This window comes from Rhinopithecus roxellana, chromosome 1 (assembly GCF_007565055.1).
Source record: "Rhinopithecus roxellana isolate Shanxi Qingling chromosome 1, ASM756505v1, whole genome shotgun sequence".
NCBI lineage: Eukaryota > Metazoa > Chordata > Mammalia > Primates > Cercopithecidae > Rhinopithecus > Rhinopithecus roxellana.
This window is the reverse complement of record NC_044549.1, coordinates 80,215,595-80,359,773: the sequence shown is the minus strand read 5'-3', so window position 1 is coordinate 80,359,773 and position 144,179 is coordinate 80,215,595. Positions and strand designations below refer to the sequence as shown.

Genomic DNA, 144,179 nt, shown 5'->3' with positions numbered 1-144,179 from the left:
ACTTGAATAGACTTTTCTCCAAGAAAGATATGCAAATGGCCGATAAGCACGTGAAAAAATACTCAGTATCACTAATCATTAGGGACACAAAAATCAAAATTACAATGAGATATCACTGCAAACACACTACGATGGCTATTATCTAAAACACACATATACACGGCCGGGCATGGTGGCTCATGCCTGTAATCCCAGCACTTTGGGAGGTCAAGGCAGGTAGATTACTTGAGGCCAGGAATTCGAGACCAACCTGGCCAACATAGCGAAACCCAATCTGTATCAAAAATACAAAAACTAGCCGGGCATGTTGGCACATGCCTGTGGTCCCAGTTATTTGGCGGAGGTGGCGGGGGGGGGCGCTGAGGCATGAGAATTGCTTGAACCTGGGAGGCGGAGGCTGCAGTGAGCCCAGATCACACCATTGTACTACAGCCTGGGCAACAGAGCGAGACTCCATCTCAAAGAACAAATAATTTTTAAAAATGTAAAACACATAAAGGAACAAAACAGAAAATAATAAGTGTTGTTGAGGATGTGAAGAAATTGAAAGGTTTTGTTGTGTGTGTTCTGACTCTTCCACTGACCAGTTACCCCAACCAGTCCACCCCATCTCTCTCTCCCTTTCATCGGGCCTTTCTATTCCTTGAGACACAACAATATTGAAATTAGGCAAGGTGTGGTGGCTCACACCTGTAATCCCAGCACTTTGGGAGGCCGAGGTGGGAGGATTGTGTGAGCCTGGGAGGTCAAGACCACAGTGAGCCATGATTGTGCTACTGCACTCCAGGCTGGGCAACAAAGCAAGACCCTGTCTCCAAGAAAAAAAGAAAGAAAAAAACTAAGCCAAATACTGACCCTAAAATAGTCTCAAAAGTGTTCAAGTGATAGGAAGAGTCACACATTTCTCATTTTAAATCAAAACCTAGAAATAATTAAGTTTAGTAAGGAAAGCTTGTCAAAAGCCAAGACAGGGTGAAAGATAGGTCCCTTGCATCAAACAGCCAAGTTATAAATGATAGAAAAAGCTCTTGAAGGAAATTAAAAGTGCTACTCCAGTGAACACACAAATGACAAGAAAGCAAAAACAGCCTTTTGCGAATGTGGAGAAAGTTTGCATGGTCTGGATAGATCAAACCAGCCACAATATTCCCTTAAGCCAAAGCCTAATCCGGAGCAATTCTTCAGTTCCATGAAGGTTCAGAGAGTGAGGAAGCTGCAGAAGAAAAGTTGAAAGCTAGCAAAGGTTGGTTCATGAGGTTTAAGGAAAAAAGCTATCTCCATAACATAAAAGTGCAAGGTGAAGTAGCAAGTGCTAATAGAGAAGCGGCAGCAAGTTCTCCAGAAGATCTAGCTAAGATCATTGATGAAGGTGGCTACACTAAACAATAGATTTCCCATGTGGATGGAACAGGCTTCTGTTGGAAAGAAGATGCCATCTAGGACTATCATAGCTAGAGAGGAAAAATCAATGCTTGGTTTCAGAGCTTCAAAGGACAGGCCGACTTGTTTGAGACAGGGTCTCACTCTGTTGCCCAGGCTGGAGTGCAGTGGCACAGTCATGGCTCACTGCAGCCTTGACCTCCTGGGCTCAAGTGTTATCCTCCTGCCTCAGCCTCCCACGTAGATGGAACCACATGCCCAGCTAATTTTTAAAAACGTTTTTGTAGAATCAGGGTCTCCCTACATTGCCCAGGCTGGTCTCATCTGGGCTCAAGTCATCTTCCTGCCTCAGCCTGCCAAAGTGCTGGGATTACAGGCATGAGCCACCGTGTCCAGCCCAGGCTGACTCCTCTGTTAGGGGCTAATGCTGCTGGTGACTTTCAGTTGAAGCCAATGCTCATTTACAATTCCTAAAATCCTAGAGCCCTTAAAAAAATTCCGCTCTGCCTGTGCTTTAATAAAAAGACAAAGCCTGGATGACAGCACATCCATTTACAGCATGGTTTACTGAATATCTTAAGCCTACTGTTGAGACCTACTGCTCAGAAAAAAGATCCCTTTCAAAAGATTAGTGCTTATTAACAGTGTACATGATCACTGGAGATGTGTAAGACATACAAAAATATTAACGTGTTGTTTTCATGCCTGCTAACCCTACAGCCATTCTGCAGCCATTCAAGAAGTAATTTCAACTTTCAAGTTTCATTATTTAAGAAATACACTTCATGCCGGGTGAGGTGGCTCACGCCTATAATCCCAGAACTTTGGAAGGCCGAGGAGGATCGCTTGGGCCCAGGAGTTTGAGACCAGCCTGGGCAACATGGGGAGACCCCATCTCTACAAAACATTTAAAAATAAGCCAGGTGTTGTGGTGCATGCCTGTGGTCCTGAGGTGGCATACACCTGAGGAAGCCCAGGCTGGAGGATTGCTTGAGCCCAGTAGGTAGAGACTGCAGTGAGCTGTGATCATGCCACTGCACTCCAGCCAGGGTGACAGAATGAGACTCAAAAAAAAAAAAAGAAGAAGAAGAAATGCACTTCATAAGGCTTCAGGTGCCATAGAGAGTGATTCCTCTGATGGATCTTGTAAATTGAAAACCTTTCAGAAAGAATTCACCAGTGTAGATGCCATTCACAACCTTTGTGATTCATGGGAGGAGGTCAAAATATTAACATGAACAGAAGTTTGGAAGAAGTTGATTCTCACCTACACGAATGACTTTGAGGGGTCCAAGACTTCGGTGGAGGAAGGAACTACAGATGTGGAAACAGCAAGAGAACTAGAATTAGAAGTGGAACCTGAAGATGTGACTGAATTGCTGCAATCTCATGATCAAACTTGAATGGATGAGGAGTTGCTTCTTAAGAAAGTGGTTTCTTGAGATGGAATCTACTCCTGATGTAGACGATTGTGAACATTGTTGAAATGACAACAAAGGGCTGGGCACAATGGCTCATCTATGATCCCAGCACTCTGAGAGGCCAAGGCAGGTGGATCACTTGAGCCCAGGAGTTCGAGACAGGCCTGGGCAACATAGTAAGATGTCACCTCTACTAAAAATTTTTGAAAAAATCTTAAAAAAGAAATGACAACGAAAGATTAAGAATATTTCATAAACTTAGTTGATAAAGCAGTGACAAGATTAGAGGAGACTGACCAATTTTGAAAGAAGGTCTGTTGGGGGTAAAATACTATCAAATGCCATCATGTGCTACAGAGAAACCTTTGTGAATAGTCATTTGACATGGCAAACTTCACTGTTGTCTTATTTTAAGAAATTGCTGGCCGGGTGCGGTGGCTCAAGCCTGGAATCCCAGCACTTTGGGAGGCTGAGATGGGCAGATCACGAGGTCAGGAGATCGAGACCATCCTGGCTAACATGGTGAAACCCTGTCTGTGCTAAAAAATACAATAAAAAAACTAGCGGGGCGTGGTGGCGGAGGCTGAGACAAGAGAATGACGTAAACCCAGGAGGCGGAGCTTGCAGTGAGCTGAGATCAGGCCACTGCACTCCAGCCTGGGCTACAGAGCAAGACTCCGTCTCAAAAAAATAAAATAAAATAAAATAAAATAAATAAATAAATAAATAAATAAATAATTTGCTGCAACCACTCCAACCTTCAGCAACCATCACCCTGATCTGTCAGCAGCCACCAACATCAAGGCCAGGCCCTTGGCCAGCAAAATGATTACAACTCACTGAGGCTCAGATGATGGTTAACATTTTTTTGTAATAAAGTATTTTTAAATTAAGGTATGCACATTTTTAGATATAATCCTATTGCACAATAGACTGCAAAATAGTGTAAACATAACTTTTGTGTATGCTGGGAAACAAAACAATTTGTGTGACTTGCTTTATTGCAATATTTATGTTATTGTGGTGATGTGGAACCATACCTGCAATATCTCCAAGGTATGCTGTATACCCAAAAGAAGTAAAAGCAGGCATTCAGACAGATATTTGTACACCAATATTTATAGCAGCATTAGTCACAAATCCAAAAGGTGGGGGCAACCCAAATGTCCATCAACAGACAAATGGATCAGCAAAATGTGGTGTAGGCATACAATGAAATACTATACAGCCTTAGAAATAAATGAAATTCTAACGTGTACTACAACATGGGTGAACCTTGACATGCCAAGTGAAATAAGCCAGACACAAAAAAAGACAAATTTTGGATGATGCCACTTATATGAGGTACTTAGTCAAATTCATAGAGAGCAGAATGGCGATTGCCAAGGGGTGGAGTGTTGGGGTGATTAGACCCAACACCGGGTCATGGGGGTGACAAAGTCCAGCGGAGTCAAAGGATTGAGAAAAAGACAGAGAAAAAGATAGGACACCAAGGGGCCATTGCTATTGTACAGAGGCCGCGACAGCCCGGAGTGCTGGGAGCCCACCGTATTTATTGGTAATCCAACAAAGAAACAGGTGCTGAGAATGCGGAGGTCAAAACAGCACGTTGCATTAAACACATGATTTACAGCTGCGATGGTTTAGCATTTATATGGAACATGTTCTGCTACTTGAGATAATGGGAACAGGAGCCTAGGAGGGCTAGAAGCAAGGAGCCAGCAAGTCTAGACACATTCCAAAGGACATTATGCAAGCCCTGCCTCAGTTTCCCTCCCAACACTCAGCTTTTTCCCAACCTGCCCCCCTTCTCTTTTTTGTAAAAGAGAAGGTATTGTTATTACTATCATTATTACTAGCATAAGAGCTGGCCTCTTTAAATTGAGCAAGGCAGTTGCAGGCTGTGCAGCCCTTAAAAGTGATCCAGCTTCATTTTTCTTAGCCCTTATTCAAACTGGAGTTACTCTGGTTTGAATGCTTCCCACATACCTCCCCTTTCCCTTTTACAAGAGGACGCTTAATCCTAGAGGTTGCAGAAGGATGAAGATCCGTCTTCCGTAACTTCTTCATGCTGAATAGGGGCGATGATACTCCTGGCTAACTATTAGCGTTTCTTGTATTCAGGGTAGAGAGGAGCTGAGTCAGAAAGCATTGGTCCATTAAGCATGGTGACTCTGGTTGCTCTTCGTTCCATCTTGGCATTCAGATTCAACTGGCTCATGGCTCGTACTGGAGGAACCCGGTCCATGGTTGGGATCCATGGGTCCCTCCAGTCTCCCGTTCCATGGTCGTACACATCTTGAAGGCATCCACATGGTTCGTTCATCTCCTGCAAAAACACAAGCATATGGCCAGGCGCGGTGGCTCAAGCCTGTAATCCCAGCACTTTGGGAGGCCGAGACGGGCGGATCATGAGGTCAGGAGATCGAGACCATCCTGGCTAATACGGTGAAACCCCGTCTCTACTAAAAAATACAAAAAACTAGCCGGGCGACAAGACGGGCGCCTGTAGTCCCAGCTACTCGGGAGGCTGAGACAGGAGAATGGCGTGAACCCGGGAGGCGGAGCTTGCAGTGAGCTGAGAGCCGGCCACTGCACTCCAGCCTGGGCAGCAGAGCAAGACTCCGTCTCAAAAAAAAAAAAAAAAAAAAAAAACACAAGCATACCATCATCCCCATGTTAGTACACTTGATCTTAGCCAAAAGGCCGAGAAGCAATATCCCCACGCTAGTAAATCTACTGAAACAGAAGGAAAACCTTTTTTGGTTGTAGCCGGGAGGCATGCAGTTGCTGAAGCATTTGTTAACTCACTTTCTGCCTCTTTGGTTAATTACCACGAGGTAAAACTTTCCACTGATAATGAGAAACAGGCCTTTTCTGATTTTTTGTTTGTTTTGTTTCTTTTTTTTGAGAGGAAGTCTCTCTGTGTCCCCCAGGCTGGAGTGCAGTGGCCGGATCTCAGCTCACTGCAAGCTCAGCCTCCCGGGTTCACGCCATTCTCCCGCCTCAGCCTCCGAGTAGCTGGGACTACAGGCGCCCGCCACCACATCCGGCTAATTTTTTTGTATTTTTGGTAGAGACGGGGTTTCACCATGTTAGCCAGGATGGTCTTGATCTCCTGACCTCGTGATCCACCCGCCTCGGCCTCCCAAAGTGCTGGGATTACAGGCTTGAGCCACCGCGCCCCGCCAGGCCTTTTCTGATTAACAGAAGGCATGGAGAAAGCAAATCAAGGCTTTTTATTTTATTTTATTTTTTTGAGATGGAGTCTTGCTCTGCAGCCCAGGCTGAAGTGTAGTGGCGCAACCTCGGTTCACTGCAAGCTCCGCCTCCAGGTTCATGCCATTCTCCTGCCTCAGCCTCAGTCCCTGTAGCTGGGACTACAGGCGCTCACCACCACACCCAACTAACTTTTTGTATTTTTTAGTAGAGACAGGGTTTCACCGTGTTAGCCAGGATGGTCTCGATCTCCTGACCTTGTGATCCACCTGCCTCGGCCTCCCAAAGTGCCAAGATGGCAGGCGTGAGCCACCGCACCTGGCCAGATTGAGGCTTTTTAAACTTTCAATTCACACTGTACGGGTGGGTCCACTAGATGCTGTGGCTCATGATAGATCTTCAGATGTTTGGTGGGCGCCCACACAGGCACCTGATCGTCACCTGGAGACACACAAGCAAATCCTTTTCCCACAAAATTATCTTTAGGCAGGGATCGGAGGAAGTAGATTCAGAGGTAAGGAGAATTTGGGGGCCTAATGGCTTCCTGATGTTTGACAGGTGTTCCCTCGGAAGTTAGGAATGCCCTTTCTCTCCATATTGCTGCATCGGCATGGGGGACTAGGTAAGCATACTTAGAGTCTGTATATAAATTTACCCTTTTTCCTTCTAATTCTAGTGTATAATGGCCCCTGCTTTTGCTAGGATGTCTCTCCCTAACAAAGGAGTGGGGCTTTCAGGCATAATTAGAAAAGCATGTAAAAAGAGTAAAGTTCCCCAGTCACAACTTAGTGGCTGGGAGAAATATCTAGTGACTGCCTGTCCTAGGACCCCTCGGATAGTGACAGATCTGGAGGACAGTTGTCCGGGACAGGAGAGTAAGTCTGTGCCAGTGTCCACGAGACAGTTAACCTCCCGGCCCTCAGTGATCAAGCATACCTGGGGAGGGTGATGGCATGGGCTGGTGCTTGCCCTGGGCACCCTCAGTCCTGCTGCTGGATCATCTGGTTAGTGGTTTCTGATTCAGAGGACCTTCATCCCCTGGGGCAGTGGGGCCTTCCAGTGATTCCCTTGACATAAGGGGCAAGGACAAGGGGGCAGCTTATTTCTATTCGGACAATCATTTTTAAAGTGTCCTTGCAGACCGCACTGGAAGCAGCCCTACAAGGCATTTGATCTTCCCAGCCTTTCCCTTTTCCAGAGCCTCCAAAGTCTGCTTGCCTGAGGGTCATGACTAAAGTGGTGGCCTTTTTTTTTTTAATCCCGTTTGTCCAGTTCAGCCTGCTCCTCCTGATCTCCATGATAAAAAAAAACCAAGGTTGCCAAGTTCAATAGGGTTTCTAAGTTTTGCTCCGGGCCTAGGGTGGACTTTTGAAGTTTTTTCTAATATCTGCAACTGACTGATAAACTCATCAAGATTAGTTGCCTTCAACAGAGTCAGGTGACAGAGAGGTATGCTTCCTCAATGCCTCCCTTAGTCTCTCCAGAAAGGCAGTAGGATTGTCTTCCTTTCCCTGTGTTATAGTGGACGTCATTGAATAATTCAAAGGCTTCTTTCTAGTTTTCCTTAGTCCTTCTAGCAGGCAAGTTAACAAATGTCTGCGGCACCAATAATCTTCATGTTCTGATTCTGCATCCCAGTGAAGGTCTGCACTGGGAACTGCCTGCTGGCCTGTGGGGAATTGTTCTCTTTCCTCTGTTGTCATCCTATCATTGACCTGACTGAGATACCAGAGATCGCCAAACTCTTGGGCTGCAGTTACGGCGGGTTCGTGTCTGATCTAGCAATAACATATCTCTCCATGTCAGATCAAAGGATTGTAAAACATCAATATAGCCATCAGGGTTATCTGAGAATTTACCTGGTCTATTTTAATTTGCTTCAAGTCTGAGAGGTAAAAAGGTACATACACTCTGGGCTGAATTCTCCAGAATACATCTTAGGGATGTTTTTGCCTTGGGGGGAACGTTCCCCATCTGAAAAAAAAAAAGAACATAGGGATGCCAGCATCCCTAGTCACTTTCAGATGAGCATTAGTCCTAGAGTGTCCTCTATGGTCCTAATGCTTATTCCTTTCCAGGGTGCGTAACCACCCACGGACCTCTGCTTATCAGATTAGTTACGTTCACCAATGTAGCAGTCCTCACCCATTTTCCCATCTTTCTTGACCACAAAGAAAGGGGTCCGGGCTGCTGGATTCTAGTGGTCCTTTACCAGCGTGCCCAACATTGCCTTTGCGCTCAGAGGTAAATTCTAGAGCTGGGCTGGGTCCCTGAGTATTTCATAACAACCCAACTGCCCCATCAAGATGTATTTCCATAAACAGATCTTAACGCAAATTCATTTCCAAGTGTGTAGGTAACCTTTTGAGTCAGGATTAAGATAGTTTTTTGATTCTGTGAGTACTTTAAGACTTGGCTGAGTGCAAACAGCTCGCACATTCAAGCAGACCAATTATTAAGCATTTTTTATTTATTTTTTGAGACGCAGTCTCGCTCTGTCGCCCAGGCTGTAGTGCAGTGGACCGATCTTGGCTCACTGCAAGCTCTGCCTCCCGGGTTCACACCATTCTCCTGCCTCAGCCTACCGAGTAGCTGGGACTACAGGCGCCCGCCACCACGCCTGGAAAATTTTCTTGTATTTTTAGTAGAGATGGGGTTTCACCGTGTTAGCCAGGATGGTCTCAATCTCCTGACCTCGTGGTCTGCCCACCTCAGGCTCCCAAAGTGCTGGGATTACAGGTGTGAGCCAAAGCGCCTGGCCTCCCACCGAGCTTCTTTTAGATGTCCTCGGGTGTCCTTTGATGATGCATTCTCCACTTTCACACGCTCTGGCATTCCTTCACTGGGGTCTTTGTCGCCCCACATTAAGCAGCCAGGAATGTTGGGGTGATCAGACCCAATACCAGGTCGTGGGGGTGACAAAGTGGCGGAGTCAAAGGATTGAGAAAAAAACAGTAAGAAATAAAGATAGGGCCGGGCGCGGTGGCTCAAGCCTGTAATCCCAGCACTTTGGGAGGCCGAGACGGGCGGATCACGAGGTCAGGAGATCGAAACCATCCTGGCTAACATGGTGAAACCCCGTCTCTACTAAAAATACAAAAAAATTAGCTGGGCGAGGTGGCGGGCGCCTGTAGTCCCAGCTACTGGGAGGCTGAGGCAGGAGAATGGCGTGAACCCGGGAGGCGGAGCTTGCAGTGAGCTGAGATCCGGCCACTGCACTCCAGCCTGGGGGCAGAGCGATACTCTGTCTCAAAAAAAAAAAAAAAAAAAAAGAAATAAAGATAGGACACTAGGGGGGCTATTGTATGGAGGCCGCGACAGCCCGGAGCTCTGGGAGCCCACCGTATTTATTGGTAATCCAACAAAGAAACAGGTGCTGAGAACGCGGAGGTCAAAAGAGCACGTTGCATTAAACACATGATTTACAGCTGTGACGGTTTAGCATTTATATGGAACATGTTCTGCTACTTGAGATAATGGGAACAGGAGCCTAGGAGGGCTAGAAGCAAGGAGCCAGCAAGTCTAGACACATTCCAAAGGACATTATGCAAGCCCTGCCTCAGTTTCCCTCCCAACACTCAGCTTTTTCCGAACAGTGGTGGGAGGGGAGAATGAAGTTATTGTTTATTGGTAGAATTTTAGCTGGGGAAGATAAAACAGTTCTGGAGACGGATGGTGGTGTGGCTAAACAGTGTGAATGTGCTTAGTGCCACAGAACTGCACAACTAAAAACAGTAAGTTTTATGCAAATGTTATCACAATTTTAAAACACAATCTAATTAGAATATGGTCAAAAGACATAAACACACACTTTCACCACAAAGGATGACCTGTCACCAAAGATGGATGGCAAGTCAGCACATGAAAAGATGATCGGGCTGGGTACAGTGGTAATAGCTCATGCCTATAATCCCAGCGCTTTGGGAGGCCAAGGTGCAAGGATCATTTGAGGCCAGGAGTTCGAGACCAACACAAGCAACATGACAAGACCCCTGTCTCTACAAAAATAAAATAAAATTAGCCAGGTGTGATGGTGCACACCTGTGGTCTCAGCTATGCGAGAAGCTGAGGTAGGAGGATCGTGTAAGCCCAGACAGCAAGGCTGCAATTATCTGTGATTGTGCCACTGCACTCCAGCCTGGGTGACATAGTAAAACCCTGTCTCATCAGGTGCGGTGGCTCACGCCTGTAATCCCAGCACTTTGGGAGGCTGAGGCAGGCGGATCACGAGGTCAGGAGATTGAGACCATCCTGGCTAACACGGTGACACGGTGAAACCCCGTCTCTATTAAAAATACAAAAAAAATTAGCCGGGCATGGTGGCAGCGCCTGTAGTCCCAGCTACTCGGGAGGCTGAGGCAGGAGAATGCCGTGAACCCGGCAAGTGGAGGTTGAAGTGAGCCGAGATCGCGCCACTGCACTCTAGCCTGGGCGACAGAGCCAGACTCCGACTCAAAAAAAAAAAAAAAAAAAAACCTGTCTCGAATAATAATAATAATATTACCAAGTGCTAGAAAGGATCCAGATTCTCATACATTGGGGACATAACATTAAATGACACAGCCACTCTGGAAAAACAGTTTGGCAGGTTCTGAAAATTTAAAAATACACATACCAGGCCGGGCGCGGTGGCTCAAGCCTGTAATCCCAGCACTTTGGGAGGCAGAGACGGGCGGATCATGAGGTCAGGAGATCGAGACCATCCTGGCTAAAACGGTGAAACCCCGTCTCTACTAAAAAATACAAAAAACTAGCCGGGCGATTTGGCGGGCGCCTGTAGTCCCAGCTACTCGGGAGGCTGAGGCAGGAGAATGGCGTGAACCCGGGAGGCGGAGCTTGCAGTGAGCTGAGATCCGGCCACTGCACTCCAGCCTGGGCCCGAGACTCCGTCTCAAAAAAAAAATAAAAAAATAAAAATAAAAATAAAAAATAAAAAAATAAAAATACACATACCATTACAATCATACAATTACCATACAATTATACAATCTACGATTTCCTGCAGAAATGAAAACTGATGCTCACCCCTAAACCTGTAAGCCAATGTTCTGTGGTGAGCAGGTCTATGTAAACTCCCAAAGACAAAGGGAGGTGAAAGGCTGAAGACAGAGGGTGAAAAATCCAGTTTCTCAGAAGGAAACATTTAATAGGGACTTACAAACAGAAGTGGCGTCTCTGGCAGCCAAGAGATGGTGGATGCCCACACCCACCTGCTTTCCAGAAAATATTAATTAGCAAGCTGTTTTTGATAAAACGTGCAGTTGATCATGTCTCAGACCCTCTTGTGAAACAACTAGGGACCACTGGGGAAGTTAGATAAGCATCTTTATGAGGGGTTATCTATGTACAGGCATTGTTTCTCTATGAGGAGTTGGATGCTATGGGCATTGTTTCTTGACCTTGTTGTGGGAATGGGAGCGAGTTCGTATGCAGACATCAGTCATCATGGCAGTTTTGCTTCAAAATGGTGTTACTCTTGCCATGCAACAGGCTGTTTTCCTACAATCAATGTTGATAACGGCATTGTTGGCAATAGCCAAAACTGGATACAGCCCAAATGTCCTTCAATGGGTGAAAGGGTAAATTAATGCAGCCATACTATTTAGCAATAAAAAAAAAAAAAATTGGCCAGGCATGGTGTCTCACGACTGTAATTACGGCAGTTTGGGAGGTGGAGGCAGGTGGATCACAGGCTAGTCAGGAGTTCGAGACTAGCCTGGCCAACATGGCGAAACCCTGTCTCTGCTAAAACTACAGAAATTAGGCCAGCGTGGTGGCATGTGGCTATAGTCCCAGCTATTCGGGAGGCTGAGGCAGGAGAACAGCTTGAACCTGGGAGGCGGAGATTGCAGTGAGCCAAGATGGTGCCATAGAACTCCAGCCCGGGCAACTGAGTGAAACCGTTTCATTAAAAAAAAAAAAAGAAAGAAAGAAAAGGAAAAAAATTTGATACATAGTTTTGTTTTTTTTTTGTTTTGTTTTGTTTTTTGAGATGGAGTCTCGCTCTGTCACCCAGGCTGGAGTGAGGTGGCACGATCTCGGCTCACTGCAAGCTCCACATCCCGGGTTCACGCTGTTCTCCTGCCTCAGCCTCCCAAGTATCAGGGACTACAGGCGCCTGCCACCACACCCAGCTAATTTTTTTTCTATTTTTAGTACAGATGGATTTTCACTGTGTTGGGCAGGATGGTCTCGATCTCCTGACCTTGTGATCTGCCCATCTCGGCCTCCCAAGGTGCTGGGATTACAGGCGTGAGCCATCGTGCCAGGCTTGATACATAATTTGAATGGATCTCGAGGGCATGTCAGCTGATGACAAGAGCCAGTCTCAAAGAGCTATATATTGTATGATTCTTGAAATCATACATATTGAACATTCTTGAAATAACAAATTATAGTACTTGAGAATAGATCAGTGGTAGCCAGGAGTTAGGAGTTGGGGAAGACGTGACTGTGAGGTAACAAGGAAGTTTCTTTGTGGCAAGAGAACAATTCTGTAATCTGATTGTGGTGGTAGCTACATGAAAATGTGTATGTGATAAAACTCTATAGTACTACACACACACACACAAATACATTTACAAACTGATGAAATCTGAATACAGTCTCTCCTAGAGTTAATAGTATAGTTGTACCAATGTCAAGTTACTGGGTTTTGATAACTATGGCTATATATTATAATTGAGTAAAGGTACACAGAAAATCTGATTATTATTATTTTTAATAGAGATGAGGTCTCACTATGTTGCCCAGGCTGCTCTCAACCTCCTGGCCTCAAGCCATCCTCCTGCCTTGGCCTTCCAAAGTGCTGGGATTACAGGCGCGAGCCACCGCACCCGGCCCGAAAACTTTGAATGAAGGACTTTCTGACATGGACAGAGAACCCAAAGTGTTCTCAAGGACAAATATTCCGTGTAACCCTGCAAAGATTTAGTTCTGAGAGAAGCCTAGTTGGCCAATTTACACCTTGAAACCTCTTTTAGGAAAATCTAGTGAGCATAGAGATGCAGTCATTTGGAAAAGATTATGGATTTAAAATTCACTACTTTGACCTTTTGTGTTTTTTACTCTGTAAACTAAAAATAAAATACTAAGCCCCCCAATCAACTGAATGGACCCTCACCCCCTTGCCCAAGGAGATCCCCAAGACAACCTAAAAAACAAGTTCAGGTCACTAGATGGGAAGGGAGGTAGGATAACCTCAGTATACTTTTCTCCCTTTGGAGTTTAGGTGCAACTGACGAGCATTAACATTAAAATAGAGATCTTAAGACTGACAAAACAGACTCTTTATAGCAATAAGATCCCAAATTCCAACCCGACTTTGGCATAGCATCACATGACAGATAACAGGGTCTAAAGGAAATACAAGTATTTTATCCTAAAATATATTTCTTTGACATATTTTGGAATGGCCCTGCAAAGCTTTGTCTTGGGAAAATTTGCATTCTGTAGAGAATCCCTTCCTTTTCCAGGTCTTTCCCTGATCCAGGAGAAATTCAACTAAAAGTCTGACACCTTTTAAGGTCTGATAAGAGACATTTACCATCTATTTACTCTGAAGCCTGCTACTCAGAGGCTTCATCTACCTAACAAAAACCTTGGCTTCCACAACCCCTCTTAACTCAAGCATTTCTTTATGCTGACTTCAATTCTTCAGGAAAAGCTTAACTCTTTCAAGCAACTGCCAATCAGAAAATCTTTGCATCCATCTATTACCTGGAAGCATCCCAACCCCAACTTGGAGATGTCCCACCTTTCCTGGCTCAACCAATGTATACCTTACATGTGTTGATTTATGTCTCTGCCTGTAATATGTCTCCCTAAAATGTATAAAATCAAATGGTAACCCAACTACCTTGAACCCATGTTCTCAGGACCTCCTGAGGCTGTGTCATGGGCCAACATCACCAAATTACAAGGTTCAGGATAAATTTCTTTAAATATTTTACAGTTTGACTTTCTTTGTTAACAACTTTTGAAGGGGTGGCCTGCCCCTCCACACCTGTGGGCGTTTCTCGTTAGGTGGAACGAGAGAGTTGAGAAAAGAAATGAGACACAGACACAAAGTACAGAGAAAGAAAAAGTGGGCCCAGGGGACCAGCGCTCAGCATACAGAGGACCCATGCTGGCACCGGTCTCTGAGTTCCCTCAGTATTTATTGATCATTATCTTTACCATCTTAGAAAAAGGGAAGTGGCAGGATAATAGGATCATCGTAGGGAGAAGGTCAGCAGTAAGACATATGAATAAAGATCTCTGTGACATGAGTAAGTTTAAGGAAAAGTGCTGTGCCTTGATATGCATATGCAAACATCTCCATAAACCTTTTTAGTGCATAAAGAGCAGCATTGCCGCTAGCACGTCCCACCTTCAGCCCTAAGGTGGTTTTCTCCTTTCTCAGTAAACAGAACATACAATCGGGTTTTACACCGAGATGTTCCATTGCCCAGGGACGGGCAGGAGACAGATGCTTTTCCCTATCTCAACTGCCAAGAGGCCTTCTTTCCTCTTATACTAGTCCTCCTCAGCACAGACCCTTCACAGGTGTCAGGCTGGGGGACGATCAGGTCTTTCCCTTCCCACGAGGCCATATTTCAGACTATCACGTGGGGAAAAACCTTGGACAATACCTAGCTTTCCTAGGCAGAGGTCCCTGCGACCTTTGGCAGTGTACGTGTCCCTGGGTGCTTGAGATTAAGAGAATGGTGATGACTTTTCACAAGCATACTGCCTTCAGGCACTTGTTTAACAAAGCACACCCTGCACAGCCCAAAATCCGTTAAACCTTGAGTCACCACAGCACATGTCTCTTGCAAGGACAACATTGGGGGTAGGGTACAGATTAACAGCATCTCAAATACAGAACAAAATGGAGTCTCTTATGTGTACTTCTTTCTATATAGACACAGTAACAGTCTGATCTTTCTTTTCCCCACAAACTTTTAAACAGAAAATTCCACCCAGCCTTTCCAAACTGGCCAGTTTGAGTTTGAAAGGAAGGCACGTGTACTAATGAGTATCTACAGTCATTATTTCAAAAGAACATTCTCAGCTGGGGCCTATGACTCACATTGCCTTCCAGACTAGCTACACAGACTCAGTGTTCCTGGCTTCTCTGGATCTCTGTATTAAATATAGCTCAAGAATACTGTCCTTTGTTTAGACCACAGTCCAGATCCTGGCTTCTCTTTGGGCTATCAATCCTTCATCTTGATGTCTCTGTCAAAGGCATGTGAACCAGAGCAACTCCATATTGAATAGGAGCTGGGTAAAATGAGGCTGAGACGTACTGGTGAGATACAGGACTAGCTGGATTTCCTAGGCCGACTAAAAATCCCTAAGCCTAGCTGGGAAGGTGACCGCATCCACCTTTAAACACAGGACTTTGCAACTTAGCTCACACCTGACAAATCAGGTAGTAAAGAAAGCTCACTAAAATGCTAATTAACCAAAAACAGGAGGTAAAGAAATAGCCAATCATCTGTCGCCTGAGAGCACAGGGGGAGGGACAATAATTGGGATATAAACTCAGGCATTCGAGCCAGCAATGGCAACCCCCTTTGGGTCCCCTCCCATTTTATGGGATCTCTGTTTTCACTCTATTAAATCTTGCAACTGCACACTCTTCTGATCCGTGTTCGTTACAGCTCGAGCTGAGCTTTCGCTCACTGTTCACCACTGCTGTTTGCTGCTGTCGCAGACCCGCCGCTGACTTCCACCCCTCGGAATCCGACAGGGTGTCCGCTGTGCTACTGATCCAGTGAGGTGCCCATTGCCGCTCCTGATCGGGCTAGAGGCTCACCATTGTTCCTTCACGGCTAAGTGCCCGGGTTCATCCTAATTGAGCTGAACACTAGTTGCTGGGTTCCATGGTTCTCTTCCATGATCCACGGCTTCTAATAGAGCTGTAACACTCACTGCATGGCCCAAGATTCCATTTCTTGGAATCCGTGAGGCCAAGAACCCCAGGTCAGAGAACAAGAGGCTTGCCGCTGTAGCAGGACAAGTCGCAGACGAAACTCCTCAGACACTGAGTTAAAGAAAGAAGGGGTTTATTTGGCCAGGGGCATTGGCAGGACTTCTGTCTCAAGAGCCGAGCTCCCAGAGTGAGCAATTCCTGTCCCTTTTAAGGGCTCACAACTCTAAGGGGGTGCATGTGAGAGGGTTGTGATCGATTAAAAAGCAGGGGGTATGTGACTGGGGGCTGCATGCACCAGTAATTAGATTGGAACAAAACAAGATATGGATTTTCACAGTGCATTTCTATACAATGTCTGTAATCTATAGATAACATAACCTATTAGATCAGGGTCGAACTCTAACTACCAGGCCCAGGTGTGGAGCTGGGCTGTCTGCCTGTGGATTTTATTTCTGCTTTTTAGTTTTTACTTCTTTTTTTGGAGGCAGAAATTGGGCATAAGACAATATGAGGGGTGGTCTCCTCTCTTATTCCCCCCCTTTTGAGAGTTTCACTCTTTTTATTTGTGGGAGTTCTCATTTTCATTTTCACTACCCATGTCTTCTTCCAAGACAGATTGATAGTGATTCATATAGTACACTTGTGCTAAAGCATTTTGGTGAACTAAGGTAGCGATGAAGCTTTTTATCATTTGAAGAAGTGCAGGTAGCAAACAAGAGAGCAGTAGGCAGGTTCCTACTATTATTACAACTCCTATTATAAGAGTTTTAGATCTTCCTAGCACTGGGAACCATTTTCCAAACATGGCCCCAGGATCAAATCCATGCCACACTTGCATGGGCACACGTGCCAGTTTTGTCATATTTCTAACTATTTCTTCAACTCCTTGCCCTTGATCATGTATGTGTAGACAGCAATTAGTAAGGTTAAATTTTCCACAGACCCCTCCTTTAGCTGCTAGCAAGTAGTTGAAAGCTAATCTATTTTGATAGATAGCATTTCTCATCTGAGTTTCTTGCTGGGCCAAAACAGTCAAGGCTCTGCCGGTTTTATTAGTGATTATTTCTAAGACAGCTTGTAACGGTATGATTTAGTTGATCATGTAAATGGGGGTCCGGGATCCCCACGAGCTGTCTTGTGCCCAAGTAGCAGGCCCACAATATTGTATGATTCTCTCAGGGGGCCATTTATGGTCTTTCCAATTTCCTGTAGCTATGCTTCTCTTTTTGAAGGAAGCATAGACAGGGAAACCTAGGAGTTCACCTGTTTTTATGGGCAGTAGGAAGAAAGATGGTTTAATAGTGCCAATAACACAACTACCTGCCCACTGGTCAGGTAATTTGGCATAAGCTCTGGGCCTACATATCCAATATAATCCAGTGGGGGCTGTCCAGTCCCAGTGGGACTCCAGGTGGGTCCACACGGTTTGCAACTTTGGGAATTTACTAAGTGGATTCCTCTGTTTGATTTGAACTCCACCACATGATTGTTTTTGTGGTACCATTATACAGTTTCTGTCCCAGACAACTAGGTCATCCTATGGGGTGAGTGAATTCTTTTCCTTCTCTAGCTATGCAATATTGTCCAATAATTGAGGCTTTTAGGACCCAGAAATTATCAGGGTGATTCTTTCGAGCTGGGAATTCATCAGGAACTGGGTCTGTAGGTACTAATTCTTGGACTTCCCATGGCCATTGATCTCCTATTACAGGTCCTCCATATACATAACATGAAGTGGCATTGAGAGACTGGGCTACATGCTCAGCTAATTGCAAGAACAAATTTCTTGTTTTTCCTGGAATTTCTGGTACTGGCACATTCAGTTCATCATTGATGTGGTGTGATCTCAGCTCACTGCAAGCTCTGCCTCCCAGGTTCATGCCATTCTCCTGCCTCAGCCTCCCAAGTAGCTTGAACCACAGGTGCCCGCCATCGTGCCTGGCTAATTTTTTGAATTTTTAGCAGAGACGGGTTTTCAACGTGTTAGCCAGGATGCTCTTGATCTCCTGACCTCGTGATCCACCTGCCTCGGCCTCCCAAAGTGCTGGGATTACAGGCGTGAGCCACCGCACCTGGCCCAGGCTTCCTTCTAATGGCAAATCTACCTCTAATGCTGGCCAGTCTATCTTACACAAAGTTTTAAGTTTTCCTAGTGTCATAGTACTCCATAGTGTCCTTTAAATTCTTTTTTGAAATTTTTCAACATAGTTCCTAGTAGGGTGGGCTTATTTGTGCCTGACCTATGCTTCTTCGAGACAAAACACCATGCTCACACCACACGCACACCACAAAACAAAGAATGGGTAAAAAGGACATACACACACTTTTGCAGTTTGCACCAAAACAAACTCAAAACCAAAATCAGAGCATCCAGAAATCCAAGCCAGGTCAAAATCAAAACCAAAGTATCAAGCAGGCCAAGTCAAGTCAAAAACAAAAACCTAGCCGGGCGATGTGGTGGGCGCCTGTAGTCCTAGTTACTCAGGAGGCTGAGGCAGGAGAATGGCGTAAACCCGGGAGGCGGAGCTTGCAGTGAGCTGAGATCCGGCCACTGCACTCCAGCCCGGGCTACAGAGCAAGACTCCATCTCAAAAAAAAAAAAAAAAAAAAAAAAAACCAAAGTGCCGGTACAGGCACACCGTGGGTGATTAGGCCACGCTTCCACTCAAATGGAGTGGGCAAGTTTCCAAGACCAGTCCTGTCAAGCAATTCAAACCAAGTCCAAACGAAAACCAAAACCAAAGTGCCAATAAAGGCACGCCATGGGTGATCAGGCCACGCTTCCATTCAAACAGAGTGGGCAAGTTTCAAAGACTAGTCTTAACAAATTTTAGATATCCAGACTCCAGGTGCCCATTCATTCCTGGTGTTCAGCCAGTACTTGGATCCTCCATGGGGGCCTGCCACACACTGCTCTGGTGAGGCATCTCACTGGGGCAAATGCCTACCTGGGAGCACTCTCAGGATCTGCATTGCTCCGGCTGGTCGGAGTCCCCCACAGGGATGTTCCACAGGGCAGGCTTAAGCTGCCTAAGGAGCTGCCTCCACCATCTGCCAATCACCTCACTTCCTGATCAAGGAACCAAGAAATGTAGCTGGAGGAGCCACAGACAAAACTCCTCAGACTCCGCGTTAAAGAAGGAAGGGGTTTATTCGGCCAGGAGCATCGGCAAGACTTCTGTCTCAAGAGCCAAGTTCCCCGAGTGAGCAATTCCTGTCCCTTTTAAGGGCTCACAACTCTAAGGATGTGCATGAGAGGGTCGTGATCGATTGAGCAAGCAGGGGGTACGTGACTGGGGGCTGCATGCACTGGTAATTAGATCGGAACAAAACAAGATAGGGATTTTCACAGTGCATTTCTATATAATGTCTGTAATCTATAGATAACATAACCTGTTAGGTCAGGGGTCGATCTTTAACTACCAGGCACAGGTTGTGGCGCTGGGCTGTCTGCCTGTGCATTTCACTTCTGCCTTTTAGTTTTTACTTCTTCTTTCTTTGGAGGCAGAAATTGGGCATAAGACCATATGAGGGGTGGTCTGCTCCCTTACCGCCATCTTGGAAGTAATCTTACCGCCATCTTGGAAGTGGCCCACTACCATCTTGGGAGCTCTAAGAACAAGGACCCCCTGGTAATACTGGGCTGCATTCCCAGAAAGTTAAGGCATTGTCAGTCACAGAATGAGATAGGAGGTCAGCACAAGATACAGGTCATAAAGACCTTGCTGATAAAACAGTTTGCAGGAAGGAAGCTGGCCAAAACCCACCAAAAGCAAGACAGAGATGAGAGTGTCCTCTGGTTGTCCTCACTGCTACACTCCCACCAGCGCCATGACAGTTTACAAATGCCATGGCAACATCAGGAAGTTACCCTATATGGTCTAAAAAGGGGAAGCATGAATAATCCACCCCTCAATTAGCATATAATCAAGAAATACCTGTAAAAATGGGCAACCAGTAGCCCTTGAGGCTGCTTTGTCTATGGAGTAGCCATTCTTTTATTCATTTACTTTCTATTTTTATTTATTTATTTTTTTTGAGACGGAGTCTCGCTCTGTCGCCCAGGCTGGAGTGCAGTGGCCGGATCTCAGCTCACTGCAAGCTCCGCCTCCCAGGTTCACACCATTCTCCTGGCTCAGCTTCCCGAGTGGCTGGGACCACAGGTGCCCGCCACCTCGCCCAGCTAGTTTTTTGCATTTTTTAGTAGAGATGGGGTTTCACCGTGTTCGCCAGGATGGTCTCGATCTCCTGACCTCATGATCCACCCGTCTTGGCCTCCCAAAGTGCTGGGATTACAGGCTTGAGCCACCGCACCCGGCCTCATTTACTTTCTTAGTAAACTTGCTTTTGCTTTGCACTGTGGACTCGCCCTGAATTCTTTCTGTGCAAGTTCCAAGAACCCCCTCTTGGGGTCTGGATGGGGACACCTTTCCTTTAACATCTTTCTGGTGACCACTGAAGGGACTACAGTGTGGAAACCCTGGACCCAAACCCCTTACTTACCAAGGTTTTCACCAAAAGTAAAAGTTGCTAAGAGTTAACATTGTAACATGTATTTGAGACTACTAAAGAAACAGTTCTTCCACATGTAAGGCGTGTAGGGAAAGTGAAATGTATTTTTGGTAAAAGATTATAAGAAGTCCCGGGAATGTGGATTTTTCTTGCCTAAAGGGTAAAGGGATTGTTTTAAGTTAAACAGGATGAAAGTTTATAAAAAATGAATCTTGTAAAAAGAAATTCTTCGTGTGAACATATTGGCTAAAGTTAAAGGGGTATTATTCAGTTTTTCCATAAATTAAGCATTGGAATAAAAGCACAACAGGTTTTTCTTAGAACACTAATCTGCTCTTTCGCAAAAAAAGTAAAGGGTTAATAAAAGGTTTATGAAAATCTTACATATGGTCAAACTAATTGAGTATTCCTAATGTATGCAATATAGTTATTTGCATAAGTGCAAATAAGTACACGTTTTTCTTTTGCAACAGGACACAATTGGAGAAACTGGTTATTTTACCAAGGCTTCGACTGGAATGGCATGTTTTCTTTTAAGGAATTAAACTTGACTTACAGAGCTAATAGAAGCCCCTTAGGGAACTGGTCTCATACCTTGCCTACACAGTCCTTGTACAGGGTTTGTGACCTGTGGTAAGTAAAAAATGTCACTTTCTTTTTTTTTTTTTTTTTTTGAGACGGAGTCTGGCTCTATTGCCCAGGCTGGAGTGCAGTGGCCGGATCTCAGCTCACTGCAAGCTCCGCCTCCCAGGTTCACGCCATTCTCCTGCCTCCGCCTCCCAAGTAGCTGGGACTACAGGCGCCCGCCTCGTCGCCCGGCTAGTTTTTTGTATTCTTTAATAGAGACGGGGTTTCACTGTATTAGCCAGGATGGTCTCGATCTCCTGACCTTGTGATCCGCCCGTCTCGGCCTCCCAAAGTGCTGGGATTACAGGCTTGAGCCACCGTGCCCGGCTAAAAATGTCACTTTCTAACAGGCCCAGGAACTCCAAGTTATCTTGGAACCTCAAGAAGAGAGGAATTTACCCAACTCATAGGTATCTGAGGGTACAAACCCATGGCAGGGCTCAGTTCTAGGAGTCTTATCTAACATTCCTTCTTTGGAACAGAATTCCATGAATGCCAATTTAAAAAGAGCTTATGTGGCTGGGTGCAGTGGCTCACACCTGTAATCCCAGCACTTCCAGAGGCCAAGGTGGGCAGATCACTTGAGGTCAAGAGTTCGAGACCAGCCTGGCCAACAAGGTGAAATCCTGTCTATACTAAAAATACACAAATATTAGTAGGGCACGGTGGTGGGCACCTGTAATCCCAGCTACTTGGGAGGCTGAGGCAGGAGAATTGCTTGAGCCCAGGAGGCAGAGATTGTAGTGAGCTGAGATTGCACCACTGCACTCCAGCCTGGGTGACAGGGTGAGATTCCATCTAAATAAATAAATAAATAAATAAATAAAAGCACTTATGTGAAAAATAATTATTCTTGCTGCACTTTATACAAATAATCAGGCCAAGTATAATGAAGCAAATCAGTCTTACCAAGATTTGTCTTTAGTAAAAATGGGAAACTGGAGAGAGAAATATTACGTTTCAAGAACTATGGTACACTTGTTATTAGATTCTAGTCTCATCAGTTGTTTTTAAGTTTGTTTCTGCAATTTAGGCTAACCCTGCTTGTTCCCGTGAACCAACCAGTGATCTCTGACTGCTGCTCAAAACAAACAAGAGCGATGGTGTCAGGCCTCTGAGCCCAAGCCTGCACATATTAGTCCAGATGGCCTGAAGCAAGTGAAGAATGACAAAAGAAGTGAAAATGGCCGGTTCCTGCCTTAACTGATGACATTACCAGTGAAATTCTTTCTCCTGGCTCAAAAGCTTCCCCACTGAGCACCTTGTGGCCCCCACCCCTGCCAGCCAGAGAACAACCCCCTTTGACTGTAATTTTCCACTACCTACCCAAATCCTATAAAATGACCCCACCCCTATCTCCCTTCACTGACTCTCTTTATGGACTCAGCCGGCCTTCACCCAGGTGATTAAAAAGCTTTATTGCTCACACAAAGCCTGTTTGGTGGTCTCTTCACATGGACGCGTGTGAAAGATGGGTAATGCAAAAATCTGAATCAATATTCTAATTCTGGACACCCTGGAATCAGCTAGCAACCCCACATCAGCTTGGTTCCAACAGTTGCCCAGTTCATGGAAAGTCTTCTAATTTAGCTTACTTGGGATAATTTTACTTATTTTGCTTTACTTTTATGGAATATATTCCTATTGTACTCTTTGTGTAGGAGTGCAGGATAAGCTTACTGAATGTTTTCTTAAACTGAATACTTATTAATCTTCCAGATATCACCTTTTGTGGGAACTTGGAGTTATAACCCTCACCAGTATGTCCCTCACCATCCTGATGTTTTTTGACTGAGCTCCTCTCTACCATGAATATTCAGCCTCAAGAAGTTACAGAAGATGGATCTTCGTCCCTCTGAAACTTTTAGGATTAAAGTTTCTCTTATAATAGGGATGAGGCAAATGTCAAAGAGGAATGTGAACCAGAGCAACTCCATCTTGAATAGGAACTGGGTAAAATCAGGCTGAGACCTACTGGGCTGCATTCCCAGTCAGTCAAGCATTCTCTGTCACAGGATGAGATAGGAGGTCAGCACAAGATACAGGTCCTAGAGACCTTGCTGATAAAACAGGTTGCAGGAAAGAAACTGGCCAAAACCCACCCAAACCAAGATGGCAATGAGAGTGACCTCTGGTTGTCCTCACTGCTACACTCCCACCAGCACCATGACAGTTTGCAAATGCCATGGCAACATCAAGAAGTTACCCTATATGGTCTAAAAAGGGGAGGCATGAATAATCCACCCCTCATTCAGTATAAAATCAAGAAATAATCATAAAAATGGGCAACGAACAGCCCTCAGGGCTGCTCTGTCTATGGAGTAGCCATTCTTTTATTCCTTTACTTTCTTAATAAACTTGCTTTTGCTTTGCACCGCAGACTTGCCCTGAATTCTTTCTTGTGTGAGATCCAAGAACTCTCTCTTGGAATCTCGATCGGGACTCCTTTCCTGTAACATCTTTTGCTTGGCAAATCTGATCCCGAAATCTTTTGGTGCTGGGTGGTGGGAAAGGTGGGAAGGACTGATTCACTGTTTCATTCTAAGCACCACCCACAAATTTTGGGGGGCTGAAATCTCAAGTTCAGGAGTTTCTCAGGAATGCTGTGGCAGTCTGGGAAGTGCTGGCCATTCCTCAGGCTTCCTGGCAGGGACTGATGGGACTAGATGATGGTGGTGGGCGAGGGAGACTCAGAAGGTGTTGATTCCACATCTTGAAGATCATCCATCCATTTTACAGATGAGACAGAGTCCCAGAGAGTAAAGGTCATCTCCATGCAGCTGTCCCCAAATTTCTATCTCTCGTCCTGACTAGGCCCTAGGCTCCAGCCAACCTGGGTATGTCCCAGTCATCTAAAGAATAAAGGCTGGTTGCATTGGCTCATGCCTGTAATCCCAGCACTTTGGGAGGCTGAGGCGGGTGGATCACTTGAGGTCAAGAGTTCAACACCAGCCTGGCCAACATAGTGAAAACTCATCTCTACTAAAAATAAAAAAATTAGCCGGGCATGGTGGCAGGTGCCTATAATCCCAGCTACTCGGGAGGCTGAAGCAGGAGAATAACTTGAACCTGGGAGGCAGAGGTTGCAGTGAGCTGAGATGGCGCGACTGCACTTCAGTCTGGGTGACAAAGAGAGAGACTCCGTCTCAAAAAACAAAAATAGACTCTTACTTCCCCAGCTCCTCGCAATTGCACTGCCCCAGGCTCCTCCCTTGTCCCATCTATCCATCCAACAATGACAAAAATCCAAAATTTTCCTCAGCTCTTCCCTAGCACTTACAGCATTCCTATTGACTCTAGCCCAAATAGAACTCAAAACTGTCCCCCTCCTCTCCATCTGGAAGTTGCCTCCTAGTCTGACTCTGTTGCCGCCACAGACTTCCCAGCATCCACCTGCTATGCCTTTGCCTCCACCCCTTCCCATTCCCAGTCAGCAATCTACTGATCAATTAGCGATGGCCCTAGATGCACTACTGCACTGGGTCCCAGAGACCTTAGATTATAAACCCAGACTCCTCATCACAGCCCACAAAACCCTAATTTGGAAGTTGCAAGTTCCTAATTTGGGAGCCTGCAACTGTGATCCACAGAAGGGAATGTTTGGAATGTCTTGGGGATGGGTGGAGACTGGGTCTCCAATTGTCCCATCTGACCCCCAAGGGCCAAACTAAGACTAATTAGCTTCCAGAGGTTGTCCCTATGGTCAAGTGTTAGGCATCTCCCCATAGGGCCTTCTCTAAAGTTGTTGTAACCTTCCCCCAAACAGGACCCAAACTTCTGCTTCAGGAAGCAGTGGGAAAAGACCATGCTTTAGAGTCAGTCCTAAATATCGGCTCATTTAATCAATTTCTGCTTCAGTTTACCCATCTTCAAAATGGAGATAATAATAACACTAATTACCCAAGTGGGGTACTGTGAGAATGAGCTATATGGCACAGATCTCAATGCTTGGCTCACAGTAGGTGCTTAATGCAATCAATGAAAGCTGTGGTCTGCATTATAAGGAATCAACAGACTGTCGAGGGAAGACTAGGCTCACTCATAAAGTGTTAAGCTCCCCATCACTACAGCGTGTACAAGCACTTCTTTGGTGCCCAAAGGATTCCAACATCCACAACAGGATGGCCTAACTCTTAAGGTCTCTCCAGCTTCCAGAGATCATGCTCCTCAATGTCTGACTTTCTAGTCCCCACCCTTCAAGTAACACCGACAGGCACGTGTGCCCAGCGTGCACCCCGCAAGTCGGTCACAGCCTACTGTCAATAAAGTTGATTTGAGGCGGCTCCAGGCAGAGGGGCAGTGCCACCCACACAGTCACCTCGGCCCGGCCCCGCGGCCCCTCACCCGGTGGGCGGGGGGGGGGGGGGGGGGGCGAGTCACGCAGGCGCCGCGCCTTGCCATTGGCCCGCGCCGGAGGAGGCGGGGCTTTCTCACGTCTGCCGGCCCCTCTGTGTTGTCATTTGGCAGCGGATAGAGGACACGATCAAGATGGCGGCGGTATCTGGCTTGGTGCGGAGACCCCTTCGAGAGGTAGGCAGCAGCGCGCGGCCTGTATTCCTACGCCACCCGTGCCCACCCTGCGTCCCGCCATCATCTTCCTCTCTCCCTGCCAGGTCTCCGGGCTGCTGAAGAGGCGCTTTCACTGGACCGCCCCAGCTGCGCTGCAGGTAACAGGCGCGGGCGCTCGTCGGACGAGGGCGGGGAGGGGGTCCCCTTCTCTCGGGAAGGGGGCCGGAGTCGCGCCTGCGCCCTGGCCGGTCGGCGCTGTGGGCCTTGCGTTTGCGGAGCCAGCATCCTCCGTGGAGCTCCTGCTGCCTCTGTCGCCGCCTGGCGCTTATCACCCCGGCGAGTCACTACCTCACAGCTGGCTGGGCAATGGGGGAAAACTAAGATTAGGGGTTTCTTCCCTCATTCCATGTTTTTTTTTCTTTAAATTGCAGCAAAATAGACCTAACTTAAAATGTACTTTTTAGAAGCGTATAATTCAGTGGCATTAAGTACATTCACCATGTGGTACAACCATTAACCACCATCCATTTCCAGAACTTTTTAATCATCCCAAACAGAAACTGTCCGTTACTCGGTAACTCCTCATTTCCCTTAACCAAACCCATGGTAACCCCTGTTGTACTTTTCTGTCTCTATGAGGTTACTATTCTAGAATTTTATGTAAGTGGCATAATTTGTCCTTTTGTTCCTGGCTTATCTCAGCGTAATGTCCTCAGGGTTCATCCATGTTGTAGCATGCGTCAGTTTGATTCCTTCCTAAGGCTGAATAATATATATATGTATGTATTTTTGAGATAGGCTCGCTCTGTCACCCAGGCTGGAGTGCAGTGGCGCGATCAGAGCTCACTGCAACCTCCACCTCCTGGGCTCAAGGGATTCTCGCGCCTCACACTCCTGAGTAGCTGTGATTACAGGCGGGCGCCACCACACCCGGCTGATTTTTGTATTTTTAGTAGAGACAGGGTCTCACCATATTGCCCAGGCTGGTCTTGAACTCCTGGCCTCAAGTGATCTGCCTGCCTTGGCCTCCCAAAGTTCTAGGATTACAAGCATGAGCCACCTCGCCCAGCCCGACATTTTCTTTTTTGTTGTTTGTTTGAGGCGGAGTTTTGCTCTTGTTGTCCAGGCTGGAGTGCAATGGCACTCTCTCGGCTCACTGCAACCTCTACCTCCTGGGTTCAAGCAGTTCTGCCTTAGCCTCTTGAGTAGCTGGGATTACAGGCGCCCGCCACCACACCCGGCTAATTTTTGTATTTTTAGTGGAGGCCAGGTTTCACCATGTTGATCCAAACCTGCCTTGGCTTCCCAAAGTGCTGGGATTACAGGTGTGAGCCACCGTGCCTGGCATTGTTTTGTCTATTGTGAATAATGCTGCTGTGAACATTGATGTGCAAGTTTATGCTTGAATCCCTGCTTTCAGTTATTTGGGGCATATACATAGAAGTGGAATTGATGGATTGTATGTTAATTCTCTCCTTCCTTTTTTTTTAAACTAGATTTTACCATTCATTATATTAAAATAGCAACTCCTACATTCTGGATGCAAAGTGTTTGGCACCTAGTGAGTGCTCAGTACACTAACACATACAGTCAAAGACCAACTATGTGTGATAGAAATGTTACTTTTAGAATTCTTTGAGGTTTTTTTTTTTTTTTTTTTTGAGGCGGAGTCTCACTCTATCGCCTAGGCTGGAGTGCAGTGGCCGGATCTCAGCTCACTGCAAGCTCCGCCTCCCGGGTTTACGCCATTCTCCTGCCTCAGCCTCCCGAGTAGCTGGGACTACAGGCGCCCACCACCTCGCCCGGCTAGTTTTTTGTATTTTTTAGTAGAGACGGGGTTTCACCGTGTTAGCCAGGATGTCTTGATCTCCTGACCTCGTGATCCGCCCGTCTCGGCCTCCCAAAGTGCTGGGATTACAGGCTTGAGCCACCGCGCCCAGCCGAATTCTTTGAGTTTTAAAGAGAAACTTGTTCTAGTGTTTTTATATTGTATGCTCTGGGCAGCCTAGGTAAATATAAAGGAAGAAAATCTTAGTTGAATCTCAAACAATTCTGTATTGACTGTTTTTGCATACCTGTGACAGGTGACAGTTCGTGATGCTATAAATCAGGGTATGGATGAGGAGCTGGAAAGAGATGAGAAGGTATTTCTGCTTGGAGAAGAAGTTGCCCAGTATGATGGGGCATACAAGGTAACTGAAATATATGAAAGTTATACAAAATTGAGGTCACTGTTACCCCCAGATACACTTAAGGGATCAAATCTTAATTGTAGGTTAGTCGAGGGCTGTGGAAGAAATATGGAGACAAGAGGATTATTGACACTCCCATATCAGAGGTAAGTCTTCCAGGGGGAAGCAGACCCTGGAGGGCATGTCTATTAGTGTCCACTGTCTTCATTTTTATGGATTTTCACTTATGTTTATATTTTACTTTATAGATGGGCTTTGCTGGAATTGCTGTAGGTGCAGCTATGGTATGTAATATTTTTTTTTTTTTTTTTTTTTTGAGACGGAGTCTCGCTCTGTCGCCCAGACTGGAGTGCAGTGGCCGGATCTCAGCTCACTGCAAGCTCCGCCTCCCGGGTTTACGCCATTCTCCTGCCTCAGCCTCCCGAGTAGCTGGGACTACAGGCGCCCGCCACCACGCCTGGCTAGTTTTTTGTATTTTTTAGTAGAGATGGGGTTTCACTGTGTTAGCCAGGATGGTCTCGATCTCCAGACCTCGTGATCCGCCCATCTCGGCCTCCCAAAGTGCTGGGATTACAGGCTTGAGCCACCGCGCCCGGCCGTTGTAATACTCTTTATGAAGCTTATCCAAAGACATTTCTTGTTTTCTTTTGAGACGGAGTCTCACTCTGTCGCCCAGCCTGGAGTGCACTGGCACGATCTCAGCTTCCAGGTTCAAGCGATTCTCCTGCCTCAGCCTCCATAGTGACTGGGACTACAGGTCGCACCACCATGCCCGGCTAATTTTTGTGTTTTTAGTAGAGATGGGGTTTTACCATGTTGGCCAGGCTGGTCTCGAACTCCTGGCCTCAAGTGATCTGCCCGCTTTGGCCTCCCAAAGTGCTGGGATTACAGGCGTGAGCCACTGTGCCCATCCCCAAAGATATTTAACATCACCTTTTAAAAACATTTGGGAAAAAAACAAAAAAATTCCAAGTAGGTAGATGTGGTGGTGCTTGCCTGTAGTCCTAGCTACTCTGGATGCTGAGGCAGGAGGATTACTTGAGCCTAGGAGTTACAGGCTGCAGTGAGCTATGATGTGCGCCACTGCACTCCAGCCTGGGTGACAGTGAGACCCTGTCTATAAAAAATAAAAACATTATTTGAATGTTGGAAGACTTGGAGTGATTGTTTGCTAGTCTTTATTGCTGTTTCTAGTCTTTTTAACATCCACATTTTTGATTTTACAGGCTGGGTTGCGGCCCATTTGTGAATTTATGACCTTCAATTTCTCCATGCAAGCCATTGACCAGGTTATAAACTCAGCTGCCAAGACCTACTACATGTCTGGTGGCCTTCAGTCTGTGCCTATAGTCTTCAGGGGGCCCAATGGTGCCTCAGCAGGTGTAGCTGCCCAGCACTCACAGTGCTTTGCTGCCTGGTATGGGCACTGCCCAGGCTTAAAGGTGGTCAGTCCCTGGAATTCAGAGGATGCTAAAGGACTTATTAAATCAGCCATTCGGGATAACAATCCAGGTCAGCACAGGGACCCTTTGGTTTTTTTTTTTTTTTTTGAAAATTGAAAAACTAAAATGATATATTTGCACAGAGGAAACCATTCAAGTCTTTTAGTTAGGCTTAGATACATCATATAAAATGTTAATAATTTATATAGTAAAGACAGTAAAGAATGTGCTTGCTTTTCCTATTTCCAACTATAAGGGGGCCAGCTAGGTAAGGGAGAGACATTTACTGCACACCCACAATACTGGTTTTAATAGATAAAATTATATTGACCAAACTACAAATTTAAGTACCTAAACTGCTCTCAAGGCTGCTGGTTGTGGTAGAAATAAGGCTAATCAGCACAGTGAAACTTCTCACAAGATGAATGATATTGCTTTGTATAGTTTTAGTCATTCTGGATGTGATTGGTTACTTTTGTTTAAATATTTATGTTTTTCAGTCGTGGTGCTAGAGAATGAATTGATGTATGGGGTTCCTTTTGAATTTCCTCCGGAAGCTCAGTCAAAAGATTTTCTGATTCCTATTGGAAAAGCCAAAATAGAAAGGCAAGGTAAGAGAACTAAGATACATAAATAGTATTTTTAATCCAGTCCCTCAATTTTGGTAAAATTTTACCTACAAGTTACTGTCATTTACTTTGAAAAATTATAGAATGAGCTCAAGTTAAGAATGTGTGATGCCCCAATTTCTCATTCAGTTGTGCTTTTCTAGATCTCAGTCTGGTAGGTTTGTGTTTCATTTCTAGGAAGGCTGCCACATTCCTCAGCTCACTGGAATGAAGTTGAGTTGAAGACTTCATGAATGAACAAGAGCCACAGCTGGCTGCACAGTGGTGTAGCATCTTCAGTTTCAATCTGATCTCTCATCTGTGACCACTCTGTTTTCAGGAACACATATAACTGTGGTTTCCCATTCGAGACCTGTGGGCCACTGCTTAGAAGCTGCAGCAGTGCTGTCTAAAGAGGGAGTTGAATGTGAGGTGAGTGGTCATTTACTTGTTCTTAAAGAATTAGAAAGGCTCCTTTTAGATTTAAGACCCAGAAGAGTTCTGTAACAGGTTAATTAGATGTAAAACCTTGCTTTGTCACTCATTTGTGTCTCTGCTTAAAGCTGGAAACCTGCCTGCAATTCACATATTTAGCTTTTTACCACTCAGGTCACTTAGGTTCTGGATCTTGTTTTTGAGAGACAGGGAGCTCTCTGAACCTCTTCTGGTTCTCAGTGATCCCCCCGAGAGAGAGAGAGAGAAAAAGACAGGGTTTTGTTCTGTTACTCAGGCTGAAGTGCAGTGGCTGAATCCTAGCTCACTGTAACCTCTAACTCCTGGGCCCAAGTGATGCTCCCACCTCACCCTTCTGAGGTTCTGGATCTTTTAGAAACGTACCATGTGCTAGTTATACTTGAGCAAGTTATATACTCTGAATCTGTTTCATCAGCTATAAAATGGGGATAATGCTGTCCCATGATGGGGCAGTTGTGAGAATTACACTTAGTGTAGTGCTTGGTACATGATAGGCACTCAGCTGTTAACTGTTACTCATTTTGATGAGGGAATTTAAAGTGAAGGAGGATTGGCTGGGCTGGTGGATCACCTGAGGTCAAGAGTTTGAGACCAGCCTGGCCAACATGGTGAAACCCCATCTCTACTAAAAATACAACAATTAGCTGGGTGTGGTGGTCTATGCCTGTAATCCCAGCTACTCCAGAGGCTGAGGCAGGAGAATGGCTTGAACTGGGAAGGCAGAGGTGGCAGTGAGCCAAGATCACGCCACTACACTCCAGCCTGGACAGCAAGAGCAAAATTCCATCTCAAAAGAAATAAAAAAGTGAAGGAAGATGAATGAATCCTATAACTGCACAGAGCTGCTTGTGGTAGACATACAGATCTTTAATTAAAATTTTTCCTTTTACAGTTTGTACATTCATGTACCTATTCATAGGCAGATTAGATTTTCCTAGACACAAAGATTAACAGGAAACAAAAAAGGAAATGGTATTATGGGGTACGGCTCTATTTGTGCTGCAATAGCTCTGTAAACTTGATTATATTACCTGTTTAGGTGATAAATATGCGTACCATCAGACCAATGGACATGGAAACCATAGAAGCCAGTGTCATGAAGACAAATCATCTCGTAACTGTGGAAGGAGGCTGGCCACAGTTTGGAGTAGGAGCTGAAATCTGTGCCAGGATCATGGAAGGTATTTCAAAGAAACTGGTTCTAGAATACAGTCAAGCTGTAGTAAACATCATGTACCTGAATACGTACAGCATAAAGAGATTGAAAGCTAGGAGTGGCCAAACGACTTGAACTTTAAACTTGTAAGTTTGGCATTTCTCCTCACGCAAATATTTTAAAAGCAAATCCAGAAAGCAGTTCCCCATAATTAGCATTCCTTACGTTTTCTCTTTCTGGTGAGCCACACCTCTGTGCCAAGGTGGTAGTGCCCAGCTGGCATTTGCTCTCTCTCAGTTGAGCCTTCCTTCTAGGTCCTGCGTTCAATTTCCTGGATGCTCCTGCTGTTCGTGTCACTGGTGCTGACGTCCCTATGCCTTATGCAAAGATTCTAGAAGACAACTCTATACCTCAGGTCAAAGACATCATATTTGCAGTAAAGAAAACATTAAATATTTAGTTTGGACTTGAATATCAAGTCGTTGAAATTTATTTGAAATACTTGCTGGCACTGCACTTGTACTTCTAGACCTGACTACTCATAAAGGAAAACGATTTCTAAAGCAACAGCAGGTGTTTTTGTACAGGGAAGTTTAAATGTGTTTGTGTGGGGAAAACTCTCCACTCTCCTGCCCTAGATGCCATGCTTCCTTTTGTTTGTTACAGTTGCCACATTCTTTGAATAACAAATTATATAACATTTTACCCTGTCTCACCACAAGGACAAAGTATGGATGTGGCAGAGTCCTGATGAAAGATATATCCAAACAAGATAACTTATATGTATAAAATTAAAGCATATAATATACATTTACTGTTAGTTTGTTTTGATAAGGAATAAAGGAATTAATTCCTCACTATGACTGTTTTTTTTTTTTTTTTTTTTTTTGAGACAAGGTTTGGCTCTGTTCCCCAAGCTGGAGTGTGATGGCACAGTCTCGGCTCACTGCAACTTCCGCCTCCCAGGTTCAAGTGATTCTCCTGCCTCAGCCTCAGGAGTAGGAAATTAGCCACCACATCTGGCTAATTTTGGTATTTTTAGTAGAGGTGGGGTTTCACCATGTTGGCCAGGCTGGTCTCGATCTCCTGACCTCAGGTGATCCATCCGCCTCGGCCTCCCAAAGTGCTGGGATTACAGGCATGAGCCACCACACCTGGCCATGACTATTATATTTTTATATTAAAAGAATTGACTGGGCTGGGTGTGATGCCTCATGCCTGTAATTCCAGCACTTTGGGAGGCCAAGGCGGGCGGATCATGAGGTCAGGAGATCGAGACCATCCTAACATGGTGAAACCTCGTCTTTACTAAAGCCAGGCATGGTGGCACGTGCCTGTAGTCCCAGCTGCTCAGGAGGCTGAGGCAGGAGAATTGCTTGAACCCGGGAGGCGGAGTTTGCAGTGAGCCAAGATGGCGCCAGTGCACTTCAGCCTGGGCAACAGAGCAAGACTCTGTCTCAAAAAAAAAAAAAAAAAAAGAGAATTGGCTGGGTGTGGTGGTGGCTCACACGTATAATCCTAGCACTTTGGGAGGCTGAGGTGGGTGGATCCCTTGAGTGTAGGAGTTCAAGACCAGCCTGGGGAACATGGCGAAACCCCCACCTCTACAAAGAAAAGATAGAAAAAAAGTCAGTGTGGGTAGACAACTTGAAATTCTATTAAGAAATTAGTGCCACCAGGCACAGTAGCGCATGCCTATAATCCCAGCACTTTGGGAGGCTGAGGCAGGGATTGCTTGAGCCCAGGAGTTTGAGACCAGGCTGGGGCAACGTTGCAAAAACACTGCCTACAAAAAAAAACAAAAAAACAGGTATCTGGCGGTGTGCCTACAGGAGGGTCGCTGGAGCCCTGCAGTGACCTGTGATTGGGTCACTGCACTCCAGCCTGGGTGAAAGAGCAAAACCCTGTCTTAAAAATAACAACAAAAGAAATTAGTGCCATGTGGAAAATAAGCTGATACTGTACAAGAATTACCTGTTTGTATTCGTATATCTGAACCATCCAAAATAGCAAAACTGACTTCAGAAGGACTCAGGCCTCAAGCCTCCATCAGGTAATCACCTAGGTTGCATCACACTTGAAACAGGAACTTCTCCACAGACACTTTTTTTTTTTTTTTGAGACGAAGTCTCGCTGTGTCGCCCAGGCTGGAGTGCAGTGGCGCGATCTCAGCTCACTGCAAGCTCCGCCTCCCGGGTTCACGCCATTCTCCCGCCTCAGCCTCCGAGTAGCTGGGACTACAGGCGCCCGCCACCTCGCCCGGCTAGTTTTTTGTATTTTTTTTAGTAGAGACGGGGTTTCACCATGTTAGCCAGGTTGGTCTTGATCTCCTGACCTCGTGATCCACCCGCCTCGGCCTCCCAAAGTGCTGGGATTACAGGCTTGAGCCACCGCGCCCGGCCTCTCCACAGACTCTCTAAATGCCTAATTCTAATAGCATTCTTTTTAAAATTATGGCAAAGTTTATGTCAGGTGTTTTTCCCATTGCCAAAGATCAGATATTCTGTCAAATACTGCCCTCTTCAGAAGCTGAGATGGAAAAGATGGGTTTAAATTAGTTACAGAAGCATATAGGTGGTACCTAATTTAAGTAGCAAGACAGGATTTTTAGTTCTTAGAGGAAAAGTGAGACACAAAAGAATAGACAGGATAGGCAGGAAGGAAACCTCAGACTGTGTGAATCTATTCTTAACAACAGAGGCTACAAAAAGTTATCATTGGAAATATCTCATCAAGCTAAAGACAACACGTTTTCTTGACATGATTTTAATAAAAAATACGGCTGACATTTATCACAGATTACATGAAACTATACACAATGACATTCTCTCTGCATAGTAACCAACACTGATGTGTGTACTTGAATTTTTAAATGGATTATTTATAATCCTTTAAAGTGCAATTGAAAGGTTTAAGCAAATCAGGATAAAGGATCTAATAAATGAGTAACATTAAAAAGATGCTATATTGATATATTTAAATAAATCTTTCAAACATCTTAATTGATTTTTATAGATGCCAAATTTACTTCTGTTGTAACAATGACCTGCCCCCCTCAAACCCCAAACTTAATTACTGAGGATTAAGAAGATCCTCTAATAGGCCATAGCTTTTTCTGATGTTAATATTTTTGTCTGTTTCAATACATTCTAACTAAAAAGAACTATGGGTCTAGAGTAGTTGCTTTAGCAGCCCTGAGTTCTATAACCACAATGGTATTTCTGTTAGAACTTAAGAGAATGTTGTGAACGTTCCCCATTCTATTTGAGGAGAAAACGAAAAACTCAGTTGCTTTCTGATTCAGCAAAGTAACTATGCTTTGGGCTATAGTGTTAATGTCTAAGGTAAAAGTAGCAAAAGTTGGAGTTATCTAAGAATCAGAAAATGCTTTAGAGAAATGAACTGTAAGAGGAATGTTTCTAGGAGCTGTCTGATGGGGTAGAAGGGCTTGCAACACAAAGGCCATTTACTGCTGTGATTGAATATTGTCATTGTTTTTCTGTCTATTTCCTTTAGTTGGTGAAAATATTTCAATATGCTGCTGCCCCTGAAGCATGCCCATTAGAGGATAAACAAGACTCCTTTACAGGGTTAATAAAGGAGCAAAATCTTAAGGGAGCAATGCCAGCCTAACTTTATTCTGCTTAAAGAATTATTTCCCTCTTGAAAAGCTTCTTACATGAGCATCTGCAAAACAGTACTGTTTGTGGCTGTACTGGCTCAGCAATTATTTTCCCAGGAAGAGGGTAGTTTGGGGCGTAGGGGTGAGTAGGAATAAAAAAGAACTTTTCCCTCCAAGTGTAAACAGGAAGCTTCAGCCGATCTTCGGAGCACTGTGATCACAGGTTTTGGCTTTCCTCAAAGTTCCTTTTTGGAAATTCTGGATAGAGCTGAGCAAGGCCCCTCGGCTCACGCCATTCACAGCCTGAGACGAGAGCTGGGCAGGTGCCTCGGTGCTCGCAGGAGGCAAGGGAGCTGCTGGTGGTGGTGGAGGTGGAGGAGGTGGAGGTAATGCAGATATCCCTGTGTAGGAAGAAGGGGCAATCAGTATTCACGTCCGCAGCTGCCCTGCACACATGCTACTGCTCAGTCCTGAGCACAACGGACTGGTGAGAGTCCACATGTTTTCCTCAGAGGGACCAAGATACCTAGTACTGTATGAGTTCTTAAAATACTAATCAAAGCTAGAAGCATCAAAGGGGAATTAAAAGTTGCCATTTTTTTCAAACAATAGTCATGTTAAAGGCTGTTGGAACAAATAATTACAGATTACATGAAACCATATATGGTGACATTCTCTGCACAGATGAGGCTCTGATCCCATTTGCAAATATTAGTAGTAGTCCCCAAAGAAGAGTTCCATCTATCAGTTACTTTAGCCAGGTCCCAGGAAGCTCTGTCTGCTTCTGAACTAGCAATTAAAGATAGACATCTGCATGATGGAGTTGGCCTTCCTGAATGTCAGTTACTCATAAGGGATGAACTAGTGCTTTCGTTGCTCCAACACACTCAATATTTGAAGGATGTGATTTTATGTAAAATGACAAACCACTCAACATTCTCAGCAAGGAATCAGTGCCTCCTGGGTTATTCATTTCCCAGAGGAGTCTGTCTCAAATAATAATTTCCTGATAGGTTGCATTAAATAAATATAAAATGCTAATAACTGTTAGCAATGCAAAGCAGGGGGCAGAGGGGTCTCTCTGCCATGGTATTCTTTTTTTTTTTTTTTTTTTTTGAGACGGAGTCTCGCTATCACCCAGGCTGGAGTGCAGTGGCCGGATCTCAGCTCACCGCAAGCTCCGCCTCCCAGGTTCATGCCAGTCTCCTGCCTCAGGCTCCGGAGTAGCTGGGACTACAGGCGCCCGCCACGTCGCCTGGCTAGTTTTTTGTATTTTTTAGTAGAGACGGGGTTTCACCGTGTTAGCCAGGATAGTCTCGAACTCCTGACCTCGTGATCCACTCGTCTTGGCCTCCCAAAGTGCTGGGATTACAGGCTTGGGCCACCGCACCCGGCCTCTAATGGGGCTTTTTTTTTTTTTTTTTTTTTTGAGACCGAGTCTGGCTCTGTCACCCAGGGAGGGGTGCAATGGCCAGATCTCAGCTCACTGCAAGCTCCGCCTCCTGGGTTTACGCCATTCTCCTGCCTCAGCCTCCCGAGTAGCTGGAACTACAGGCGCCTGCCACCTCGCCCGGCTAGTTTTTTGTATTTTTTAATAGAGACGGGGTTTCACCGTGTTAGCCAGGATGGTCACGATCTCCTGACCTCGTGATCCGGCCGTCTTGGCCTCCCAAAGTGCTGGGATTACAGGCTTGAGCCACCGCGCCCGGCCTTTGCCATGGTATTCTTACAGAGAAATCTTTCTCAAGTACTGTTCTCTCCATTGTGGCCCAACCAAGGAACAGGACAGAACTGCACTAAATGTGTCTTTGACGAAGCATCGGGAGAAACTAGAATGTCGTGTTGTACCGCAGTGGGCAAGGAGAAGGAAACTGGGCAGGTGTCTAAAACTTCCTTCCCTCAGCTTTCAGGCACATGGACATTTGCAACTCGAATTTTATGTTTTGGAATCAATGAATGGTTCTCTCAGGACAGAATAAACAGGGAGTACAGAAAAAGCCTTGCCTTAAAGAATGTTCCTGTGTCACAGTTAGTTGCCTTGTCTCCTGTGACCTTGCAGCTCTGAGACTCTGCCTGTCAGATGTTGTCTCTGTCCCTCCCAGGGCTAACCCAGGGAGACATTCTGCCAGGTGGTTTCCCCTACACTGCTACTGAGTTGTGATAACAGGTAACAGGTAAAGCTACCCTACTTAAGTTTGTATGGATGACTGGCTCAGAATCACCAGTACAATACTCAAGGAAGTACATCCTTTTCACCAAGTGTAACAGGTATCGGTTAAAGTCTTACAATAGAAAATCACTTACCTTTCTTTACATCTTTTACTCAAACCTAAGGCAGCTGAAATTAAAGAGTCACACAAACACACACGCTCATGCTCTGCAATCTTGGAATGCTCAAATATAACAATATAAATAAAGATTAAATACATACAAATGACCAACATGTTCATTGGTTCTAAACAATAACAACTGATGAATGAAATTCTGTTATGTTTTATGCTAAGGTGGATTGTGGGAAAATGTTCCTGGCTTTATGTCAGAGGGTTACAGAGATAAAAAGGACTTTAAACCTGAAGTAACTGCTGAAGTGGGAAAGGGGAGAATAAGCGTGTGTGATAAGCATTCCTCTGAAGAGTTGACTTCTGGAGAGCAACCAGTGAAATACCAGGAGGAGGGGAGACCTCTGCTGAAGGTTTTTGGAACTGAGTCTCTTGACTGCAACACCAATTGGGCCCGAAGGAGTGAGCTCTGCCCACCTGGGGGTGAGTAGGTGCCAATGCCCTTCCCCAGCACCCTCCCACCCAATGGCCAGAAAAGGGCAGTGGAATCTGGACTTGATGATATTCAGGGCCACGTAGTGTACCAGAAGGAGCTCCACGGTTTCTGCCTCCCAGGTTTGTGCTTTGACTCCCTGCAGAAGAATCACTGTGCAGTTAAGGACGGGCTCTCGGCTGCAGCAGTACTTGGGAATTCTACTAAAGGTCCAGCACTGGCCATCTAGAGACTGACTAGCCCTCCAGGCAAGGATTCTGGGAGGCTGGAGACGGGCATCAGGGCTGGGCTCAGGGGTAGGGGCTGCCATTTGGCACAGAACAAAACTGCTTGGCTTCACAGAGAACCAACCCTTGGTTTTCGCCTCATTACCAAGCCCTCAAAATTAGAAGTGCAAATGCACCACCACAGAGTTTGGGAGTTGGAGGTGGGGTTCAGTACATGGATTTTCCACTGTCCAAGTGAAGGCTGAAACTTGTCACTTTAAATGAGTCTCCTTGAAAATGTAGGTGGTGTCAATAAATACACTGTCTTAAGGGCTCCAGGGTAACCTGTACCTGTAAAGCAGATGGAATGAAAGGACAGGCAGCAGGATCTCCCTGATGTGGCCTCAGCAGGCCGGAGCAGTCCAGTGGGGCTTGATGTCCCAGCAGGTCCGCTTTTCCTCACTGGGCCTGCAACAACTATGGTGGCTCTTATGTACAACCAGGGTAAGGAAGGCCAGAACCCAGCTTGCCAGTTTGGAACACTCTGGAGGGGAGAGGAGGTCTAGGGGTCAGAAAGTGGAAACTGGAGGAGTCAGGAACATAGACCTGGGACTCGGTCTCACTCAGTCTGCCCCATTGATTGTTTTTGGCTTTTCCTTTTGGCCCTTTCCATGGTCCACAAGCTTCCTGAAAGGTCCATTGGGGCTTGAGTTACAACACATGGCTAACAATGGAGGGAAGAGGGGGCAGGGGCAACGAGGGCCAAATGAAAGTTGACCGTTTGGCCTGTGACAAACCTGGGAACAACTGCCTGCTGCCTGTGCTCTCTAAAATGTGAATAAGTCCCTCCTGCCAAGAGACCTCCAATACCCTTATCTCCAGGCCACATACAAGAGCAGACCGATTCCATGTTAGACTGATGATACCTGAATTCGCGCCCAGGATGGGGGATGCTGCAAACGGCTTACCTTCGGTTATGACCAGGTCAGTCCCGATTTCTCCCATCTCACTTTCTCTTAGACAAAATCCCTGAGGGCCAACTGCTTACTCCACCCACCCCCAAATCCTCTCCACCAAACCACATGGGAACCTGGCAATCCAGCAGAGGCCCCGGCAGAGGGCAGAGAATGCTGCAGGGAGAGCGTAGGTCAGATCTAGGGAGGAATGCCAGGCCAGAAACACCCTCAACAGCCTTGGTGGACAGGATGTCTGAGGGTTCCCCCATTGACTCCTTTTGAGATGTAGTCTCACTCTGTCACCTAGGCTGGAGTGCAGTGGCACGATCTTGGCTCAAGGCAAGCTCCACCTCCCAGGTTAAAGCGATTCTCTGCCTCAGCCTCCCGAGTAGCTGGGATTACAGGCGTGTGCCACCATGCCCAGCTAATTTTTATATTTTTAGTACAGACGGGGTCTCACCATGTTGGCCAGGCTGGTCTTGAACTCCTGACCTTGTGATCCACCCGCCTCAGCCTCCCAAAGTGCTGGGATTACAGGCGTGAGCCACTGCGCCCGGCTCCCCTCCCCACTGACTCTTAAGCCCATGTTAGCAGCCAGCAGTGGGTAATCTACACGTCTCTCTAATTCCGAGCTCCTCTGTGGTCACATACAGGAGGGGAGGCCAAGTGGCCATGAGACCACACTAGGGTAACACCAGACTTACCAGCCACTCTTGGGAGAGAACTGAAGCAGGCAGCCCCCAGCTCTCAGGAGAACCACCTTCTCCTTTGGCCTCAGGCAGGTGAGGAGGATGTACTCCTGTCACAGCTCGAGAATTATAAAGGATGCTTACAAAAGAACTGTTTTTCCCTACCTCAGTTATAAAAGCCAGTAAGTTGTCTCCCTGTAACCAAGAACTCAACTGCCTAACCCTCTTTCCTCTTCATCAGAGTAACTAGGGAACCAACATTTTTGCAGCAACAGGACTTTTGAGAGTTATGGTTTCCAAAATTAAAATATACCAAAATGCCATGCAGTTGATTTGCAGGTTTTAGAGCTGTATTTTAAAACAAATCAGAGTGAAAATGAAGATTTTGAAAGTCATGATGAAAATGAAATGAATATAGATGAAGTCACTGGGTGCTCTTTTAAAGATGCTGTATTTCATTTAAATATTCAGATAAGGAAATAGTCTCAACTCTGCTTTCCCACTTGTTAATCACTTCAAAAATCGAGACACTTTGGGTCCTATATCACACACAGAAACAGAGCATCTTTAAAGTTAGAGAAATCAGCATAGTTTACTTTACCGAAAATTCACGTTCAAAATGGTGCATGCTCTACTGAAAACAGCAAAGAGAGAAAGAGAAAGAGGGGACACAAGTCATTATTCAGATTTTAGTGTCATTTAATCAAATAGTAACAGACAGTAAAATATTAGTCTGAGTCACAAGCTGATTATTCTCACTGTGAAACTAGGATATACTCAAATTAACCACAAAAGGCACTGGTTTGTAAACACAATTGTGAGCCTTTTAAAACATGGCAAACGTATTTATAGAATAACCAATGAGTCGCTTTTTGAGCCACCTAATGAGTTGCTTTCTTCTTCACGTTCTTTGTCCTCTGAGCCAGTTAGATACTATTTTTATTTATTTGCAAGCATGATGCTCACTTCAGAAGAGCCATGAAGGTTTTACCTCTGAAGAGCAAAATGGATATGAGGAATGTACTTAGTTCTATTATTAAACAAGGACGGTTGATCAAGAGGGGGGAAAATGAAAACCCACCACTTTTTTCCAAGCAAGTCTTTTTGAGTCTACAATAGATTTGTCTCTTTAAAGTTGGGATGAGCAGACCTAAGGCCAGAGATCCTGGGCAGGCATCGTCAAGGCGGGAGCACTGGGCCCCTCCCTGAGGCCCTGTGAGCCCCTCCCTAGAGGCTGAATTGGGCAGTGAAACTTACTTAAGGCTATAAAGCCATTTTAAAAAGGAAAGCAAGGCAAATGTTTTTCTTGTCTTCTTTTAAACTGACTAGATTCCCAGCTAAATGTGAAGGATCATGCTTTGGTAAATCTCAGAGTTCCTAATGAACCAACTCTGCCCCACAGCCTTCTCCTGGAAAGGGGCTGGGAAACTGGAAAAGAGGCCCTCCAGCCTTCTCAGTCCCATTGTCCCCCAAGGCTAGCCAGAGAAACTAGAATCCCTCTTTCTCCAAGGTGGGTCGTAGAAACAGAAACCCTTTTCCCCAAAGCCCACTATCATACCTAAAAATATTACTCTCCCTCCACCTTTCTGTGTAAAAACTGTCCATAAAGAAATCACTTGGCTGGGCATGGTGGCTCACGCTGGTAATCCCAGCACTTTGGGAGGCCAAGGTGGGCGGATCACCTGAGGCCAGAAGTTCGAGACCAGCCTGGCCAACGTGGCGAAACCCTGTATCTACTAAAAATACAAAAAAGTAGCCGGGCGTGGTGGTGGATGCCTGTAATCCCAGCTACCTGGGAGGCTGAGGCAGGAGAATTACTTGAACCCGGGAGGTAGAGGCTGCAGTGAGCCGAGATCGCGCCATTGCACTCCAGCCTGGGCAACAAGAGTGAAATTCCATATCAAAAAAGAAAAGAAATTGCCTCACCTACCTTGTCTGACTATAGGTTGTAAGACCCCCATTCCAGAGAGGGTCCTGCCCACACCCAGAAGGAAGGAATGCTGCTCAGACAGGCTGAGAACTATCTAGACAGACAGCCTTGCTGGGTTTCCCCACTCAGTCTATTAACATTAGATCATAGCCTTTTCCTCCAATCATATTTCCACACAGCTGTCCATACTTTGTTGAACCTAAGCATAAAAATGGACAATTTTCCCTGTACCTTTGGGTCTTCATTCTGAAGGCTCCTGTGTATACACATTAAATAATAAACTCATATGCCTTTTCTCTTATTAATCTGTTTTGCGAGTTGAATTTTAAGCAAACCTTCGGAGGGCTCCCACACCTCTTTCTCTGCAGATATGAAACTTCCCTTTCTCTCCACTCATTCTTGCAGACTGGGTTTTCTACAAACTGCCAGCTCTCTCACCTCAAAATTATTGCTTAAAATATAAACTACAAGTAAGAACGGGTAGAATTATCCAATTGCGAGACATTCTTTTTTTTTTTTTATTTTTTTATTTTATTTATTTATTTATTTATTTATTTATTTTTTTTTTTTTTTTGAGACGGAGTCTCGCTCTGTCGCCCAGGCTGGAGTGCAGTGGCCGGATCTCAGCTCACTGCAAGCTCCGCCTCCCAGGTTTATGCCATTCTCCTGCCTCAGCCTCCCGAGTAGCTGGGACTACAGGCGCCCGCCACCTCGCCCGGCTAGTTTTTTGTATTTTTTAGTAGAGACGGGGTTTCACCGGGTTAGCCAGGATGGTCTCGATCTCCTGACCTCGTGATCCGCCCGTCTCGGCCTCCCAAAGTGCTGGGATTACAGGCTTGAGCCTCCGCGCCCGGCCTTTTTTTTTTTTTTAAAGCAGGCACACAATTGCTGGAAAGGGCTCATAAGGGTAAGACCCCTTCACTTAGAAACCGAGATTAAGACCACCTTTAGCTGCCAGTTTATACCTGATGGTGTTTTACTGCTTATAAAGCCTCGCCATGTATGCCACCTATCTAATAAAGACCGAGACTTCTTTTAAAAGACAGCCTCAAAGAACAGAAATTATTTGTCCAAGGTCATAGTGGGAATGTGGCAGACCTAGGTAGGACTCAAGCTCTGGTTTACTGACTCAACATTCAGGGTTCTTTTCACACCAGCCGAACACAGTATTTAAGAGTACAGGCCCTGCAGTGCACCCTCAGAAAGCAGGCACTCAGTATATCAATGGGGTAAATGAACAACGACAGAACAAGTTACACTTCTGGCTCTAGCACCCCCCTAACTTGTGTGACCTTGGTCAAAGTCTCTTAACCCTACTAGAGCATCAGTTTCTTCAACTGTAAAATGGAGCTAAGCTGGAGTCCACTCACACTGGAAAAGAAGGTATTCACGATGATTAACTGAAACAAATGACTATAAAGCAACAGTGCCTGGCACAAAATAAGTGTTCCAAATATATTACATATAATTATTTTAAATAACAATGTAGGGTCCTCTGCTTACTTAGCTTTCCCAAAATACTCTTTTACAAACCCATTTTTTTAGAAAAAGGGCCGTGATCCCACCATTATGGGAGGCCAAGGCGGGCAGATCACTTGAGCCCCAAAGCTCGGGAGGCTGAGGTGGGAGGTTAAGGCTACAGTGAGCTGTGATTGCACCACTGCACTCCAGCCAAGGTGACAGAGAGAGACCTTGTCTCAAAAAAACAGATAGCAGGCCGGGCGCGGTGGCTCAAGCCTGTAATCCCAGCACTTTGGGAGGCCGAGACGGGCGGATCACGAGGTCAGGAGATCGAGACCATCCTGGCTAATACGGTGAAACCCCGTCTCTACTAAAAAAATACAAAAAACTAGCCGGGCGACGAGGCGGGCGCCTGTAGTCCCAGCTACTCGGGAGGCTGAGACAGGAGAATGGCCTGAACCTGGGAGGCGGAGCTTGCAGTGAGCTGAGAGCCGGCCACTGCACTCCAGCCTGGGCAGCAGAGCAAGACTCCGTCTCAAAAAAAAAAAAAAAAAAAAAAAAAACAGATAGCAAGGCAACAGGCCTGTCTGCTCCCAAAGGAGGGTGGGAGGGAATCTTTGCGTGTGTGTAAATTGGGTCCTTTACAACCTATCAGTTCTCTGAATAGAGGATAAACACTAGTTGGTGATATTACCATGAAATAAACCAGGATAAAGAACTGTAAAATCCTGGAAAGAGGGAACTTCCTGAGGCAGAAAACAACTTTTTGCAGAAAAGACAGTACTAGGAATGTTTTTACTGAAAAAACAGGGGTCGCCGGGCGCGGTGGCTCAAGCCTGTAATCCCAGCACTTTGGGAGGCCGAGACGGGCGGATCACGAGGTCAGGAGATCGAGACCATCCTGGCTAACACGGTGAAACCCCTTCTCTACTAAAAAAAATACAAAAAACTAGCCGGCGAGGTGGCGGGCGCCTGTAGTCCCAGCTACTTGGGAGGCTGAGGCAGGAGAATGGCGTAAACCCGGAAGGCGGAGCTTGCAGTGAGCTGAGATCCGGCCACTGCACTTCAGCCTGGGCGATAGAGCGAGACTCCGTCTCAAAACAAAACAAAAAAAAAAAAAAAAAGAAAAAACGGGTCTCAGCAAAAGAGTCTTAGAGAATCCCACCCCACCCAATGCAACTGCCAGCAGACTTAGAGAAAGGATATTTCTCCCATCAACTTGGTAATGACCTCAAGAAGGAGCCCCCAGAGAAGAAGCTGCAGGAAGAAAAGGGAGGGGCCCCAGCCCTTACACAATTGCTGGAAAGGGCTCATAAGAGTAAAACTCTTAGGCCGGGCGCGGTGGCTCAAGCCTGTAATCCCAGCACTTTGGGAGGCCGAGACGGGTGGATCACTAGGTCAGGAGATCGAGCCCATCCTGGCTAATCCGGTGAAACCCCGTCTCTACTAAAAAATACAAAAAACTAGCCGGGCGAGGTGGCGGGCAAGGTGGCGGGCGCCTGTAGTCCCAGCTACTTGGGAGGCTGAGGCAGGAGAATGGCGTGAACCCGAAAGGTGGAGCTTGCAGTGAGCTGAGATCTGGCCACTGCACTCCAGTTTGGGTGACAGAGCGAGACTCCGTCTCAAAAAAAAAAAAAAAAAAAAAAAAAAAAAAAAGTAAGACTCCTTCACTTAGAAACTGAGATTAAGACCACCTTTAAAAAAAAAAAAAAAAAAAAAAAAAGTAAGACTCCTTCACTTAGAAACTGAGATTAAGACCACCTTTAGCTGCCATAAATGTGCTTACAACTGATGCTTTAGGGAAGAAAGGCACTGCTGCTGAATTCAACTTACCTAAGCTGATCTATTGCTAAGCAAACTGCCAAAGGCCAGAGTGCACAGTGGATTTAGGATTTAGAGTGTGCTTGATTAGAAAGAACTGTGAGGCCAGGTGCTGTGGCTCACATCTATAATCCCAGCAATTTGGGAGGCTGAGGTGAGAGAAGCACTTGTGCCTAGGAGTTTGAGACCAGCCTGGGCAACATGGTGAGACCCCTGTCTCTACAAAAAATTTAAAAATTAGCTTGATGTGGTGGTGCACGCCTATAGTCCCAGTCTCTCAGGAGGCTGAGGCAGGAGGATCACTTGAACCCAGAAGAAGGCCGACCTCTAGTTCTGCAAGGAAGAACAGCCTAAACAGGGGCTGGCCAGCCAAAAGTTGCAATCCTGGCTGGGCACAATGGCTCAAGCCTGTAATCGCAGCACTCCGGAAGCCGAGGCAGGTGGATCACTTTGAGGTCAGGAGTTCAAGACCAGCTGGGCCAACATAGTGAAACCCCATCTCTACCAAAAATACAAAAAAATTTGCCAGACGTGGTGGTGAGTGCCTATAATCCCAGCTACTTGGGAGGCTGAGACATAAAAATCGCTTGAACCCAGGAGGTGGAAGTTGCAGTGAGCCAAGATCGCACGACTGCATTCCAGCCTGGGCAACAGACTGAGACTCTGTCTCAAAAACAAAAATGGTGTAATACCTAGGCGCAGAGTCCTGCTGTCACTCCGCAGAGGCCTTGAAGGCAGAGCAAGCCTATGTAAATCAAAGATTTGCTAAGCATCTCCTACACATGCCCCATACCCTAGAAGAAGGAAAGTTGTACAGAGAGGCCAAGCAGAATCTGAACAAACAGGCCTTGCTGGGGTTATATCATACCCTTTTTGTCCAATCACACTGAGATGGAACTGGGACCACCCCCAACTTTTAGGGACCTGTAAACCTCAAGGCATGGAAATAAGGAAAAATCCAAATGTTCCTTTAAGAAAAATTTCAGGCATCCAGCTAGCCCTAGAGGTAATTAAGTAACTTGGTAAACAAGAAGTTAATAAGTGGCTTAAGAACAATAGCCAAGGAAGTTAAAGCTCCAGAGAAGTTCCCTTGCCCTATACAAACTAAAGATAAGATCTTAACATATGTCCCTGAGTTGTCTTTCAAAGGCTCAGGCCCCCACTGAAGACCCTCACCACAAAGATCCCTGATTAGGAGGAAAAGAAGACTAAACTGTACCTATTATGGATCCCACTGTCCTTTGTTCTAAGTTTCTTCCTGAGAGGCTTGGAGAAAGTCACCCCCCTAGCAAGTTAGCATTTTTCTACTGACCCCAAAATTCTTAGAGCTTCTGCAACTAAAATCAACTGCAAGTTAGATCTCTGAATCTACCTGTGAGCACCCCCTACCCCCAAGATGTCCTGCCCTTTTAAACTTAAACCAATGTGCAACCTCGGTGTACTGATTTGTAATTTTGCCTGTAGCTTCTGTTTTCCTGAAATTTACCCCACTGTTAAAAATCCTTGCCTGTAAGCCACCTGGAAGGTCAGATTTTTGAGCATTTCACTGCCTGGTCCTCCTTGCACAGCACTTTGCAATAAATGCCTTCCTTTCTATCACTGAAACAGCCTTGGTGTGGGGATCTGGTTTTATTGCACTGGGTGAACGGACCCAAATTGGGTTCTATAACAACATTTCTATATGGTTGTCAATCATGCCTATCTGAAGATATCTCCATAAAAGGCCCAAGAGGGCAGGGTTTGGAGAGCTTCCTGATAGCTGAACATGCGGAGGTTCCTGAAGGGTGATGTGCCCAGGGAAGGCATGGAAGCTCCTTCCCCCACACCTCGCCCTATGCATCTTTTCATCTGTATCCTTTGTAACATCCTTTATAATAAACCAGTAAACATGCTTCCCTGCATTCTGTGAGCTGCTCCAGCAAAGTAACAGAAACTAAAGAGGGAGCTGTGGGAACTCCTACTTGAAGCTGGTTGGTCAAAAGTTCTGGAGTCCTATCCTTGCAAATGGTGTCAGAAAGAGCAAGTCGTTTTGGGGACTGAGCCTCAACCTGTGGAGTCTGATGCTATCTCCAGGTAGATAGTGTCAGAATTGCATGAGAAGATACCCAGCTGGTATCCACAGCAAAACTGATTGCTTACCTGGTGGTGGACAGAACCACTCCCCCATGCCGTGACATTTGGTCACAGAAGTCTGTGTTGATTATTATAGTGTTGAGTGACAGAATAAGAAAAAACACTTTGTGAGTTTTTTCCTAAACATTGTCTATTGTTTTGAAGCTTCTGAGAGGCACTGGGAATGTGACTCCACAAGAGCTAGGGCCTTGTCTAGCCATTTCTGTAACCCAGGGCCAAGCACAGTCCTTAGCAAACCAGTAGGTTCTCAGTAAATGCACCTTGACTACATCTTGAATGAATAAACTCCCTTGGGTTGAAATGCTTAGGGCCTGAAATGCTAGGTTGCCAGGCAAATGCTAAATATTAGTTACCATTTTCATGAGATGCATTACAGGAAATGCCCAGCAGAGGTCAGATTGCAGGCTGAGTCAATTTCATCAACAAAACATTAAGGAGATAAAAGAAAGGAGGAGCCAATATTTGCTGGAAACCTCTCATCTCTGCCAGGCACTCTCACTCTGCCAGGCATTGTGCTGGGGCCTCACATGTTTTCCTTCTAAATCCTCAAGACTCCCCTTCAGGCTGGGTGCTATCAAATTCACAGGAATGCCCCTCCCACTCACCTCCAAGTTTTCCCAATATTGACTCTACTTACACAAGATTCCTTTTTTCTCTCATTCTAAAAGTTACCTTATCTCATGCAGACTTGCTACTGTATGAGACAGCGCCCATTTAAACACAAATAAATTAGAGAATTCCCCCCAAAAGTCCAAATAGATTGTAAATTCCCAAAGGCATTTAGAGATAAGAACCAACTGTCAACTGAGCAGGGGCAGATCTAACCACACAGAGAAGGGCTGTGAACTGAAACAGGTGCCTCAAGCGCCTTGCTTGTTAAAGGAGGATTTATGGATTTTCATTATTAATTTTCTCCAATTTTCTTTTTTTTTTTTTGAGATGGAGTCTCGCTCTGTCGCCCAGGCTGGAGTGCAGTGGCTGGATCTCAGCTCACTGCAAGCTCCGCCTCCCGCGTTTACGCCATTCTCCTGCCTCAGCCTCCCGAGCAGCTGGGACACAGGCGCCCGCCACCTCGCCCAGCTAGTTTTTTTGTATTTTTTTAGTAGAGACGGGGTTTCACCGTGTTAGCCAGGGTGGTCTCGATCTCCTGACCTCGTGATCCGCCCGTCTCGGCCTCCCAAAGTGCTGGGATTACAGGCTTGAGCCACCGCGCCCGGCCCCAATTTTCTTAATATGCCTAAGTGGTGTTAAATTAACATCCTATCTTCTAGGAAATGGCTCAATATAGTCTGGGCAGTAGATCACCACACATTTCTGATTGGACTAAACAGTTTATCTCCACAAAAGACAAAAAAGGCCTATTTTCTGTCTTGATCAACATTTGGGGGCTTTCTTGGGAAATCTGACAAAGTAAGATAAGGACAAGAATATCCTCCCATGGACCAGGAACTCTGCTACCCAAAACAGGCCCTGGCCCTAGAACATTCAGTAGTAAGGCACCAGTAACCACCCTCAGCCAGAAGTAAGTCATTCACACTAGTCCGCTTGTGTTTGCTTGCTCTCGTTTTCTTAGCAGGGTCAGTTAGAAGCATTTGAGTGGAGCTGAGGAATGCTCTTGGCAGCTCCCGGGTGCTGTGTTAGGTATTAACAATAAATATGGAATCAACTCATATACCAACCCCCTGCCAGTGACTCTCCCTTCACACAGCTGTAGGAACCCTTCCAAGCACAGCCAGCAAGCTCTGAGTGGCAGAAGCAGCTCCTTGCACATCTAAAACAACTGGTTCATTTAAGAAGCAAAAGGAGATACTGGTGTCCCAACTGTTTTTACTGGGCTTGCAAAAGACTTTAGGAGAGACATCTTGGCTCAAAAATAAAAGAAAGATATCATGGGGCTACTCCACAAAATCAGAGATTATTTTTATAAGCAATCTCCAAGATAAATTCTTTTTACATTTTTCAATCAAAACTTGTATCTAATTTACAAAGGAGAAACAAAGGCTAATAACAGAAAAATATTCAGATAATTAAATACATTACAGAGCAAAACAGAGTCAAATCGTTGCCAGAAAATCAGAAACACGGTGACTCTTTCACTCCTCCACCTAGATCAGTTGTGCTCTGTGACAAAACTGACCCTATGGACGGGCTCCCTGAGGAGAGAGGCCAGCAGGACGGGACCCCTGGGCCACAGTGTGTTTGTGTTGTTCAGCTGAGCATGTACCAAGACAGGCTCCAATCTGAGGAGCTCTGCATGAAACTTTTCAGCAAAGACAGCAAGCTGGAGCCAGGGGGTGGCTAGTGGCCCTGAAACTGGTCCATTCCCTGTGAAAACTGAGCTTGGAAATCTAGCCCCTCAGCTCTCCCAATGACACTGCTTATTTGCACTCCCACTGATCTCTATTGAGAAAGCTGCTGCTATCTAACCCCTGAAATTGTTGGGCCAAGGCAGGAAGAGGCAAAGCCTGCTCCTCCTGTTGGCAGACAGGAAGGTGGCATGTCACTTTACTCCATCACTAACCTGATGTAGAGGGTGGAGTTGGCGATGACGGGGACGTGAGAGGTGAGCTGGCCCCAGATCCTGCTAAGATAAAACACAGAGAAACCCTCATGGGGACCAACGAAAGACATTTGGAATTTGGCCCAGGCTGGGACCCACTGCTGTCTGAGAATCTATACTTGGCTTAGTGTGTGAGCCTTGTGAAACAAGATGATGAGGGACAAAAAACTCAGAGACTGGACCCAATGACAGGCTTTTACTCTGGTGCAAGGTCCACCTCCTTCCCAAGCTACTAAAAGCTCCTTGCCTCCCATTGCTCCCCAAAGCCTGCCTGGTTTGAAACTTTGCACAATCAACAGCTTATGCAATTGGCTGCAGTATCTTTTCCTGACCCAACCTCCACTCCTGGGTAATGACAAATGACAGAGGCCACAAGTGGTACAGGGGACAGAGAGGTGCAGAGCAGCCTGCTGGGGGCTTCCAAAGGAAGGGAGAGCTCCCTACAGCATCTACCCGGTAACACATTCTGCAGAAGTTCCATTTTATCAGCAAGAAGAGTCAACTAGAGGGTCTATTCAGTTCATGGATTTCACAGGCCTTTTCTTATCTAGAATCAGTAAATACCCTTATTCACATTAAAACAATGTGCAAAATCCCACCTGTTGCATGCTTTCTCTGGATGTAGTAACCTTATTATATTGCAAATATTCCCACGTTCTCAGTATCTCCCCATTACTTGGTGATCCCTAGAAAATATCTTCCTGAGCTGACATGAAATGGCCCAATTAGCAGAGGTTCCTACATAAGCCTTTCCGTGGACACAGAAAGCCCCCTCCCACACATAGAGATCCTATGGAGAGGTTAACCAAATCTCCCTAGTCAGGTGCTTTCTGATGTGCTGATAGGCACACACACCCAAAGGGAGGGCTGTCATCACATGCCCGAGAAGCAACCAGAGCTGGTGTGGTTAAGGCCCCAGCCATCACTTCACTCACTACCCACAGGTCATGTTGGTGCCTCATGGACACTGGCCATCATGAGAAATGTCCTGATCAAGCCACACCTCCCTCCAGCTTAATACTTTTCTACTTGCAATATTCCCTCAGTTCCCTATAAAATATGAGGGTGTTTCACTGAAAAAGAGGGTAAAACTCAATGCATGCTGTCTTTATACTGTTTGTAGTGCTAATGAACTTTAATGGGGAGAAGCTTGACTGCCTGATTCCAGTAGGGTGTGGGAATTATCTGTATATATCCATCAACTGCTACTTCATTTTCCTAAACTCCTGAGGGCACTAGGGTATCCTGAAGTCCTTGAGTCCCACCTGGCTGCACGTGACACAGCTTTGCAGGCAGGCAGGGTCTTAGAAGGTAGAGAGCACACTGTCAGGCTTTCTCTGCTCTATAAAAAATTAGCCACTGGACAGAATGACTGCTGTTTGGAGTCACGAGTCTCAGCATAGTAATGACCATGACTGGTCCATGACCCTCCCATCAACCATGGAGAAAATAGGCTTCCAATTCTGAAATTACCCGCCAGCCACAACAGCATTCACCCTCGAGGAGCCTGCACTGGTCCTCTTTGGGACCTCCCCTCCTTCCTCTCCTTTGCAGCTCTCCCTGAGCCCTTCTCCAGTCTGGACTCTGCAGTGGTGTCAATGTGACTCTCACTCTCCTTCTGGAGTCTATGGACTTTCTCTGTTCACGGCTTCCAATCTCCAGCTCTGGCCATGCCACTTGCATTCTCCAGCTGTGGCTCATCCAGCCCTCAGGGCTGCAGTCTAATCATCTTGTACACTTTTCTCCTCACGCCCCAGGCAGACATTCTCCTCCCTGACTTCACTGAGAAGACTGAGGCATGACCTGTGAATACCCCCAATTTCCTCCCTTCTATTTTTAAACATCTCTGCCTCTTCACCTGCCCCCACCAAATCCTACTGCTAGGAAGAGATGCATGGGTTTCCTCAAAGCTGACACTGATAGCTGGGCTTTGGATGCTAACCCTTGGCTTTCTACCCCCCTGGCACCCCTGCCAGTCACCGTCTCTTTTGCATCTTCAAATTCCCCCTCTCTGCTCTTTCCTTCCTCTGCCTAAAATATAAGCAGGTATTCCCCAACCCAAAAATCTCCCCTTCCCATGGCCCTCCAGGGCTAAGCCAAAACTGCTTGGTAACTAGGGTGAAACCCTCCCTTCTCTATGTGGGCTATACTTTACAGATTCATAAATTAGAAAAACTGGAAGGCCCCCAGGGATCATTTAATCTGGCTCTGATTTCCAAAGGTGGGACATTATGGCCCAAAGCCAGCAGAGCTGGGTGAGGGACAGCTGGGAGTGGCAGCAAGGACTGCCACCTCAGGATGGTGCTCTTTGTACCATCTCGGTTTCTTGCCATCCCCACACACCATCGAGTCCTTTCCTTAATTCACACAGGAAGGCACATCCTCCCATCACATGGGGTCCAGAGCAGCAGGCAGGATTTAAGGTCATTTCTGTTCATGCAGGCTCTACTAAAAAACAGGAGGCCTCACATTTTAAGTCAGATCTGTTGTCCTCCCATGGCTAATGCTCCTGTGTCTTTAGTTGATCAAGTTCTGCCATCAGTGAAGAAGGTGAGCTACCCAATTACCTCAGAAGTCCCTTCTAGCATTTGAGTGCTGTAAGCCTATGAATGCTGTTGCAATCCTTCATTAGAGACAAAGTTATTTTGTTCTCTGTAGTCATTACTACATTGCCCAGTTTCTGGCCAGCAGAACTCAAGACGTCTTGACCAACTAGAGACTCCTGACCCTGACCTCTGGGTCCTGGGTCCCATTATCATCTATAGCCAGTTACCTGAATTATTGGAGTTGTTGTACTTCGCTGAATGCTCCTCACTATTTTCAAGAGCAGATCGTTTTGACTTCTTTAAGAATAAAATAAAAGGGGGAGAGGGGAGAGGAAAGCAAAGAATAAACACAGTGAAGCTGGAAGTCAGAATAAAAATATTTTCCAGGCATACCATTAAACTAGCTACAGACAAGGTCATACTCAGCCCCATAACTTAATACAGTGAAGAAGTCCCAGCCAAAACTAAAGGGGGAAATAAAACAACAAATGCTGACTTTACCTGCTCAGGCCAATTGTTTCCTCCAATTACATACATTATGCCATGATCTGCCCAGCAAGCTAGGAAACTACATGGGCCATTTCTCTGCTGATTATCATATGGCTCTTTTATTTTTTATTTTTTCCAAAAAAGCTGCACCCCAGTCATATGGAAATAGTCTTAGCTTTCAAGGAGATATAGCACAGCCATCTGTCATTAAATGGGCACCATTAACCTAGAGCTTTCTTCACATGTACTCATGAACTCATGGAGGGAATGCAGAAAGACACCAGACTTACCTTTCGAGCTAAAATCTTTCTTTTCTTTCTTTCCTCCTCAGATCCATGGTGTGACTGAGCTCTTGTCAGTCTTCGATGCTGGTGAATCTTTAAGAGACCATAAGATATAAGCATATCCCACAGAAGGCAGCTTCCTAATGAAAATCTTCTCCAACACATTTTGGCAAACCACATTTTATTTGGATAAAAAAAACTTTCCTTGCTCAGGCTGTCTACTTCCTGGCTCGGGTCTGGATGCCAGGTAGAGGAGTATGCCAGAGGAAGAGGTCCTTTCTCATGCCCCTAATGCCTTCCTGCCTTCCCCTCTTTTACAGAAGAAGAATGTGGTGAGATAGCATGGACCATGCATGCCCCCAACTACCACCAGCCAGCATGCCCTGATCAGAAACCCAGACTGCCCTTCCTGGACATGTTTGTTTCCCACATAGACTAAGCAGGACTAAGGGCAGGACTGTCAAGTATCCAGCTCTGCGGGGCAGCATTCAGCCTAAAGGCTGGCTGAAAGTAAGTATGCTTAAAATATTTGTGGAGTGAACAGTCAAATGTCAATCACTATAAAAACCACGGCAGAAGATGGGGACACTAAAAGGTAAAGAGGAACTGTTATAAATTTACCTGTTTCTGTTCTTCAATGAGTCTCTTCTCTATACATTCTTTGGCAATTCTCAATGCCTCTTTTAACTTTGTAGGGATCTGAAAGGAGATAAAAGTACATCATCCATTGAAACAGGTGGCTGGAGATACTCCCAAGTCCTGGAGTAAATGAAGGAGCAGGTGGTTATCAAGAGCCATTTGGAATAAAATCAGTTAAAGCTGTCCATTCTTGGCCGGGCGCGGTGGCTCAAGCCTGTAATCCCAGCACTTTGGGAGGCCGAGATGGGCGGATCACGAGGTCAGGAGATCGAGACCATCCTTGCTAACACAGTGAAACCCCGTCTCTACTAAAAAATACAAAAAAACTAGCCGGGCGAGGTGGCGGGCGCCTGTAGTCCCAGCTACTCGGGAGGCTGAGGCAGGAGAATGGCGTAAACCTGGGAGGCGGAGCTTGCAGTGAGCCGAGATCCGGCCACTGCACTCCAGCCTGGGCGACAGAGCAAGACTCCGTCTCAAAAAAAAAAAAAAAAAAAAAAAAAAAAAAAAGCTGTCCATTCTTTAACTGAATGGGATAGCCACTTCTGGTATCCCTAACACACTCACTTCTCTAGCATTTTTTAGCAATGAACACACAAACTAAAACATAAATAAACATGATATGTTTCAAGTAATTCAAGTGATTCTCAAGGGCTGTAAATTGCCAAAACAATCTGAAAAAGAAAAACAAAGTTGAAGGCCTCACGTTTCCTGATTTTGTAACCTATTACATAGCTACAATAATTAAAACAGTGTGGTACTGACATGCAGGCAAATACATAGACCAATGGAAAAGAAGAGAGAGTCCAGAAATAAACCCTTGTGGATATGGTCAAATAATCTTTGACAAGGCTTCCAAGAACATACAATGGGGGAAAGGACAGTATATTCAATAATGGTGCCGGGAAAATTGGATATCCACATACAAAAGAATGAAGCTGGACCCTTACCTTACACCATAAACAAAAATTAACTCAAAATGGATTCAAAACCTAAATGGAAGACCTAAAACTATAAAACTCCTAAAAGAAAAGACACAGCGGAAAAGCTTCATGACACTGGATTTGGCAATGATTTCTTGGATATGACACCAAAAACACAGGCAATAAAAGAAAAAATAATTAAACTTCATCAATTTAAAACTTTGGTGCAGCTGGGCACGGTGGCTCACGCCTGTAATCCCAACACTTTGAGAGCATGAGGTAGGTGGATCACTTGAGGTCAGAAGTTCGAGACCAGTCTGGCCAACATGGCAAAACCCCATCTCTACTAAAGATTCAAAAATTAGCCAGGTGTGGTGGTGCATGCCTGTAATCTACTTGGGAGGCTGAGGCAGGAAAATCGCTTGAACCTGGGAGGGTGGAGGTTGCAGTGAGCTGAGATTGTGCCTAAGCAACAGAGCAAGACCCTATCTCCAAAAGAAAAAAAAGAAAAATAAATAAAACATTGGTGCAACAAAGAACTACGGAGTAAAAAGACAACTCAAGGAATGGGACATAGTATTTGCAAATCATAGGTCTGATAAGGGGTTAATATCCAGACTATATAAAGGAACTCCAACAACTCAACAACAAAATGTAAGTAACCCAATTAAAAAGAGGCAAAAGACATAGACATTTCTCTGAAGAAAATATACAAATGGCCAACAAACATCTGAAAAGACACTCAATGTCTTTAGTCATTAGAGAAATGTAAATCAAAACCACAATGAGACATCACCTTACACCCATTAGGATAGCCACTATTAAAATAATAAGATAAGTATTGGTGAGAATGTGGAGAAACTGAAATCCTTGTACGCTGCTGGTAGAAATGTAGAGGAGTAGAGCTGCTATGGAAAACATTATGGAGGTGCCTCAAAAAACTACAAAATGGAACTACCACATGAGGAATTCCACTTCTGGGTATATATCCAAAAGAATCAAAAGCAGGATCTCAAAAAGATATTTGCACACTCATGTAAACTGTAGCATTATTCATGATAGACAAGAGGTAAAAGCAGCCTAAATGTTCATCAACAGATGAATGGATAAACAAAGTGTGGCATATACATACAATGGAATATTATTCAGCCTTAAAAAAAAGGAAATACTGTCACATGCTACAATATAGATAACCATTGAGGACATTATGCTAAGTGAAATAAATGATTCACAAAAGGATAAATACTTATATAAGGTTTCTAGAGTAGTCAAGATCATAGAAACAAAGTACAATAGTGATTGCCAGGAGCTGTGGGGAGGGAGAAATGGGGAGTTATTATTCTACAGGTATAGAGTTTCAGGTTGCAAGCTCTAGAGATCTGTTATACAACAATGTGAAGATAGTTAACACCACTAAACTGTACACTTAAAAATGGTTCAGAGTGGCCGGGCGCGGTGGCTCAAGCCTGTAATCCCAGCACTTTGGGAGGTCGAGACGGGCGGATCACGAGGTCAGGAGATCGAGTCCATCCTGGCTAACACGGTGAAACCCTGTCTCTACTAAAAACTACAAAAAACTAGCCGGGCGACGTGGCGGCCGGCGCCTGTAGTCCCAGCTACCCGGGAGGCTGAGGCAGGAGAATGGCCTGGGCCCGGGAGGCGGAGCTTGCAGTGAGCTGAGATCCGGCCACAGCACTCCAGCCTGGGTGACAGAGTGAGACTCCGTCTCAAAAAAAAAAAAAAAAAATGGTTCAGAGAGTAAATTTTATATTGTATTTTTTATAAAAATTTAAAATTTAAAATTAGGTCAGGCACAGTGGCTCGCACCTGTAATCCCAGCACTTTGGGAGGCCACTTGGGGCCAAGAGTTCAAGACTAGCCTGGGCAACATAGTGAGACCCTGTCTCTACAAAAAATTTAAAAATGAGCAGGGTGTGGTGGCATATGCCTGTTGTCCCAGCTACTCAACAGGCTGAGGCAGGAGGATCACCTGAGCCCAGGAGATTGAGACTGCACTGAGCCCTGTCATTGCACCACTGCACTCCAGCCTGGCAACAAAAAATCGCCTACCTCAAAAAAAAAAAAAAAATTAACATTAAAATTAAAAATTAAAAAAATTGGCTGGGTACAGTGGCTCATGCCTGTAATCCCAGCACTTTGGGAGGCCAAGGTGGTTGGATCACCTGAGGTCAGGAGTTCAAGACCAGCCTGACTAACATGATGAAACCCCGTCTCTACTAAAAATACAAAAATTAGCCAGGTGTGGTGGCACATGCTTGTAATCCCAGCTGGTCGGGAGGCAGAAGCAGAAGAATTGCTTGAACCCGGGAGGTGGAGGTTGAAGTGAGCCGAGATCACACCATTGTACTCCAGCCTGGGCAACAAGAGTGAGACTCTGTCTCAAAAGAAAAAAAAAATTTTTTAATTATATAAAGCTTATTGGAACATACACGAATTCAACCAGTTATTATTTTATAACTTCACAGATATTTTCTTCGTGAGAGATTTATGTTCTGAATTTTACAAGATTAAACTTTCCAGCCTTCCCTGTTGGGAGACATTCCTAAAAACAGCCCAGTTTGTTTCTGAGCCTATCATTTCTTTCTTGTTTTTTTTGAGACAGAGTCTCACTCTGTTCCCCAGGCTGGAGTGCACTGGCATGATCTCAGCTCACTGCAACCTCTGCCTCCATCATTTCTTTTTTTTTGAGACAGAGTCTCACTTTGTCACCCAGGCTGGAGTGCAGTAGTGTGATCTCAGTTCACTGCAACCTCTGCCTCCCGGGTCCAAGCAATTCTCCTGCTTTAGCCTCCCGAGTAGCTGGGATTACAGGCACCTGCCACTAAGGCTGGCTCATTTTTGTATTTTTAGTAGAGACAGGGTTTTGCCATGTTGGCCAGGCTGGTCTGGAACTCCTGACCTCAAATGATCCACCTGCCTCAGCCTCCCAAAGTGCTGGGATTACAGGCATGAGCCACCACGCCTGGGCCATTTCTTAATTTATTAGCTTTTTAAACCATGAGTAGTCCAGTCCTGGAAAATAAGATCCCCAGATCATGTTGAACTTTTTATCTTCGTTATTCTGTAAAAATTTCAAAAAAAAAAAAAAAAAAAAAAAAAAGCTGTAAGTAGGTAATACAGTCACATGGTTTAAAATCCCAAAGGTATAAAAGGGCACATACACAGTGAAAAGTCTCCTAAGTCTCCTACCTACATCCATGGAGGAAACCAATGTTACCAGTCTCCTGTATATCTTTCCAGAAAGTCAGTGTACATACAGTAATTAATGTTGGATTTTAAAATCTTACTATCTTTGTTGCACAGGCTCTCTGGCTTAGGGGAAGAGCGAGGTCTAAATTCCTGAATCCTAGAGGCTGGACTGTCAGGGTTGGAGGAGAATATATTTATTGACAAGGCTGAAGAAATTTCCTAAGATGTTTCATTGAAGAAGATAATAATTTAAATGTTTTTTCTCTCCTACTGCAGATCCAAAGAAGCGATTACTGTCAGAATTCCTCCAACTTTCAAAACAGAACGGAGGAAAGCACCTCTCGCACTGACACAATCTTCTAACCCTTGGTTTTCTTTCTTTTTTTTTTTGTTTTCTAAATTTATTTTCATCCTAACAGTACTACATGTTCTTTTGGAATATAGAAAGGAGAGGGAGAATTACCTTTTATCTTCCCACCCAAATTTCACTCACAGTGAGCACTGCCAAGAGCCATGGCCCAGACAAGGAGTTTCTGTAGATGGCCTCAGTTGTCTAATGACAACAGACATACATTACTCACCAATTTTACACATGAGTACATGCAGACTCAAAGATTAAGTGCTTGCCCACAGGTCAGCAGCTCTCAACTGGGAGCAATTTTGCATACCACCCCCCAGGAGACATTTAGCAATGTCTGGAGACATTTTTGGTTGTCACAGTGCAGGAGAGGGGGCAAGGAGTATTGCTGGAATCTAGTGGTGAGGTCAGGGATGCTGCTTCACATCCTACCATGCACAGGCAACCCCCACAACAAAGAATCATCTGGCCCAAAACGTCAAATGCCGTGGTTGAAAAACCCTGCTGTAGATAACAGCTAATATTATAAGAACAAAGTAAGATATCATTCTGTTTTTTTGGGTTCTGAAGCCCACTCTCTTTCCATCATAACACCACTGCTTCCCAGGAGAAGACTTCCTTCCAGGCTTGTTTCTAGATAGGTATGTTGTTTTACACATTATCTTATTTTTTTATACCTAAGAACAAATCTAAATCATTTTCCATATTACTACAATGTCTTTATCAATTTCACTTTTAATTATATTATCAAATAGATGTACCATAAATTATTAACCTAGCCCCTAATTGTAGGACATTTAGATTGTTTCTAAATTTTCCCTATTACATATCTTTTCTTTTTTTGGCTAAAAATACAGCTAACTTTCAAAGTCAACTTAGTTATGTCACAAACCAAAAAACAATATAATTGTCTTTACCTTAAACTGTGGTTTTTCAGAAGTGGTTAGTAAAACATCGCTGAATAATCTGTAAAGAAAAGAAACAAACAAAAAACTTTCTTGAACCAGGTGCACTCTCAGACTAGGATTAAAGCAGATTAAGACACCTTTAGCCCATGAGGTCTCCCTTCCCTGCACCACATCCTCCAGCCCCCGGCCCCATCCACCATTCCATGTTCATTAACAAATGCAAAGGGGTTTGCAAGTTACCCATTGTGACCCCCTTCCCACTGTGTTACTAGGATATCTGGGACAGCTGTGTATTAGAGGGGGTTTCCCCGCTATAGGCAATATTGCATTTTTAAGAAATTACTTTTGCGAATGCTAATTTGCAAAAATATCACAAATAACATATGCAGTAGATATTTCTAAATAGAATAGTTTTCTGCTATTTTTCTTGCCTCAGAAGAGGATAAAATTTATTCTAGAGTTCAGTAACATAAAAATGTTCAAGTAGAAAGGAACTGTCCTGATTGGAATCTAACAGGAAAGTAATTTTCTTCTAAGTATTTCTCATACTTCATTTTAAAAAGCAGTCACTTTTGAAGTAAATCAATTCTCTCTTCAAAAATATATTACTGGCCAGGCATGGTGGTTCATGTCTTGTAATCCCAGCACTCTGTGAGACTGAGGCAAGGGGATCACTTGAGGTCATGAGTTCGAGACCAGAGTGGGCAGTGTGGTGAAACCCCATCTCTACTAAAAATACAAAAATTAGCCGGGTGTGGTGGTGCGTGCCTATAGTCCCAGCTACTTGGGAGGCTAAGGCAGGAGAATCCCTGGAACCCAGGAGGCAGAGGCTGCAGCAAGCCAAGATTGCACCACTGCACTCCAGCCTGGGCAACAGAGGAAGACTCCGTCTCAAAAAAAATAATAAAAGGTATGTTATTACAAAAAAGTAAACAACAGACACTGGGTCTACTTAGGGGGAGGGGTGGGGAGAGGAGCAGAAATAATAACTATTGTGTACTGGGCTTAATAGCTGGATGATGAAGTTTGTACAACAAACCCCCATGACATGTGTTTACCTATGTAGCAAACTTTTGCATGTACCCACAAACCTAAAAGTTAAAAATAAAAATAATAAAAAATGATTAAAAAATTACCCATGTGACCAAAAAAAGTATATTAAAAACAATAGCATGAGCCAGGTACAGTGGCTCACACCTGTAATCTCAGTACTTTGGGAGGCTGAGGCAGGCGGATCACCTGAGGTCAGGAGTTCAAGATCAGCCTGGACAACATGGTGAAACTCTGTTTCTGCTGAAAATACAAAAATTAGCCAGGCATGGTGGTGCGCACCTGTAGTTCCAGCTACTCGGGAAGCTGAGGCAAGAGAATCACTTGAACCCGGGAGGCGGAGGTTGCAGTGAGCCAAGATCACGCCACTGCACTCCAGCCTGGGCAACAGAACGAGACTTTACCTAAAAAAAAAAAAAAATGAAAAGAAAAGAAGAGAAAAAAACAATAGCATGAACTGGGTGACTGGGCACAGTGGCATGCGCCTCTAGTTCCAGCTACTCCAGAGCTAGAGGTGGGAGGACCCTTCGAGCTCAGGAGTTTAAGACCAGCCTGCATAACACAGCAAGACTCTCAAAAAGAAGGAGGGGGAGAGGGAAGGGAAGGGGAAGGGGGAGTGAAAGAAAAGAGGGGAGTGGAGTGGAGGGGAGGCGAGGGGAGGGGAGAGGAGAGAGGGAGAGGGAGAGACGGAGACAGGGAAAGAGGGAAAGCATGAACAACTCTGAACTGCTGGGTAAAACAGGTCAAAGAATAGAAATGGTTGCTTGGGTAGCACCCAAACAGCTATAAGTGAGTCTTTCTTTGAATATGCGTCCTGCCCCTCCCCTACTTTTTAAAGAGATGGAGTTTTGTTATGTTGTCCAGGCTGCCCCAGAAGTCCTGGGCTCAATCAATCCTCCCACCTTGGCCTCCTGAGTAGCTGGAACTATAGGCATGTGCCAGTATGTCTGGCTGAATATCCTGCACCCCCACTTTGTTTTATTTTTTATTTTATTTTATTTTTTTGAGACGGAGTCTCGCTCTGTCACCCAGGCTGGAGTGCAGTGGCACGCTCCAGAGCCAGCTCTGCCTCTCGGGTAGCTGGGACTACAGACGCCCACCATCACGCCCGGCTAATTTTTTGTATTTTTAGTAGAGACAGGGTTTCACCGTGTTAGCCAGCATGGTCTCGATCTCCTGACCTCGTGATCCGCCCGCCTTGGCCTCCTAAAGTGCTGGGATTATAGGCATGAGCCACCATGCCCACCCCTCACTTTGTTTTATTTATGAGACAGGGTCTCACTCTGTCATCTAGGCTGGAGTGCAGTGCACATTCATGGCTCACTGCAACCTCGAATTCCTAGGCTCAAGCGATTCTACCACCTCAGCCTTCCAAGTAGCTGGGATTATTACATGGTGCACAGCACCATGCCTAGCTAATTTTGTTGTTGTTGTTGTATTTTTTGTAGAGACGGGGTTTTGCCATGTTGGCCAAGCTGGTCTTCAACTCCTGAGCTCAAGTGATCCACCCGCCTCAGCCTCCCAAACTGCCGGGATTACAGGTGTGAGCCACCGCGCCCAGCTACATTACTCTTTTTTAAAGATGGGAACTTCATCACAAGCAGAAATGACAGGATTAGCTTTCCCCACAGGGCTCCTCAGGGCCGTCTGTCCCTCAGCCACACATCTGTTTACTTCCAGAGGACACATTTTAATTGAACATGGTTTACACCTGTCCAAGAGCTCTTTTCATGGCTGAAGCCCACATGGTAGAAAGACTTAGATGAAGAAAAAATGTTTGGATTCACTTAAGGACTGGAAGACTGAGAGAAAGATGTAAGAACTTTGGAATGGGGAATGTAAACGCAAACTCAAGTAAATTAACCTGTATACAGGCTATTTCCTAAGTACAAGTGCATTTTGCTAGAAAAGTTTGTGTGAAAGTTTGTTTTCCAAACTGGGTCTGTTTTTCCACATGCACATTGTTTGCTTCGTTTTGAGATGGAGTCTCGCTCTGTCGCCCAGGCTGGAGTGCAGTGGTGAGATCTTGGCTCACTGCAACCTCTGCAAACTCCCCAGTTCAAGTGATTGCAAACTTGGCTCACTGCAAACTCCGCAGTTCAAGTGATTCTTCTGCCTCAGCCTCCCGAGCAGCTGGGATATCAGGAGTGTGCCACCACGCCCAGCTAATTTTTTATATTTTCTTAGTAGAGACAGGGTTTCACCACACGTTGGCCAGGATGGTCTCAAACTCCTGACCTCAAGTGATCCACCTGCCTCAGCCTCCCAAAGTGCTGGGATTATAGGTGTGAGCCACTGCCCGGCCCACATTATTACATTATTATTAATGGTTGTGGTTTGGCGACAGATGCTTCAGTGTCTGTGGAACAGCAGAATGTCACATCCACGGGGCAGGGGCTTGGTTTCCTCTTTTCATCACAGTGCCTAGGACAGCAGCTGGCCTCCAGAAGGCCCTCTCTAAACACTTGTGGAAAGAATGAACCAGGAACCTGAATTTATCTCTGCCTTCTCCGACCTCTGGCTGCATGCATTTCAAGCCGTCCCCTCTGCCTTGTTTCCCCATATTATTGTTTCCAAAGTATATCTGTTATACAATAAGCTGATGCAGACAAAGCACCAGATACACTGCATGGTGTGTGATGTTCAAAAAAGATCAGCTGGTTCAGTAGTAAGCATAACTAACACTTAATGAGCACATATTAAGTGCCGGGTCCCTTCTGGGAATCACCTTATTAAATCCTCCCAACTACCTTCTGAGGTGGGAACTGCTATTATCATTCCCATTTCACAGTTCACAAAACTCTACTTCCAAAGGTTAGGAAACTTGTCCAAGGTCACCCAGGTAGAAGTGGTGAAGCTGGAATCCACCTCCAAGTCTGTCCGACCCCAGGCACACCCTTCTTAACCACTCTGCTGCCTCTCCATGAAAGAACAGAAAATGCAACTGAAGGGAAGGCCCCAAAGCACTATTTCAGCTGCCCTGGTTATCTATGCATAACCCAGTTTCAGAGAAAATGTCTTCTGAGCTCCAAGACCCTAGAACAGTGCCTGGTATGTGCTAGAGTTTAATAAATAGTACCCAGTCAGTAAATTCACAAGCAAAAGCATGGGTACTCAGAGACATACTACCCTCCTCCTGGAGTGCAGACCCTTCAAGGCCCTGTGACTTGTGAACTATGCACAGCTGGGGGCCAAATGGTTTGCTGATGCAGGGTCAGAATGGAGCCACTTGAGAGGACCCTCCTTCAGTATTTCCTAAGCTGGGGGCTGCGACATGTCCACACACCCATTGCTAATGTACGCACACACAATGCTAACATTGAGTGAGGAGATACACGTGAAAATGACACAGATGTTAAAGTACAGCCATCAGACCAGGAGAGCAGAGAGGTCACAAAGGGTCAGGACATCATGCTGCAAGTGCCCATCAGCAAGCAGGCCACGCCAACTCTGCAGGGACCGCGAGTCTTTACTACCGTACCAGGGGTTTGGACACGGTGGTCTGGTGTTCAACATAGTTATCAAGATTACAACCAACGCATATGATTGACTTACGGCATCTGTAAGAGCCGGGAGACGGTAGGCATGCCATTTTTACAGGCTTCACAAGACAGCGTAGACTCCAACACGGCCACTTGAAATGAACAGATACACATTTTAGTTCCACAGAACACGCTGGCAAATCCACTTGCTGATGAAAAGTTTGACACCACTTTGCAATAACTGTCTGCGGGCTGATCAGGACAGTGTCAAAACTCTTCACACACAGACAGATGGCATATGTGGGGAGGGGGAATGTTGGCAACATTGGCATTACCGATGACTCAAAAGAAATGGTTTAGCAACTACATGCTGACAGAAAGCTAAACATATTTCAAAGATAATTGGAGGAAGGATTCAAGATACCATTCATAAAAGTGTTTGTTCTCTTGAAAGAGATGTAAACACTACACAGAAGTAAAATTCTGAACTTGAAAGACATTTTGCTGCTTGCCTGCTTTTCATCAAAACCAGCACACAAAATGCCAATTGTTGATATCTAATCATCCAACATCTTGGATGCTATTAACAGGAGCAGCCAGATTTTTCTACCCACAGGTCACTGTTCAGCTTCAGCGGTTCAAATTCAACACAATAGTCCCAGGGCCTGTTCTCTTGAATTGCCTCTTTTGACACAGTAACGCTTGGTGAAGGGTAGACTTGCATATCTCCAAGGCACAGGGGTCCAAGAGCTACCCTGCCTTCCCCTCTCTCTGCTCCAGCTGTGAGTGCCAGCCTGGCTGTGGAGGGGATGAAAGGGTCCTGGATGAGTCTGTACCAGTTCCTGCATCTCTCCTTCCTAAAGGTGCTCTCACTTGTCCTCCAGCTCCCCTCGGCCCCCGCAGGAAATGCTGTAAGAGCTCCTGGATCCAATTTGTCTGGGTGTCTGCATTCCTGCCTGCCTGCCCTAGGTCTGGGCCTGCTAGGCTCTTATCTACTAGGCTTCTGGTCTATGGCTTGCTTGTTTTGTTTTGTTTTTGTTTGAGGCAGAGTCGTGCTGTGTCGCCCAGGCTGGAGTGCACTGGTGCAATCTCGGCTCACTGCAACCTCCATCTCCCAAGAGGCGGGTTCAAGCAATTCTCGTGCCTCAGTCTCCCAAAAAGCTGGGATTACAGGCATACACCTCCATGCCCAACTAATTTTTGTATTTTTAGTAGAGATGGGATTTCATTATGTTGGCCAGGCTGGTCTCGAACTCCTGACCTCATGTGATCCACCCGCCTCAGCCTTCCAAAGTGCTGGGATTACAGGTGTGAGCCACCATGCCTGGCCTCTCTTGTTTCTTACAAGTCTCACTTCAGCCTTGATCTGATGTCTGACGCCTGCCTGAGTCCTCGAAACTGGCTTCAAGTTGCCTGGCTCTGGCTTCTGCATCACACTCATACAGGCCATACTTCTCTTTACATTCTCCTGCTTCCAAAGCTCTAAAGCATTTTACGAAAACTTCCCAGAAATTTCAGATAGCCTGACAAATGGACAAGCCACCTGAATTTTCACAGAAGTGTATTTAAATAAACCACTCAAATTTGGTCTACTTTTAAATTGGGTAAGAATTTCTGGCTGTGGAGGACAGCAACTTCCTCTGGGTCTTTCCTGGACTCTGAAAAGGGGATGAGTGGCTCTGCACACTACCAGGGCCCAGAAGACCCTTCCCAACCCCATACTGACCCACAGCCATGGACGGGGCAGGAGGGAAGGAGTCCACAGGCACCGAGTCTGGCGGTCGTCCATAAGTCATTTCATACAGTAAGTGGCCAAAGCAGTGAACATCCACACTTTCCAATGTCTGTGGAAGAAAGAGCAGCAGTGTGTTCACCCTTCACTTTGGCTTTGTGGACCCCCATGCTCCTGCCCCAAGCCTCCTCAGAGAAACAAAGCCCAGGGACAGCCCTGCTCCTCACTGGTAATGTAAATACAACTCCAAAGCCTTTTGTAAAACCTCATGAGGTATCCCAAAGGTCTTGGTCCGACCCTCCACAGTTTTCCAATCAGTGAGTCCACCTCCCTCCTTACCCAACCGCCATTTCAACTCAGCCTCCCAGAGATACAGCAATGCTCTGAGGGCTGATGGGCAAGGCCTGTCCCAACTGTACCTTTCACTACTTGGTGCCTATTTCCCACATGAGCAGATCATGGGGATAACTGACACCTAAAACTGAACCTGCTATTTCAATACTTTAGCAACTTACATTGATTTTCCTGAATTGTGAAAAATAAGATCGGTAGAGGGAAGGCAGGCCCAATAAGGAATTCTCAAGGTCTAGCAGCCGGCAAGTGTCCCCATCGAGCATCACGTTGGAGGCGTGAAGATGCCCATAAGGGAATCCTTTGTCATGAAGAAACTTCAGTACCTATTAAAGCATATGGGAAAGTTACATTTTCCCCCCAACTCATTCAGATATAAGACAAGTTAAACTTTGTTTTTTAGTCAATATATTTTGAAGCAAAACCAAACAGGTCACTGGGAAGATTCCTGAAGAAAACTGGCACCTTTACCCATTTGTTTGGAAAAGGAAGTGAAGCTGAATACTTTCCAGTTTTGAGGCTGTGAGATGCAACATCAGTTCTTTCTTTCCCCAAAAGAATAGAGAACCAGCCTGCATATGCTTGGAATTAATAACTCTGACGCCAAAAGGCTCTGCTTTAAGCACTTTCTGATTCCAATCAGCCAGCTCTCTTCAGGGCAAAGTCTTAATCCTCCTGCATAGATGAGTGAGGCTATCATATAAGTGCTTCTGTCAGTAATTCAGAAAAAGGGGTTGAACTAGAAAACATCTCTAGTTCAGTCTCTCCTCCAAATATATTTAGCTGTTTATTAATAGGAACACACAACAGGATCCCAGAAAAAGCAGTAAATCTTTCAGCTGCCATGTAAATAATCAGTGGCTTACCCAGTAAGAGAGATGCCTAGATATAGCCCTGCAATGTCCTGGTGAACTAGAGCAGTGATAGCCAAGTGGGGTGCCCAGAGTAATTCACTAAGGACTAGAAGAAAATATTACAACTTTTCTTCCTAGTTGTTTGTAAAAATATTATTTTTTAACTTATAATATACAAAATATATTATTAGTATGCTCTCTCCATCCAAAAAAAATAATATATATACACACATACACATACATGTATGTGTGTAGTAGTACACGCATATAATTTATAGTTAAATAGACATAACATTGGGATATTAAATTGGTTATTACTGATAAGGTTGCATAATCCCAGAAGCTTGGAGAATACTGATCTAGAGGGTGATGTTGGAAAGGCTTCTTGCTGTTGGTTATACTTCTGCAAGGGAGCCATATGGCTATGTATATGACATAACAAAATAAAAAATCTTGGCACAGGAATAAAAAGCAACCAAAGATAATATAAAAGTTGGTATCAGGCCGGGCACGGTGGCTCACACCTGTAATCCCAGCCCTTTGGGAGGCTGAGGCGGGCGGATCACAAGGTCAGGAGATCGAGACCATCCTGGCTAACACGGTGAAACCCCGTCTCTGCTAAAAATACAAAAAATTAGCCTGGCGCAGTGGCGGGCGCCTGTGGTCCCACTTACTCGGGAGGCTGAGGCAGGAGAATGGTGTGGGCCCGGGAGGTGGAGCTTGCAGTGAGCCGAGATCACGCCACTGCACTCCAGCCTGGGCGACAGAGCAAGACTCCGTCTCAAAAAAAAAAAAAAAAAAAAGTTGGTATCCACACAGTAAAGTTCTTAAAACTCAGACACTAAATTGCAACAGCTAAAGCTTTAAGAATTTTGTAGACCTAAGTGACTGTTGCCTTAGTCTCAAATATTTGCTTGTTGAGGCAAAATATGACAATGCAATCAGTTTATAAGTAATCAGACAACTTAAGTGATTTTGGATATGACTTAAGAACTTTTCCAGGTGAATAATGCAATTTTGGATGAAATTTGAATGCAACTTAAACAAAAGTACCTCTTACCTCTAATATTTGCCGTCCATATGTTTTTATTTGCTGGAGTTCCAGGCCCTGAATCTTCTTAGGGTTGCAGTACTTCTTTAGAAACGGGTCTTTTGGTTTTGACTTTGGAAAAGAACAAAGAACACATAAGAAAGCAGCAGAGGGGCCAATATCTGCACACAGACTCCCTGACCAGGCAGGATTCTACAGAGGCTAGGGGTACCAGAGATGGCCAGCTGCAAGATGTGAATTTTTAAAACACAACAGTCTGTGTTGTTGATAGAAAGAGGCTGACCCGGATTCCATCCCTTCTCTAGCCCAGTGAAGATGTGCCTGGTCTTACCCGCAGCAGACCCCAAAGTCTTGCATATTGTTCGAATTCTTCAGTACTGCTTTGTTAAGTGCAAAACACAAACTTAAAAACTGACCTAAGAGAGCAGCTTGCAATGTAATGGACATAATTATTAAATGTTCAACCTTTCCTCATGTGGGAAAAGGAATGCTCTTTAACCAAACTAGGTAGAGTTTTTATTGCATGAATAAAAATAAATTCCAAATAAAATTGAAACTAACATCAAATCCTCAGGGCCTAGCCTCTGGAGTCTTAGAGACTAAGTATCAATAATAGGTTCTAAAGGAACTTGAGAATTCCTTATGACCATGAACTTGCACAGGTACCTTGTAGATCAGATCCTTCAACGTTCCCTTTTCATTAAACATCCTAATTAGCAACGCTGAGGATTCATTAGCTGTGGCAAAGGTAACTCGATAGATGTAAGGGTGCTGTCAAAACAAAAAAGAAATTCACATTGATTTGTATCAGGATCTAGGTCCTTCTAAATCCAGAATCTGGTTATGCAGAGTCAAGTACTACTGTGGTGGTGCAGTTGTATATGAATGTAGTGATATTCCCTGAACACATGGCATTTTCAAGTCATTCAGTGACCAGCTAGTTCCTCCTTCTTCAGATGGAGGAAGGGACATAAACTGTAGGAACAAAGGAAAACAGGAAACAGATAATGGATGTGGTAAACTCTACAAGTGAAGGGGTCCTGTTTGGTGTGTGCACTCTCACGGCTCAGGCAAAAGTGTGGTGGAAGACAATGTCCAAGTTTTGAGGATAACAGTGTTAATATCCTGTCTCTGTAAGTCAGTAAAGAATACAGCCAAATCTCAGAACTGCCAAATGGAGACCAGGATCAATGTGTCTTTGTTCACAGCTTTGCCTAACATTCCAAATGCACTGCTGTTTGGGTGCCAAGCCAAGAAGCATGATAGCCAGAAAACAGGCAAAAGTAGCATCTTCTGGAATCTCAGCCCTTTCCACAGTAGCTGGCATGAATCTTCTTACCCTTCTATAGAATTTTGCAACATAAAGATTCACAGTGTCCTCAGATGAGGAAACTGACATTAAGCAACTAGGGTGGAGAAAAGACAAATTTTAATGTGTGAAAGGAAAGTGCTTTTTCCCTGGAATTCTGGTTACATGAAACAAGCTGGGTCCAGACAGGTATTACAATGCTCATTAGCTCAAAGGAGTATCATGAAAATTTAAACCCATGGGAGCTGAGCTATGCAGGGATTTTGGAGGCTGGCATGCAGTAGGTTGGGGGGTAGAAAGGTATACCCAGGAAAATATAGTAATTGATCATGAAGTTCTCCTGATTATCACATCAGAATGGTTGCTGCTGACTTTTTAACAGCTTTGTTGAGATATAATTCACATACCATTACTATTCACATATTTAAACTGTACAAGTCAATGATTTTCAGTATATGCAGTTATGCAACTATCATACAATCTAATTATAGAACATTTTCAACACCCCAAAAAGAAACACAATGGGTAGAATAAAAATCCTTGAGTACATACTCATACAAATTTTTTAAACAGGGAGAAGAGAAGCTCTTTAGAGTAGAATGCCAACTAATAAATAAATACAGAAGAAATAATACAGTTAGAAAATCACATTAAATGCCAAAATGCTAGTGAGCTTGATAAAGAACAGAATATGTAGTCTCACAATATCTCCTTACACACTGGTTATTAATTATAGGTATTTATCTTAAGAAATTAAGGATGGGTATAATGTTTAGCAAAAATTGTTCACTATGGCTTTTTTTTTTTTTTTTTAAATAAGAGCAAAAAGCTGGAGGTGATCTAAATGTCAATGGAAGATTGAGTAAACTAAGGTATAGCCAGTGATAATTCTATACAGACCATAATAATGATGCTATATTTATTGACAACCAAAGATGCTCACGGTTTGACAACTAAAGATGCTCATGGTACACCATTAATGAAAAAAATCAGGTTTTAAAGCACTACATATATAATTTACTTTTTTTATCACAAAAATTCTTAAAAAGTAACAACTGAACATTTTGGTTCTGTCAGGCCTCTGAGCCCAAGCCAAGCCAAGCTATCACATCCCCTGTGACTTGCACGTATAAGCCCAGATGGCCTGAAGTAACTGAAGAATCACAAAAGAAGTGCAAATGCCCTGCCTCGCCTTAACGGATGACATTCCACCACAAAAGAAGTGAAAATGGCCGGTCCTTGCCTCAAGCGAGGATATTATCTTGTGAAATTCCTTTTCCTGGCTTATCCCGGCTCAAAAAGCTCCCCAACTGAGCACCTTGTGACCCCCACTCCTGCCCGCCAGAGAACAACCCCCCTTTGACTGTAATTTTCCTTTACCTACCCAAATCCTATAAAACGGCCCCACCCTTATCTCCCTTCGCTGACTCTCTTTTCGGACTCAGCCCGCCTGCACCCAGGTGAAATAAACAGCCATGTTGCTCACACAAAGCCTGTTTAGTGGTCTCTTCACACGGACACGCATGACAGGTTCACACTTCTGGTTGATTGGGGTTACAGGTAAGTTTTATTTTCTTGTTTTTGCTTATCTGTCTTCTGACTTTGCTACAATTAATAAGAACCATTTATATGTGCTATCTTTTTTAAAAGAAGCACATCTAGTAAAAAGAAACTTAGGGCCAGGTGCTGTAGTTCACACCTGTAATCCCAGCACTTTGGGAGGCTGGGGCAGGTGGATCATGAGGTCAGGAGTTCGAGACCAGCCTGGCCAACATGGTGACACCCTGTCTCTACTAAAAATACAAAAATTAGCTGGGTGTGGTGGCACGCGCCTGTAATCCCAGCTACTCAGGAGGCTGAGGCAGGAGAATCACTTGAACCCAGGAGGTGGAGGTTGTAGTGAGCTGAGACTGCACCGCACTCCAGCCTGGGTGATAGAGAGAGACTCCATCTTGGAAAAAAAAAAAAAAAAGAAAGAAATGTAGAACTAGCTCCTGACAGCCTGTGTCACACAACCAGTCAAGCTCTAAGACCAAAGCGTCTTTTGGCTTCACATTGTACCTCATTAATAGCTTGGTTTTGCTAGCTTGACAAGACACTATATGGCCAAAAACAAACTTGCCAAACCAAGTGCACAAGTCAGCGTAATTGTGTTCAGTTCGCTAGTGATTCATTCCAGGGAACTACATCTTCATGCAGATAAGATAAAGAATGTCAATGTTAACTCAATTTCCTGGCCAGATTAGTCTTTGCTGAAGACATTCTGCACATATTTTGAAATATATCTTGGGGCCGGGCGCGGTGGCTCAAGCCTGTAATCCCAGCACTTTGGGAGGCCGAGACGGGAGGTCAGGAGATCGAGACCATCCTGGCTAATACGGTGAAACCCCGTCTCTACTAAAAAATACAAAAAACTAGCCGGGCGACGAGGCGGGCGCCTGTAGTCCCAGCTACTCAGGAGGCTGAGACAGGAGAATGGCGTGAACCCGGGAGGCGGAGCTTGCAGTGAGCTGAGATCTGGCCACTGCACTCCAGCCTGGGCGGCAGAGCAAGACTCCGTCTCAAAAAAAAAAAAAAAAAAAAAAAGAAATATATCAATGTGGTTCTTTGCACTGAAGGCCCTGGATTAGAGCTGTGTAATAGCATAAATAATACTGTGTATTCCTAAAGGTCAACTGGTTAGCCTGTGAGGGTAGCAACTCAGATAGAAAAATGGCGATTTTGCCTTTTCTTCACCCAGCTTATCTAAATCCTCATTAGTTCTGTTTTCTCAGGCTAGGAAGAGTATCTTTCAGTTCCACTGATATAAACACCTTCACCAAGAACAAGAGGCTGGGAGAAGTGGCTGCTTCCCTACTCTGATCTTTGTTTAAAATACAAAGTCTATATTTAAATTACTACGTTTCATGGGTTGTGTAGATGTCATGAATGCCATTTCAAATGGCCTATGATCTATGAGATTAGCCCTATACAATTTCAGTCTGAACTGAAATCCACTGTATTTCCCCATTCACTTTTCCAGCTCTTCTGTCCATGTTCACCCAGAAAAAATACTGTGACTCTGTCATCAGCACTGAGAATACTAGAAAGATATACTCACGAAACAGGAAGGCAGAAGTTTGATTAGACACTGAAAATCTTTATCTGACAAATACTTGTCTGGGCCAAGGTCAGCCTGAAAACATGAAAAGGATTATCAGGGTACTGCTTTGGTCACCAAAAGAAAAATTCCTTGTCTTTCTCTTTAATTTTATTATCCAAAATATGACTGGAAACCAAAGATGAAAACCACAATAAGTCTGGCTGTCTCAAGACCTTTCTGGAAAAGCAGTGTGTAAAAAATACTAGACTTAACTGTCATCTTATCTAATTCCATTAACCAAATGTATCACTAAACTCTCAAAGTCAAAGAGATAAAGTAATGACCCAAGTCGTTTTTTTTTTTTTCTGGAAGTAAACTCCAAAACTGTAAACCCTAAAGAGATTCCAGAATTATTTTAAACTGTTCCTATTTCTTTCCAAATGTTTACTAGTTGTCCATATGTAATAGAATTTATATAACCAAATGCACAGGAAAACGATTTAAAATGACTTTGCTTTGAAAAGGACCAAGGAAGCCTTTACATGATCACTTTTTTTTTTTTTTTTTTTTTTTTTTTTTTTTTTTTGAGACGGAGTCTCTTTCCGTCGCCCAGGCTGGAGTGAGGTGGCCGGATCTCAGTTCACTGCAAGCTCCGCCTCCCGGGTTTACGCCATTCTCCTGCCTCAGTCTCCCGAGTAGCTGGGACTACAGGCGCCCGCCACCTAGCCCGGCTAGTTTTTTGTATTTTTTAGTAGAGACGGGTTAGCCAGGATGGTCTCGATCTCCTGACCTTGTGATCCGCCCATCTTGGCCTCCCAAAGTGTTGGGATTACAGGCTTGAGCCACCGCGCCCGGCCTACATGATCACTTAAGAGCACAGTACAATTTTGTAATTCCCTTGTCAAATCTGCTTTCATTAACCTATCTAAAGTCACTGAATGAGACTGAAGCAAAAAGCTAGCTTACCCAGCTTAACACTAGCCGTTCCTTTGGCTGATTTTTAATCTTCATCAAGAAATATTTCTTCCTTATTCTCCAACCTGCCATAAAAGCAAAAACGTGCTTAGAGCTGCACAATTTTTGCAACAACTGATATGTTTCACTGACTAAGTAATCAAGAAAAATTAAGTTTGGCAATATTATTCGCAGTTACATAGGCACAAGTAAAAGAACCATTTAATAACATTGACATAGTAAAGGCTATACTTAAAAAGAAATGGTAAATGAAGAAAATTTTCACGGAAATGGCAGGAAAATAGCACTTCAGTTTAGATTTAGTGAAAAAAATAGATGAAGAAGGAATGGTGTTTCTGAAAGTTATTACCATCCAAATCCTTTGATGAGGCTTTAACCAAGGTTCATTAAGTATTAAAGGTTAACAGCTGTATCCTCAAGCAGTTGGGATGCAAAAAGAAAAAGAAGTCACCTGCATTTAAGCATGTTCTTGGGATCTGTATCAGAAAGCATGACTAAGGATCCACTTCTGTGATCTGTCTTTTTAACAGAATGAGTGTGCCAATGTCTCACCTATGTCTTTCAAAGGTTCCACCACCTCCCACTTTGGCTCTGATCGGAAGAACATGGAAACCTGTTGTAAGGCAATCTCTGCAAAGACATTTTAGAAACCCATTAGTCAGACATATCAGGAAAGGGCCATATGCTGAAGATGTTATTCTTGTAAATGAAATCCTTATAGTCTATAACCTTTTTAAAAAAATGTAATTACCAATAAATAAATAAAATAAACACAAACTAAATGCAATGTGGGATTCTAGATTGGACCCTGGAATAGAAAAAGTACATTAGCAGAAAAACTGGTAAAATCTGAATAAAGCCCATTGTTAATAGTAACATTACTAATAATCACTTCTAGTTTTGATAAATGTGCCATGGTTATATAAAATATTAACATTAGGAGAAACTGGGTGAGAAATATATGGCAATTTTCTGTACTATCACTGCAACTTCTTTTGTTTAGTTCTGTTTGTTTTTTGAGATAGGGTCTCACTCTGTTGCCCAGGCTGGAACACAGTGGCACAGTCATGGCTCACTGCAACCTTAACCTCCTGGGCTCAAGTGATCCTCCCACCTCAGCCTCCCGAATAGCTGGGACTACAAGCATGGGCCATCACGCCTGGCTAAATTGTTTTTTTTTTTTTTTTTTTGAGGCGGAGTTTCACTCTTGTTGCCCAAGCTGGAGTGCAATGGTGAGATCTCGGCTCACTGCAACCTCCACCTCCTGGGTTCAAGCAATTCTCCTGCCTCAGTCTCCCGAGTAGTTAAGATTACAGGCATGCGCCACCATGCCCGGCTAATTTTGTATTTTTAGTAGAGATGCGGGTTTCTCCATGTTGGTCAGGCTGGTCTCGAACTCCCGATCTCAGGTGATCCGCCCGCCTCAGCCTCTCAAAGTGCTGGGATTACGGGTGTAAGTCACCACGCCTGCCCAAGGCCTGGCTAATTTCTGGTGTGTGGGGTTTTTTTTGTTTTGTTTTGTTTTTTAGTGACAAGGTATTTGCCATCTCACCCAGGCTGGTCTCAAACTCTTGGCTTAAGAAAGCCACCCATCTCGACCTCCCAAAGTACTGGGAATACAAACATGAACCACTGCACCAGCCCACTGCAATTTCTATGTAAATCTAAAATTATTCAAAATGTAAAGTTTATTTTAAAAATTATTAATGTGAAAATGTATATTTTTCAAAACTGGAAAATCTAAAATATGTAATCTAGCTGGTCTAAGCGAAGAATTCAATATATGCACCAGACCACAGCCCAAGCCCAAAACTCAAAACATGTTCTAAAGTCAGCTGGGAACAGTATTTAATGTTGCTCCAAGTACTATCTATCCCATCTGGAATTATAGCTTTCATCAACAAAAAAGTGATTAGCCTTAAATATATACTAGAAACAAAAGCTAGTGTACAGCAACAACATGGTTCTATTGTGGAAAGTCACCGAGGGCCTGTTTACTGGGGAAAAAAAAAAATCCATCCTCTTTTTGTGTTCATTTATCATGAAAATGTTTTCCCCTTTTAAGAAGACAATGAGAAAGGAAGTTCTTTAAAATTCACTGCATTAAGAAATTATCAAAATTTACATTTCCTATAAAAAGCAACATCTGTAATTTGCCATTTCCCCTCATTGCAGTGAGTAAATGAAGCCACTCCAGATCTTGAAAGCAAACAGCAATCCTCCAAATGCGCTGTGGAATTTCACTTCTGCCTAGCATTAATTACATTCCAGGCAGACTGGTGAGGCATGAGGGATTCAGTAGAAATGCTCTCCATATGTCAAAATGACCTTGTTTGGAATTCACACGTCAAGAGCTTGGCAAACAATATCATTTGGATATGTTTTATAGTACATTTTGAGTTAAGAGATCAGGGAAGAAAACAATTTACTAGCTATTTGTTTACTGACTCGGTATGTAAAGTGTCAATAGCATCAACTCAAGAAAACATGTGAGGACCAAATACAAAACTGGCTCCATTCACATTTGTTCTAACTACCCCAGTGTGACAAACCATCTGGAAGATCTGGGTGCAGCAGAAACACACAGACTTTCATTATCAACACTGGGACTTTGTATCTCTTCTATAATTCATGTTAATATAAAGTGTTTTTAGTATTTCCAAAGTAACTCGAACATAAACTTAAAAGGACATTACGTGAAAATCATTCACATCAACTTTGAGAAGGAGCATGAAAAATAATTCTCTAATGTGTACAATGTCATTCTAAAAGACTGACAGTGACACGGAATTCCCCACAAAATCATTATTCAGCAATATCTACTGTATGCTACTATGTACTATACATTGTTTTAGGAATAAGGGAAATAGCTGTGAACAGATGGAACACACTGGATTTCTTACGATAAACTGAGGACTGTGAAATAGACTTTTTCACTTAGGGGTTAGGGAATTGGAGAAAGGACAATTTCTTCCCACTGAACTGTGATTTACTGTCAAATAAACTGCATGACTATCATGTGCCAAATAATAATCCTCTCCTTCCCCAGACTCGGGCAACACACTTCAATCCTAAACATCTACTCCTTTGCTTAGAAGCCTTTACTGGTTCCCCACTTCCTTGCCAAATCAAGACCAAACTTATAAACCTAGTGTTCAACCAACCTCTGGCTTTAACCTACCTTTCTGGCTTTATCTCCCACAGTGTGTGGAATCTCTCTGCACACTGAGATTTGCCTACCATGGCTCCTAAACACTGGCCTGTCCCCATTCCCTCAGCATTTTCCATCTGGCTCAGACTCAGCCCAGATGTTCTGCTTCATTAGCCAGGACTCCCTCTCTCCCTCCCTCTTTCTTTCCTCTGTACACTCCCAGTGCTCTATGTGTCCCTCTCTTACGGGGTTACCCAGTGAATGTCCTCTATTAGGACTACTCTATTCCACCTAGACTGTATGCTGTGGTTGGAAGCGTATATCTGGGTAAAGCCAGGATATATCTTCTCAAGCTGCTCTGCGCAGAGCACTGGCCACTGCCTCTCAGCCTGGCTACCTTCTACTCACCCCTCAGGTCTCAGTGTAGGAATGACCTCTTCTGGGAAGCCTTCCTTCATCTTTAGGTGTGGATCATCCGTGCCCCCGCCCCCTTCCCCAAGGTGCTCCCTAACATTTACTCTGCCACAGCCATCACCTGTCAATCTCCGGTGTAACTGTCATGCAGTAGGAAGTGGGGGAATTATTCTTTCCTCCTTGCTGTATACATAGCACCTGGCACATTAGATACTCAATAAGTATCTGATGAAGCAGGAACCAAGGGTTCAATCATGTTCAGCAGATGTGGAAACTCTCTCCCATTAGAACATGAAATCCGTAAGAAGGAAGGCATCTGCCCTCTAGTTCTGACACAGGAACTGACTGACACATGTGGAAAAACTGCATGCTCAGAAAGTGCTGATAAACAAACTGGAGACAGGAAATGGAGAACACAGTCTTCAAGTCCATCCTGTGCTTCCCACAGAGCTCAGTTGTACCAGGCGCCCCCATTGTGAGCAGGGAACAAACACTGACTCCTCTAGGACTTGAGCTGGGGTTCAGACCCCCAGTCCATTATAGCAGGTTGCACTGCAGAGAGGCCTGCAACCTCACCAAATACCCCGCTGTTGTTCTAAATATAGTCCTCTTTCCCCACTCTCTCCCTTTTTATATCCTGAGTCCACTACTGTCCTACCTTTTCAAGGGATTCCTGGGGCTTTAGACCTAAAAGGTAACTTCAGCACTCCCTAGTCCATTCCCCACTCCCCAGCCTCTTGTTTTATAGGTCAAGATGTGGGCCCACAGAGAGGAAATGCTGCTAATAACAAAGCTGGGACCAGGATACAGGCCTCTTGATTTCTGGTCCAAATGACTTTTGCATGGACATTAAAACCCCCTTACTCCAAGAGGGTATGAGGACTGAGGCGGGAAGACGGCTACAGTGCAGTGAGGCTTTTAAATGATAGAAGTACCTTGTTAAAAAGATGAATATTGTAGGCTGGGAGCAGTGGCTCATGCCTGTAACCCCAGCGCTTTGGGAGGCCGAGGTGGGCGGATCACAAGGTCAGGAGTTCGAGACCAGCCTGGCCAACATGGTGAAACCCCATCTCTACTAAAAATACAAAAAATTAGCTGGGTGTGGTAGTAAGTGCCTGTAATCCCTGCTACTCGGGAGGCTGAGGCAGGAGAATCACTTGAACTGGGAGGCTGAGGTTGCAGTGAACCAAGACCATGCCACAGCACTCCAGCCTGGCCAATAGAGTAAGACTCTGTCTCAAAAAAAAAAAAAAAAAATTGTAAGGGAGATATATGTGTGAGACAGGTTCTCAACACAAACATCTCATCACCACGAGATACCTGTTTTCCCTTTACAACAGTTGACTGTCAATTAGACTTTCTAATTCAAATGAACACCTCACAACTCCCTCACAGAAGACCAAGGGCCTACATTTCCTTTCTGAGGATTGGCTCTTCTGGAGAAAACCTGGAAAAGAAAGAAAGTCCCAGCAGTCCCAGGCTGGGGACCCAGGTAAGAGAGGAGGAAGCTGCCAATGTCCTGAGAGCTCCTGGTTAACCATCCTCTGGGAACAGAATGCCATCACAGTCCCCCTCTAACAAGGCACCCTCACCCTCTGTCAGAGCAAGGACCAGGAAAAGTGCTCTGCTGATTCTGGCCACCACTTGAACACAGAACTCAAATCCTGCCGAAATGAAGCTGGGTGGTGACTGCAGACCATGTGGAAAATGAGAAGAGGTGGAGACATTATCCATATTAAAAGGGAAAAGTGGGCCAGGCACAGTGGCTGATGCCTGTAATCCCACCACTTTGGGAGGCCGAGGTGGGCAGATTGTTTGAGCTTAAGAGTTCGAGACCAGCCTAGTCAACATAGCGAAACCCCCTCTCTACAAACAATTAAAAAATTAGCTGGGCATGGTGATGTGCAGTTGTAATCCCAGCTACTCAGGAGGCTGGGGTGCAAGGATCACTTGAACCCAGAAGGTAATGGGTGCACAGAGCTGGAATAGCACCACTGCACTCCAGCCTGGCCAACAGAGTGAGACCCTTGCTCAAAAAACAAACAGGGGGAAAGCGGCCCTGCTTAGAGAAGTGCCACAAGGTGAGAGGCATGCAGGGGATGCTTCGTGGGCCATGCTGTGAATCTCAGGAATGGTCCAGTCAAGCTGGCATGGAGGTGGTGGCCTATGTTTCCTTTTCCTGAGGTGGCTGGTGCATCAGCCTCGAGGCTAGACAAACTCTGAAATTTCATTCAAAGGGGGAAATAAACCAACATCTCTCTGAAAACAGCGTTCATCACCTATTGTTTCATTCCGGGATTATGCCCTCTGAACAGCGGCCAGCACAGGTTCTGGCAGGAGTTTCTGATGGTCTTTTTATACCCCTGCCCACATCTGCTTTGGACTCCTGATCCTCTACCATGCTGGAGGCCTGGGGGTGGGAAGGGGGAGTGGAGATCAAAGACAGTAACAGCATGTGGGGCAGGTATAGAAAAAAGCAGAGAATCGACAACTGTCAGAATAGTCAACCTTCCAGGGAGCCACAAAGCATTTTAACTTAAACACTCAGACCAGACTAAAGTCACACAAATGTGCAATCCTGGCTAGGGCCCTCCCTCTCTGGGGGCCTTAGCTGAACTCATTTATGAAAAGAGAGGGTTAGACATGATACATCTGCTCTAAGATTCCTTTTAGTTCTGACCCCATGGGACTCAATGTACTTCTGATGCCAGCTCCCTGAGAGCAAGGAACACATTTATTTGTGCCTGCATCCCCAACACCCAGCACACATCACATTTGTTGAACAAATGGCATCATTATACATACACTACACCTTCATGCTTGCCCTCAGGAGAACATTAGCAGGCACTCGCAGGGAATGAGGGAGATAAACTACTGAGTGGGCCTGGGTTAGGGCTGATTTGACAAGTCAGTCCAGATGGCCTGCTGTCTGACAATTTTGGGAGCAATCAAGGTGAAACATTGAGAAATGAAAGCCACAAAAGATGCTACTTTGACAGAATTCAAGCTGTCCCTAGAGCCCCAGTCCTATCTGTGCTATCTTTTCTCTTCCCTGAACAAAAAAACAAGTGGAGGCAAGAATGGAATCCTTGTAACAATTCGGTGTTCCATTTGGTAACTTATAGTAAGTGTGAGTTTGAAATAAACTTTCCTTCTCTTGGTTACACTCTAGAAAGGCGTTTTCCTTAGCCCTGCACAGCACTTCAGTTAGGAAATGGCAGGCACATCCTAGCGCAAGGCTTCTCACAGTTTAATGTGCATGCAAATCACCTGGGGACCTTGTTAAAATCAGATCCTTGGCTGGGCGCGGTGGCTCAAGCCTGTAATCCCAGCACTTTGGGAGGCCAAGACGGGCGGATCATGAGGTCAGGAGATCAAGACCATCCTGGCTAACACGGTGAAACCCCGTCTCTACTAAAAAATACAAAAAACTAGCCGGGTGAGGTGGCGGGCGCCTGTAGTTCCAGCTACTCGGGAGGCTGAGGCAGGAGAATGGCGTAAACCCAGGAGGCAGAGCTTGCAGTGGGCTGACATCTCGCCGCTGCACCCCAGCCTGGGCGACAGAGCCAGACTCCGTCTCAAAAAAAAAAAAAAAAAAAAATCAGATCCTGATTCAGGAAGTCTGGGATGAGGACTGAATTCTGCACCTTCGACAAGCCCCGAGTGATGCCAATGCTGCTGGTCAGAGAACCACACTGTGAGTCACAAGCCTCAAAGGCTGTGGTTTTCAAACTTGGCGCCATATTGGAATCACTTGGGAAGCTTCACAGACTACAAGCTCCACCCACAGTGACTCTGATTTAATCAGCATGCACGCAGCCTGGGCATGAGAAATTTTTTTAATGCTCCCCAGGTGATTCTACCGTGGAGAAAAACTTGGTGCCTGCCAAGTAGACATCTGTTTCCCTCTCTGAAACAGGGATATTTTGGTGAATGAATGGGTATGAATAAATAAATAAAAGTGAAATAGGAATAAAAGTGCCTCTCTCTAATTACTTCAAAAGCAATGTTTTAAGGACTCAAATATCTGATATGGTGTATTCTCTTAGCAAGTAAATTAACAATATCCATAGTTCCACTCAGAAAGTCTCTAAAGCATGGTTTCTCTTTAATAAATCAGGTGAAACAACAGTTTCTATTGTTCTTTTCAAAGTGACAGCAGAATGTATTAAATATTTAATTTCTCATTCTGCTGACATCAGGCTTAGGTTATTGATGCCAGCTTTGAGTGTAATCGGTACTGGAAGAGAAGCCCTTTCAACCACAGTCCCTTAGTGGCTGCCCTGATCCAGGAAAGATCTGGAAGAGAATGACCTCCTATGCTTTGCACTGAGTGGGTCTCAGGGAGCAAATAGGAAGACACAGAAAGGACCCTTCTGACTGTGTTTAAAGTAAATTCCCAGAAAAAACAGAAACACACAACATATCGTAAATACAAAAACAGAGTCAAATACAAATCAAATTAAGATTATTGTATGTACAAGGTGTTGATTACAGGTGAAAAGTAATATAAAAAATTACTGTACATGTTACTGTGGATTAATTATTATTATTATTACTATTTTTTAAGACGGAGTCTTGCTCTGTTGCCTAGGCTAGAGTGCAGTGGCACTATCTCAGCTCACTGCAACCTCCGCCTCCCGGGTTCAAGCGATTATCCTGCCTCAGCCTCCCGAGTAGCTAGGATTATGGGCATGTGCCACCATGCCTGGCTAATTTTTGTATTTTTAGTAGAGACAGGGTTTCACCATGTTGGCCAGGCTGGTCTCAAACTCCTGACCTCAGGCAATCCACCTGCCTTGTTCTCCCAAAGTGCTGGGATTATAGGCGTGAGCCATCGCGTCTGGCCTATTGTGAGTACTCACTCTCTGTTCTGTCAGGGAAGACAACAAAGGCAAGAGTATAAGCACATATACAATAATTTATCTTCCATATTTTTCTGTGCAGACTTTACAAACATTTTGGAAGTAAATTATTTTCTTCTTACACATCTACAGTAAACTACAATCAAGAAAATCTTAGTAAATTCATAATACACTATAACAGATGTATACATATACCCATTTTGAGAAAGCGTTTCTCCCACATATGTTATCTCCAGCAAGGGACAATGCCTCTTTAGCCATGTGACCACAGCTCACAGATTCCTTTGCTTACCAGTGTAGTTTGCGGAATAGTTGTTTGGATCTAAAAACTTCTTAACCAGCTCACAATTAGACAAGATATGATTTGTGGTGATCACGTTGAGATAGTTCTGAAGACCTTTCTGCCTCTCAGCTATGAATTCACGATCCATGTTACCAATCAATTTTTTGGGAGGAAGAGGCAGACTCAAGCCTGCAATCTTAAAAAAAAAAAAAAAAAAGTTACACTCATGTCATCCACAAATAAGAATCAATACAAAAATCTTGACTTATCATATTTCATTAAACCTAAGACAATGTAGATTTTAGATGCATCCTAATTTCAGTGATACAAAAATTGTGAAAAACTGCATTTAGAATTGATAAAATACTATATTAAGCATAGTTATTTTATTTTTGAGATGGAGTTTCACTCTGGTGCCCAGGCTGGAGTGCAGTGGTTCCGTCTTGGCTCACTGAAACCTCCACCTCCTGGCTTCAAGAGATTCTCCTGCCTCCGCCTCCTGAGTAGCTGGGAATACAGGGACTACAGGCATGCGACACCATGCCCAGATAATTTTTGTATTTTTAGGAGAGATGGGGTTTCACTGTGTTGGCCAGGCTGATCTCAAACTCTTGACCTCAAGTGATCCACCAGCTTCGGCCTCCCAAAGTGCTGGGATTATAGGTATGAGCCACCACACCTGGCCAAGCATAGTAATTTTAAAACTTTATCTTTTTAATGTGCTTTTATTTTTGCTAAAGTTATATAAAAACATAATTTCAAGAGTAACTCACTTTCTTAAATTATTACTGGCAGTCCCATGACACCCCTCACTCCTGCTACCAGGTGACAGAGCCATTCTCTGCTCCCCTAAGACAGCCACATTCGAGTCTCTCAGCTGATCTTTTGACAATGGGGAATGCTCATACTGTCATGGCTTGATTTTTCATTTTTAGGCATTATCTGTAGATTTCCCATTATGGAAGATGAGGATTAAGTTCTCTTTCACAATCCTGACCTCATCTCACACATCCTGTCCCTAATCCTCCTGACATCATTATAATTTTATTTGGTACAATATTCATGTTTACCTTAAGTACATAATATTCACAACTGAGCTAGAGCCATGCTTACTTTTCCTTTACAGCAGCTTGTAGTCTTTTTTTTTTTTTTTTTTTGGTTTTCTATTCAACTTGAAAGTCTCCATTCAAGCCTTTTTTCAACACACTCAGATACACAGATGCGTCAGTTTTATCTTTTGAAGAGTACCTTCCAGAGTCCAACAATCTGCTCCAAGCAGGACTGGCGGTCCCTACACTGCTGCAAAGCTGGCATCCCGGGACCTCCTTTCATCCTCATCCTAGAGATGCTTTTGCCTTTGTTGTACTAAACCCCATTTTGCATCCCCTACCTTCCTTTTTTGTACATAATTCCCTTGTTTTTGGTAGAGTGTATGCTCTGTTGGCTTTTTTTTTTTTTTTTTTTTTTTTTTTTTTTGAGATGGAGTCTCGCTCTATCATGCAGGCTGGAGTGCAGTGGCGCGATCTTGGCTCACTGCAAACTCTGCCTCCCGGGTTCATGCCATTCTCCTGCCTCAGCCTCCCAAGTAGCTGGGACTACAGGCGCCCACCATAACGCCCGGCTAATTTTTTTGTATTTTTAGTAGAGATGGGGTTTCACACTGTGTTAGTCAGGATGGTCTCGATCTCCTGACCTCGTGATCCGCCTGTCTCAGCCTCCCAAAAGTGCTGGGATTACAGGCGTGAGCCACCGCGCCAAGCCTTCTGTTGGCTTTAAAAAGGAGAACAAGAGATACATTTTTTTGAAACCTTGCATATATAAGGATGTCTTTATCCTTCCCTTATACTTAATTTATAACTAGTGTTGATGTGGAATTTTAAGTTGAGAATACATTTTCTTCAGAGTTTTATTTTTATTTATTTATTTATTTACTTACTTACTTTGAGACGGAGTCTCCCTCTGTCGCCCAGTCTGGAGTGCAGTGACACGATCTTAGCTCACTGCAATCTCTGCCTCCTGGGTTCAAGCGGTTCTCCTGCCTCAGCCTCCAAGCAGCTGGGATTATAGGCATGTGCCACCGCACCCGGCTAATTTTTGTATTTTTAGTCGAGATGGGGTTTTACCATATTGGCCAGGCTGGTCTCAAACTCCTGACATCAGGTGATCTGCCTGCCTCGGCCTCTCAAAGTATTGGGATTACAGGCGTGAGCCACCATGCCCAGCCTTTCTTCAGAATTTTAAATAAATATTCGGGTGTCTTCTAGTTTATAGTGCTGCTGTTAAAGGTTCAAGTATATTGATGCCTTTTTTTTTTCTTTTAAGAGATAGGGTCTTGCTTTGCACCCAGGCTGGAGTGTGGTGGCGTGATCACAGCCCACTGTCACCTCGGATTCCTGAGCTCAAGAGATCCTGTCACCCCAGCTTCACAAGTAGCTGGGACTACAGCTGCATGCCACCACACACAGCTAATCATAATGATTCTTGATCCATTTTTTGTTGCTATTTTCCCAGAAGCTTTCAGGATCTTCTCTATGACCTCAGTTTGTGACTTTCATGTGTCTGTTTTCATCCCTCATGCTGAGCACTCAGTCCTTTCAAACTAAAAACTAATCTCCTTAAGTTCTTTGGCATTTTATTGTATTGTTAGGTCATTATTTCTTCCCCTCCATGCCTTCTGGTTTCTTTTACTGAAACTCCTATTTTTTCAATGTTGGACTTCCTGGACTGCTCCTGTAATTTTATCTTTTTAATTTTCTGCTCTTTTTGTTTTGTTTTGTTTTTGAGACAGGTTCTTACCCTGTCACCCAGGCTGGAGTGCAGTGGCATGATCACCACTCACTATAGCCTCGACCTCCTGAGCTCAAGCAATCCTATCACCTCAGCCTCTACAGGTGGTGCACACCTGTAGCTGGGACTACAGATGTGCACCACCATGCCCAACTAATTTTTGTATTTCGCTTTTCTCTTTTTTAAAGAGCATTTCTTTTATCTTTCAGCCCTTCTAAATAGTTGTCTACTGTTAGTTTTTATTTGTATGTACTCTTTTCTATTCTTTTTCTTCCTTAATAGCACCCTGAATGTAATACCATTTCTTATCTCTCTGAGAAGACAAAAGTTAATCTTTCTCAAGTGTCTAAAGCATTCTTCTCACTGCATACCTTCTGCTTCCTGATGGTTCCTTTTTTTTCCTATTTGTTTTGCTCACTTTCGTATTAAAAGTCTTTCTTGGTGGGAGTCTGGGAGGAACAGGAACTGGGAATTAAGGGCCACACTTCAGAGTAACACAGGTCTCCTTTTTGCCAGAATTATGGGAAGATAATGTTGTGGGATGTGAGCAGTGAAATTTAGAAAAAGCAGAGAGTCCTACAAAACATATCCACAGGAAGACAATGAAAGAGTAACTTACACCAAGCAGGTGAAACTCTAACGCTTCAGAAACAAATGAGGAAGAACGTGGCAAATTTTTACCAAAGCTAAGTATTGAACATTGAGAAAAAGTAAACTAGTTCTTAGGTATAAAAATAAAGGGCTACCTGGAGCAGTGGCTCACGCCTGTAACTCCAGCACTATGGGAGGCTGAGGTGGGTGGATCACCTGAGGTCAGGAGTTCAAACCCAGCCTGGGCAACATGGTGAAACTCCATCTCTACTAAACATACAAAAATTAGGCAAGTATGGTGGTGGGCGCCTGTAATCCCAGCTACTCAGGAGGCTGAGGCAGGAGAATCGCTTGAACCCAGGAGGTGGAGGCTGCAGTGAGCCAAGATTGCACCACTGCACTCCAGCCTGGGTGACGGAGCAAGACTCTGTCTCAAATAGTAATAATAATAATAAAGAGCTACCAAAATATATAAGTTAATATCTGATCAGACTAGTTATGTCTACATAATCCTTAAAAAAATGAAGTCTGGCAGGGTGTGGTGGCTCACGCCTGTAAACCCAGCACTCTGGGAGGCCGAGGCAGGCGGATCACCTGAGGTCGGGAGTTTGAGACCAGCCTGACCAACATGGAGAAACTCCGTCTCTACTAAAAACACAAAAAATTAGCTGAGCGTGGTGGTGCATGCCTATAATCCCAGCTACTCAGGAGGCTGAGGCAGGAGAATCACTTGAACCCGGGAGGCAGAGGTTGCGGTGAGCCAAGATTGCACCACTGCACTCCAGCCTGGGCAACAAGAGCGAAACTCCGTCGCAAAAAAAAAAAAAAAAAAAAAAAGTAAGAAAAATGAAGTCCAAATCCAACGAAAACATTTAAATAAGAAACAAAAATGAGTCCTGTAGGAGTCTGGTGACCCTTGGTTATCAGCCCATATTCAATAGTGGAGCATCAAAAGTTGACTGGAACCTCTGGGTGAGTGCCCTGGGGTTTATCTACTGTGGGCTTTATTTTACCAGATGACCCTACACAGCTGTTTTACTGGACAAACCTTTAGCTCTTTCCTCTTAGGCTGGACAGATTCCCCTAAAACAATCTTCTAATCTCCTGCCTGAAAAGTCTGAAGCCTGACTGCCAGAATTCTGGCAGTTGAGACAAAGAAGGAAGCTAGGGAGGGAGTGGGGTCTTCATGTATATTATCTACATGTTTTCAAATATGCCTGCATTCCCCAGCCTAAAGACTGTTTGACCCTCTCCAGAAAATAAACTTATGTTTTTTTGCTAGAGGGAGGAGGGCAGGAATAATTTTCACGGACATGGGAGATTTGGGGATCTGACTGCTTCTTAAACAGACTTGCAACTGCTTGACCTTCACCCCACTCTGGGGGCAGCACCTGGTACTGCCAGTACTGGAACCTTCCAGGGGTTCTGTGATGTAAATTGAGATCCAATGACATTACCTGCTTCCCATCTCTGAATTCTGCCTTCCTACATCTGCTTAATCAGTTAGCTCTCACCCACTGGATTTTCAGATTAAAGTGCTTTATTGTGGTTTTTTCTTCTCCTGTTCTGTTTGTCCTTGAAAGGGTGTGTTTGTGTATATAAACAATCCACTGTTATTCTAGACTGGTTTGGGGAGGGAGAAAAAGTAAATACAGGTACCCAATCTACTATCATTTTCCACATTATTTAAAATGTTTAGTCTTTTCTTTCTTTTCTATTTTTTTCTTTAGAGAGAGATAGGGTCTATGTACTTGAACTCCTGGTTGCAAGTAATCCTCCCACCTCAGCCTGCCTCTCGAGTAGCTGGGACTGTGAGTTTATTTTTTAAACATAAAAAGCAAAGCATGAGATTGGCATTTTAATTTAATGAGCAAAGTCACTTTCAAAGAGTAGTGCTATTCTAGACTTGTGTTTATATTAGAGCAGTTCAGTGGCATATTGATTGAGGGTAAGGTCTAAAGAGAAGGGCATCTTGAATTCAGAAAAGGATATAACGTAAACCATTAAATTGGGCAAACCTAACTGAGATTGTTCCATTCTGTATTTTTCAAACAACATTGATGCAGCCAAATGAAGACCTTGAACTTGACACTGGACAAGATGAAAAGGTTGGCGGATAATTCTAAATTGCCAATTTCTCAAACATAATTATGAAAATATATCAGAGCATACACAGAGTAAATTTTCTATCACAGCATAATTCATTTCCAAATAAGATAATCAAATTTCACGTCATTGCCTCATTTATACAGTTAGGCTTTATCTAATAGCGGTTTCTTCTTTAGTTGAATAAAATGCATACGTATGAAGAAAGTACATCACCTAGCTATTGCACATCCAAGCCAATCACTTTATTTTTTGGTTCAAGGGCATAAAGAATTAAAGGAAGGGTAGGTCAGGCACAGTGGCTCATGCCTGTAATCCCAGCACTTTGGGAGGCCGAGGCAAGTGGATTACCTGGGGTCAGGAGTTAGATACCAGCCTAACCAACATAGCAAAACCCCATCTCTACTAAAAATACAAAAACTAGTCAGGTATGGTGGTGCACGACTGTAATTTCAGCAGATCCTCAGGAGGCTGAGGCACAAGAATTGCTTGAACCCAGGAGGCAGAGGTTGCAGTGAGCCATGATGGTGCCACCGTACTCCAGCCTGGGTAATAGAGTGGGACTCTGTCTCCAAAATATAAATAAATAAATAAATAAATAAATAAATAATAAATAAATAAAGGGTAATATATTACCTAAAACACAACTGATGTATCTTTCCTGAAACTATTTCATGAAGTTGCAGAATATCATCTCATTTATGTGTGTGTAAGCTATCACTTAATGTTGTCTATAGTTTCTTACAGACTGGGACTTTAAGCAAAATGAATAACAAGACTAATTTTACCATAGGCTAATTAATTAATTTTATTTATTTTATTTTATTTTTTGAGACAGAGTTTCGCTCTTGTCACCCGGACTGGAGTGCAATGGCACAATCTCGGCTCACTGCAACATCCGCCTCCTGGGTTCAAGCAATTCTCCTGCCTCAGCCTCCCGAGTAACTGGGATTACAGGTGCCCGCCACCATGTCCAGCTAATTTTTGTATTTTTAGTAGAGATGGGGTTTCACCATGTTGGGCAGGCTGGTCTCAAACTCCTGATCTCAAGTGATCCACCGACCTCAGCCTCCCAAAGTGCTGGGATTACAGGCATGAGCCACCACGCCCGGCCAGGCTAATTTATATAAACAAGAATTAACTTCCTACAGCATATTTCTGGTCACAAAAACATCAGCAAACTTTCAAAGACCTAAAACATGTCTAATATTAAACACTGAAATAAATATAACCTATATATAATTTAAGAAAGATTAATAAAAACAAGATAATAATTATTGTTTTACAGGGTAGCTATTGTTAACTTGGTGAATTTTTGCACTTAACATTCATTACTTAAAGCAATTATGTAAATATTAAAATGCAATTCATTAATGAATCCAGAAGAAATGGAAAATTACTTAAGGCAATTATGATGCTTAGCATTGGTGAGATTTTGCCAACTTAACAAGATAATTATTTACACTATGTTTCCAGTTTAGGGTCTCAGGTAGCTGGAGCCCATCCCATGTCAGGGTGCACTCACACACACCCACACTCACATGGGGACTATGCAGACATGCCGGTTCACCTAACCTGTACGTCTTTGGGACGTGGGAAGAAACTGGAGTACCCAGAGAAAATCCACGTAGACATGGAGAGAACGTGCAAACTCCATTCAGACAGTGGCTTTCGTCGTGGATAGATTTATTTTTTTCTCACCAACATTACAATCAATGTTGAACAAAACAGTGTCATCTGAGAACCTGCTGTTTTAGCCCAGGATATGGTTACACAGGCACAAAAAAAAAAAAAAAATGTCTGGAGGACTCACACCAACTGCTTAACAATAACCATTTCTAGAAGTGGGTTGGTTCATTAATTTTAATTTCTCTACTGTGAAATGTTTACAGTGTTCATTTACTACATTTTTTCAATTAAAGAAAGAGAATTGCTTTTGTTTATCAAACTGATTTGTATATGGAGCAAGAATTTTTAAAATTCCATTACCCAGTATCAACAGATTTGCCTGCACGACCACATAGCAGCAGCCCCAGCTGAATCCACGTCACTCAGAAAGGAGTCACATCTGACATCATTGGATTCAAATTCCAATATTCTGGCTCCTTTTCTTTCATTGTGGGGATGTAAGAATTAATTTCATAAAGTATCTGTTTTGAACTTTGTGGCTTCCAAGCTTCAACCAATCTATTTTGTCAAGTTTCATTTCACTTTTTAAATGTATTGCTCTGCCCAAACATCCCATCAGTTCTTTTAAACCGTCAGGTGAAACAAAGAGCTCTTTTGCCAACAGCTGCAATTATAATGTTCCTGCTATGTCAGACAGACCGGAGGTGGTTTTCCTGCCCTAAGTTTAAGATCTCACAAAAAAATATTCCTAAAGGTACTCAAACTATGCAACATGTGTGTTATTTTAAAACCCTGTCTCTTAAAAAAGATTACTCAAGAGACACTTTCTCTTTCAGCTTTCTCCTAGAATTTCTACACTGTTTACCAACTACAGAATAGAAAATTTAGAACTCCAATGGCTAATTAGAAGGGAGGGAAAAAAATACTACACACGGAATAATAAAGTCTCTAAGCCACTGATTTCCTCGACACCTCCACACTGATGACTTCAAGCCAGGATGCCTCATCATCTCACTTTCACTACCTTCCTCTTTAACATGCCCTATGGATTCCCTTCTTGAGTTCCTTATAGAAGGAAAAGAGAACAAGACAGCCAGCAGAGGAGTCCCCAGAGTTCCATGCACAACTGTGAGTGAAAATGGAAAGGGGAGGCCAGGCGCCGTGGCTCACAACTATAGTCCCAGTATTTTGGGAGGCCGAGGTGGGTGGATCACCTGAGGTCAGGAGTTCGAGACCAACCTGGCCAACATGATGAAACCCCCATCTCTACTGAAGATACAAAAAAATTAGCCAGGCACAATGGTGGGTGCCTATAATTCCAGCAATTTGGGAGGCTGAGGCAGGAGAATCGCTTGAACCCGGGAGGCGGAGGTTGCAGTGACCATGACCTCGGCTCACTGCACTCCAGCTTGGGCAACAGAGTGACACTGCCTTTTTTTTTTTTTTTTTTTTTGAGACGGAGTCTCGCTCTGTCGCCCGGGCTGGAGTACAGTGGCCGGATCTCAGCTCACTGCAAGCTCCGCCTCCTGGGTTTACGCCATTCTCCCGCCTCAGCCTCCCGAGTAGCTGGGACTACAGGCGCCCACCACTTCGCCCGGCTAGTTTTTTGTGTTTTTTAGTAGAAACGGGGTTTCACCGTGTTAACCAGGATGGTCTCGATCTCCTGACCTCGTGATCCGCCCGTCGCGGCCTCCCAAAGTGCTGGGATTACAGGCTTGAGCCACCACGCCCGGCCGACACTGTCTTAAAAAAAAAAAGGAAGAAAGAAAGAAAATGGAAAGCAGGAAATGATTCCCAAATTGGGATTTAGAGCCCAAAATTATATGACAAACTATATTACAGTTTCAAGAAAATTAGCTTTTATATGGAGGAAAAACTTTCTTTCTTTTTTTTTTTTTTTTTTTTGAGACAGAGTCTCACTCTGTCACCCAGGCTGGAGTGCAGTGTGCGATCTCAGTTTACTGCAAACTCCGCCTCCTGGGTTCACACCATTCTCCTGCCTCAGCCTTCCAAGTAGCTGGGACTATAGGCGCCCGCCACCACATCCTAATAATTTTTTATATTTTTAGTAGAGATGGGGTTTCACCATGTTAGCCAGGATGCTCTCGATCTCCTGACCTCGTGATCCACCCGCCTCGGCCTCCCAAAGTGCTGGGATTACAGGCGTGAGCCACCACGCTCAGCGAAAAACTTTCAACCTCAATCTGCTCATTGCTCCTTACTTCCAACATCAGATCTTAATGATGTGCAAATTGCCTTCAACCATATTCCAGTCAGTATCCTAGGGAGTTCTAAGCTTTCAACAGATCCTCAATTTGTCTCAACACCCTGCTGTCCCCTGGAGTACAGTAAAGTCTCTCCAGGGTCAACAGTGGGCAGTAAAATTCTAATTACCAAACATTTGTGCTATAAGAGACCTCAGAAGTCATCTAGTTCAACCCCTTTATTTCAGCGGCGAAAGTGAAACCCAACAGAAGAAATGATGGACTCAAGGTCTCAACGCTGGAAGGGGCCTGGGTTCCTTCTCAAGTCTAAGGAACAGAGACTGAGTTCTTTCTCTCTGCCCAGTTCCCAACATTTCAACAGCCTGCTTCTTTCTCTTGGTTGTATGCTGTCTCCCTAGAGGGCTGCTAATTTGACGTTGCATTTAAAATAAGGTGGTGATTTTTCTTCATTGTTTCCACAAAATATGCTCACTATAAAAAGTCTGGCAGCCTGGCCAACATAGTGAAACCCCGTCTCTACTAAAAATACAAAAATTAGCTGGGCATGGTGGCAGGTGACTGTAATCTCAGCTACTTGGGAGTCTATGTCAGGAGAAATCACTCGAACCCAAGAGGCAGAGATTGCAGTGAGCCAAGATCACACCACTGCCCTCCAGTTTGGGTGACAGGGCGAGGCTCTGTCTCAAAAAAAAAAAAAAGTTTAGAAAATGCAGCTTTTGCTGGGCATGGTGGCTCATGCCTGTAATCCCAGCACTTTGGGAGGCCGAGGCGGGCAGATCACGAGGTCAGGAGATCAAGACCATCCTGGCTAACACTGTGAAACTCCGTTTCTACTAAAAATACAAAAAATTAGCCGGGCATGGTGGTGGGCGCCTGTTGTCCCAGCTACTTGGAAGGCTGAGGCAGGAGAATGAGGTGAACCCAGGAGGTGGAGACACTGCACTCCAGACTGGGTGACACAGTGAGACTCCGTCTCAAAAAAAAAAAAAAAGAAAGAAAATGCAGCTTTTTTCTGTTTTTCCGCTTACATAGCCTACATGTGCTTGTTTGTGGAGAACTTGGAAAGTACAGAACATTAAAGAAAACAAACAAACAAACAAAAAAACAGGAAATGACATAACCTATAATTCCGCCACCTGGGGATCACCATTAACATTTTGGCATATTTACTTGCAATCCTGTTTTCCAAACATTTCATGTAATTATATTATATGGCATGTATAATTTTGCATTATGCTTTTTTTCACTTAGACATGTTCCTATTGGACTCAGACAACTCTGCATATGTCTATTATATTTCTCTTTCTTTAGCAGGAACTCATTTATCTGTCAAAAGGGTAATTGGACACTGAAAATCATGGTCACAGTTTTATTCTGAGGTTTTAGAGTCTTTTTGGTCTGTTTTTGGATATTGTTTTAAAATATTGCATTGCCAAAAAGCTGTGTGTGCTTTCTTCTGTTTGTTTACTTGAATCCAGAAAAACCTCCCACTGAAATGATGTCTGGCCATATTCTGCCCAACACAAGCCAACATCAATACATGGGGATATTTGCATTTGAAATAAGATGCACATTGAAAGTACCTATTTTAAAAGGTAAAATTACACTGAAGCAAAAATAAAATTCACTATATTAAAAAGGCCATAAGTGAAGAGTCATGGAGAAACTTTATCACCCCAAAGTATGAGTAAATGAGAGATAAAACTCTCCTCCCTACCCTCTGTTCTTAGAGGCTAAGTCTAGGCAATTTCAATTTCAAAAATATTTCTCCCATAATTCTTACTCAGCCCGGCTGAATGACATTGTACAAAGATCACTCCCCCTTTATGCACAAGCAAAGGTTCGCTTGAGAATAAAGACAGAAACAGTTCGTAGGCCCACTGTTAATTCCCAAATGCTTACACCACTGCGGAAATGTCACTTGGGCCACTGCATTGGGGATAGGAGAGCTTGAGGAGAAAATCCACTGCTGGAATAAACTGCACATTGATGCCTTATCTACAATGTCATCATAGGCCCAGCTCTTGTCTGAGTGCAAAGAAGATCCTATTAAAATCCATAAATAAAACCAATTAAACCCATTGATGAAAATTTGATCTCTGCCAATATTCTATCTGAAGACTCAAATGGGTCATACTAAAATTAAAACACAAAAAGACAATATGTGTCAAATGCATGACAAGTATGGCAATTACATAAATGTCTACAGATACTCAGGCCACTTCCTTCAAAAGGAAAATAAGGCATTCATGCTTTCAGCAGCATTATAAATAATGTTAAAGTTTGGGCTTTACAAATGCTTATTTCCTTTTTTTGTTTTTGTTTTTGTTTTTGTTTTTTTTTGAGGCGGAGTCTCGCTCTGTCGCCCGGACTGGAGTGCAGTGGCCGGATCTCAGCTCACTGCAAGCTCCGCCTCCCGGGTTTACGCCATTCTCCTGCCTCAGCCTCCCGAGTAGCTGGGACTACAGGTGCCTGCCACCTCGCCCGGCTAGTTTTTGTATTTTTAGTAGAGACAGGGTTTCACCGTGTTAGCCAGGATGGTCTCGATCTCCTGACCTCGTGATCCGCCTGTCTCGGCCTCCCAAAGTGCTGGGATTACAGGCTTGAGCCACCGCGCCCGGCCTTGTTTGTTTTTTGAGACAGAGTCTCGCTCTAAAGCCCAGGATGCAGTGCAACATGGCGCAATCTCAGCTCACTGCAACCTCCCCTTCCCGGGTTCAAGCAGTTCTCCTGCCTCAGCTCCCTGAGTAGCTGGGATTACAGGCACCCATTACCGCACCCAGCTAATTTTTGTATTTTTAGTAGAGATGGGGGTTTCACCATATTGGCCAGGCTGGTCTCGAACTCCTGACCTCAGGTGATCCACCCGCCTTAGCCTCCCCAAGTGCTGGGATTACAGGAGTGAGCCACCACGTCTGGCCCAAATGCTTATTTTCTGAAGTCTGACCAACAAAACGTGGCCTTCTGAAGGAAAAGAAGTATTATGTGCTTTCTCCTAGTGCACAGTCCTCCTGACTTTTGTGGGCAAGATCAGAGGTCATTCACAATGAGCGATGATGGCTAGCTCACCAATGACGGGAGCAGTCCTTTCCCTCCTGGCTGAGTCCTTTACGTCATAAGCCAAGTACTCTTCCTCAGGGTTAAAGCATTTTATGTTACCAATCAAACCTGAGGTATGACACACAAGAGCACGACAGTCTTCAGTAATCCAAGGCACTTGAAGTCCAGCCTGCCAGATGAAGACATGGCTGCTATTGGCAGGACTTCCTAAGGTGCTAAAGCCCCTCTTGGACCCTTCAACCATTACAACACTGGATGTGTCTCTAGATGAAGACCTAGCTCATGCTTCTTCCCATTATGGCCCTCAAGTTAGGAATATTTAAAACAAAGAGATTTCTAACTACATATTTAGGAGAAAAAGTTAAACGGAAAAAGGCTGAGTCTCCCAGTTACTGTTGCATGTTGATCTGCAGAGCTGACTATGTAGCCTAGTTCAATGAAAAGAGTCAGAGTCCCAGCTCCACCTAAGTGAACAACGCTAGCAATCCACGTAATCATTCCTCATCTTTTAAAAGGAGATATTACATCAGCCTCCTATGACTGTGGTAAGGATACAGTCTGGCACAATAGTACTTGGCTGCAAGGTGACTATTAATTATAAATCACATGTTGATTCCCAAAAGTTTATTTTTAGAGCCACACATCATCTGAGTAAAGTATGAATTTATTTTCTTTGACAGGGAAATGTGCTAATTTCTTGTTTCTGATATTGCCATTTCCAACCAGCTTTTTTTTGAGACGGAGTTTCACTCTTATTGCCCAGGCTGGAGTGCAATGGCGTGATCTTGGCTCACCACAACCTCTGCCTCCCAGGTTCAAGTGATTCTCCTGCCTCAGCCTCCCAAGTAGCTGGGATTGCAGGCATGCGCCACCATGCCTGGCTAATTTTTTTTTTTTTTTTGAGACGGAGTCTCGCTCTGTCGCCCCGGCTGGAGTGCAGTGGCTGGTTCTCAGCTCACTGCAAGCCCCGCCTCCCGGGTTTACACCATTCTCCTGCCTCAGCCTCCCGAGTAGCTGGGACTACAGGCGCCCGCCACCTCGCCCGGCTAGTTTTTTGTATTTTTTAGTAGAGACGGGGTTTCACCGTGTTAACCAGGATGGTCTCGATCTCCTGACCTCGTGATCCACCCGTCTCGGCCTCCCAAAGTGCTGGGATTACAGGCTTGAGCCACCGCGCCCGGCCAATTTTGTATTTTTAGTAGAGATGGGGTTTCTCCATGTTGGTCAGGTGGTCTTGAACTCCTGACCTCAGGTGATCCATCCGCCTCGGCCTCCCCAAGTGCTGGGATTATAAGCGTGAGCCACCGCGCCTGGACTCTTATCAGTTTTTTAGACACCCCAAGTAATCAATGTGTGTAATTAGAATGTCAAAACATTTACCTGTAAGCTGTTGTTAAGCAAATCAAAGTCACTGTATCTTCTAACAATCTGTAAGAGACAAGAAGTAGTGTTTTGATTCAGGAAAGACTCTCTTTTCATTTCTTTATTTAATATGTATTAGTATTAGTAATATTGGCACTCTAGAGCTCAGGCATTTGTGCTAAGGGTAGTAGGGCTTATACCTGGTGCTTAACTGTTTAACCCGACAAGCTAGAAAACAGACTTAGCAGTGCCAGGCATTGGCTGGGCCATGGGAAACTGGTTAATGCCTGTCAAATTCACAAGATGCCAAGAGATAAGTGAGAATATTTGTTTTCAGGGCAAACAGTCCTTCACATGTCTTTCTTATTAACCAGGCGCCTAGAAAGATGAATGACTTTAAAAAAAAAAAAAAAAAAAAGTTTTACTGAGCATGGAATCAAAGCAAGAGGAAATGGATAGTTCTGAGGCCATTTCACCTTTGTCCTGGGTCAAACTTCCACCAGATGAGCTCCAACCATCCTGGAGACTGGACTGCACTGCAGGCAGAGATGCCACACCTCGCCCAGGGTGATTCCCCAGGGTTCCCCCTCTTGACAGACAGTCCACCTTCCACTGTCTACACATTCTTTGTCAGTTGTATTGATGCCATTGATTAGGCTATAGTCAAATTCAACTAGCTCTTCAGGCCCTCATCAAGAAAATAATTTTGGTTTGAAATAGTTTGACTTTAATCTTTATTGGTGATTTTCAAATGTTAATGTGCAGAAAAGTATTACCTGGATATCATCTAGAACCCTACTGGGGCTCAGAAAATGGTATCCCAAAGTATGGTACTTTGGCATGCTAAGTACTTTGAACTAAAGGAGATTAGAAGGCCTCAGAAATGGACTGGGCACAGTGACTTGCGACTGTAATCTCAGCACTTTGGGAGGCTAAGGCAGGTGGATCACCTGAGTCCAGGAGTTCGAGACCAGCCTGGCCAACATGGCAAAACATGTCTCTACTAAAAATACAAAAATCAGCTGGGCATGGTGGTGAGCACCTATAGTCTCAGCTACTCAGGAGGCTGAGGCAGGAGAATCGCTCGGGCCTGGGAGGCAGAGATTGCAGTGAGCAGAGATCACTCCACTGCATCCCAGCCTGGGCAACAGAATGAGACTCTGTCTCAAAAAAAAAAAAAAAAAGAAGGGCTCACAAATGAGTTCTTCTTTGTAGTCTTCTGCCCTCCTGTCCCTAGCTCCTCTACCTCTCACAAAGTAAGCCATAAAACTTAGAAAGATTGCTCTCTCCCTTCTCCCCTGAGGACTCTTATTCTAAAGGGATCCTGCCCCATACCCAGGAGGAAGGAAGCCTACACGGACAGACCAAGAAGAACAGACAGGGCCAGGCACAATGGCTCATACCTATAATCCCAGCACTTTGGGAGGCCAAGGCAGGAGGATCCCTTGAGCCTACGAGTTAAAGACCAGTCTGGGCAACATAGCAAGATCCCGTTTCCATAAAAATAAAAATAAAAAAAAAGAAGAACAGACAAGGCCAGGCATGGTGGCTCATGCCTACAATCCCAGCACTTTGGGAGGCTAAGGCAGGAGCATTCATTGAGCTCAGGAGTTCAAGACCAGCCTGGGCAACATGGCCAAACCCCATCTCTATAAAAAATTACAAAAACATTAGTTGGGCGTAGTGGCACCTGGCTGTAGTTCCAGTTACTCAGCAGGCTGAAGTGGGAGGATCGCTTGAGCCCAGGAGATCTAGGCTGCAGTGAGCTGTGATCACACCACTGCACTCCAGTCTGGGCAAGAGAACAAAACCCTATCTCAAAAAAATAGAAATAAAAATAAAAACATAAAGAAATTGTTTGTTCAATCACATTCTACATGGCTATCCAGTCTTCATCAAATCAAGCATAAAAATGGACAGTTTTCCCTGGGTCTTTGGGTCTTCATTTCTGGAAGTTCCTGTGTCACATAAAACTTTGATTGGCCAGCAGTGGTGGCTCACGCCTGTAATCCCAACACTTTGGGAGGCCGAGGCGGGCAGATCACGAGGTCAGGAGATCGAGACCATCCTGGCTAACACGGTGAAACCCCGTCTCTACTAAAAATACAAAAAAATTAGCTGGGCGTGGTGGTGGGCACCTGTAGTCCCAGCTACTCGGGAGGCTGAGGCAGGAGAATGGCGTGAACCCAGGAGGTGGAGCTCGCAGTGAGCTGAGATCATGCCACAAGGCGACAGAGAGAGACTCCATCTCAAAAAAAAAAAAAAAAACCAGAAAGCTTTTATTAAATAAATTTGTTATGTTTTCCCCCTTGTTAATCTGTCTTTTGTTATAGAAGTGTTGGCCACAACCTTTACCATGAGTGAAGAAAGGTATCACACCTCTCCGCCCTTACAACCCCACCCACTGAAAATTTGATCAGTAGGTCTAGGATGGGGCCCAAGAGTCTACATTTTTGTTGAGTACCCCTGGGTTTCTAATGCAATGGATCCAGAAAACTGCACTAAGGGTTGATCTTTCTGGTAGGACACTATTGTTGGCCCTGTTTGCCAAATATACATCAAAAAGTTAAATATAAGGTCATCCCTGATAAAAGCCAAGAAGCAAATGATCATAAAGTGATTAACCACAGAGAATGAGCAAATTCCAACTCTGTTCTGCCAATGATCTAACTGTGACCTCAGACAAATGTAAAATGAGGACAATACTACCACAGAGCACATTTTTAAAAGGTTAAGTGAATGAATGTGCTTAAACCAGTGCTGCACACTTAATACAGGCTAGATAGATGTTAAATATAATAATTATTCAAACAAACAGTAGTTTGAAATTTCAGGCAAAGAAAAGACCAGTGTGGACAAATGTGTGTAAGAGGCTACTTAAGGTAGAAGGTTAAGGTTTGAGCTGGGCTGTGAAGGAAAAGGTAAGATTTTTGGGAGAGAAGAAGGGTTGCAGGGAGGTGGAGGTGGTAATCATAATTACTAAAACAGGAAAGAAAGGGCCCCTATGCAGAATTCAGCCACCCTCTGTAAGTCAACTCGTATGGGAAGGACTTCTCGATCTGTCCAGGAATTCTTTTCTCTCTGAGGCCACCACTGAAGAAAGCAGAGCCTGGGGCCCCAAGAAGCTGCCCATGAGTGGACCTGAGATCCATAAAATGTAGTGGCCAAAACTGTACAATAGCCAGGACTCAATCTCAACTTTCTACCTGGTAGATTGAACTCAAACCATAGCTACAGGGGAGAAGGTGTGAATTTCTAGAAACAAAACAAGTAATTTACATATACTATTTGCTCTGGGTTGAGCTGGGGAACAAATTCCTAGATACCCTCCATGCTAATATCAATCATACACAATTTAACCAAACAACTGGGGACAGGAAAGACTCTTATCATACTTGTCTTAAAGCTAAACGTTTATAGCTAAAAGAAACATGATTTATATTTATGCATGTTCTGATTTTTCCAGATTTGTAGATGCCCCAAGTCACATTTAGATATTTTCCTAATTGACAAAAAAAAAAAAAAAAAAAAAAAAAAAAAGCTTACCTGCCAGCTGTTTTCCACAGAAATTCCTCTTTGCACTCGAATAATATATTCCTTAAAAAAAGAAGGGAAAAATAGCCTCAGTTATAAAATCCCCAAATCAGGGAATCAAAAATAAGTTTTAAAAAATCAGATAAAGTAGACTTCAGAGCAAGGAAAATTACCAGAGAGAGACAGAAACGGACATTACATAAAAATAAAAGGGTAACCTACCAGGAAGACATAGCAATCCTAAACGTATATGCACCAAACAACAGAGCTATAAAATATGTGAGGCAAAAAACTGATAAAACTGAAAGAAGTGACAGACAAATCCAAAATTATAGTTGAAAACTTCAATACTCCTCTGTCAGGAATTGATAGAACAACTGAACAGAACACCAACTAGGATATCGAAGAACTTAACAATACCATCACCCAACAGGATTTAATAAGCATTTATAGAACACTCCATCCAATAATAGCAGAATACACATTCTTTCCAAGTCATTATGCATATCATAGACCAATACAGATCATATCCTGAGCCATAAATCTCAAAAAATTTAAAAGAACCCAAATCATACAAACTAGAAATCAGTAAGATCGGTAACAGGAAAATCTCCACAATAGTTGGGAACTCAACAACACACTTCTAAATAATCCATGTTTTAAAGACAAAATCTCAAGGGAAATTAAAAAATATATACATTGAACTGAAAGAAAATATAGCATATCAAAATTTGTGGGACATGTCAGCTAACGTAGCACTGACAGGGAAATTTAAGCACTAAATGCTTATATTAGGAAAGAGAAAAACTATCAAAACCTAAACTCCACCTCAAGAACCTAGAAAAAGAAAAGCATAATAAACTCAAAGCAAGCAGAAGAAAAAAAATAAAGAGCAGAAATCAATAAAATTGAAAACAAAGAAATAGAGAAAAATCAAGAAATAAAAAGCTGATTATTTGAAGAGACCAATAAAATGGACAAAAATGGACAAAATGGACAAAAAAAGATAAGATACGTATTATTAATATCAAGAATCAATTAGGATGCCACTACAGAGTGTGCAGATACCAAATGGATATGGGAGTGCTATGAATGATTCTACATATATAAATTTGACAACTTAGATGAAATGGACCACTTCCTCAGGAACACTAAATACCACAACTCACCCAATATGAAATACATAATTTGATCTTTATAACGATTTATAATTAAATTCATAACTAAAAAACTCCTCCCAAATATGTATCAAGGCCCAATGGTTTCACTGGAGAATTCTACTCAGTGTCTTAAGAAGAATCAACACCAATTCTTTACAAACTCTTCTAAAACACAGAAGAGGAAGGAACACTTCCCAATTCACTTGATGAAGTTAGTATTACCCAGATCCCAAAACCAAAGACAGAGAAAAAAAAAAGAACTACAGATCAATACCATTCACAAACTTACGCTCAAAAATCCTTACCAAAATATTAGCAAATTGAATTCAGCAATTTATAAAACGAATTAGATACTATGACCAAGTGGGGCTTATTCTAGGGACTCAAGGCTGGTTCACTATTTGGAAACTGATCGATGTAATCCGCCATATTAACAGGTTAATCAAGAAAAATCACATGATCATATCAAACGACGCAGAAAAAGCATCTGACAAAACTCAACATCCTTTCATGATAAAAACTTTTAGAAAAATAGGAATAGAGGACACTTTCTTAAGTTGATGAAAAGGTTCTACAAAAAACCTACAGCTTACATACTTAATGGTAGAAGACTCAATATTTTCCCCTAAGATCAGGAACAAGGCAAGGCAGTGTGTTCTCCTACTCAACAAACTACTGGAAGATCTAGCCAGTGTAATAAAAATAGGAAAAGAAATAAAAGGCATATAGATCAAAAGGAAGAAATAAAACTGTTCCTATTTTTAGACAACATGATAGTCTATGTAGAAAATCCCAAGGGATCTACAAAAAAATTGCAATTAATAAATTCATAGGCCAGACTCAGTGGCTCATGTCTGTAATCCCAGCACTTTAGCAGGCTGAGGCGGGGGGACTGCTTGAGTCCAGGAGTTTAAGACTAGCCCAGGCAAAACAGCAAGACCTCATCTCTACAAAAATAAAAAAATTAGCTAGGCATGGTGGCACATGCCTGTAGTCCCAGCTACTCAGGAGGCAGAGGGAATGCTTGAGCCGGAAGGTCATGGACGCAGTGAGCCATGTTGACACCCGCACTCCAGCCTTGGCAAAAGAGAGAGACCCTGTCATTAATTAATTAATCAATTGAGTTCAACAAGGCTACAGAATACAAGTATACAAATATCAATGTAACTATGTACTAGAAATGAAAATATACAGGTATAAATTAGAAATACAATACCATTTACAATTACTCAAAAAAAAAATACTTGGGGGGAAATCTAAAACATGCATAGTACTTGTATGTCGAAAACTACAAACCACTGATAACGGAAATCAAAGCTCTGAATAAACTAATAGAAATAAAGATTTCACTTATCCCTAAATTGATATACATGTTTAAAACAAATCCTATTAAAAGATTTTTTTTTTCCAAATACATGCAAAATTGTTCTAAAATGTAGATGGGGCCAAGTCAGCAGCTCATGACTATAATCCCAGCATTTCGGGAGGCCAAGGCGGAAGGATCGCTTGAGCTTAGGAGTTCAACCAACCTGTGCAACATGGTGAAACTCCATCTCTACAAAAAATTAAAAAATTAATTAGCCAGGCATGGTGGTATGCACTTGTAGTCCCAGCTACTCAGGAAGCTGAGGAAGGAGAATTGCTTGAGCCTGGGAGGCTGAAGCTGCAGTGAGCCAGGATCATGCCACTGCACTTGCCTGGGCAAGAGAGCAAGACCTTGTCTCTAAATAAATAAATAAATAAATAAAGTATGAGGAATCAGTCTACCTGATGTCAAGACTATTATATCAATAATCAATAATAATTAAATCAATAATAATAGTAATCAAGACCGTGTAGTGTTGGTGGAGGCATAAACATATATGTCACTGGAAGAGAACAGAGAACCCAGAAACAATTCCATATAAGTATGCCTGATTACATTTTTGATGAAAGTGCAAAGGCAATTCAATAGAGGAATGATAGCCTTTTCAACAAATGGTGCCAGAGCAATTGGACACTCAGCAATGAAATGAACCTCAACCTAAGATTCATGTGTTATATTACTTTCACATGTCAGAGCAATTGGACACTCAGCAATGAAATGAACCTCAACCTAAGATTCATGCGTTGTATTCACACACTGTACTACCAAAATGAATTATGTACTTAAATGTAAAATGTAAAACTGTAAGACTTTTAGAAAAAAAAATAGGAGAAAAATCTGGGATGCAGGTTTAGGCAACGAGTTCTTGACAGCAAAAACATGATCTATGCAAGGGAAAAATTGGACTTCATCAAAATTAAAAACATTTTCCTATGAAAGAACAAACATTTTTTACAAATCCAATTAGAAAATGGGCAAATGTTAAGAATACATTTCACTGAAGAGGATATACAGATGGCATACATGAAAATATATTCAACATTATTAGCCCTCAGGGAAATGCAAATTAAGGCCATTATACACCTATCAGAATGGCTTAAATAAAAAACAGTAAGAACACCAAATCCTGGCTAGGATACAGAAAAACTGGATCACTCATACATTGCAGATGGGACTATAAAATGATACAGCTACTCCAGAACCGTTTGGAAGTTTCTTTAAAAACTATATATGGCCGGACGCAGTGGCTCAAGCCTGTAATCCCAGCACTTTGGGAGGCCCAGACGGGCGGATCGTGAGGTCAGGAGATCGAGACCATCCTGGCTAACACAGTGAAACTCCGTCTCTATTAAAAAATACAAAAAACTAGCCGGGCGATGTGGCGGGCGCCTGTAGTCCCAGCTACTCGGGAGGCTGAGACAGGAGAATGGCGTGAACCCGGGAGGCGGAGCTTGCAGTGAGCTAAGATCCGGCCACTGCACTCCAGCCTGGGTGACAGCGAGACTCCGTCTCAAAAAAAAAAAACAAAAAAAACACTATATATGCAACTACCATACAACCCAGCAACTGTATTCCTAGACATTTATTCCAAAGAAATGAAAACTTACATTCTCATAAGAATTTATATACAAATGTTCATAGCAGCTTTATTAGTAAAAGCCTCAAAGTGGAAACAAGACAGATGTCCTTCAATAGGTGGTTAAATTCTGCTATATCCATACCATGGAATACTACTCAACCAAAAAAAGAAATGAACTATTAATACACACAATAACTTGGATGGATTTCCAGAGAATCATACTGAGTGGGAAAAAAAAATCTTGTACAATTCTATTTGTATAACATCCTTGAAGTGACAAAATTATAGAGATGGAGAATAGATTAATGGTTACCTGGAGTTAAGGCTGGGGTAGTGAGATGGGTGTGAGAGGGAAGCGGTGTGGCTACAGAAGGGCAAAGTGAGGAATGCTTGTAATAATGACAGTGTTCTCTATCATGACTGCATCACCGTCAATATCCTGGTTATAATATTGTACTATAGGTTTGCAAGATGTTACCATTGGAGAAAATTGAGTAAAGGGTACATGGGATCTCTCTGCAATTTTTCTTTTTTTTTTTTTTTTTTTTTTTTTTTTTTGAGACAGAGTCTTGCTCTGTTGCCCAGGCTGGAGTGCAGTGGTACAATCTCAGCTCACTGCAACCTCTGCCTGCCGGGTTCAAGTGATTCTCCTGCCTCAGCCTCTCGAGTAGCTGGGATCACAGGTGTGTGCCAACACGTCTGGCTAATTTTTGTATTTTTAGTAGAGACGGGGTTTCGCCACCTTGGCCAGGCTGGTCTCGAACTCCTGACCTCAGGTGATCCGCCTACCTCGGCCTACCAAAGTGTTAGAATTACAGGCATGAGCCACCGCGCCCGGCCAAAATGAGAAGTTTTAGTAGCTTCCCCAGGTAATTATTACTAAGTAAGCATGAAACACAGACCTAGAGCAGCCTCCAGTTTATACACACGGGACATTATGATGAAAGTATAAATTAAATCATAAAGAATGTTACTGTTTTCCTCAAATGTTCAGAACTATTTTATTAACTTTTTTTTTTTTTCAGTCGAAGTCTCATTTTATTGCCTAGGTTGGAGTACAATGGTGCAATCTCAGCTCACTGTAACCTCCACCTGCTGGGTTCAAGCAATCCTCCTGCCTCAGCCTCCCAAGTAGCTGGGACCACAAGCATGCACCACCAACCTCGGCTAATTTTTGTATTTTTTGTAGAGACAGCATTTCACCATGTTGCCCAGGCTGGTCTCGAATTTCTGGACTCAAGTGATCTGCCCACCCTGGGATTACAGGTGGGGTTATAGGTATGAGCCACTGTGCCCGGCCTGGGGCTGGGATTACAGGTATGAGCCACTGTGCCCAGCCTGTTTTACTAACTTTGGGTGGTATCATGTAGGCATTACTCACAGTCACTACTCAACCAATTCTTTCTACTGAATTAATTCCACTTATTTAAATAGGTTATTTAGAAAATAAAGCCAAATGAGATGTTAACCTGGTAACTACATTTTAAAATTGATCGTATTACACTATCATTAATTTATATGCTGTTTATTTGGCAAAGGCTGATAAATTCCAAATAAGCAGAAACTTCTGCCTCTTCTGGATTATGTTAAGGATAGTACATTCAACGTTCAACAATGTCCGCTCAATTATTATGTACCTGGCAGGGTTTTATATGGGGTTATAAAACATTTCAAAACTGACTTGTGTAGTGTGACGAATCTCTCTCTCTCTCTTTTTTTTTTTTTTTTCAGAGATAAGGTGCTGCTCTGTCACCCAGGCTAGAGTACAATGGCACACAGCTTCAACCTCCTAGGCTCAAGCAGTCCTCACACCTCAGCCTTTTGAGTGGTTGGGACTACAGGTGCGCTCCACCATCTTCAGCTAATTTTTAAGTTTTTTGTAGAAACGGGGTCTCAGTATGTTGCTCAGGCTGGTCTCGAACTCCTGGCCTCCAGCAATTCTTCTGTCTCGGCCTCCCAAAGTGCTGGGATTACAGGCATGAGCTACCATGCCCAGCCTCAGGCAAATCTCTTAAGCAATATGCTAATGCAATTATTTCTGAGTACATAAAGATAAAATGCTAAAAACAACTGACAGTCTTACATTTGGAGATCAGTCCTTTAGCGTTTAAATGTTCTTGTCGTCTTAGGTTTGTTTTACTGACACATTTTCTCGGCTTTTACATTCTTATAGAAATGTAAATTAGCATGTATAATTGGGTAACTCCAAACAAGTACACATAAACAAGTTTTTTTTTTTTATGTTTAGAGGGAAAAAATGTTAAATCACAAAAATCGCTTTGCGCATCCATTGCTTCATGTATCAGAGGAATAATTTTTTTTTTTTTTTGGGACAGTCTCACTCTGTCACCAGGCTGGAGTGCAGTGGCACGATCTTGGCTCACTGCAACCTCTGACTCCCTGGATCAAGCGATTCTCCCACCTCAGCTTCCCGAGTAGCTGGGATTTACAGGCACACACCACAATGCCTGGCTAATTTTTGTATTTTAAGTAGAGAGGGGGTTTCACCATGTTGGTCAGGATGTTCTCGATCTCCTGACCTCGTGATCTACCCACCTCGGCCTCCCAAAGTGCTGGGATTCCAGGCATGAGCCACTGCGCCTGGCCATCAGAGGAATAATTTTAATGTTTAAAATTCCAGCTCAATGTTGGGCACTTAGAAGTTACTAAGTAAGCATTTGCTGGTCTCCTTTATATAAACACACATAAACCACATAGCTTTGAGTTTAAAGTTTGGACATGTGTTTTCATGAAGATGTTGCTGCCAATTGTGGGCATGGATTAAGCACCTATCATGTTCCAAACCCGTGCTTTGTTCATGCTGGGGAAATGATTCTCAACAGAAAAATGCATTCTGACAAAAAAAGGTACTGCGTTCCATTCCTTTCCTGTGTATAGATATAATTTAGATTAAAAAAAATAAACTTGGCTATAAAACACACAATTATGTTTGAGGTAAGCATTTGGCATATGAGAAGCAGTAGCAAAAAGACAATGCCTGTGTCCTGATGTCAGGCTGTGACATCCCAAAATGATATCCTAGTTAATGTTTCTGCCAACACTCTATGTTTAGGTCAGTGTTCTTAAAAAGGGGGGTGATTCTGCTCAGCAGACATCTGGCAATGTCTGGAAACATTTTAGGTTGTCACAGGGGACAGGAGTGCTACCTAATAGGTATAGCGGCCAGGAATGCTGCTAAATGTCCTGTAAGGCACAGGAGACCCCCACAACAAAGAACTATCTGACCCCAAATGTCAAAGTACCGAGGTTGAGAAACTGGGGATCAGGTGAGTAGAAGAGGTCACATCAGCCCATGGAGGCTTGGGATACAGGATGGAGTGGGAGTTACTTCTGCCCTGGACCATGGCCCACTGCTATCCAACATGCAATACCATTTGTAACATGTGCATGTCTACCTACAGGGTGTGCTTAGTTACTGGTAGCCCCAAGGCACCACCCATTGTGTTTCCCCTGTAAAGGAACATTAAGAATGAGCCTCCAGAAGTAGAGTAGGATGGTGGTTACCACAGGATGGGAGTGGGAGTGGACCAAGAAAGAGATGATGTTGGTAGAAGCAGGTTTCTAATAAGACACGAAGAATATGTTGTGGTGATCTACAGCACACCATGGTGATTGTAGTCAATAATAATGCGTATTTCAAAATGGCTAAAACAGTGGATCTTAAATGTTCTCACCACAAAGAAATGATTACTACACGAGGTGATAATATGTTCATTGGCTTGATTCAATTATTCCACAAAGTATATATAGTCATGCACTGCATAATGACATTTCAGTCACAACAGACCACAAATATGATGATGGTCCAATAAGATTAGGTTTTTTTTTTTTTTTTGAGACACGGTCTCACTTTGTCACCCAGGCTGGAGTGCAGTGGCATGATCTCACTTCACTGCAACCTCTGCTTCTCGGGTTCATACAACTCTTCTGCCTCAGCTTCCCAAGTAGCTGGGATTAGAGGTGCCCACCACCAAGCCTGGCTAATTTTTGTATTTTTAGTAGAGATGGGGTTTCACCATGTTTGCTAGGCTGGTCTGGAACTCCTTACCTCAAAGTGATCCACCCATCTCAACCTCCCGAAGTGCTAGGATTACAGGTCTGAACCACAACGCCTGGCCAAGGTCCAGTAAGATTATAATGGAGCTAAAAACATTTCTATTGCCTAGTGACATCACAGATGTCTTAACGTTGTAATGCAATGGATTACTCATGTGTTTGTAGTATGCTGGTGTAAATAAACCTACTGCTTTTTATAGTTATTTCAGAGTATACTCCTTCTACTTAGAAAAGAAAGGTAACTGTAAAAACACCCTCAGACAGGTCCTTCAGGAGGTATCCAGAAGGCATTGCTACCATAGGAGAGCTCCATGTGTGTTATTGCCCCAGAAGACCTTCCAATGGGATAGGATGTGGAGGTGGAAGAGAGTCATACTGATGATCTTGACACTGTGTAGGCCTAGGCTGTGTGTGTTTATGTCTTAGTTTTTGTTTTTGTTTTTTTTTCTGAGACAGAGTCTCGCAGCCCAGGCTGGAGTGCAGTGGCACAAACTCGGCTCACTGCAACCTCCACCTCCGGGGTTCAAGTGATTCTCCTGCCTTAGCCTCCCAAGTAGCTGGGACTACAGGTGTGTGCCACCATGCCCGGCTAATTTTTGTATTTTTAGTAGAGATGGGGTTTTACCATGTTGGCCAGGATGGTCTCTATCTCTTGACCTCATGATCTGCCTGCCTTGGCCTCACAAAGTGCTGGGATTACAGGTGTGAGCCACTGCGCCCAGCCTGAATTTTTCTAGATTGCTCAATATACCATCCAGCCTAACCAAAAGGGAAATGTTTTCACCTCAAATTTCCAATGCTGTGAACAAAAAAAAAAAAAAAGAGGCCAGGCACAGTGGCTCACGCCTCTAATCCCAGCACTTTGGGAGGCCAAAGAAGGTGGATCACAAGGTCAGGAGTTCAAGACCAGCCTGACCAACACAGTGAAACCCCATCTCTACTAAAAATACAAAAATTAGCCGGGCATGGAGGCACACACCTGTAGTCCCAGCTACATGGGAGACTTAGGCAGGAGGATCACTTGAACCCAGGAGGCGGAGGTTGTGATGAGCCGAGACTGCACCACTGTACCCCAGCCTTGGCAAGAGTGAGATCCCGTCTCAGAAAAAGAAAAAAACTACAGCTGCCTACTGCTTGCAATCAGGCTGTAGCTCTTATTAAAGCAAATAGAAGAAAGCCCTGCAGACCAGTAGAAACTTGACATTTGAAGTCAGGCCTCCACCTCCCAAGCTGGAGTCAGCAGCCTGGGATCCTCCAGTGAATTATTCCCATCTTTACTGCCCTCTCTGATGTGGAACAGGATCGACAGAGTGCATAAAAGAGAAGATAAAGCACCAAGGCCCATCAGGCATGGAAAGGAGAGCTAACAGCCCTGCAGGGCAGACCTGAGTCAGATGGATTTCAGCCTGCCACCAAACCCTGCCATCTGCTGCCACTTCCCCAAAGGGCCCGCTCCTTTCTGCCCCTCCTCTTGACACAACATCCCCTATCTTGGCATGCCAGGGAGGCTGCTGTGTCAAGCCCCAGCATGTGGGCATTCTGGCAAATCACTGAGGTCTATTGCTGAAGTTTTTCAAACTGGAAATGCACTTGCACTAGGACCACGTGATTTCTGACTTAAGTGAGGGAGGAAAAGAAAGAATTAACTTAAAACGAGGACTGATCATGTGCTGGAATTTTGCTAAGCCCCTAACCCAATACTTCTCATTAATCCTCACAGCCACCCTAGGTGGTAGATCTCAGCTCAGCAACATCGAATGAGCTACCCAAGGTGGCATAGGTAGGATGCAGCTGGCTAGGAACTGGAACCCAAGTCCTGCTGACTCCCAAGACCCTCCAACCTACCATACACAGCTGGCGACCCAGGGAAGTCCTAAGGCCAGGCTCTTTCTGCAACTTGGAAAGGTGGGAGTCCTCACTAGTCCATGGATTGAGCTAGTTCACCCCAATGATGTAGACCCACTGACTCTTACCTGAGGGTGCAGAGGTGGGGACTGTCATTCCCACAACTTCGGAATTGATTAATGCTCCCAACACTGGCCATGCCATTTTCCAAGTAAGCGTCCCCACTGGCAATTTGTTTTCCTGAGTTTCTGAAAGGGTATGTGGGATTTCACTACACAGTAGCAGGTACTCAAAGGTACCTTGGTTTGGTGAAATTTTAGGAAAACTAAGTAGGAAAACTTATTTTGAACCTGTCTAGCCCCAAATTACTTTAGTGAGGCTACAAACACAAATTACTTTGAAATAAACGTGTTAAGTAGCTCAAGCCAAAACTTACGCAAACCTTCAAACCAGCCTGGCCCATGTAAGTCTCTCTTCCCTTTTGGCACAGCTTTCAGACATGCCGTGAAACTTAAAGTACAGAAAAAGACACCAGCAGCTGTTCAGAGATGTTTTGCAGATACCTGTCAGTGTTCTGATCTCTCTACCCCTAAGGCAGAGGGTCTTGACCCTGTCGCATTCTAGAATCACCTAGAGAACTTGAAAAGATACCTATACTTGTGCCCTCACAGATTCTGATTTAATTTGTCTGGTCTGGGCACACGCATTAGCAGGTCTTTTGTTTTTTCTCTTTTTTTTTTCCTTTTCTTTGAGACAGAGTCTCACTTTGTTGCCCAGTCTGGAGTAAAGTTCACAATCTTGGCTCACTGTAACCTCTGCCTCTCCCAGGTTCAAGCGATTCTCGTACCTCAGCCTCCCGAGTAGCTGAGATTACAGGCGCACAGCACCATGCTCGGCTAATTTTTGTAATTTTAGTAGAGACAGGGTTTTACCATCTTGGCCAGGATGGTCTCGAACTCCTGACCTCAGGTGATCCCACCTGCCTCAGTCTCCCAAAGTGTTGGGATTACAAGTGTGAGCCACTGCCACCACACCTGGCCAGCAGGTCTTAAATGTTCCTCAGTTGGTATTAATGTGCAGCCAGGGGTGGGAACCATTGTTCTAAAACCTCTTAAAGAAATTGGGCTGGGTGCGGTGGCTCATGCTTGTAATCCCAGCACTTTGGGAGGCTGAGGCAGGCGAATCGCAAGGTCAGGAGTTCAAGAACAGCCTGGCCAACATGGTGAAACCCCATCTCTACTAAAAATACAAAAAATTAGCTGGGTGTAGTGGTGGGCGCCTGTAATCCCAGCTACTCGGGAGGCTGGGGCAGGAGAATCGCTTGAACCCGGGAGGTAGAGGTTGCAGTGGGCCGAGATCATGCCACTGCACTCTAGCCTGCGATAGAGTAAGAGACTCAGTCTCAAAAAAAAAAAAAAAAAAAAAAAAAAATCGGAAGCAGCTCCACACCACAAAAATAAAAAACCATGAATGAGTCGAAGGAAACAGATGACGCAACCACCAACCAAACCTCACACATAATCTCCTCTACCCTCACCCATATCTCCCCACCTCCTCTTAAGGGCTCAGCTCGTCTGTCTTTTTGGGGTGTCGTTGGTATCTAACCTGAGCCTCTAGAAATCCCTCACACTGGGCTCTGTAGTGGTGGCTCCCGTAGGCACCACTCACACTATCTGCCAATGCTGTTTAAAGGGAGCAAGAAAGAACCATTTCCCTCGGCTGGAGGAAATGAGTCTCTGAAGGATGGATGCCTTGACTAGAAAGTGGTGGATCTGGGAGAGGAGGCAGGCCTGTTTGTCTCCAGCGCCCACCAGCCACACCACCCTTCTAGGTTCACTCCCAAACTCACTTCTCCCCTGGCACTTTCTCTTCACGGGAAGGCCTGAAAAGAATGCTGAAAACAAGTGACCTGGCTGGAATCTACCACCATGCTACTTCTCTGCTCCAGGACCTTCCGTGGCTCCCACTGGCCCACAGGATAAATCCAAATTCCTCAGCCTAGCTTCCATATTCTTCTACCACCTGACCAAACTGTCCTAACCCTTTCTTCCCATGCAAACCCTCCTACACCTAGTCAGACTGTTTACATCCTAAATATCCCTTACTTATGCTCCTCTTTTTGCTGTTCTACCTATTCAAAATCACACAGCACAACAGCTGCAGCCACAGGCAGCAGTCCACATCATCCTAGAGGATAGCAAGATTTCTGAGGAAATTCTCATAGAATTCAGCTTGCAGGACTTCTGCTTAGCTCACTGGCCACCTGTCTGGCCACTTACAGTCTTTAATATTTCACTTAGAATTAGTGATTACTCCTTGCTCTGCTAAGTAGTCATTATTTATTGTTGTTTCATCTGCAGATTTTTGGTGCTATAACTTACCTTTGTTTTGTTTCAATTTTTGTGCAACCTAATAATATGCAAAAACTGCCGGCCGGGCGCGGTGGCTCAAGCCTGTAATCCCAGCACTTTGGGAGGCCGAGACGGGCGGATCACGAGGTCAGGAGATCGAGACCATCCTGGCAAACACGGTGAAACCCCGTCTCTACTAAAAAATACAAAAACTAGCCGGGCGAGGTGGCGGGCGCCTGTAGTCCCAGCTACTTGGGAGGCTGAGGCAGGAGAATGGCGTAAACCCGGGAGGCGGAGCTTGCAGTGAGCTGAGATCCGGCCACTGCACTCCAGCCTGGGCGACAGAGCGAGACTCCGCCTCAAAAAAAAAAAAAAAAAAAAAAAAAAAAAAAAAAAAAAAAAAACCGCCTCAAAACAAATGAAAACATTAAGGGTTTTTAAAGGCATCTGAAGAATCATCACTATATTAACCTAAATTTTGGCAGGTGAATAAAGCCAAATGCATCTTCTTTTCAGCCACATGAAATAAATTTTATTTAAAAATCTAATTCATAGAGGACAGGCACGGTGGCTAACATCTGTAATCCCAGCACTTTGGGAGGCCAAGGCGGGCAGATCATGAGGTCAGGAGATTGAGACCATCCTGGCTAACACGGTGAAACCCCATCTCCACTAAAAATACAAAAAAATTAGCCGGGTATGGTGGCATGCGCCTGTAGTCCCAGTTGCTGGGGAGGCTGAGGCAGGAGAATGGCATGAACCTGGGAGGCGGAGCTTGCAGTGAGCCGAGATGGTGCCACTGCACTCCAGCCTGAGTGACAGAGCAAGACTCTGTCTCAAAAAAAAAAAAAAAAATCAAATTTATAGAATCACGGGCTTTAATTTTAGCAAAAGAAGAGATGAAGCACACATTGCAAACACGCTTTGATCCCTGCAGTGAGATGAGCGTCATGATCATGCATGCTTCTCTTCTCCCTTCTCCGGGCCTTTTGAAGTCTACACTCTCAGCTGTGGGATGGTCTCCTGCCCTACCAGGAGAGCTGGTCTCCACACTGACTTCAAAGACAGCTGATGTTCCAGAGAGGAAAAACACTGCAAAGAAGCACTCCAAAATCCTTTTGACCTCAAACATGACTACAGAATGGATATGCCTTTTTAAATAGCCACTTCCTGCAGCATTCTATAGTACAATGACCCTTAAATGACACCCATGCAAATTACATAATTTGCTAAAATGGAAACATAGTAATTCCATCTTACATCAAAGTAAAGAAAAAAAATTTTTTAATCTGAAGCTCAATTAAATAGTAATTTTAAGCGAAATAAAACCTTCACTTGTTCAATAATCCTCACAATGCCCTAAAACTGTACAAATGGATGAAGTGAACATAATTGCAGGGAACTACCCACTACATGTTTAGCAGGCCTGAAGAGACAACAACATAGAAACTCTGATCCGCTGGAAATTACGCTTTTTCTTTGAGCTCTGGTATCTGAGGTGGCCAGCTCCTCATCCTTCACGCCCTTTGCCAGCAGTGACCTGAGTACCTGCTGGAGACGGAAGTGCTCCCTCCTGGAACATGTCTCCTCTACCTTCCCCCTTTTCCATTGCCTCAAAGACGGGCCACCTGGGAGCCCTTCTGGAGCCTGAAAGAGGAGCTGGTCACTGTGTCATGATCAGCCAAAATGTGCCATCCCTCCTCCATAGCACAGTCACAAGTCCCCAGTGGGGGAGGGCACACGCTTTCCAGTCACAGAGTTCTGGAACAAAGCCCAAAGACCACTTACTAGCATTGCGGCCCAAATTCTCTGTGCTTCAGTTTCCTCATCTACAAAATCATGCCTTCAGGGTCGTGGTGAGTATGAAACAAGACAGCATATTTAGAGCAGCCAGCACAATGGCCAGCTTTGTAACTGTTCGTTTTCTTCCCTGCTAAGAAAATAGCAAACACAAAGTTTCTGCAGGTGAATATATCAGGGTTCTAATCAGCAAGCACAGGAGACTGTGGCAGCACTGTGAAGAACGTGCAGAAAAAACAAAAAGCAGCCATTCTCTTTGAATATGAGAAACAATTTTATCAGTCTCTGATTTCTAAGAAGGAGTACCATGATTCCAGCCTCTGTTGTCCTAGATTCTATGCCCACTTTTGGCTAATTTTTTTCCCTGTGTTTTTCAGGTTATCCTCCATGAGCATAAATTATTTTTATAATCAGGGAAAACAAGTTTTGGAAAAGTTTCTCAGTTTGCTACACATGTAATTTAAAATAAGAAATCCTGACCAGGCACAGTGGTTCACACCTGTAATCCCAGCACTTTGGGAGGCCGAGGCAGGTGGACTGCATGAGCCCAGGAGTTCAAGACCAGCCTGGGCAACATGGTGAAACCCTGTCTCTACAAAATACACACACACACACAGACACACACACAGACACACACACACAAGCCGGCTGTGGTGGTGTGCGCCTGTAGTCCCAGCTATTTGAGGGGCTGAGTCGGGAGGATCGCTTAAGCCCAAGAAGGATCATTTAAGCCCAGGGAGATGGAGGCTGCAGTGAGCCGTGACTACACCACTGCACTCCAGCCTGGGCAATAGAGTGAGGCCCTTTCTTGGAAAAATAAAATAAAATAAATTAAATAAGGAATCCTAAGTGATAAAGATTGAGATCATCTGAGCTTGGATAAGAGCCTGGTATGATAAATGCACCTTTTTTCCTCTGACAAGGGAACTTTTGGTCATTTTACTACTCATCAGTACTTTCTGTGCTAGGGAAACTGGGAAAACAGAAGATGAAAGTAAAGTAAATGAACTCTTCTACTTGTATCAGGGCTGCTACAGCATTTAGTGGGAGAGAAGCTTGAAACTATAGGCTGAAGTCAAGCTACAAGTCCCTACTGGTTTTAATAATGATCACCATCACTAAGGATAACATACACATAAACCTATCCTACTTAGTCTGAGAATGTTGCTGTATCATCCTGAGACACCAGCTCCAATTTCATAACCAACTGTGGAAGTGACCACGGTATACATGCCATGCAGACACGTATCTTCGGAGCGGGAGGTATAACTGCTCTGCTTATGGGGCACTTACTCTCTGCCTTCTAGCCCTCAGTTTACTCCATCTCCCAACAATGTCTGGAGTGAGGCATCACTACATCTCTTATACAACAAGAACCCTGAGGCTCAGAGAGGGCAGATGCCTTAAACAAGGGCACTTGACTAGTAAGTGATGAGAATAGAACTCCACCCCAGGTCAGTCTGACCCAGGGGCACAGCGGTTCCTACCTTCTATGCCCTTGGACACAATGCTTTCACATGCTCCAAGGTCTCATTTTGATGAACAGAGTGCAGCTGGGCAGGCAGAACCAGTCTATCAAGTCAGGGGGAAGCTGACAGGGTGAAGGGCAGAGTAAGGATAAGAACCCAGGCCTGGAGAACATGAGCTACTATAGCAACAGAGCTCTCAGAACACCACAACCACCTGGTTTTAATACCCCTACACTTTGCAGCCTACCTCCTACTACATGGACACAAACTGCTGGAGCTGAGTGTAATCTGAGCACCACCGAGAAGTTACATACAAATCAGAAACTATTTTTTCTCCCGAATGTTAAGCAAGCCCCATAATGTACCTTAGGCAGTTAGGAAGCAGCAGAAAGGAACACTTTTACAACAACATGCCTAAAGTGGACATCAGGTTTACGTGGTCCTCAGCAATTTGAATAGCAGTTAATTTCAGTTGTACAAAAACGGAACAGGGTCTTCCACGAAGCTGTTTTGCTTTCACACTGTGATCCTGTTAAACTCCCAAAGGTACTAACAACGGGTGCACCTCAATGAGCTTCCTTCCTGTGTGTTACTCTTAAAAACCACAGAGGCTCTGGGACTCAATGGTTATAAAACCCCAATGGCTGCAGGGCCAGCAGGTTCTAGACATTAAGCTCAGTCTTTCTCAACCAGTTCAGCAGTTTGAAGAGAGCAGTGACCTAAGGTTTGATATCCGATATGGTAGCCACTATGCGCAAGGGGACTACTGAGCTCTTGGAATGTGGATAGGGTGACGAAGGGACTGAATTTTTAGCTTAATTTTATTAGTCTAGTGGCTACAATATCGGAGAGTGTGCAGTTACAGACTGTTTATTTGCAGGCACAAACACAGATATTTATGAAAATGTGGCCAGGTGCTGTGGCTCACGTCTGTAATCCCAGCACTTTGCGAGGCTGAGGAGGGTGGATCATCTGAGGTCAGGAGTTCGAGACCAGCCTGGCCAACATGGTGAAACCCCGTCTCTACTAAAAATACAAAAATTAGCCAGGCGTGGTGGCAGGCGCCAGTAATCCCAGCTACTCTGGAGGCTGAGGCAGGAGAATTGCTTGAACCCGGGAGGCAGAGGTTGCCGTGAGCCGAAATCACATCACTGCACTCCAGCCTGGGTGACAGTGAGACTCCATCTCAAAAAAAAAAAAAAGATATTTATGAAAATGAAAGCATACTGGCTGGGCACAGTGGCTCACGCCTGTAATCCCAGCACTTTGGGAGGCTGAGGTGGGTGAATCACAAGGTCAGGAGTTTGAGACCAGCCTGACCAATATGGTGAAACTCCGTTTCTACTAAAAAAATACAAAAATTAGCTGGGCGTGGTGGCGCGTGCCTGTAATCCCAGCTACTCAGGAGGCTGAGGCAGGAGAATCACGTGAACCTGGGAGGCAGAGGTTGTAGTGAGCTGAGATCGCGCCACTGCACTCCAGCCTGGGCAACAGAGCGAGACTCTATCTCAAGAAAAAAAAGAAAGAAAATGAAAGCACACTAAACATAGTGTGTTATGACTTGCTTTTTCTCTCACTTAATATAAGATGGATCTCTTTCCATAACAATACACTTGGGATTTTATATATTTTTAATTTCTTTTGGAGATGGGGTCTGGCTCTGTTGCCTAGGCTGGAATGCAGTGGTACGATCATAGCTCACTGCAGCCTTGAACTCCTGGGCTCAAGTGATCCTCCCGCCTCAGCCTCCCTAGTAACTGGGGCTACAGGCATGAGCTACCATGCCTAGCAGATATTATTTTTAATGTCTGTATCTGTGCTGCTCAGTATAGCAGCCATAAGCAATATGTGGCTACTGAGCACCTGATATGTGGCTACTCCCAATAGAGATATGCTGTAATTGTAAAATACACACCAGATTTCAAATGCTTTTATGACAAGAGGAATATAAAATATATTAATTAAAAAAAAATACAGGGTCTCACTCTGTTACCTAGGCTGGAGTGTAGTGGTACAAACATAGCTCACTGCAGCCTCCACCGCCTGGGCTCAAGGGATTCTTCTACTCAGCCTCCTGAGTAGCTGAGACTACAGGTGTGCACCACCACACCTAACTTTTTTTTTTTTTTTTAAGTTTTGTAGAGACTAGGTCTTGCTATGTTGTTTAGGCTGGTCTTGATCTCCTGACCTCAAGCGATCCTCCCTCCTCAGCCTGCCAAAGTGCTGAGATTACAGGCATTAGTCACTGCAGGTAGCATAGTAATAATTTTTACAACGATTGCATGTTGAAATTATAATATTTTGGATATACTGGGTTAAATATAATTAAATTAATTGGCTACTAGCAAATGTAAAGTTACATATGTGGCTAGCATTATATTTCCATTGGACAGCACTGCCCTAAGGCCTCTGTTGTATGTAGTGAATTAACTCCATCCCTATGCAGCCAGAATGGAAGAACTGAGAAGATGTCACATAAATCATTGTCTGGTTCTGTGGTTCAGAAGGGGACCATAGCTCATCCTCTTTCAACCAATGCATAGTGGAGCCATCAATCAGGTCCACCACTCTGCAGGTCCTGACAACAGTTCAGCTTAGGGATGGCTGCCAACTCTTACCTCTTTCATTCAAAGTTCACTAGTCAGCCGGGTACGGTGGCTCACACCTGTAATCCCAGCACTTTGGAAGGCAGAGGTAGGTGGATGACTTGAGGTCAGAGTTCGAGACCAGCCTGGCCAACATAGCAAAACCCCATCTCTACTGAAAAAACACAAAAATTAGCCAGGCGTGGTCACACATGCCTATAGCCCCAGCTACTTGGGAGGCAGGAAAATCACTTGAATCCGGGAGGTGAAGGTTGGGGTGAGCCGAGTTTGCACCATTGCACTCCAGCCTGGGCAACAGAGTGAGACTCAGTCTCAAAAAAACAAAACAAAACAAAACAAAGTTCACTAGCCTCATAGAAACCTTCATTCTTGCCCTTTTTGCACCTCATTTTCTTCAACTAAAAAATTGGGATAATAACACATGCAATTCAAACTATCATGAAGGTAAAACAAAAATCTAGAAAAGTTTGGCAATTTCTTATAAAGTTAAAACATACATTTAGCCTATCAATCAGCAATTCCATTCCTAGGCATTCACTTAGGAGAAATGAAAATATATATCTACACAAAGACTTTACCCAAATATTCATGGCAGCTCTATTCATAATAGCCCCAAACTGGAAATAACCCAAATATCTACCAACTGGTGAATGGATAACAAATTAATGTTAAATCCATACAATGGAATACTACTCAGTAATAAAAAGAAACACATAACATCATAGAAGAATTTCAAAGCTTTATGTTAGGTGAAAGAAGCCAGACCAAAAACAAGACAATATTGTATAAGATTCCACTTATAGATAATATTCTATTAATAGAAAGGATGAAACAATGGTAACAGAAAACAGATCAGTAGTTCCCAGGGACCAGAAGGAGGGCAGGGTCTGCAAAGGGGCACCAAGGAAACAACTGGAGTGATGGAAGTGGGTGTGCATATATATATTTGTCAAGATTTATCAAATTGTTTACTTAAAATTGGTGAATTTCATTGTATGTAAATTTTACTTCAACAAAGTTGACCAGAAAGAGAAACAGAGAGAGAAAGAATTATCTAATCCCTTGAGCCCAGGAGTTCGAGACCAGCCTGGGCAACATAGTGAGACCTCGTCTTTATAAAGAATGAACATGGCCGGGCATGGTGGCTCACACCTGTAATCCCAGCACTTTGGGAAGCCGAGGCAGGCAGATCACTTGAGGTCAGGAGTTCGAGACCACCTTGGCCAACATGGTGAAACCCCATCTCTACTAAAAATACAAAAAAATTAGCCGGGCGTGGTGGCACGTGCCTGTAGTCCCAGATACTTGGGAGGCTGAGGAAGGAGAATGGCTTGAACCTGGGTGGCGGAGGTTGCAGTGAGCCGAGATCGCGCCACTGCACGGCAGCCTGGATGACAGAGCCAGACTCTGCGCCCCCCCGACCCCACCCACCCAAAAAAAGGACACAATTAGCCAGGTGTGGTGGTGTGAGGCTGTGGTCCTAACTACTCAGGAGGCTGAAGTGGGAGGATCGCTTGAGCCCAGAAGTTTGAGGCTACAATGAGCCAAGAGCACACTACTGCACTCCAGCCTGGTGACAGAGTGAGACTCTGTCTCAGAAAGAAAAAAAAAAAACGAAAAAGAAAAAAGAAAAATAATTATAGAATTACTATAAAGCACTTGGCTTGGCATATAGTGAATGCTTAAACAATGTCATCTATTATGACAACTAACACTCCCCTTTCAGTATTACTCAAGGTGTCTAAAACCAAACTTAGACTCATCATCTTCCTGGGAAAACCAGCTACCCTTCATCTACCTTGTACTACTTCTCTAATCATTTCCTGGTGTCTCTGTTTCCCTTGTGGCCTCTACTTGGCAGACTTTTCCTTTATTGTGTTCCTCCCCTCTCCCTGCCACAGACCTGAGCTGTGGCCTCTCTAACTTCACTGTTCCATTAGCACCCTTGACTCTCTTCTCTCCTTCCTTCACCCTTTCCACTGCACCTTGCACACAGCAAATTAAGCTTCCTAAAATACCACTTTTATAAGCCACACATCCACCCAAACCCCCTCACTGTTGTTCAGATTCCTTAGCCTGGCATCTAGGAGGCCCCACAATTGGCTCTAATCTTCCTTTTTTTTTTTTTTTTTTTGAGACAGAGTCTCGCTCTGTGGCCCGGGCTGGAGTGCAGTGGCCGGATCTCGGCTCACTGCAAGCTCCGCCTCCCGGGTTCACGCCATTCTCCTGCCTCAGCCTCCCGAGTAGCTGGGACTACAGGCGCCTGCCACCTCGCCCGGCTAGTTTTTGTATTTTTTAGTAGAGACGGGGTTTCACCACGTTAGCCAGGATGGTCTCGATCTACTGACCTCGTGATCCGCCCGCCTCAGCCTCCCAAAGTGCTGGGATTACAGGCTTGAGCCACCGTGCCCGGCCTAATCTTCCTTTTCTGTCTTTTACGCCACACCAGAATCTTCCCCAATAAACCCAGTTGGAATGAATGAACAAACAAAGGCAGGAACCAAGTCTGTCTTGCTTAGACCTGTACCCCAAGTGCCTAGGCCATGCCAGGAACACAGGGCATACTCACAGCAGTATCTGCTGAATGAACTAATGAACTCCTGAAGTCTACAAATGCAACCTTGGCCTTAGAGAAGAATCATTCTTCAGATTTTTAAACTGAGATCCTTATGGTGGGTTACTAGGAGTTTGGAAGAGGATGAACAGTGAGGGGCCCCAGAAGGTGTTTCAGGATTTATGTGTTAAAGGCTATAAAGCTTTTGTTTCTACTTTTTAAAAATAATAACTTAAATATCGATAAAACAATAACATAAATATTTTTTCCCTCGGCCAGGCGCGGTGGCTCAAGCCTGTAATCCCAGCACTTTGGGAGGCTGAGATGGGCGGATCACGAGGTCAGGAGATCGAGACCATCCTGGCTAACTCGGTGAAACCCCGTCTCTACTAAAAAATACAAAAAACTAGCTGGGTGAGGTGGCAGGCGCCTGTAGTCCCAGCTACTCGGGAGGCTGAGGCAGGAGAACGGCGTAAACCCGGGAGGCGGGGCTTGCAGTGAGCTGAGATCCGGCCACTGCACTCCAGCCTGGGCGACAGAGCGAGACTCCGTCTCAAAAAAAATAAAAAATAAAATAAAATAAAAATAAATATTTTTTCCCTTTAACCTAGAATAGAGTAGGAGCTTCCAAACGGACACATAGTAAGTATGGGATGAGTTGTGGAAGTCATGAGTATGTTCATAACTCAGTTGGTTTATCACAGTTTTTACCAATACACAATATTTTAATTGACTTTGCTCTTAGTCATATATGATTTCATTTACATCCATAATAAACCACTGACTAAATGTAGGCTCAAGTAATGCCAATGATAAAACACATGTTAGTGAGAAGTTAGAAATACAAGTGAGAATTATCATAAAAATGGTAATTCTACAAGTTGTCTGAAGATGCTCTCAGGGCCTTAAGTTGTATTCCTCTGATCATGATTTAAAAATATATATAGTTCAGATCCCAAACGATATAATTTTTAGTAATATACTGATCTAAATAAAATTTTTTTTATATTTAAAATCACTTCCAGAGAAAGTTTGTACCATTCCCTATTACTATGAAAGGAGTTTGCAAGTTAGAAAAGGCTGAGGCATACTGATTTAGAACGTTTTCTCTGAAATGCTGGCTCCTCTGTTAACCGCTCCGAGTTCCCTAAGCCCCAGGGAGGACCTGACCAGCCTCTCCCCTGTGCCCTGCTCTCCCAGGCAGAGGGGCCCTTTAGTATAGTACTTTGCTTCATCTTTGCTTTTGTGGCTGCTATATTGACTAGGATGTCAGCTCCCTGCTTCATTCATCTTTTTATCTTAACAGGCAGCACAGTGCCTGGCACCCAGAAGACTCTTGGTAAGTATCTGTTAATGTTCCTGAGATCAAATGTCTGTGTACTGATGTTGGAACCCCTTTAGGGATTAATAAAAGCTGGGAGAGGAAGAGCTGAAATGGGCATTTGCTAGGGGATGCCTCCCTTCAGGTCTGGGGAGCTCATGGCTGAGCACTGTGGCCTGCCCACTTGTCTTTTGCTTTGTTTTGTTTTGAGACAGAATTTTGCTCTTGTTGCCCAGGCTGGGGTGCAATGGTGCGATCTCAACTCACTGCAGCCTCCGCCTCCCAGGTTCTAGCAATTCTCCTGCCTCGGCTTCCCGAGTAGCTGGGATTACAGGTGCCCGCCACCACACCTGGCTAATTATCTGTGGATTTTTAGTAGAGATGGGGTTTCACCATGTTGACCAGGCTGGTCTTGAACTCCTGGCCTCAGGTGATCTGCCCATCTTGGCTTCCCAAAGTGCTGGGATTACAGGCATAAGCCACCACACCTATTCAGCTGACCACTCACCTATTCCATCACCATTGAACACCAATAGCCAGCTCTGCAGCCTGGTAAGGAGGTCCTGAGCTGCATTTCCCAAGCATGGCTGTCAAAACATGTTACTCCAGGGTAAAAAGGAAAAAACAGGGGGAAACCTGCTCTTTGAGGTGTCACTGATGTTTTTTGCCACTTATTAGCAAAGTAATCACAGTTGACAGTGAGAGAAACTTTTAAATAAATAATTTTCCTTTTCCCATTCAAAACATATATTTGAATGCCAAAAAAGCACTAGATAATAAGCGAGTGCCCTGGCAAATACAACAGTAATAAACAGCAAAACAAATGACACTTATGTGCTGGGCTTTGTTCTGAATACTCCATGTGGATCAGCTCGGTTAATCCTTATAGCAGTCCTAACATACTCTTTCTATCCTCACATTACAGATGAAAAAACTGAGGCTGGAGAAATCAAGCAGCAATTTGTTCAAGGTCATTAAGCCATTGTTACTCTTCCCAATTATATACAGTTTTACCTGGGTGGGATTGGGGGAGGGGGGTTATAAACAGAAAACAAGGTAGTAAGAAATAATAGGTGTATAATAAGTGTACCTTTGAGGCAGATATACTCTATGGGAATTTCAGAGGAAGGAAAATTATATTCAGTTTGGCAGACAAGAAGCAGAAGTACCCCGTAACCCATTTGGTAGGTACAATGGTCAGTAGTAGTACACAAGAGCTTTACCTCCAATAATGGCATTCATTCTCAAATTCACTTATTCAGCAAATGTTTGCTGCATGCTTACTATCTATGTACCAGGGACTGGGCTAGTTTGAAACTGAATCAACACAGCAATACATAGACAATAAAGTCTGGATTTAGAGAAAAAAAAAAAAAAACAAGCCTCAAAGAGGTAGAATAAGCTGCCTGTGCCCCTTACCATCTACAGTGGGAAGAAGCAGAGGTGGGTCCTCTATGCACAGACCCTCCTGTCCACCCTCAACAGCATGAGAGCCCCTAGAGCAGCGACTGCTCACCAGTGCACTCCTAGAGACCACAATGCTCATCAAAGAGCGGGAGCTTGAGAAGTGCCTGTGGAATGTGGAATAAACCAGTGCCAGGTTGCTGGTGAATATGGTGGGCTACATGGTCATATGCATAGATGCCTACAGCATGGCAGTGTGACACTCAGCCATTCCCTGTGCTCTCGCAGACCAGCAAGGTGCTGTGGTGCTGGTCTGATGCTAGAGGTCTGGTGTGAGCAGGCCCTTTTTTTTTTTTTTTTTTTTTTTTTTGAGACGGAGTCTTGCTCTGTCGCCCAGGCTGGAGTGCAGTGGCCGGATCTCAGCTCACTGCAAGCTCCGCCCCCCGGGTTTACGCCATTCTCCTGCCTCAGCCTCCCGAGTAGCTGGGACTACAGGCGCCCGCCACCTCGCCCGGCTAGTTTTTTGTATTTTTTAGTAGAGATGGGGTTTCACCATATTAGCGAGGATGGTCTCGATCTCCTGACCTCGTGATCCGCCCGTCTCGGCCTCCCAAAGTGCTGGGATTACAGGCTTGAGCCACCGCGCCCGGCCGAGCAGGCCCATTTCTTTCTGGCTTCATTTCTCTCTACTTCTGCCAAGAGGAACACGTGCAGGACTAAAGTGCAATGAGTCCCTGCCCAGGAATCATTTGTTACCTGGCGGAAGAGCAGGCTCAAAAGGAAGGCAATGAATGACCGAGAACGACACTGCTTCCCTTTTCACCACTATAGGTGGCTCTTAGACATTTTGAGATCCAGGATTCTCCCATACCAACACTCCATTGACTTCCCCCAGTCCAGCAAAAAATCCTCATCTGAATTACGAGGAGAAATGACCTACTTCTGATGAACACATCAAAGAAATGTGAGCAGCCTTGTTTAAATATTATAAAGAGGTGCTGTGACAGCAGGTGGAGCCATGGCTAGTGCTCCAGAACCCTGCTCTCCCGCACAGAGCCCTTTGCCCTTCCCCAGGCCACTGTCTAATAAGTCATCTGTGCACACACTGAAACGCACCAGGCAAGCTGCAACCCAAAGCAACTTGTTTTCAAACTAAGAGGACATAGTTCATCTATTGTTCTAAATACAGGATTTTCTTAAAGTAGGATATTTTGGTATTATAGTACATTTGGCATTTGGTATATTATAGTACATTTTTTTCAGATGCACATATTTCACTAACACCAACTAAAATAAGTAATACTCCAAGTTTACAGTTTTAAAACGTTTTCCTTTTTCTTTCTTTCTTTCTGTTTTTTTTGTTTGTTTGGTTTTGGGTTTTTTTTGTTTTTTTTTTGGAGACAGACTCTCACTCTGTCGCCCAGGCTGGAGTGCACTGGCACGATCTCAGCTCACTACAACCTCTGCCTCCCAGGTTCAAGCGATTCTTGTGCCTCAGCTTCCCGAATAGCCTGGGACTACAGGCATGCACCATCCACCTGGCTAATCTTTGTATTTTTAGTAGAGACGGGGTTTCACCATGTTGCCCAGGTTGGCCTTGAACTCAAGCCATCCACACACCTCAGCCTCTCAAAGTGCTAGGATTACAGACAAGAGCCACCATGCCTGGCCTAAAAAAGTTTTTCCAACAGTGATTCTTACCCTAAGACCCAAAGCCTAAGAAAGAGCTTCAGGTCAGTGAGGTTCTGAGAGGTCACAAAGACATGTTTATGGGTATTTATGAATAGGGAAGCAGTACCTCTGATGAGATCCTTAAAGGAGTTGGGCCCAAAGAGCTAAAGAACTTGTGCTTAGAATATATTCTGAAACAATTCCGATAACAATAAAACTTGGTTGTTTCTTGGAGTTTGGTAAACAGGTGTTTATATTAAATTAGTTTAGTAGCCTTGTAGGTTTAAAAAAAAATAACATTCTGAGTTATAAAACAGGGTGATGACTAAGGTTTCTTTTTGGGGTACTGAAAATGTTCTGGCTGGGTGCTGTGGCTCAGCACTTTGGGAGGCTGAGGCAGCTGGATCACCTGAAGTCAGGAGTTTGAGACCAGCCTGGCCAACATGGTGAAATCCCATCTCTACTAAAAATACAAAAATTAGCCAGGCGTGGTAGCGGATGCCTGTAGTCCCAGCTACTCAGGAGACTGAGGCAGGAGAATCACTTGAACCCGGGAGGCGAAAGTTGCAGTGAGCCAAGATCACACACCACTGCACTCCAGCCTGGGCAACAAAGCGAGCCTCCTTCTCACAAAAAAAAAAAAAAAAAAAAAGTTCTAAGATTGATTGTGGTGATGAATACACAACTCTGTAAATATACCAAAAGCCATTGAATTGTATGTTTTAAATGAGTGACTCATAGGGTATGTGAATTATATAAAGTTTTGTTTTGTTTTGTTTTTGAGATGGAGTCTCACTCTGTCATCCAGGCTGCAGTGCAGTGGCACGATCTCGGCTCACTGCAACCTCCGTCCCCTGGGTTCAAGCAATTCTGCTGCCTCAGCCTCCCAAGTAGCTGGGATTACAGGCATGTGCTACCACTCCCAGCTAATTTTTGTACTTTTAGTAGAGACGGGGCTTTACCATGTTGGCCAAGCTGTTCTCAAACTCCTGACCTCAAGTGGTCTGCCTGCCTCAGCCTCCCAAAGTGCTGGGATTTCAGGCATGAGCCACCATGCCTGGCTCAAAACACTTGATATTTTAACTTCAGCTAAAAATGGTTGCTTACCCTAAATGTGGTTGTCAGCAAGGTGAGCTGGAGACTAAATGGTCAATCTGAAGAAACTATCCTCCTCCTGAGGTCCAAGTATTTACCAAAGATAAAGCACTTGGTTCCATACTCCTAAGTCAAAAGTTTCAAACCACAAATGAAGGGCCACTCTCATCTCTTTTGAAGAGGAGTCAACTTTAATTTCCCCCGGTACATCCTTGGTGCTTGCAAAGGAAGGCACTGATAAGAATGACTTCTAATTTAAGGAAAAAAACAAAGGAAAAATGCTTTTACTCCCCCTCTGGTATCCCAAACACTTAAGCTCTTATGACTTCTAAAATGGAATCCATCTCCCCCTTTCTCAGGGTGCCAAAAGCTGGAACATAAAAGAGCTTCATTTCCTATAATCTCTAGCAGCCTAAAAAGAAACCACTACTTGCCCTGCAGGAGGAACAGAGGGGTTTATTTTACTTGCTCCAAACAAACCCATTTAAACTCTTTTTTTTTTTTTTTTTGAGACCGAGTTTCGCTCTTGTTGCCTAGGCTGGAGTGCAATGTGGGATCTCGGCTCACCGCAACCTCCACCTCCCAGGTTCAAGGATTCTCCTGCCTCAGCCTCCTGAGTAGCTGGGATTACAGGCATGCGCCACCACACCTAGCTAACTTTGTATCTTTAGTAGAGACGGGGTTTCTCCATGTTGGTCAGGCTGGTCTTCAACTCCTGACCTCAGGTGATCCACCCACCTCAGCCTTCCAAAGTGCTGGAATTACAGGCATGAGCCACCACACCCGGCCTTAAACTTTCAATCAACAATCTAGGCTGGGTGCAGAGGCTCACACTTGTAATCCCAGCACTTTGGGAGGCCAAGATGGGAGGATCACTTGAGGCCAAGAGTTTGAGACCAGCCTGGGCAACATAGGGAGGCCCTGTCTCGACAGAAAATTTAAAAATTAGCCAGGTGTTGTGATGTGTGCCTGTAGTTCCAGCTACTCAGGAGGCTGAGGCAGAAGGACTGTTTGAGCTGGAGAGGTCAAGGCTACAATGAGCCACGATTGCTCCATACTGCCCACCAGCCCAGCTGACAGAGTGACACCCTGTCTTAAAAAAAAAAAAAATTGGCCGGGCACAGTGGTTCGGGCCTGCAATCCTAGAACTTTGGGAGGCCGAGGTGGGTGGATCACCTGAGGTCAGGAGTTTAAGACCAGCCGGGCCAACAGGGTGAAACCCCGTCTCTACCAGAAATACAAAAAAAATTAGCCGGGCGTGGTAGCAGTCACCTGTAATCCCAGCTACTCGGGAGGCTGAGGCAGGAGAATCGCTTGAACCCGGGAGGCGGAGGTTGCAGTGAGCTGAGATCGTGCCATTGCACTCCAGCCTGGGCAACAACAGTGAAACTCCGTCTCAAAAAAAAAAAAAAAAACTATGTATTGAACGATCTCAAGATCACAATCCACATGGAAGCTAAGTACACATAGGTGGCTCTTTCCACCGTTCCCTAGGGAAGCAAAACATGTAACTATCTTTTCACATAAAATAAACCGCAGCCCCAGAATCTTAGATTTCTTCCTAGTAATTATAGTCAGGTACTCGGATTTATATTCCTATTACGAGAAACCTTTCTCATGGGATAGTCCTCAAAACAGGTGATATACGGGGATTGAGTATCACCAGCCCATAAATTAGGCTGCAAAAAAAAACAACTTCTGGCCAGGCACGGTGGCTCATGCCTGTAATCCCAGCACTTTGGAAGGCTGAGGCGGGCAGATCACTTGAGGTCAGGAGTTCAAGACCAGCCTGGCCAACATCGTAAAACCCCGTCTCTACTAAAAATACAAAAATTAGCCAGGCGTGGTGGCTGGCGCCTGTAATACCAGCTACCCGAGAGGCAAGGCAGGAGAATCACTTGAACCTGGAAGGTGGAGATGGCAGTGAGGCGAGATCACACTACTATACTCCAGCCTGGGCAACAGAGTAAGACTACATCTCAAAACAAAAACAAAAACAAAAAGACCACAAACCCCAACAACAACAACAAAACCAACATCTTCCATAGGCAGAGACAACTTACAATCTCTAAAGAACTAATTACCAGTACCTAAAAGCTTTCAACTCAGGGTTTTAAGACTGCATCTATCTCAGATTTCCAGGACAAGTGGGGAAAAATACATAACCACATAGAATAGATGCCCAGCAAATAACTGCTCTTATATTTTATTATAATGTGTGTAAGTGCTGCAAGATGGCCGAGTGTAGTGGCTCACACCTGTAATCCCAACACTTTGGGAGGCCAAGGCAGACAGATCACCTGAGGTCAGGAGTTACCAGCCTGGACAACATGGTGAAACCCTGTCTCTACTAAAAATACAAAAATTAGCCAGGTGTGGTGGTGGGTGCCTTTAATCTCATCTACTAGGGAGGCTGAAGCAGGAGAATTGCTTGAACCCCGGAGACAGAGGTTGCGGTGAGCCAAGATCATGCCACTGCACTCCCATCGGGGAGCGAGACTCCAGCTCAAAAAAAAAAAAAAAAAAAAAAGGCTGGGCGCGGTGGCTCACGCCTGTAATCCCAGCACTTTGGGAAGCCGAGGCGGGTGGATCACGAGGTCAGGAGTTCAACACCAGCCTTGCCAAGATGGTGCAACTCCGTCTCTACTAAAAATACAAAAAAAATTAGCCAGGCATGATGGTACGTGCCTGTAATCCCTGCTACTCAGGAGGCTGAGGCAGAGAATTGCTTGACCCTGGGAGGCAGAGGTTGCAGTGAGCCGAGATCGTGCCATTGCACTCCAGCCGGGGCGACAGAGCAAGACTCCATCTGAAAAAAAAAAAAAAAAAAAAAAAAAAAGGAAGTGCTGCAAGTTAACTACCATGCACTATGCAAACATCTTTAAAAGAATATATATATTTTTTTGAGACAGAGTGTTGCTCTGTCACCTAGGCTGGAGTACAATGGCTCAATCTTGGCTCACTGCAACCGCTGTCTCGCAGGTTAAAACAGTTTTCCTGCCTCAGCCTCCCAAGTAGCTGGGCCTACAGGCACACCCCACCACACCTGGCTAATTTTTGTATTTTTAGTAGAGACGGAGTCTCACCATGTTGGCCAGGCTGGTCTGGAACTGCTGACCTCAGGTGATCCACCCGCCTCAGCCTCCCAAAGTGCTAGGATTACGGGCATGAACCACTGTGCCCGGACTAAAGAAATTTTTTTTTTTTTAGACTGAGAGTGCAATGGTGTGATCTTGGCTCACTGCAGCCTCCACCTACTGGGTTAAAGCAATTCTCCTGCCTCAGCCTCCCAAGTAGCTGGACTACAGGCATGCACCACCACGCCCAGTTAATTTTGTATTTTTAGTAGAGACTGAGTTTTATCATGTTGGTCAGGTTGGTCTCGAACTCCTGACCTCATATGATCCGCCTGCCTCGGCCTCCCAAAGTGCTGGGATTACAAGTGTGAGCCACCATCCCTGGCTAAGAAAAATTTTTTAAGTATTCAGTATAACTTGGAATTCTAAAGAAAAAAGGGAAGTGCTGCAAGTTAACTATCACACACTATGCAAACATCTTTAAAAGAATATTTTTTTTGACTCAAATAAATAGCATTCTAAAAGGAAGTTCAAATTCTGATACTGAGTACTAGATTACCTTAAAATTTCAGGATCTGAAAGCAACAATGTCTCCTAATTTTGCATTATATTTCAATAGTTATTCTGGTGATAAATAAATAGAGTTTAAAAGTCTATAAAAAGGGTCAGGTCACTGATAAGAAGCTGAAGTTCAATAAACCAAGCCACTAAAACCATCTGTTTCGGCCGGGCACGGTGGCTCACTCCTGTAATCCCAGCACTTTGGGAGGCTGAGGCGGGTGGATCACGAGGTCAGGAGATCGAGACCATCCTGGCTAACAGGTGAAACCCTGTCTCTACTAAAAATACAAAAAAATTAGCCGGGCGTGGTGGTGGGCGCCTGTAGTCCCAGCTACTTGGGAGGCTGAGGCAGGAGAACTGCCTGAACCCGGGAGGCAGAGCTTGCAGTGAGCCGAGATCATGCCACTGCACTCTAGCCCGGGCAACAGAGCAAGACTCCATCTCAAAAAAAAAAAAAAAAATCTGTTTCATGAATGGTAAAGATCCTAGTTGAGGCCAGGTACAGTGGCTCACGCCTATAATCCCAGCATTTTGGGAGGCCAAGGCAGGAGGATCACTTGAACTCAGGAGTTTGAGACCCACCTGGACAACATAGCAAAACCCCATCTCTACTACAAATCAAAAAATTAGCTAGGTATGGTGGTGCATGCCTATAGTCCCAGCTGCTCAGGAGGCTGAGGCAGGAGGATTGCTTGAGCCAGGAGATTCAGGTTGCCGTGAGCTGTGATCCTGCACTCCAGCCTGGGTGACAGAGCAAGACCCTGTCTCACAATGAAAAAAAAAAGACCTCAGAATCCAACATAACAAAGGCTCCATGGACGCAGGAGCTGTCTGGTTCACCATTCTATCTCTAGCATGTGCCTGGCACATAGGTATTTAATACATTTTTGTTGAATGAATGAGTATAGCTGAATAAATAAACTATGCAGGAATGCAGTTTCCAAATATCAAAAGTTCAAGGAGAGATCCATTTTCAGTAAAGATTTTAACATGTAATATTACCTTTCCCACAGATTTTTAAAAAATGTTCTCTGTTGTGCCTTAACTATCACTATAATTACTGTTTCTCAAAAACAAAATGTCCAAATGGAAGATAAATAGTCCCTGATCCAGATGAACTCCACAGAAGAATATTTTAAAAAGAGAAATATTTATTTCTGTTGACCAGGCATGGTGGCTCAAACCTGTAAACCCTGCACCTTAGGAGCCCGAGGTGGGTGGATCACCTGAGGTCAGGCGTTCAAGACCAACCTGGTCAACATGGTGAAAACCCGTCTCTACTAAAAATACAAAAATTAGCCGGGCGTGGTGGTGCATGCCTGTAATCCCAGCTACTTGGGAGGCTGAGGAAGGAGATCACCTGAACCCGGAAGGCAGAAGCTGCAGTGAGCTGAGATTGCAGCACTGCACTCTAGCCTGGTGACACAGTGAGACTCCATCCCCCACCCCCCAAAAAAAGGAGAAAACTGAGATGAAAAGCTATCACACATAGCCTACCTACCAGCAAAAATCGGATATGCACATTTGATAACAGCGCTTTCCAAAACTGTCTGTTTCCTCTGGTTTTATTTCAGCTAGGTAAGCATTTTTTTAGTGTACTGACTTTAAAGTTTTCCCTTTTATGTAGCCAATAACTTATCTTTCCCTTGTCCTCTCTTGGTCCTCCCAAATTTTCTCACAACTCACCTGTGTGGTTTTTCACCAGAATTCCTTTTGTCTGGAAAATCCTCCTTCCTCCAAATCTAACCTGAAAGCATCCTCCCCCTAAATACTAGCCTTTCTGATTTTATAGAAGCTTCATTTCCTTGCAGCAGATGGCTGGTCTAGCTCTTAATGCTAAATTCATTTTGCTCCATAAAAATGATGCATCATGGCCGGGCGCGGTGGCTCAAGCCTGTCATCCCAGCACTTTGGGAGGCCGAGACGGGTGGATCACGAGGTCAGGAGATCGATACCATCCTGGCTAACATGGTAAAACCCCGTCTCTACTAAAAAAAATACAAAAAACTAGCCGGGCGAGGTGGCGAGCGCCTATAGTCCCAGCTACTCGGGAGGCTGAGGCAGGAGAATGGCGTAAACCTGGGAAGCGGAGCTTGCAGTGAGCTGAGATCTGGCCACTGCACTCCAGCCTGGGCGACAGAGCGAGACTCCGTCTCAAAAAAAAAAAAAAAAAAAAAAAGATGCATCAGCATCAGCAAAGCACAGAATCGCCTACCAACACAGGTCCTTTCTGCCAGTAGCTCATCCAAATATGCCTTTCTGGTGGTGACCTTGTGTTCCCTTCATCCTTTTGGTGACTCAGTTTTCCAAACCACAGAATTTTTCCCTACCAAGTTCATAAATCCTAAATCATTTTCAGTTATAGGCTGTTTCCCAGCTGGGTGCAGTGGCTCACGCCTATAATCCCAGCACTTTGGGAGGCCAAGGTGGGAGGATCACTTGAGGCCAGGAGTTCAAGATCAGCCTGGACAACACAGCAAGAACCCCATCGGTATTAAAAAATATATAGATATGTGTGTGTGTGTGTATATATATATAAATATATATACACACACACACACACATATATATATATGTTTCCTAAGGTTAAACTTGGTAAGTGAAAGGAACTATGGACAGAAATGAGCTTACTTGCAATAATGCCCTCTAATGTGTTTAACCCTTTGCACAAATGTTGTCAGGGAGTGAAGAGATGGAGGGAGGAAGAATACGCTTCACAAATACTTCATCAAGATGATTTCATTTGATCTTCCTAACAACCTTGGGAAGCAGGCAGGGCAGGCACTTATTACTCCCATTTACAGATGACAAAACTAAACTTCAAAAAGGTTTAAGCGACTTGCCCAGCCTATATCACGTGACTAGCAAATATCAGCCCAGACCTGTATTAAGGTCTTGCCTCTTCCAACCCCAAGTCTGTCTCTATCTCTGTATGTTTCTGTCTACATACAAGGAGTAACCTCCTAGAGATTCAGCATTTCAAAGGGAGAGTAGAGCTCTGACTTCTGGAACACCATCTCCCTTCAGCTACCAAGCTGGAAAGTCATCTTCAGACTTCCCAAGAAAAAACAGTGCCTTTCTCTTCTACATGCCCCTCTTAATAACTACTTTCCAAAATAATTTCCAACAGTTCCTGTTTTAAAAAAGACTTACTCATAAGACACTAATAGTTCAAAAAGTTTGCATCAGCATATGATTTTCTCAATAAAGTTCAGGGCTGATGCAACATTTCTCAGTCAAACTTTACAGCTAAAATGACAAGAACACAGAACAGTCAAAAAATTATGCAAGAGAATGCTACAGTTTTTTACTCTACCACATCTGCCTCTATGGGTCTCCTGTGAGTCATTGTCTTTGTGTTCAGTCATCACTATAAGAACTGCCATTTTCTACCATAAATTATTTTATTTTTTAAAGAAAAGATCTGCAGGGCCAGGTGTGGTGGCTCACGTCTGTATACCAGCACTTTGTGGGGTTGAGGCAGGAGAACAGCCTGAGCCCAGGCGTTCCAGACCAGCTTGGACAACATGGTGAGACACTGTCTCTACCCACACACACACACACACACACACACACACACACACACACACACAGAAAAGAACTACAATAAAAACAGAATCCTATTACATCTTTCGCCACCTAAAGTACTGATCTCTAAGTTATTTTTTCAATGTTCACAATTACCTTTTTACACAAACAGAAAAAAAGGCATAGTAAGGTTGAAGTTGGATTATTTAGTCATTTGATAAACACATTTGAAATCCTATCAAAAACCAGGAAATGAGACCCCAAAGTGAGGGAGAAATGCCCCTCCTCTTGTAGCCTGGTGAAGACAAAAAAGAAAGAAGTAATTATAGGACAAACTAATCAAGATTAAGGTGTGGGTAGGCACATGGGCTGGGGCTGTAGAAATCATGGAACGCTTGTGAGTATTTATAAACATCTATCTCTTTACTTTCAATACAAAATAAACCTAAAAGACTCGACTCTATTCCCTGAAAGGTTATAAGACTTACTTGCCAATAGTCAAATCAAAAATCAAATTTAATAGCTGAATTACTCTTGACTCCCCATCCTAAATTTCAACCCTTAAGCCATACTCCCTTTAGGCACAAATGATAGCAAGTTTAACAAATTCTGTCCTATATGTGCCTTCTCACATGTCTACAGAATAGGATTAAAGATACGCAGAGTGAAATAGATAGTACTTTTTAAAAAGATAGTAATTTTCTTAACTGGAAGTGAATGCTTTGAACAATTCAAGCCCTACAAAGCATGGCTGTCAGAAGAGGAAACTGAGGTTCAAAAAAGTCTCACTTTAATACAACAGAATGAAAGGTCTCTTTGAAGTCATCAGAAGAGCTTGAAGGAAAAGAGAAACAGAAGGCTATTGTGAGCTTTAGCCGCCACATGATGACCCCCCAAGCACACTGCAATGGTAAACAAACAAGCCTCTGAGTCTGAATCTGATTCGGTGGCCTGACAAAACATCACAATTGAAGGAATTTCTCTCCTCATTCATTACTTTTCCAAAAAAGTCCCACTAGCTGGAGCTCCAGGTTTCTTGCTGGTTCCTGGATTTATTGCTTGGAAATTATAATGCATAGTGTGCCTTTCCAAAAAAAAAGGTACAAGCAAATGAAAACAACCAGTTTTAAAGCCCCATAAAAGACAGTGTATGTAGCAGAAATGAACTCTACCAGCGTTTACTATGAGGACCTATTACTCCTTTATGCTACTCGAGTGGATTTTAAACTCAAATGAATGCTACCACTGCCCACTAAACAGCAAGTTAGACAAGCACATTCATACACCTGCTTAACAGCCCGGCTGACTTCCCCACTACTTCCCGGGGCCAGGGCCAAGCGGCTGACCTGGAAACGCGGCTGTAGACCCCAGCCACTTGCACTCTGCTGTCCCAACAAGTAGGCTCTGAAGTCACACTTCATTTGGCCCGGCACACCCTCATCCCCATCACCCAGACCCTCAGCTGCAAGGAGGAAATTCCACGGCCTCAAAAAGGAAAAGGCTGGAAGCGGGCAGAAGTGGATGGTCCCGAGCGGTCTCGTTCCTGCTTCCCTGGTCCAAGGTGAGCCCGAGGCTCCCGCACCCCCAACTCGGAGTCGCTTTCCTGGTCGCCGCCAAGCTCCTTCCACCCCGCGGCGCCGGGGGCTGCGGTCCCCATCCTCGGCCCCTCCGGGCCTCAGCGTTCGCCTGGGCCCCGGGGACCCTGACCCAGACCCAGCGGCGCGCCACAGCCTTCTCGGCCAGGGCCGCCCACCCCGTGGCCCGGTCCGCGTCAGACTACCCTGCCTGGCCCGCGCCAGGCAGCCCGCAGCCCCCTCGCGGCCCGGGGCCGCCCCCCGCCGCCCGCCCGCCCACTGGGCCGCGCACCGTGTGGGACTGCAGGCTCTGGCTCGCCTCGATGGCTGCTGTCAGCGGCACCGTGTCGTCCAGCAGCACCTTGCCGGCTGGCGGCTTCTCCATGAAGGCCATCCCGGGACGCCCGGCCGCCGCCGCCTAGGGACGCGAGGCAGGAACCTGAGGCGCCGACTCCCGCCGCCCGCCCGGCTCCACCGTTCCGCTGTCAACACGCGCCGCCCCATACGCCGCCGGGCCCGCGAGGTCCTAGCGCCGCCCTCCCCGCTGCCGCCGCCCAGGAGTCCTAGCGCCGACCTAGCGGAGTACGTGTGGGGGCCGCCAGCACTGCCTCCCGCTGGCCCGCCCCTCCGCCCTGCGGCTGCCAGGGGCTTGCGCTTCCCAGCTCCTCGCAGCCGCACCGCAGACCCCGTGCCCTTAGCTCCGGGCTTCGGACCAGTGAACACCACCCTAAGCCATCACCACCAGTATCCTCAGATCCGGGGACGCCTGGTCCTGAGCACTGGGATCCAGGAATCTTCAGGGCGAGATTTCCAAACCACCCCTCTCAGAACTGGGCTTTTCTGGGACCGTACATCTTGAAACCCTCAGAACTGGACCTCTCTCACCCGCCCAGACCCAACGACCCTAAAACTCAGAAAAAGGGCCTTCAGGATGGGACCCCCATTCTGAGCCCTGCAAACCCAGAGACTTTCTGAAACAAGCCCTTCCGATTGAGACTTCATAAGGACTCGTGAACGTGGCTCCTCAGGCCTGAACACCTAAGAGCTGAACCCCATAACTGGAGGTCTTGGACCCCAGAACCCTCAGACCCAAGCTCTAAGAACTGGAGACCCTATAAAATGGTCCAGAGACCCCCTAGCCTCTACTCTTGGCCCCTACTGCCTGCTCAACCACATCCCTTAGACTTGGGAGTTTTTCATCCCACCATGTGGGCTAGAAGAAATTTAAACCAAGAGTCAAGTCAGAGAATCTTGGGATCCACTTCTCAGCCCTAAATCTGCCCACAGTCTGCCTGAACTCGAAGCCATAATCCTGGCACCACCTCATCCCCCCATCTCCATACACACCTAGAAATTTCACCCACACTGGCCTTTCCTAGGGCGGCATTCCAGGATAGTGAAGAGTTAAATTTAGAATCAGAGGACCATCATCTCCATGGCTCTGGCATTTACCAGCTGTGTGATCTTTAATAAGTTACCCAACCTCTCTGAGTTCCAACTCCCCAATTTGCAAAGTGGAGATAATATTATTTGTATGAAAAGGTTAATACAAGGAATGCAGTAGACCAGGAAGGGGCTTGGCACATAATAAAAACTCAAACGGTGGTCAGGCATGATTGCTCACGCTTGCAATCCCAGCACTTTGGGAGGCCAACGCGGGTGGATCACCTGAGGTCAGGAGTTTGAGACCAGCCTAGCCAACATGGCAAAACCCCCTCTACTAAAAATATAAAAATTAGCTGGGCGTGGTGGCACACGCCTGTAGACCCAGCTACTCTGGAGGCTGAGGCAGAAGAATTGCTTGAACGCAGGAGGGGGAGGATGCAGTGAGCCAAGATCGTACCACTACACTCCACCCTGGGTGACAGAGTGAGACTCCGTCTCAGAAAACAAACAGGCTGGGCGCGGTGGCACACCCCTGTAATCCCAGCACTTTGGGAGGCCGAGGCAGGCGGATCACGAGGTCAGGAGATCGAGACCATCCCGGCTAACAAGGTGAAACCCCGTCTCAAAAAAATGTGTGTGTGGGTGTGGTGGCGGGCGCCTGTAGTCCCAGCTACTCAGGAAACTGAGGCAGAAGAATGGCATGAACCCAGGAGGTGGAGCTTGCAGTGAGCCGAGATCACGCCACTGCACTCCAGCCTGGGGGACAGAGCGAGACTCTGTCTCAAAAAAAAAAAAAAAAAAAAAAACAACAACAACAAAAAACAAACCAAAAAAAACCCAAACAGACAAACAAAAACACCTCAAACCGTGGTCAGGCGTGATGGCTCACCTTTGTAATTCCAGCACTTTGGGAGGCTGAGGAGAGTGGATGACTTGAGCCCAGGAGTTTAGCCTGGGCAATATAGTGAGACCCTGTCTCTACAAAAAAATTTTAAAAATAGCTGGGCATGATGGCTCACACCTGTGGTCCCAACTACTCAGGAGGCTGAGGTGGGAGAATTTTTTGAGCACAGGAGGTTGCAGCCGCAGTGAGCCATGATCATGCCACTTCACTCCAGCATGGGCAACAGAGCAAGACCATCTCCAGAAAAGCAAACAAAACAAAGTCAATATTAGTTTCCTCCTTCCCCTACAGCTCACAGAATGGAAGATTCCTAACTCTTAAATTGCCTCCACTAAATTTCTACATTTTAGATAAGGGAACAAATTTTCTTGGTAATTGCACCACCACCAAAATTTGACATCATGTGTAAAGGGTCCCTTCTCCAGATCTCAAGCTTAATAGGATGGTTGGGTAGCCCCATGGAGTCAAGTGGCCATGACAGATTGGTCCCATGGGCCAAGAACCAATAGAGCAAGATGTGAAGAAGGAATCATGGAACTTCATGATTCAGCCCTAAAATAATCAGAACTCTCCCTGCATTCCATTTTTGTGCCAGTGTGTTTAAAAGCAGCAGTCTATTAAAGCAAATCCATATGTCATTTAGGGAGGATTCAACTTTTTACTTTCATTTCTTTGTTTTAAGGCAAATAGATTATTTCTCTGCCAGAGTCACAGAAACCAAAATTCAGCTATAATCATTACTCCCATCGTGATGCGGACTGACCAAGAGAAGGCTCTTTTCTCTTACTGCAGGTGGGAGTATAAATTGGCCCAACCTTTCCGGAAGGTATTCATACATTTCATTCAACAATTATTTGCTAAGTACCTACTATGTAATAGGCCTAGTACTAGGAGCTAGAACAAATATGTATTAAGGGCTTTGAAAATGTTCTTATCCTATGACCAAGTAATTCTGCATCTAGGAGGGTATCCTAAGAAAATAATCAGAGATCAGTTAAAAAAAAAAAAAAATAGGCCGGGCGCGGTGGCTCAAGCCTGTAATCCCAGCACTTTGGGAGGCCGAGACGGGTGGATCACGAGGTCAGGAGATCGAGACCATCCTGGCTAACACGGTGAAACCCTGTCTCTACTAAAAACTACAAAAAACTAGCCGGGCGACGTGGCGGCACCTGTAGTCCCAGCTACCCGGGAGGCTGAGACAGGAGAATGGCGTGAACCCGGGAGGCGGAGCTTGCAGTGAGCTGAGATCCGGCCACAGCACTCCAGCCTGGGTGACAGAGCAAGACTCCGTCTCAAAAAAAAAAAAAAAAAAAAAAAAAATAGCATGCAAGGATAAATGACTAACAGTTGGGTTTTGGACGAATCTTGGTGCAATCATGAATTTTTGGCAATGTTAAAAATCAGGCCAGGCTAAGTGGTGCATGCCTGTACTCCCAGGCACTCAGGAGGCTGAGGTGGGAGGATCACTTGACCCCGGAAGGTGGAGGCTGCAGTGAGCCGAGATTGTGTCACTGCATTCCAGCCTGGGCAACAGAGTGAAACCCTGTCACAATAAATAAATAAATAAATAAATAAATAAATAAATAAATAAACAAACAAAAAGTCACATAATTAAATAATATTTTATGATCTTGAGAAATGCTCTTGATATAATAGTAAATGAAAAAGCAATTTAGCATCTGTATAATCCCAACATATCTATAGGACAAACACCAGAAGGAAATATATCAAAATATGGGCTGAGTGCAGAGGTTCACACCTGTAATCCCAGCACTTTGAGAGGCCAAGGCGGGCAGATCACTTGAGGTCAGAAGTCCGAGACCAGCCTGGACAACATAGTGAAACCCCGTCTCTACTTTTAGAGAAAAATTAGCCAGAACATGGTGGCACACAGCTGTAATCCCAGCTACTCAGGAAGTTGAGGCAGGAGAATCATTTAAACCCAAGAGGTGGAAGTTGCAGTGAGCCGATATCGTACCACTGCACTCCAGTCTCAGTGACAGAGTGAGAGACTCCGTCTCAAAAATAAATAAATAAATATGAACAGTGGGCCTCTAAGAAGCAGAATCATGATGATTTCTTCTATATGCTTTTCTGTATTTAACTTGTATGATTGGGGGGAAAAATGTTAGACAACTGGAGTCCAGTGCTCTGACGACTGCTTCCATAAGATAAAGTCATGATGGTAACAGGAAGAAGGCTTCTTTGGGGTTTAGCTCCATTTTCTCTGTAGTCCGTCCAGACACACAGTCCAAATGCTTTTGTAAGAGAAACCAACTTGTCCATAGTTCATAACTTACAAGAAATTTCACATGCTCTGAAAAATGCATTTTGCATACTTTTACAAATTAGATTTTTTTCATTTAAGATTATGTGATTGGCGGTTGACAATCTTCATGCGTATGTTTTTGATAAATGATTACAGTAGTGATTTTTTTTCTTTCAAAGTCAGTAAGTAGTACATGAAGACTTTCAATATTGCAGGTCCTGTAGAGGACAAAATGGAAAAGAAGCAGACTCCTTTTCATCCAATAATTTTTAAGGAGGATAGGAAAGTTTGTCACAGAAACAGTGACTCCAAGACAGCCTGTATTGAGTCCTGAAATTGAGGCACTGGGTACCATGAGAAGATAAGAAAGAAAAGAGTCATGACACTAGACTGGGTTATGGGGCAACTGAGGAAGAACTGAGGTTTGAGAGGGGCCTTTAAGGATGGATGAGATTTGGATAGCAGGATATGGAGAAAGAACATTTCACTCAATCTTTTTTTTTCCAAAACGGAGTCTTGCTCTGTTGCCCAGGCTGGAGTGCAGTGGCACAATCTCGGCTCACTGCAACCTCCACCTCCCCGATTCAAGCAATTCCCCTGCCTCAGCCTCCCGAGTAGCTGGGATTACAGGTGCCTGCCACCACGCCTGGCTAATTTTTGTATTTTTAGTAGAGACAGGGTTTCACCATGTTGTTCAGGCTGGTCTCAAACTCCTGACCTCGTGATTTGCCTGTCTCGGCCTCCCAAAGTGCTGGGATTATAGGCATGAGCCACTGCACCCGGCCCATTTCACTCAATCTTTTAGCAAACCCCTTACAGAACACTAGATACCAGACACAATGTCAGGCACAGGGGAGTTAAAACAAACAGGACAGATGTAATCTGCTATCAAGCTGCTTACCTACATGAATAAGAAAAACCGTGAGTCTGAGCTCAGTGGTTCACCCCTGTAATCTCAGCACTTTGGGAGGCTCAGGCAGGCGGATGGCTTGAGGCCAGGAGTTCAAGACCAGCCTGGGCAACATAGCAAGACCCTATCTCTACAAAAAATAAAGGCCAGGCATGGTGGCTCACGCCTGTAATCCCAGCACTTTGGGAGGCTGAGATGGGTGGATCACTTAAGGTCAGGAATTCAAGACCAGCCTGGCCAACATGGCAAAACCACTAAAAGTACAAAAATTAGCCAGGTGTGGTGATGCACCCCTGTTATCCCAGCTACTCGGGAAGCTGAGGCAGGAGAATCGCTTGAACTCGGGAGGTGGAGGTTGTAGTGAGCCAAGATTGTGCCATTGCACTCCTGCCTGGGCAACAGAGCAAGACTCTGGCAAAAAAAAAAAAAAAAAAAAAAAAGGAAGGAAGGAGGGAGGGAGGGAGGGAGGGAGGGAGGGAGGGAAGGAAGGAAGGAAGGAAGGAAGGAAGGAAGGAAGGAAGGAAGGAAGGAAGGAAGGAAGGAAGGAAGGAAGGAAGGAAGGAAGGAGAAAAAAAAATTAGCCGGGCATGATGGTGCATGCCTGTAGTCCCAGCTATTCAAGAGGCTGAGGTGGAAGGATAGCTTGAGCCTAGGAAGGTTGAAGCTGTAGTGAGCCGTGATGGTACAACTGTACTCCAGCCTGGGCAACAGAGTGAGAACCTGTACCCACCACTCCCCACCCCGCTAAAAGAAAAAAAAGAAAGAAAGAAACAAAAGAAAACAATGTGGATGTGCAGTGACAGGCTAGTTCAGGGGTTTACAGAAGTCTTGGGCACTGCAAAGCCATGTAGGCTGCAGGACTGGAGAGTAGGATGTGTGAAGGGCTGGGGAGGAGATGGCTCAACAGGAAAGGTGGGGAAAGGAACCCTTCCGCACCCTTCTATTCCCAGCTCTGTTACACCAGCAACTGACAGTTAAGGATGTTTGCAAGGGAACAGATACTTCCCTCGGAGGAGCCCCTCTGAGATCACAGTGACCACTGACAAACACATCTGGCCTGGGCTCCGCTGCTTCAAGGATGGCAACATGAATAACATGCAGATAAAAGTAATCAGGGGGTCGGGAGCAGTGGCTCAAGCCTGTAATCCCAGCACTTTAGGAGGCTGAGGTGGCGGATAACCTGAGGTCGAGAGTTCGAGACCAGTCTGACCTACATGGAGAAACCCTGTCTCTACTAAAATTACAAAATTAGCAAGGCACGGTGGCGCATGCCTATAACCCCAGCTACTCAGGAGGCTGAGGCAGAAGAATTGCTTGAACCCGGGAGGCAGAGGTTGCGTGAGCCGAGATCATGCTATTGCACTCCAGTATGGGTAACAAGAGCAAAACTCCATTTCAAAAAAAAAAAAAAAAAAAAAGGCCTGGTGCGGTGGCTCATGCCTGTAATCCCAGGACTTTGGGAGGCCAAGGCAAGCAGATCACAAGGTCAGGAGTTCGAGACCAGCCTGCTGGCCAATATGGTCAAACCCGATCTCTACTAAAAATACAAAAATTAGCCAGGCGTGGTGGCACGTGCCTATAATCCCAGCTACTCAGGAGGCTGAGGCAGAAGAACCGCTTTAACCCGGGAGGCGGGGGTTGTAGCGAGCCGAGACCGTGCCACTGCACTCCACCCTAGGCAACAGAGCAAGACTCTATCTCAAAAATAAATAAATAAATAAATAATTTAAAAAGTAGTGAATGAGTGATGAGAATGAGAAGAGGGAGATAAGTGGGGAAGTCGGGAGGGAGAGGGGAAAGCAGGCAGATAGGTAAGGAGAGAAAAAAAGATTGTGACATTCAAAAACTAGGCAAAAAGCTACCCTCATAAGCCTGAGGAAGAAGCTGGAGTGTTGGTCATGGTTAAGGGCCTAAGCTCCCAGGCAACTTCGTGGGTTCATACCGGCTCAACAGCTCACTGGCAGCCTGACCTCTCTTTGCTTCAGCTCCTCATCTGCAGAATGAAGATAATGATAGCCTCCACCCTGTGGGATCATTGCGAGGACTGGATGAGCTCACGTAAGCAATGACCTGGAAGACAGGCTGGTAGGGAGAATGCAGGGTATCAGCTCTTATGTTATAAAGGAAATCAGGGTCGGGTGTGGGGGCTTGTCTCTTTAGGACTCCTGGGTCTCTTTGGGGACAGTTCCTGGCACAGAGTTTGTGCTCAGTAAATATTTGTCAAATAGATGTGTGAACAAAACAAAAAAAGGAGGCAGGGCATAGTGGCTCACACCTATAATCCTAGCACCTTGGGAGACTGAAACGGGAGGATGGCTTGAGGCCAGGAATTCAAGACCAGGTGGGGCAACACAGTGAGACCCTGTCTCTACAAAATTTTTAAAAATTTGCTAGGTGTGGTGGTACATGCCTGTAGTCCTAGCTACTCAGAAGGCTGAGGTGGGAGGATCTCTTGAGCCCAGCTGAGGTGGCAGTGACCCGTGATTGTGCCACTGCCCTCCAGCCTGGGCAACCAAGCAAGACTGTCTCTAAAAAAATATATAAAAATTAAAAATAAAGGAAATCAGCAGGTGAACCGTACAGGGAGAGAAAAGTTGTTCAACGGAAAGGTATTCAAATAGTTTTCTCCCTGGAAAGGAAAAGAACAGAAAAGGAATTAGAATTGAAGGTCAGAGTTGCAAAGGTCATAAAATAACAGCCCTATCTAGTTTTCCTTACTAAGGAAAGGAAACTGAACGTGAGAAATCAGGTATGTGATGAAATGAAACCAGAGACAAGCTCTCAGTCTAGCCTTTCCCTTTCTCTGTGAATTATTCTGGGAAGTGAGCCCCTTAAAATAAATATTGTGGTAAGCCTCATGATTTATTTTTATCTACCCAAATCGGTGTCTTATTAGTGATCCTCTGAGGATACTGGACTTAAACTGGATCCATGATCCATGGGGAACTGGGTTTCAAACCCCAGGAGAGCCTTAATATCCACTTGGCATTTGAAATGGCTAAGGCCTAGCTGGGCATGGTGGCTCACGCCTATAATCCCAGCACTTTGGGAGGCCAAGACAGGCAGATCGCTTGAGCCCAGGAGTTTGAGACCAGCCTAGGCAACATAGTGAAATTCCCGTCTCTACAAAAAGTCATAAAATTAGCCGGGCATGGTGGCATGTGACTGTGATCCCAGCTACTCAGGAAGCTGAGGTAGGAGGATCACATGAGCACAGGGAGGTCGAGGCTGCAGTAAGCTGTGATCCCACCACTCCACTCCAGCCCAGGTGACAGAGCCAGACCCCGTCTCAAAAAAAAAGAAAAGAAATGGCTCAGGCTGAACATAGGGAAACACCCCCAAGGCTGGAGCTGATCTAATTTAAATTGGTTTTGTTTCTATAGTCTCAGGCTGCCTAAGGCTAATGAGGAATGAGGGAACCTCAGCTTTTGCCACACACACAACTACTCAGGGCTAGCAAAAAAAAAAAAAAAAAAAAAAATGTATATATATATATATATATACACACACACACACACACACATATATACATGTATGTGTGTATATATATATATTTCCCCCTGTTGCCAAATGTTTAGATGGCCCACAGGTTGTTTGTCTAACAACTTGACGTTCGCCCAGATTGACTGAAGATAATGAGTTTTAGCGAGGATGCTCCTTAGGCCTGGCAACTACTCTACAAAATCAGATCATAGAAGCTTGTGAAAAACTCAGTATTTCCTAAGTAGCATGGCCTCCCAACTCAAAATGCTTTTATTTCTTTAAATATTCATGATCTGGATCTAAAACAACAAAACTCAACCCACAGTCATTCTTATTTCCTTTACTTGTTGATATTTTCCACCACATCACAGGGGACTGCTGCCCAGGGTTTATAAGAAGGTCATTTGAATTGCTTTATAGCTAAAAACCACCTTAGGGATTAACTGTGGGGCCTCCTATTAATCTTGTTGTATTTATGTGGTGTTAACATTGGTTCTGGGTTCCTTACGATTTTTGAATTTTTTTTTTTTTTTTTTTTTTTTTTTTTTTTGAGACAGAGTCTCACTCTGTTGCCTAGGCTGAAGTGCAGTGGCACAATCCCGGCTCACTGCAAGCTCCGCCTCTCGGGTTCACGCCATTCTCCTGCCTCAGCCTCCTGAGTAGCTGGGACTACAGGCGCCCGCCACCTCACCCGGCTATTTTTTTTTTTGTATTTTTTAGTAGAGACGGGGTTTCACCGTGTTAGCCAGGATGGTCTCGATCTCCTGACCTCATGATCCAACCGCCTCAGCCTCCCAAAGTGCTGGGATTACAGGTGTGAGCCACCGCGCCCAGCCCGATTTTTGAATTTAAATGGTTTCTTCTAGTTGGTGATTCTGCTCCAACCCACAAATTCTCTGAAGATGCTGAGAATTAATTTATCTGCTGTGTTTGTAACCCAAAATAAAAGCAAAGATAAGCACAAAGGAGTTGAAACATCTGGACCCTGGAGATACCTGTGGACCAAGACTAATTCAGCAGCACTCCCATTCTGCTCAGACAGAGCTAGATAATAAGCTATGCTGATACATGAGGCATTCACAGTGGCACAGTTGCTCAGAGTGACAGTCATCCTTTGGTAGAAAATGTTTTGATATAAAAACTTAGTAGATGTCATGGCAATTTTCTTTGGGAATAAATTGGTCTCTGAATCATACTCTAAAAACATAAAGGAAAAATAACTAATAATTCAGCACAAAATGAAAACCTGTGGTTGCCTAAGAGGTATCAGTGTGCATTTAGCAATTTCTTCTTTTTCTAGGTGAATATGCACGTCAGGTCCACAAGACAA

General features: G+C 44.5%; 2 protein-coding genes and 1 pseudogene across 15 annotated transcripts; 1 reads left to right on the top strand and 2 right to left on the bottom strand.

The window, feature by feature from the left end:
- Positions 1–5,356: 5,356 nt before the first annotated feature.
- Positions 5,357–5,519, bottom strand: LOC115892297 (annotated as a pseudogene).
- Positions 5,520–25,521: 20,002 nt separating this feature from the next.
- PDHB (pyruvate dehydrogenase E1 beta subunit) lies at positions 25,522–32,276 on the top strand. Its single transcript, XM_010360487.2, has 10 exons — positions 25,522–25,611; positions 25,695–25,748; positions 27,675–27,782; positions 27,866–27,928; positions 28,031–28,066; positions 29,009–29,294; positions 29,725–29,835; positions 30,173–30,264; positions 31,346–31,487; positions 31,777–32,276. Exons 1-10 carry the CDS (start codon positions 25,570–25,572, stop codon positions 31,920–31,922), a joined length of 1,080 nt encoding a protein of 359 aa, XP_010358789.1. The 5' UTR covers positions 25,522–25,569; the 3' UTR covers positions 31,923–32,276.
- A 1,836-nt stretch (positions 32,277–34,112) lies between these two features.
- PXK (PX domain containing serine/threonine kinase like) lies at positions 34,113–134,399 on the bottom strand. 14 transcript variants are annotated; one of them, XM_030926883.1, is made up of 19 exons: positions 134,190–134,399; positions 98,872–98,922; positions 95,344–95,391; positions 81,575–81,761; positions 73,405–73,482; positions 72,844–72,917; positions 71,896–71,970; positions 68,153–68,257; positions 67,496–67,597; positions 65,746–65,907; positions 65,225–65,342; positions 63,572–63,650; positions 58,976–59,024; positions 53,553–53,630; positions 52,938–53,024; positions 52,386–52,455; positions 49,574–49,636; positions 40,309–40,341; positions 34,113–35,485 (listed from the first exon to the last, which is right to left on the bottom strand). In XM_030926883.1, the coding sequence occupies exons 1-18, from the start codon at positions 134,289–134,291 to the stop codon at positions 40,322–40,324; spliced, it is 1,548 nt and encodes a 515-aa protein (XP_030782743.1). In that variant the 5' UTR covers positions 134,292–134,399; the 3' UTR covers positions 34,113–35,485; positions 40,309–40,321. The 14 variants fall into 14 exon arrangements, with proteins under 14 accessions (XP_030782743.1, XP_010358784.1, XP_030782764.1 ...); XM_030926904.1 differs by having other exon boundaries at positions 34,213–35,485; positions 40,309–40,338; XM_030926911.1 differs by having other exon boundaries at positions 34,213–35,485; positions 49,574–49,633.
- Positions 134,400–144,179: the final 9,780 nt, after the last annotated feature.

Excerpts from the sequence above, each read along its gene's own strand:
- PDHB (XM_010360487.2), top strand. The coding sequence starts at position 25,570 with ATGGCGGCGGTATCTGGCTTGGTGCGGAGACCCCTTCGAGAG. Across the intron at positions 27,929-28,030 it reads TTGACACTCCCATATCAGAG|ATGGGCTTTGCTGGAATTGC; the intron begins GTAAGTCTTCCA and ends TTTACTTTATAG. Across the intron at positions 31,488-31,776 it reads CTGTGCCAGGATCATGGAAG|GTCCTGCGTTCAATTTCCTG; the intron begins GTATTTCAAAGA and ends CCTTCCTTCTAG.
- PXK (XM_030926926.1), bottom strand. The coding sequence starts at position 134,291 with ATGGCCTTCATGGAGAAGCCGCCAGCCGGCAAGGTGCTGCTGGACGAC. Across the intron at positions 53,025-53,552 it reads TCATTGAAGAACAGAAACAG|ATTCACCAGCATCGAAGACT; the intron begins GTAAATTTATAA and ends GGTCTCTTAAAG. Across the intron at positions 37,423-49,573 it reads AACTCCACCCTCTACATCAG|CTGCCTTAGGTTTGAGTAAA; the intron begins GTTAGTGATGGA and ends CTTTAATTTCAG.